Source organism: Oncorhynchus mykiss, chromosome 12 (genome assembly GCF_057628025.1).
Source record: "Oncorhynchus mykiss isolate SJ-2025 chromosome 12, ASM5762802v1, whole genome shotgun sequence".
NCBI lineage: Eukaryota > Metazoa > Chordata > Actinopteri > Salmoniformes > Salmonidae > Oncorhynchus > Oncorhynchus mykiss.
Genome location: NC_143033.1, coordinates 65,934,479 through 66,077,156, shown reverse-complemented (window position 1 = coordinate 66,077,156; position 142,678 = coordinate 65,934,479). Strand labels below are relative to the sequence as shown.

The 142,678-nt window shown below is 41.8% G+C and overlaps 9 protein-coding genes and 2 long non-coding RNA genes across 16 annotated transcripts; 2 read left to right on the top strand and 9 right to left on the bottom strand.

The window, feature by feature from the left end:
* Window positions 1-8,099: 8,099 nt before the first annotated feature.
* LOC149979260 (ferritin, middle subunit-like) lies at window positions 8,100-10,234 on the bottom strand. Its single transcript, XM_090193015.1, has 4 exons — window positions 9,810-10,234; window positions 9,283-9,429; window positions 8,923-9,048; window positions 8,100-8,462 (listed from the first exon to the last, which is right to left on the bottom strand). Exons 1-4 carry the CDS (start codon window positions 9,909-9,911, stop codon window positions 8,307-8,309), a joined length of 531 nt encoding a protein of 176 aa, XP_090049141.1. The 5' UTR covers window positions 9,912-10,234; the 3' UTR covers window positions 8,100-8,306.
* Window positions 10,235-15,998: 5,764 nt separating this feature from the next.
* Window positions 15,999-17,968, bottom strand: LOC100136294 (ferritin H-2). The gene is given in 4 exon segments (NM_001124548.1): window positions 15,999-16,353; window positions 16,826-16,951; window positions 17,182-17,328; window positions 17,699-17,968. Coding segments are annotated over 4 exon segments (531 nt in total). The 5' UTR covers window positions 17,801-17,968; the 3' UTR covers window positions 15,999-16,197.
* Window positions 17,969-37,749: 19,781 nt separating this feature from the next.
* Window positions 37,750-39,734, bottom strand: LOC100136293 (ferritin H-1). The gene is given in 4 exon segments (NM_001124547.1): window positions 37,750-38,115; window positions 38,576-38,701; window positions 38,939-39,085; window positions 39,467-39,734. Coding segments are annotated over 4 exon segments (531 nt in total). The 5' UTR covers window positions 39,569-39,734; the 3' UTR covers window positions 37,750-37,959.
* Window positions 39,735-39,935: 201 nt separating this feature from the next.
* Window positions 39,936-45,413, top strand: LOC118937704 (uncharacterized). The gene is made up of 2 exons (XR_005035069.2): window positions 39,936-40,032; window positions 44,267-45,413. It is a non-coding gene; the product is annotated as an uncharacterized LOC118937704 (long non-coding RNA).
* A 1,455-nt stretch (window positions 45,414-46,868) lies between these two features.
* Window positions 46,869-49,041, bottom strand: LOC110537947 (ferritin, middle subunit). 2 transcript variants are annotated; one of them, XR_016485191.1, is made up of 4 exons: window positions 48,611-49,041; window positions 48,090-48,236; window positions 47,474-47,859; window positions 46,869-47,437 (listed from the first exon to the last, which is right to left on the bottom strand). XR_016485191.1 is itself a non-coding variant. In XM_021624426.3 (4 exons), the coding sequence occupies exons 1-4, from the start codon at window positions 48,710-48,712 to the stop codon at window positions 47,070-47,072; spliced, it is 531 nt and encodes a 176-aa protein (XP_021480101.2). In that variant the 5' UTR covers window positions 48,713-49,041; the 3' UTR covers window positions 46,869-47,069. The 2 variants fall into 2 exon arrangements, 1 of the variants encoding a protein (XP_021480101.2); XM_021624426.3 differs by having other exon boundaries at window positions 46,869-47,225; window positions 47,734-47,859.
* Window positions 49,042-57,275: 8,234 nt separating this feature from the next.
* Window positions 57,276-59,325, bottom strand: LOC118936428 (ferritin, middle subunit). 2 transcript variants are annotated; one of them, XR_016485186.1, is made up of 4 exons: window positions 59,018-59,325; window positions 58,497-58,643; window positions 57,881-58,266; window positions 57,276-57,844 (listed from the first exon to the last, which is right to left on the bottom strand). XR_016485186.1 is itself a non-coding variant. In XM_021624432.3 (4 exons), exons 1-4 carry the CDS (start codon window positions 59,117-59,119, stop codon window positions 57,477-57,479), a joined length of 531 nt encoding a protein of 176 aa, XP_021480107.2. In that variant the 5' UTR covers window positions 59,120-59,325; the 3' UTR covers window positions 57,276-57,476. The 2 variants fall into 2 exon arrangements, 1 of the variants encoding a protein (XP_021480107.2); XM_021624432.3 differs by having other exon boundaries at window positions 57,276-57,632; window positions 58,141-58,266.
* A 1,003-nt stretch (window positions 59,326-60,328) lies between these two features.
* On the top strand, window positions 60,329-140,500 carry LOC149979257 (uncharacterized). The gene is made up of 6 exons (XR_016485190.1): window positions 60,329-61,146; window positions 61,516-61,575; window positions 79,679-79,796; window positions 81,085-81,150; window positions 136,206-136,324; window positions 139,723-140,500. It is a non-coding gene; the product is annotated as an uncharacterized LOC149979257 (long non-coding RNA).
* On the bottom strand, window positions 91,376-93,251 carry LOC118936276 (ferritin, middle subunit). Its single transcript, XM_036938020.2, has 4 exons — window positions 93,083-93,251; window positions 92,556-92,702; window positions 92,194-92,319; window positions 91,376-91,740 (listed from the first exon to the last, which is right to left on the bottom strand). The coding sequence occupies exons 1-4, from the start codon at window positions 93,182-93,184 to the stop codon at window positions 91,585-91,587; spliced, it is 531 nt and encodes a 176-aa protein (XP_036793915.2). The 5' UTR covers window positions 93,185-93,251; the 3' UTR covers window positions 91,376-91,584.
* Window positions 100,552-102,725, bottom strand: LOC149979259 (ferritin, middle subunit-like). Of its 2 annotated transcripts, none has more exons than XR_016485188.1 (4): window positions 102,296-102,622; window positions 101,775-101,921; window positions 101,157-101,544; window positions 100,552-101,120 (listed from the first exon to the last, which is right to left on the bottom strand). XR_016485188.1 is itself a non-coding variant. In XM_090193013.1 (4 exons), the coding sequence occupies exons 1-4, from the start codon at window positions 102,395-102,397 to the stop codon at window positions 100,753-100,755; spliced, it is 531 nt and encodes a 176-aa protein (XP_090049139.1). In that variant the 5' UTR covers window positions 102,398-102,725; the 3' UTR covers window positions 100,552-100,752. The 2 variants fall into 2 exon arrangements, 1 of the variants encoding a protein (XP_090049139.1); XM_090193013.1 differs by having other exon boundaries at window positions 100,552-100,908; window positions 101,419-101,544; window positions 102,296-102,725.
* Window positions 110,977-113,150, bottom strand: LOC149979258 (ferritin, middle subunit-like). Of its 2 annotated transcripts, none has more exons than XR_016485189.1 (4): window positions 112,721-113,028; window positions 112,200-112,346; window positions 111,582-111,969; window positions 110,977-111,545 (listed from the first exon to the last, which is right to left on the bottom strand). XR_016485189.1 is itself a non-coding variant. In XM_090193014.1 (4 exons), the coding sequence occupies exons 1-4, from the start codon at window positions 112,820-112,822 to the stop codon at window positions 111,178-111,180; spliced, it is 531 nt and encodes a 176-aa protein (XP_090049140.1). In that variant the 5' UTR covers window positions 112,823-113,150; the 3' UTR covers window positions 110,977-111,177. The 2 variants fall into 2 exon arrangements, 1 of the variants encoding a protein (XP_090049140.1); XM_090193014.1 differs by having other exon boundaries at window positions 110,977-111,333; window positions 111,844-111,969; window positions 112,721-113,150.
* LOC118936485 (ferritin, middle subunit) lies at window positions 121,425-123,455 on the bottom strand. 2 transcript variants are annotated; one of them, XR_016485187.1, is made up of 4 exons: window positions 123,169-123,455; window positions 122,648-122,794; window positions 122,030-122,417; window positions 121,425-121,993 (listed from the first exon to the last, which is right to left on the bottom strand). XR_016485187.1 is itself a non-coding variant. In XM_090193012.1 (4 exons), the coding sequence occupies exons 1-4, from the start codon at window positions 123,268-123,270 to the stop codon at window positions 121,626-121,628; spliced, it is 531 nt and encodes a 176-aa protein (XP_090049138.1). In that variant the 5' UTR covers window positions 123,271-123,455; the 3' UTR covers window positions 121,425-121,625. The 2 variants fall into 2 exon arrangements, 1 of the variants encoding a protein (XP_090049138.1); XM_090193012.1 differs by having other exon boundaries at window positions 121,425-121,781; window positions 122,292-122,417.
* Window positions 140,501-142,678: the final 2,178 nt, after the last annotated feature.

Sequence of the window (142,678 nt, the reverse complement as noted above, 5' to 3'; positions counted from 1 at the left end):
AAGTAGGAAAACCTGCAAAATCGGCAGTGTATCAAATACTTGTTCTCCCCACTGTATATGTATATATATATATATATAAGGTTTAATATTGTTCCACAGATTTTTTCTAGTCTCTGCTTCTTATAAGAAACAGTCTGAGAGATGTGTGAGTTATTGCAGTAAAAACAGGGTGTCTGTGAGAAAGCGCCTCAAGGCTAAAAGAGATTCGTAGACACAGAACCCCGCAGGGAAGTGAAAGAGATAAGAGACTAGTCAGACATACCACTATAAAGAAACTTGGGAAGTGGAAAGTTACTGCTGAGCCCTTAGAAAACACTGGAACTATGTCTCTCCTGATGCATGGGATTGGTCTCGTGAGTAGAAGGTGTTGATGTAGGCAGTTACATCAGTAGGGGTTGACTGCAAACATATTAAAGCAACTTAGACCCTTTCCTATTTTGCAGAACTTCCTCGGAAACATGTTCCCGTTGTCAACTTCTATCTGTAATTGTATTAATAAATGAATGATTGATTAACTTAAAGATATTGTCTGATTGCTGATTTCGCAAATAAGCATGTTACGGTGCGTGAATGAGGACCCAAAAGCGAATTAACTTAAACAGAGCTTCTTTAATTACCAAACATAGGTAGGCTCAGACGGACCGGCAGATTCCGACAGGACAAGACAAGGTTACAGCAAACATGACGACAGTCTGGTTCAGGCATGAAACACAACAAACAAGAATCCGACAAGGACAGGAGCAGAAACAGAGAGAGATATAGGGACCCAATCAGAGGGAAAAAGGGAACAGGTGGGAAAAGGGGTGACGAGGTGGTTAGGAGGAGACAAGGCACAGCTGGGGGAAAGAGGGGGAGAAAAGGTAACCTAACAACGACCAGCAGAGGGAGACAGGGTGAAGGGAAAGGACAGAGACAAGACACAACATGACAGTACATGACAGTACCCCCCCACTCACCGAGCGCCTCCTGGCGCACTCGAGGAGGAAACCTGGCGGCAACGGAGGAAATCCTCGATCAGCGCACGGTCCAGCACGTCCCGAGAGGGAACCCAACTCCTCTCCTCAGGACCGTACCCCTCCCAATCTACGAGGTACTGGTGACCACGGCCCCGAGGACGCATGTCCAAAATTCTACGGACCCTGTAGATGGGTGCGCCCTCGACAAGGATGGGGGGGGGGGGGGAAGACGAGCGGGGGCGCGAAGGACGGGCTTGATGCAGGAGACATGGAAGACCGGGTGGACGCGACGAAGGTATCGCGGAAGAAGAAGTCGAACTGCGACAGGATTAATGACCCGAGAAATACGGAACGGACCAATGAACCGCGGGGTCAACTTGCGAGAAGCCGTCTTAAGGGGAAGGTTCTGAGTGGAGAGCCAAACTCTCTGACCGCGACAATATCTAGGACTCTTAGTTCTACGCTTATTAGCAGCCCTCACAGTCTGCGTCCTATAACGGCAAAGTGCAGACCTGACCCTCTTCCAGGTGCGCTCGCAACGTTGGACAAAAGCCTGAGCGGAGGGGACGCTGGACTCGGCGAACTGAGATGAGAACAGCGGAGGCTGGTACCCGAGGCTACTCTGAAAAGGAGATAGCCCGGTCGCAGACGAAGGAAGCGAGTTGTGGGCGTATTCTGCCCAGGGGAGCTGTTCTGACCAAGACGCAGGGTTGCGAAAAGAAAGACTGCGTAAGATGCGACCAATAGTCTGATTGGCCCGTTCTGCTTGACCGTTAGACTGGGGGTGAAAGCCGGAAGAGAGACTGACGGAAGCCCCAATCAAACGGCAAAACTCCCTCCAAAATTGAGACGTGAATTGCGGACCTCTGTCCGAAACGACGTCTGACGGAAGGCCATGAATTCTGAAAACATTCTCGATGATGATTTGTGCCGTCTCTTTAGCAGAAGGAAGCTTAGCAAGGGGAATGAAATGAGCCGCCTTAGAGAACCTATCGACAACCGTAAGAATAACAGTCTTCCCCGCTGACGAAGGCAGTCCGGTGACAAAATCTAAGGCGATGTGAGACCACGGTCGAGAGGGAATAGGAAGCGGCCTGAGACGGCCGGCAGGAGGAGAGTTACCGGACTTAGTCTGCGCGCAGACCGAACAAGCAGCCACGAAACGACGCGTGTCATGCTCCCGGGTGGGCCACCAAAAACGCTGGCGAATGGAAGCAAGCGTACCCCGAACGCCAGGGTGGCCGGCTAACTTGGCAGAGTGAGCCCACTGAAGAACGGCCAGACGAGTAGGAACGGGAACGAAAAGAAGGTTCCTAGGACAAGCGCGCGGCGACGGAGTGTGAGTGAGCGCTTGCTTTACCTGCCTCTCAATTCCCCAGACAGTCAACCCGACAACACGCCCCTCAGGGAGAATCCCCTCGGGGTCAGTGGAGGCTACTGAAGAACTGAAGAGACGAGACAAAGCATCAGGCTTGGTGTTCTTAGAGCCCGGACGATAAGAAATCACGAACTCGAAACGAGCGAAAAACAGCGCCCAACGCGCCTGACGCGCATTAAGTCGTTTGGCAGAACGGATGTACTCAAGGTTCCTATGGTCAGTCCAAACGACAAAAGGAACGGTCGCCCCCTCCAACCACTGTCGCCATTCGCCTAGGGCTAACCGGATGGCGAGCAGTTCGCGGTTACCCACATCATAGTTACGTTCCGACGGCGACAGGCGATGAGAAAAATACGCGCATGGGTGGACCTTGTCGTCAGAGAGGGAGCGCTGAGAAAGAATGGCTCCCACGCCCACCTCTGACGCGTCAACCTCGACAACGAACTGTCTAGAGACGTCAGGTGTAACAAGGATAGGAGCGGATGTAAAACGATTCTTGAGGAGATCAAAAGCTCCCTGGGCGGAAACGGACCACTTAAAGCACGTCTTGACAGAAGTAAGGGCTGTGAGAGGAGCTGCCACCTGACCGAAATTACGGATGAAACGACGATAGAAGTTCGCGAAGCCGAGAAAGCGCTGCAGCTCGACGCGTGACTTAGGGACGGGCCAATCAATGACAGCTTGGACCTTAGCGGGATCCATCTTAATGCCTTCAGCGGAAATAACAGAACCGAGAAATGTGACGGAGGAGGCATGAAAAGTGCACTTCTCAGCCTTCACAAAAAGACAATTCTCTAAAAGGCGCTGGAGGACACGTCGAACGTGCTGAACATGAATCTGGAGTGACGGTGAAAAAATCAGGATATCGTCAAGGTAAACGAAAACAAAGATGTTCAGCATGTCTCTCAGGACATCATTGACTAATGCCTGAAAGACAGCTGGAGCGTTAGCGAGGCCGAAAGGAAGAACCCGGTATTCAAAGTGCCCTAACGGAGTGTTAAACGCCGTCTTCCACTCGTCCCCCTCCCTGATGCGCACGAGATGGTAAGCGTTACGAAGGTCCAACTTAGTGAAAAACCTGGCTCCCTGCAGGATCTCGAAGGCTGAAGACATAAGAGGAAGCGGATAACGATTCTTCACTGTTATGTCATTCAGCCCTCGATAATCTATGCAGGGGCGCAGAGACCCGTCCTTCTTCTTGACAAAAAAAACCCCCGCTCCGGCGGGAGAGGAGGAGGGGACTATGGTACCGGCGTCAAGAGCTACAGACAAATAATCTTCGAGAGCCTTACGTTCGGGAGCCGACAGAGAGTATAGTCTACCCCGGGGGGGGGGTGGTTCCCGGAAGGAGATCAATACTACAATCATACGACCGGTGTGGAGGAAGAGAGGTGGCCCTGGACCGACTGAACACCGTGCGCAGATCGTGATATTCCTCCGGCACCCCTGTCAAATCACCAGGCTCCTCCTGTGAAGAAGAGACAGAGGAAACAGGAGGGATAGCAGACATTAAACATTTCACATGACAAGAGACGTTCCAGGAGAGGATAGAATTACTAGACCAATTAATGGAAGGATTATGACAAACTAGCCAGGGATGGCCCAAAACAACAGGTGTAAAAGGTGAACGAAAAATTAAAAAAGAAATGGTTTCACTATGATTACCAGAAACAGTGAGGGTTAAAGGTAGCGTCTCACGCTGAATCCTGGGGAGAGGACTACCATCCAGGGCGAACAAGGCCGTGGGCTCCTTTAACTGTCTGAGAGGAATGTCATGTTCCCGAGCCCAGGTCTCGTCCATAAAACAGCCCTCCGCCCCAGAGTCTATTAAGGCACTGCAGGAAGCTGACGAACCGGTCCAGCGTAGATGGACCGACAAGGTAGTGCAGGATCTTGAAGGAGAGACAGGAGTAGTAGCGCTCACCAGTAGCCCTCCGCTTACTGATGAGCTCTGGCCTTTTACTGGACATGAAGTGACAAAATGACCAGCGGAACCGCAATAGAGACAGAGGCGGTTGGTGATTCTCCGTTCCCTCTCCTTAGTCGAGATGCGGATACCTCCCAGCTGCATGGGCTCAGCACCCGAGCCGGCAGAGGAAGATGGTAGTGATGCGGAGAGGGGGGCAACGGAGAACGCGAGCTCCTTTCCACGAGCTCGGTGACGAAGATCAACCCGTCGCTCAATGCGAATAGCGAGTTCAATCAAGGAATCCACGCTGGAAGGAACCTCCCGGGAGAGAATCTCATCCTTTACCTCTGCGCGGAGACCCTCCAGAAAACGAGCGAGCAAAGCCGGCTCGTTCCAGCCACTGGAGGCAGCAAGAGTGCGAAACTCAATAGAGTAGTCTGTTATGGATCGATTACCTTGACATAGGGAAGACAGGGCCCTGGAAGCCTCCTCCCCAAAAACAGATCGATCAAAAACCCGTATCATCTCCTCCTTAAAGTCCTGATACTGGTTAGTACACTCAGCCCTTGCCTCCCAGATTGCCGTGCCCCACTCACGAGCCCGTCCAATAAGGAGAGATATGACGTAGGCGACACGAGCAGTGCTCCTGGAGAAAGTGTAGGGCTGGAGAGAAAACACAATATCACACTGGGTGAGGAACGAGCGGCATTCAGTGGGCTCCCCAGAGTAACACGGCGGGTTATTGATTCTGGGCTCCGGAGATTCGAAAGCCCTGGAAGTGGCCGGTGGATCGAGGCGGAGATGGTGAACCTGTTCTATGAGGTTGGAGACTTGGGTGGCCAGGGTCTCAACGGCATGTCGAGCAGCAGACAATTCCTGCTCGTGTCTGCCTAGCATCGCTCCCTGGATCCCGACGGCTGAGTGGAGAGGATCCGAAGTCGCTGGGTCCATTCTTGGTCGGATTCTTCTGTTACGGTGCGTGAATGAGGACCCAAAAGCGAATTAACTTAAACAGAGCTTCTTTAATTACCAAACATAGGTAGGCTCAGACGGACCGGCAGATTCCGACAGGACAAGACAAGGTTACAGCAAACATGACGACAGTCTGGTTCAGGCATGAAACACAACAAACAAGAATCCGACAAGGACAGGAGCAGAAACAGAGAGAGATATAGGGACCCAATCAGAGGGAAAAAGGGAACAGGTGGGAAAAGGGGTGACGAGGTGGTTAGGAGGAGACAAGGCACAGCTGGGGGAAAGAGGGGGAGAAAAGGTAACCTAACAACGACCAGCAGAGGGAGACAGGGTGAAGGGAAAGGACAGAGACAAGACACAACATGACAGTACATGACAAAGCATATGATTGATAAGGAACCTACCTCAACAAACCACAAATCGATGGATATAGCAGCGTAACTCTGTCTGTCAAATGGGTAGAGCTACCTCTTATTTCTTAAAAAGGAAGAAATAGGCTACAACACAAAGCACTCTTGCTGTTAGTAAGTCTAATTAAAATGAAGACGGTTGAAATGAATTATTCCTTCTCTAATTTGCCTATTTTCAGCACTATCAGCTGTCCATTTCCAACTGATTGTGCCGTGACTGCTGCTTCAAGTTTCAGCACCACAATGTAAGTAACTAAAATCTGGCTTATTGTGATGTCAATAACTTGGATAAATACATAATGGGAAAGAAACATATTGTTTTTCTTAAAATCAATTATAGTAGTAGCAAGCTATCAAAGTTGACCTCCGGTCCTCCACTTCACGCTCTCCTTCTCAAACTGAACAGAACACAGGCTAGTCTACCGGCAAGATATTGCAATTTTTGGACAATGCCTAATCAAAAATAATTTTCTGAGGAATTCTTTGACTCTCCTCCTGCCACTGTAGGCCTACACAGCACGGCATTGTTTAGGCAGCAAAAACGGAAGAGGAAGCGAAAGACGGAAGAGGAAGTGAAATGTTCCACTCCCTCAATGGTTCTGTTTCAATGAAAGTCAAGGACTAAGCACACCGCTATCGTATTGGTGTCTATGGAGAACCCCACTATCACTGTGACAATGGTGGAAGGAGACTAGGTCTCATGACTGTGGAAACAGACTTGAGCGGTGGTGAGTGGGCGAAAACGTCCTGAGACTAGGAAGAAAAGGGAAGAAGGAGAGAACAGTAGTAACATACTATGTAACTTACTAAGGCATTTTAAACTGTAATATGGTTGTTTCTGATGAATGTTGGAGGTATAATACACCAACTTTCCTGATCATTTGGCCAATATACCCCAATCACAACTCAAGTAACAATATTTTCCAATATTACTTTAAACTGTAGGTCTAACTAACAGTTTAGAATATCACCACCAAAGCACTTGGTTTTTCACACTCAATACTTTCCTGTGTGTATCAAGAATGATCCACCTCATATAGGGACATCCAGCCAATTTAAAACAACTGTGGGAAGCATTGTAGTCAACGAATCAGCATCCCTGTAGAACGCTGTCGACACCCTGTAGATCGAGTCCTTGCCCCCAACGAATTGAGGATGTTCTGAGGGTAAAAGGGGAGTTTGCAATTCAATATTAGGAAGTTGTTCTTAATGTTCTATACACTCAGTGTATATATATACAGTACTGTTACAAAAGTAAAAATAAAGTTTTAAAAAGTATTTCCCCTTTCTGATGTTCTCTATTTTTGCATGTTTTGTAACTGAATTTGATCAGATCTTCAACCAAAACCTAATATTAGATAAAGGGAACATGAGTTTACAAATAACAAAAAAATGGATACTCATTTAATTAGCCAAGTTACACAACACCCAATTCTTCTGTGTGAAAAAGTAATTGCCCTCCTACACTAAGTAATTGGTATTGCCACCTTCAGCTGCAATGACTGCAACCAAATGCTTCCTGTAGTTGTTGATCAGTCTCTCACATTGCTGTGGAGGAATTCTGTCCCACTCTTGCATGCAGAACTTCTTTAACTCAGCGTAATTTGTTGGGTTTTCAAGCTCATTTCAAGTCCGGCCACTCCATCTAAATTGGGATTAGGTCTGGACTTTCCAAAAATGTAAAATGTATTGCTTTTTAATTTATGTAGACTTGTGTGTTTTGGATCATTGTCTTGCTGCGCTTCAGCTTCAGCTCAGACGAATGGCCTGACATTTTGCTGTGGAATTCATGGTTCCTTCTATTAAGGCAAGTCATCAAGGTCCTGAGGTAGCAAAGCATCCCCAATCCATCTCACTACCACCATGCTTGACCGTTGGTATGATGTTCTTGTGGAATGCAGTGTTTGGTTTCTCGCCAGACATAATGGGACCCATCCGTTGTATAGGAAATCTTGTACCAGTCCTAACAGGCAGGAATTTATTCTCTTTATTTAACTAGGCAAGTCAGTTAAGAACAAATTCTTATTTTCAATGGCGGCCTAGGAACAGTGGGTTAACTGCCTGTTCAGGGGAAGAACGACAGATTTATACCTTGTCAGCTCGGGGGTTTGAACTTGCAAGGGTTTGAGTGACCTCTAGGCTGTATAATAATACACTTGTGATGCTCAGATTAAAGGTCTACATCAACTGTAGTTACCCATTTCACTCTTATGGACCTAGAGTTGACAGCTGGGACCTTAATTGACATGGCAGTATTACAAGATACGGTAAAGGACACCCTCTGTGGTCAGACGTAACATCCTTTATAAAACCTCATGTTGAACTTCTATTGTTATGACCCTCAGCCAGTAGGTCTACAATTGTCAGTATTCATCACTGGTATGAAGATGCTCAGTAAAAGAGCAAAGAACCTGAATAGACTGATACAACATCCATTACTACAGGTCAACACTTAGAAAACAGCAAAAAACTTTAGTGATCTTTTTTTAATTGTTTTACAAGAAGCCTTGCCTCCAAAATACAGTAGTGTTGTCAACAGAAACACCTATTTTACAGCTGTGTTGCACTGCACCAGTTTAACACTCCCCTCCCTATAAATGCAAAGCCATGAGGAGCTATCACAGAAGCCAGGACTCCTGGTCTGAGGCTGGAGGCCGTAGCCTGGGGATGGAAGTGGTTTAGCTCTGGCCTCCCAGGGTGTGCTTGTCAAACAGGTACTCTGCCATCTTGTTTTTGACAGCATCCATCTTGGTGAGGTTGGTGATGTGGTCTCCCAGCTTCTTAATGGCCTCCACCTGCTCATTCAGGTAATGGGTCTCCAGGAAGTCACACAGCTAAAGAGGGAAAACAGGTCAGACAAGATAATGACTACAGACTATTGTAGATAGAGTAACACACAAGAGCCTGGTGGTAATGGCATAAGGGCAGATAATGAGGTGTCTGCAGTTTATTTTTTACTAGACAAGTCAGATAAAATTCCTATTTACAATGACATCCTAACGTGGCACAGTGGGTTAATCAGGGGCAGAAAATATGTTTACCTTGGCAGCTCAGGGATTCGAGCCAGCAACCTTTTGGTTACTGGCCCAAAGCTCTAACCACTAGATGACCTGCCACCCCTTATGCATTAGCTGCATTGTGTGTGTAGTGTGCATCTGTGGACTATTGTGTGCGTGTTAAGAAACAGGTCACCCAATCCTGTCATTAGTTATCAGAGCTACAACAACCTGATCATCTCCTAGGACAGTACCTGTATTCTATGTGATACATACATGTGGTTCCACCATAACTTACATGGGGGTCAACCTTGTCAGAGGCAATCTTGTGCAGGTCCAGCAGGGCCTGGTTCACATTCTTCTCCAGCTGCAGAGCACACTGCATGGCCTCCAGCCCATTGCCCCACTCATCACGTTCTGGCTTCTACACAGGCCAGAGTGAACACAGGAGGGTTAGGGACTACTAGCAAACGTTAAGGTTTGGGGAAAGTGAACGGAGTTACATCCCTCACACTGTTTCAGTTCAGTGGTTAGAGGCAGTATGTTTAGCACTACTCCAGGTTCTCTATATCAACTTCACGCTGGACACTCCATGGAGTAAAGACATTTTCTATCAGTCTACAATCTAAAATGTGTTCCTCGATGCTCAGGCGCCCACCTTGATGTCCTGGAGTAAAATGCGTCCACCTCTCTTGTTCTGGAAGGAGAGTAGCTTGTCAGCGTGCTCTCGCTCCTCGTTGCTGTTCTCCTTGAAGAAATGCGCGAAGCCAGACAGAGCCACATCGTCACGGGAGAAATAGGAAGCCTGGGTGGACAAACAAAACAGTGTGGTTAAAAGAATTAGAAAAAAAGTGCCGAACGTGACTGGGCGTTATGTTCTTGTTGTGGCAACTAAACTTGATGATATAGGCATGAAGCAGTCTAGTCTGTAGTCTACTTGGTAACCTGACAATTAACCTGTCAAGGAGTTGTTACGCGCTCTGACCAAGGTAGGATAGATTCGCGGCTTCACTTGAATGCTATACCAACCTGGAGGATCTTAACAGCCTTGCCAAGTAAAACTCAAATATGTACGTAACGGAGTCGAGGTGATTGGCTACAGAAAAGTCAGGTGAAAAGTGGAATTTAGGCCCAGGCATAATAACAGGTAGCTCAACAAAACGGTCATCTTGGTAGACTCCTTACCATTGAAGTGTAGGTGTAGGAGGCAAACATCTCCAAGTTGATCATCCGGTTGATGGCAGCTTCGCAATCGTGGTGATAGTTCTGGCGGATCTGAGACTCCATTTTGGCAGATTTTCTTTAATATCTAAAGTAACGGTACAAAAATAGGGTTTATTCGACTATTTTACTATTATAGTTCAGGTAAGTGTTATGTTATCAATCCAAAATGTTCTATAATGCGGGACGAAGGCAGAGGAGTTCCGTTCAATCACTGTTGAAGCAAGAACTTCTTCATGCGTCTTCTCAGACTTGTGAACTAGAAGGAGCCTTGTTCGCTCTATTTATTGTTCCAAACGGAATACGTCAGTGAAATCCACCCTCACAGAGTGTAGCCAATCACCTTTAGAAATTCAACAGGAACTATGCGGATCATTTGATGACGATCCCATTCCTCATGAGTGAATGTAACATTGTGTGTTCTCATGAATTCTTGATAATCGTATAGTTGGCCATCATTGTTCAATAATTGTTTAATCCAAATAATGTATTTTTGATATGGACCCTGATTTAACTTTCATTGTTCATTTGTTTATCTTTAATGGAAGATTCTTTATCCATGAAATGAAGTGGGCAGAGAACAAACCCCTCTTCACATTATTTAAGATAGAATTTAAATATTATTTTGAAATTATCAGTAAATGTAAAAACAAAAAAGCAATATTCACCATAAAGAGACTCATATCTCCCTCACTAACTTTAAACATCAGCTGTCAGAGCAGGTCACATATCATTGCACCAAAGCCCATCTGTAAGTAGCCCATCCAACTACCTCATCCCCATATTGTTACTTATTTTTTTGCTCCTTTGCACCCCAGTATCTCTACTTGCACATTCATCTTCTGCACATCTATCACTCCAGTGTTTAATTGCTAAATTGTAATCACTTCGCCACTACGGCCAATTTATTGCCCTACCTCCCTAATCTTGCCTCATTTGCACAAACTGTATATAGATTTTTTTTTATTGTGTTATTGACTGTACGTTTGTTTATTCCATGTGTAACTCTGTGTTATTGTTTGTGTCGCACTGCTTTGCTTTATCTTGGCCAGGTCGCAGTTGTAAATGAGAACTTGTTCTCAACTGGCCTACCTGGTTAAATAAAGGTGAAGTAAAAAAAAATTAATGAAAAATGTTTAACAAATTGAAAAGGAATCTTGATATGTTAGGTTTATGTACTCTTCTTTGTATATATTTTGTATTGTTGTGTTCATAATAATAATTAAAAAAAATATATATAAAAAATATAAATAAATGATGATCCCACTCATTCACATCAACCTAAAGCAAAGATATGTATTATATTGACAAGAGAGCCGAGTGACCCATCTAACAATGGAAATACATGTGCTCAACAATTGGAGACAGGCAAGATCAGGTGGAACCATTCTAGCCAATGAGAGGGAAGGCACGAACAACACGCAGAACTAGACGTAATTTTTCTCAAAGTTGCCGGAATGCCACGTGCATCCGAAAATATTAGTACATTTGTTAAAGCTTAAACATTACGAAACTTCTATATGATCAAAATCCGCAAGTCATTTGACACTGTTATATACCTCTACACAAAAACGGTTTTATCTCACGCGGACAGATTGTGGGTGGAGTAAATGCTCTTGCCTCGACCTCATCTTAATCTGTTTAAAAATTGTTACTTTGTTTATTACGAGAGTGGATAAATTTACTTGCTTTGACTAATTATGACAAGAGTTAAGAAAATGTTGAGAGGTGTAATGACTTTTCAAATAAGTTACACGTTATGTCTGATGTTGGCTGACAATTTTTTAGCTACGCTATCCTTACGAACCGCATAGCGGGTTAGGATCAGTTTAGCCTTTTAGATCACATTGAATAACATTACATTGATGGGGAAGCTCCTCCCCCCAGCAGCCACCCAGCCCCTGATCTTTACTGGCCTAGTATGTAAGGTAGTCCCTCTACTCCAATTGTTTGAGGACAGGACCCCCTTTCTCCTAAAATGTAAGCCAAAACAGGCTCTATCTATCTATCAGTTTGTCATAGCTACTATCTAGGTTCAGTGTTTGATGAAAAATTATGAAGCTGCTTCAAATGTGGGTAAGGGTCTTCAACATAGATAATCCTTGAAGTATGTGCCCTGTTGTCTGTTACTTTGATCAACTGTTTTAGACTGAACCTCACTTTATAGTGTAATGTTTTCATTATGAGCGCAAACAAAGTTTTGGAGACAATGAGACAAAGATTCTTCAGACTGTTGGAAGTGGCAGTAGACTCATGCTTAAACCAGTGTTACAAAAAGGGCTGTGACATACTTGGCATTCCTTTTTTTTGCGAAAAGGGACATCGCCTGTTGACTAAATGATGTGTCATGCTTAAAGGATGATTTAGGGTGAGCATATAACGCGAACGTCTAGCATCACAAAGGTTGCCCTTTAACCTAACTCCTAACCTTAACCTTAGACCTAACCTTAGCCCTTAACCCCTAGCCTAGATAATTTCAGCCACCTAGCTAACGCTAGCACCTAGCCACCGAGCTAACGTTAGCCACAACAAATTGGACTTCGTAAGATATCATATGTTTAGCAAATCGTAACATATTGTAAAAATTGCAATTAGTAAAATATAATACGATATTGATGATGGACATCCACAAATTAATACATACCATACAAAACATATCATACTAATGGGAGTATCCTGAATGTACTTTTACTATGTTACGTCTACCCCTGAGTCCAGATCGTTCTAAGTGACCATATTTTAGCAGAAGGGCAAACATAGCGTTAAAAATGAAATTGACATAGAATTGTCTTCATTTTTGAATTGCAATTCTTTTCTGTAATGTTCAACCCCGAGAACCTGTGTTAAGTTGTTAAAGTAATGACAGGGTCCATCATGTGACCAGCTGCACAAAGTTATAAACCGTAAGTAATACAGTAAATGATTAACCATTACATAACTCTTTCTATTTAAGTTCTGAAGGGTGACACAGTGTTTTTAGTCTGTACTCTTTCCCCCTTCCCCTCTCTCCCAATTGCTCCCTCCCACTTATTTTACCTGGGGCGCAATATTGGTTTTAGATGTGGAGGGGACATATATATTTATATATATTTTTGGTCGAATAAACACAGCAAACAGCCTACCTGACTGCTCGGAGGCATCCGCATGGTCCTAAAGCACACCGTTGCCTCGTTTTGTATCACATTCCAATGATAAAACTGGGGAGGGGACAAAAATGCATGTCCCCCCTGTCCCCAGTGAAATTAGCACCCCTGCTTATTCCTGTCATAACCTCCTGTTGGTTCAACTACAGTATGGAATGACTCAGGCTCTGCCCTGGCTGTATTTCTGCCTTGTCATTGTGACTCATCATTCTGGAGTCTCAAGCAGAGATGGATGAGGAAGCGAGACAGCCCACTCCTTCATCCCCCCCATAGGAAGTCATCGCACTATCGCATTGTTGTCTGCTTAAGGAGCCACCTCCTAAAGCCGACAGTGGTAAACGGCCTGAGTTAACTATCTTCATTTATCCACCATTGTTTGTCTCGAGGTAGTTCTGTTCTGTTATCACAGTGACAATGGTGGAAGGAGGCAGAGTTTTGTGACTGCAGAAACAGACATGAGGGGTGATGAATGGGCGAAGACCGGCTGATACCAGATTTGAAGAAAAGGAAGAAGGGAAGAAGGAGAGAACAGCAGGAACATATACTATACTATGCAACTTCCATATACTGTGTAACTTACTAAGGCATTTTTTAACAAATAGCTGTGAATGGTTGTTTCTGATGAATTGAAGGGAAAATACAACAAATTTCCAGAAAATGTTGTCAATTTAGTCAATCAGAACTCAAATACCAATATATTTCTGTATTACTTTAAACTGTTGGTCTAACTATAACAGTTCAGAAAGTCACCACCAATGTCAAAACCCATTATTCTATTTATGTTCCCTTCACCATGTTTGGGTTGTACATGGTCTGGAGATTACTAATTTCTTTATATATATTAGTATTTTCTCTCTCTTTATTGAGATATCAAGTTATGAATGAGGGGGACAGAAAGTTAGAGGAATACAGATATGAAGCGTAGGCAGGGTTTGAATCCATGCCACCAAGGGTCATGTGTGGTCCAGAGTCAGGAGCATTACCACTAGACCAGAATATGTCACAAAATGTCTGATACTCAATTAACTTAATAGGAGTCGAGGCACTCAATGTCAAGAAGCTGCTGACTTGATGACACACTTTAATTGCACTATCAATTAATTAACAAGTATACATGTATACGTACATACATACATGGTTGTAAAGGAAATCATGTTCTAATAAGGTGAAGATTCTATAATGAATCAAATTAAACAAGTATTGTGTTAGTCTAACTGAAAACAGAGAGGCTGATTACTTTGTTGTAGTGAAAGTGAACTGGGATAGAAATACCTTATCAATCCAATTAAAGTGATGATGATGCCAACTTTGGACCAACTACATTATGTGTAAAACCTTGGATAGGCCTATGGCTCAAAATATGGAATAGAATGTGAATGCTGGGCTACTCAATTATTAATTGAAAAATGCAATACATTTCGTGTTGTAGAAGAGTAGTGGCCTGAGGTCAAACCCTTAATGTGTTGTGAAATCTAATGTAATGTTAGTGTTATTGTATAGAACTGCCTTTATTTTGCTAGACCCCATAAAGAGTAACTGCTACCTTTCTTAAAATTTTATTTTACCCCTTTTTCTCCCCAATTTCGTGGTATCCAATTGTTGTAGTAGCTACTATCTTGTCTCATTGCTACAACTCCCGTATGGGCTCGGGAGAAACGAAGGCTGAATGTCATGCGTCCTCCGATACACAACCCAACCAGCCGCACCAATGTGTCGGAGGCTACACCGTGCACCTGGCAACCTTGGCTAGCGCGCACTGCGCCCGGCCCGCCACAGGAGTCGCTGGTGCGCGATGAGACAAGGAGATCCCTACCGACCAATCCCTCCCTAACCCGGACGACGCTAGGCCAATTGTGCGTCGCCCCACGGACCTCCCGGTCGCGTCCGGTTACGACTGAGCCTGGGTGCGAACCCAGTACAGCGCCCTTAACCACTGCGCCACCCGGGAGGCCCCAGTAACTGATACCTTGACAGCAGCTAATAGGGATCCATAAATTCAAATGTTGGAAAATGCAAATGAACCAGATGCCATCTAGTAGCCTTCTTGGGTACGTCTGATTATCACAAATATCTGGCCCTGTGTGGATTTCACATGTAAAATATATTTTCAAATAGAATGACAAAGCTGCAAAACATTACCCTAAATATAAATCAACTCTGTGAACACCATTATCTTTTAATTAAATGTACTCCATTTTACAAATGTCAATACTTCTAGGTTGTTAATGTTGGCGGCAGTTGTGAAAAGGAAATAGTTTAGTTATTGAAAATGCCATTGCTGATTAGACACTTCTCATTAGGCCATTTTCCCCTTTAACGAAATGGTCTACCCGCTAGAAACTCATTTACTATATGGACACCTTAAAATTGTCTAGCAATATTTTCAGTTAAAAGTATTAAGGTGAAGCTTGGCTGTCAATTACCAAAATGAACGACTTCAGTAAATTACCAGTAGCTTTGCAACCATATGACAGCTCCGATAAGCCCCTTATGGTGAACAAGAGGCTTGTAGATTTACTATTTTGAGTATTCAGTTCATAGTTTGCTGTAGGGGAACTTCTGGGTATTACCTGAAGTAGACATATTTTGTGTCAGTAAGAGATGAAATTCATCACTAGAGAAATATACCATAACTTGCTAACTGAATTACCGAGCAGGACGCAAGGGTTTGATTGACCTCTAGGCTGTATAATAATAAACTTGTGATGCTCAGATTAAAGGTCTATATCAACTGTAGTTACCCATTTCACTCCTATGGACCTAGAGTTGACAGCTGGGCCCTTAATTGATATGGCACTATTACAAGATACGGTAAAGGACACCCTCTGTGGTGAGAGGTAACATCCTTTATAAAACCTCATGTTAAACTTCTATTGTTATGACCCTCAGTCAGGTAATTGTCAGTATTCACCACTGGTATGAAGATGCTCAGTAAAAGAGCAAAGAACCTCAATAGACTGATACAACATCCACTACTACAGGTCAACACTTAGAAAACAGCAACAAACTTAACTGATATTTTTAATTGTTTTATAAGAAGCCTTGCCTCCAATACAGTAGTGTTGTCAACAGATACACCAATGTTACAGCTGTGTTGCACTGCACCAGTTTAACACTCTCCCCTATAAATGTAAAGCCAGTAGGATCCATCAGAGAAGCCAGGAGTCCTGGTCTGAGGCTGGAGGCCGTAGCCTGGGGATGGAAGTGGTTTAGCTCTGGCCTCCCAGGGTGTGCTTGTCAAACAGGTACTCTGCCATCTTGTTTTTGACAGCATCCATCTTGGTGAGGTTGGTGATGTGGTCTCCCAGCTTCTTAATGGCCTCCACCTGCTCATTCAGGTAATGGGTCTCCAGGAAGTCACACAGCTAAAGAGGGTAAACACAGGTCAGAACAGAGAATGACTACATACTACTGTAAATACAGTAACACACAAGAGCCTGGTGGTAATGGCATAAGGGCAGATAATGAGGTGTCTGCAGTTTATTTTTTAACTAGACAAGTCAGATAACAAATTCCTATTTACAATGACATCCTAACGTGGCACAGTGGGTTAATCAGGGGCAGAAGAGATTTTTACCTTGGCAGCTCAGGGATTCGAGCCAGCAACCTTCTGGTTACTGGCCCAAAGCTCTAACCACTAGATGACCTGCCACCCCTTATGCATTAGCTGCATTGTGTGTGTAGTGTGCATCTGTGGACTATTGTGTGCGTGTTAAGAAACAGGTCACACAATCCTGTCATTAGTTATCAGAGCTACAACAACCTGATCATCTCCTGGGACAGTACCTGTATTCTATGTGATACATACATGTGATGTGTGGTTTCACCATAACTTACATGGGGGTCAACCTTTCCAGAGGCAATCTTGTGCAGGTCCAGCAGGGCCTGGTTCACATTCTTCTCCAGCTGCAGAGCACACTGCATGGCCTCCAGCCCATTGCCCCACTCATCACGTTCTGGCTTCTACACAGGCCAGAGTGAACACAGGAGGGTTAGGGACTACTAGCAGACGTTAAGGTCAGGATAAAGTGAACAGAGTTACATCCCTCACATCATTTCAGTTCAGTGGTTAAAGGCAGTATGTTTAGGACTACAGGTTCTCTATATCAACTTAATGCTGGACACTCCATGGAGTAAAGACATTTTCTATCAGTCTACAATCTAAATGTGTTCCTCGATGCTCAGGCGCTCACCTTGATGTCCTGGAGTAAAATGCATCCACCTCTCTTGTTCTGGAAGGAGAGTAGCTTGTCGGCGTGCTCCCGCTCCTCGTCGCTGTTCTCCTTGAAGAAATGCGCGAAGCCAGACAGAGCCACATCGTCACGGGAGAAATAGAAAGCCTGGGTGGACAAACAAAAGTGTGGTTAGAAGAAAAAAAAGTGGCGAACGTGACTGGGCATTATGTTCTTGTTGTGGCAACTAAGCTTGATGATATAGGCATGAATCAGTCTAGTCTGTAGTCTACTTGGTAACCTGACAATTAACCTGTCAAGGAGTTACGCGCTCTGACCAAGGTAGGATAGATTCCCGGCTTCACTTGAATGCTATACCAACCTGGAGGATCTTAATAGCCTTGCCAAGTAAAACTCAAATATGTACGTAACGGAGTCGAGGTGATTGGCTACAGAAAAGTCAGGTGAAAAGTGGAATTTAGGCCCAGGCATAACAACAGGTAGCTCAACAAAACGGTCATCTTGGTAGACTCCTTACCATTGAAGTGTAGGTGTAGGAGGCAAACATCTCCAAGTTGATCATCCGGTTGATGGCAGCTTCGCAATCGTGGTGATAGTTCTGGCGGATCTGAGACTCCATTTTGGCAGATTTTCTTTAATATCTAAAGTAACGGTACAAAAATAGGGTTTATTCGACTATTTTGCTATTATAGTTCAGGTAAGTGTTATGTTATCAATCCAAAATGTTCTATAATGCGGGACGAAGGCAGAGGAGATCCGTTCAATCACTGTTGAAGCAAGAACTTCTTCATGCGTCTTCTCAGACTTGTGAACTGGAAGGAGCCTTGTTCGCTCTATTTATTGTTCCAAACGGAATGCGTCAGTGAAATCCACCCTCACAAAGCGTAGCCAATCACCTTTAGAAATTCAACAGGAACTATGCGGATCATTTGATGACGATCCCATTCCTCAGGAGTGAATGTAACATTGGGTGTTCTCATGAATTCTTGATAATTGTTCAATAATTGTTTAATCCAAATAATGTTGTTGTCAAACAAGTTTTGGAAAAATAAATACTTGTTTTTGTGTTTTAAGTCTTTCTTATTCCATATTGTATACTTATGTTCTTTTGTCAGAAGATTTTGGAGTGAGTTAGAAGATTTTATCTTAAAGAGAAAACTGTTAATGTTAATCTGAGAGACTATGATATTATGTTTTTTGACATGGACCCTGATTTAACTTTCATTGTTCATTTGTTTATCTTTAATGGAAGATTCTTTATCCATGAAATGAAGTGGGCAGAGAACAAACCCCTCTTCACATTATTTAAGATGTAATGACTTTTCAAATAAGTTCCGTTACACGTTATGTCTGATGTTGGCTGACAATGTTTTAGCTACGCTATCCTTACATAGCATAGCATATCATTACAGCAGTATGTACCAGTATGTTAGCTAGCTACCTAACGTAAAGTTAGTTGGCTATTAATACATCAGGATTAGCTAAGTGGTATAGTCATTGTGCGTTCTCAATGGACACTGGAAGTAGCTAGCCAAAGTTAGCCAGTTAGCTTGGGTGCTTGACAGCCGTTGTGAGGTCAAAATGCTCGGATCAACCCTACTCCTCGGCCAGAGCGGCCAGTGTGGGATCTGAGCGCTCCGAGGGCGAAACGCTTTACATTTACGAACGGACAATCTGACAACGCTCTGAATTTACGAACGCCGAGAGCATACTCTGGCATTCCAGATTTAATTTACAAACACACCCGAAATCGTATGATGTCTAGCTAGTAATTAGTTATGCTATAACGTGTAACGTTGCATAGCAACACCATCAGCTTCCGGTAGACTGGCGAAGCGAAAGTAAGCTCAACTAGAAGTTTAACGTTCTTTTACAGTATACTCAAATGTAACCTTTATTTAACTAGGCAAGTCAGTTAAGAACAAATTCGGCCTACTCCAGCCAAACCTGGACGACGCTGGGCCAATCACATACAGATGTGATACAGCCTGGATTCAAAACGGGTACTAAAGTGATGCCGCTTGCACTGGGATGCGGTGCCTCAGACCGCTGCGCCACTCGGGAGCCCTATGAACTAATAGTATGCAGCATGTATGTAGAATACGGTATGTTAGAATGGGTAATCGAACACTACTTAGGTCTTTTGGGGCAGTATGCATCAAGCCTCTCAAAGTAAGAGTGCCGATTTAGGCTCAGTTTAGCCTTTTAGATCACATTGAATAACATTACTTGATGGGGAAGCTCCGCCCCCCAGCTGCCACTGATTTTACAGCCCCTGATCTTTACTGGCCTAGTATGTAAGGTAGTGCCTCTACTCCAATTGTTTGAGGACAGGACCCCTTTCACCTAAAATGTAAGCCAAAACAGGCTCTATCTATCAGTTTGTTTAATCTGGTGTTACAAAAAGGGCTGTGACATACTTGGCATTCTTCACCTGTTGACTAAATGATGTGTCATGCTTAAAGGATAATTTAGGGTGAGCATATAACGCGAACGTCTAGCATCACAAAGGTTGCCCTTTAATCTAACTCCTAACCTTAACCTTAGACCTAACCTTAACCCCTAGCCTAGCTAATTTCAGCCACCTAGCTAACGCTAGCACCTAGCCACCGAGCTAACGTTAGCCACAACAAATTGGAATTCGTAAGATATCATATGTTTAGCAAATCGTAACATATTGTACAAATTGCAATTAGTAAAATATAATACGAAATGGATGATGGACATCCACAAACTAATACATACCATACAAAACATATCATACTAATGGGAGTATCCTGAATTTACTTTTACTATGTTACGTCTACCCCTGAGTCCAGATCGTTCTAAGTGACCATATTTTAGCAGAAGGGCAAACGTAGCATTAAAAATGAAATTGACATAGAATTGTCTTCATTTTTTAATGCAATTCTTTTCTGTAATGTTCAAAACCGAGAACCTGTGTTAAGTTGTTAAAGTCATGACAGGGTCCATCATGTGACCAGCTGCACAAAGTTATAAACACTAAGTAATACAGTAAATGATTAACCATTACATAACTCTTTCTATTTAAGTTCTGAAGGGTGACACAGTGTTTTTAGTCTGTACTCTTTCCCCCTTCCCCTCTCTCCCAATTGCTCCCTCCCACTATTTTTACCAGGGGAGCAACATTGGTTTTAGATGTGGAGGGGACATATATATTTATATATTTTTGGGGTCGAATAAACACAGCAAACAGCCTACCCGACTGCTCGGAGGCATCTGCATGGTTCAAAAGCACACCGTTGCCTCGTTTTGTATCACATTCCAATGATAAAACTGGGGAGAGGACAAAAATGCATGTCACCAGTGAAATTAGCACCCCTGCTTATTCCTGTCATAACCTCCTGTTGGTTCTACTATAGTATGGAATGACTCAGGCTCTGCCCTGGCTGTATTTCTGCCTTATCATTGTGACTCAGCATTCTGGAGTCTCAAGCAGAGACGGAAGAGGAAGCGAGACAGCCCACTCCTACATTCCTCTCCCCCCTAATAGGAAGTCATCGCACTATCACATTGATGTCTGCTTAAGGAGCCACCTCCTAAAGCAGACAGTGGTAAACATCCTGAGTTAACTATCTTCATTTATCAACCATCGTTGGTCTCGAGGTAGTTCTGTTCTGTTATCACAGTGACAATGTGGAAGGAGGCAGAGTTTTGTGACTGCAGAAACAGACATGAGGGGTGATGAATGGGCGAAGACCGGCTGATACCAGATTTGAAGGAGAGAACAGCAGGAACATATACTATACTATGCAATTTACATATACTGTGTAACTTACTAAGGCATTTTAAAACAAATAGCCGTGAATGGTTGTTTCTGGTGAATTGACGGGAAAATACAACAAATTTCCAGAAAATGTTGTCAATTTAGTCAATCAGAACTCAAATACCAATATTTTTCTGTATTACTTTAAACTGTTGGTCTAACTATAACAGTTCAGAAAGTCACCACCAATGTCAAAACCCATTATTCTATATACACTGCTCAAAAAAATTAAGGGAACACTTAAACAACACAATGTAACTCCAAGTCAATCACACTTCTGTGAAATCAAACTATCCAATTAGGAAGCAACACTGATTGACAATACATTTCACATGCTGTTGTGCAAATTGAATATAGGCAATTAGCAAGACACCCCCAATGAAGGAGTGGTTCTGCATGTGGTGACCACAGACCACTTCTCAGTTCCTATGCTTCCTGGCTGATGTTTTGGTCACTTTTGAATGCTGGCGGTGCTTTCACTCTAGTGGTAGCATGAGACGGAGTCTACAACCCACACAAGTGGCTCAGGTAGTGCAGCTCATCCAGGATGGCACATCAATGCGAACTGTGGCAAGAAGGTTTACTGTGTCTGTCAGCGTAGTGTCCAGAGCATGGAGGCGCTACCAGGAGACAGGCCAGTATATCAGGAGACGTGGAGGAGGCCGTAGGAGGGAAACAACCCAGCAGCAGGACTGCTACCTCCGCCTTTGTGCAAGGAGGAGCAGGAGGAGCACTCCCAGAGCCCTGCAAAATGACCTCCAACAGGCCACAAATGTGCATGTGTCTGCTCAAACGGTCAGAAACAGACTCCACGAGGGTGGTATGAGGGCCCGATATCCACAGGTGGGGGTTGTGCTTACAGCCCAACACCGTGCAGGACGTTTGGCAGAGAATTTGCCATAGAACACCAAGATTGGCAAATTCGCCACTGGCGCCCTGTGCCCTTCACAGATGAAAGCAGGTTCACACTGAGCACATGTGACAGTCTGGAGACGCTGTGGAGAATGTTCTGCTGCCTGCAACATCCTCCAGCATGACCGGTTTGGTGGTGGGTCAGTCATGGTGTGGGGTGGCATTTCTTTGGGGGGCCGCACAGCCCTCCATGTGCTCACCAGAGGTAGCCTGACTGCAATTAGGTACCGAGATGAGATCCTCAGACCCCTTGTGAGACCATATGCTGGTGCGGTTGGCCCTGGGTTCCTTCTAATGCAAGACAATGCTAGACGTCATGTGGCTGGAGTGTGTCAGCAGTTCCTGCAAGAGGAAGGCATTGATGCTATGGACTGGCCCGCCCGTTCCCCAGACCTGAATCCAATTGAGCACATCTGGGACATCATGTCTCGCTCCATCCACCAACGCCACGTTGCACCACAGACTGTCCAGGAGTTGGCGGATGCTTTAGTCCAGGTCTGGGAAGAGATCCCTCAGGAGACCATCCACCACCTCATCAGGAGCATGCCCAGGCATTGTAGGGAGGTCATACAGGTACGTGGAGGCCACACACACTACTGAGCCTCATTTTGACTTGTTTTAAGGACATTGCATAAAAGTTGGATCAGCCTGTAGTGTGGTTTTCCACTTCTGAGTGTGACTCCAAATCCAGACTTCCATGGGTTGATAAATTTGATTTCCATTGATCATTTTTGTGTGATTTTGTTGTCGTCACATTCAACTATGTAAAGAAAAAAGTATTTAATAAGAATATTTCCTACATTCAGATCTAGGATGTGTTCCCTTCACCATGTTTGGGTAGTATATGGTCTGGAGATTACTAATTTCTTTATATATATTAGTATTTTCGCTCTCTTTATTGAGATAAGGAGGAATACAGATAGGAAGCATAGGCAGGGTTTGAATCCATGCCGCAAAGGGTCATGTGTGGTCCAGAGTCAGCAGCATTACCACTAGACCAGAATATGGCACAAAACATCAAATGTCTAATACTCAATTAACTTAATAGGAGTCGAGGCACTCAATGTCAGGAAGCTTCTGACTCGATTACACACTTTAATTGCACTATCAATTAATTTAAAAGTATACAAACATACGTACATACATACATGGTTGTAAAGGAAATCATGTTCTAATAAGGTGAAGATTCTATATTTAATAAAATTAAACAAGTATTGTGTTAGTCTAACTGAAAACAGAGAGGCTGATTACTTTGTTGTAGTGAAAGTGAACTGGGATAGAAATACATTATCAATCCAATTAAAGTGAGTGTCGAGATGCCACCTTTGGACCAACTACATTAAGTGTAAAGGCCTGGATAGGCCTATGGCTCAGAATATGGAATAGAATGTGAATGGTGGGCTACTCTCTCAAGTATTCATTCAAAAATGCAAATATGCAACTATAGGTTGTGGGCGGAAGCCGGAAAAACGTGAAGTTGATCGATCCCCATCGAGGGGGAGCAGATTTTTTGTAGATGACAGTAAAACATTCTTATAATAACTATAAAATGTGATGGCACCTTCAATTCTTGCACATTTTCTCATAAAAGGTGTAGTTTAACACTGCTTCTATCTAGATTGTAAACACAGCCTCAAACGAGGTTTGAAAACTCAAATTGCTTGCGGTACGTGTTTGATGAACTCCCAAAGACTGAAATAAGAAAATGTGACATTTAAAAAAAATCATGTTTTGGCTAGAAAGTCAGATAAAAGCGTGTAGATTGAAAGATGTGTGTGTCATGTATGCTAGAATGGAGGTTAAAAAACTAAGCTGCATATGCAAATTAGCCAATACAGCATATCCTACACATATACTGTAGCATACCTTGCATTACAATGTCTTCTATAATACAATTAGGAAAAATGTAAACAATTTGATCTGCAATAAGAGAACCAGAGTTTGATTTCTAAACCAGAGAACAACAGAATTCTATTCACTGCATGTTGCAATAGTAAAAAATCTCTTTGTCACCTCATCACACTGATTCTATATTGAATTTAGACTTCAAGATGGTCTAGTGAGCATGTGTATCTGTGGTTGGTGCTCTTCAACTTTAAAATGCACTATACCCCTCAAACTCAACTCTGGACCTAGAAGCCAGTTCCATTGTTCCCCTCTAATCAGGGACTGATTTAGACCTGGGACACCAGGTGTGTGCAATTAATTATCAGGTAGAACAGAAAACCAGCAGACTCTAGTTCTTGTAGGGTAAATTTAATACTCCTGCATTAGATTGTGTAAGGCAAAACCTGCAAAGAAAAGGCAACAGGCAAATGCACAAACACCAGAGAAAACTAAGAAATATATTTTTATTTTCTATCTACCTGCATTTTCTCTGGTATTTGTAGAACCACCTGCAACTGGACATGTTTAAGGTAACTGGTTTCCAGAATTGGGAACGAAGAGAGTACAGCCAATACCAGGTTAGTTGTAGAATTTATTGCAGTGTTTTGATTAGGCAAAGCCTGTAATATCGAGAAATGCTGGATAACAACATTCTTTGGTTATATCATATCTAAATCTATGGATTTTTTTCCAATGAGGCAGAGAGAAAAATGTTGCTGTTTTAGAGCTCAGGGATTCTTAAAAGATGGGACAATCAACTTTTTTTCTACAAATACTTGTCATAATATTAACAAAATGTGAAGTTTATATTTTGACAGAGCAAAGTATCAGCTATCTCAGTAAAAGGCACTTGACAGCCCACTTGGAGTTTGCCAAAAGGCACCTCAAGGACTCTTAGACCATGAGGCAAGATTATCTGGTCTGATGAAACCAAGAATGAACTCAGGCCTGAATGCCAAGCGTCACATCTGGAGGAAACCTGGCACCATCCCTACGGTGAAGCATGGTGGTGGCAGCATCATGCTGTGGGGATGTTTTTCAGTGGCAGGGATTGGGACACTAGTCAGGGTCGAGGGAAAGCTGAACAGAGCAGAATTACAGAGAGATCCTTGATGAAAACCTGCTCAAGACCTCAGATTGGGCGACGGTTCACCTTCCAACAGGACAATGAACTTAAGCAAACCTCCCAAATACAGGTTTGCAAAGCTTGTAGCGTTACACCCAAGAAGACTTGAGGCTGTAATCGCTGCCAAAGGTGCTTCAGCAAAGTATTGAGTAAAGGGTCTGATTATCAGTGGTTGAAAAAGTACCCAATTGTTATACTTTAGTAAAAGTAAAGATACCGTAATAGAAAATGACTCAAGTTAAAGTGAAACTCACCCAGTAAAATCCCACTTGAGTAAAAGTCAAAAAGTATTTTGTTTTAAATACACTTAACCCTTGTGTAGTCTTAACATTCTGTATACTCCCCTAGTCCTAAGGTTAAACAATGCCCCGCCTTCACTAAACCCCTAAAATAAAGCAGGTTAATTGTATTTTAAACCCCAAATCTATTGAAAGATACATGAAAGATACCCCAAATCTAATCTAAACCACGACATAAATCAATGATATTACAGGTACAGTGCCTTGCAAAATTATTCAGCCCCCTTAAGTTAATACTTTGTAGCGCCACCTTTTGCTGCGATTACAGCTGTAAGTCGCTTGGGGTATGTCTCTATCAGTTTTGCACATCGAGAGACTGAAATGTTTTCCCATTCCTCCTTGCAAAACAGCTCGAGCTCAGTGAGGTTGGATGGAGAGCATTTGTGAACAGCAGTTTTCAGTCCTTTCCACAGATTCTCGATTGGATTCAGGTCTGGACTTTGACTTGGCCATTCTAACACCTGGATATGTTTATTTTTGAACCATTCCATTGTAGATTTTGCTTTATGTTTTGGATCATTGTCTTGTTGGAAGACAAATCTCCGTCCCAGTCTCAGGTCTTTTGCAGACTCCATCAGGTTTTCTTCCAGAATGGTCCTGTATTTGGCTCCATCCATCTTCCCATCAATTTTAACCATCTTCCCTGTCCCTGCTGAAGAAAAGCAGGCCCAAACCATGATGCTGCCACCACCATGTTTGACAGTGGGGATGGTGTGTTCAGCTGTGTTGCTTTTACGCCAAACATAACGTTTTGCATTGTTGCCAAAAAGTTCAATTTTGGTTTCATCTGACCAGAGCACCTTCTTCCACATGTTTGGTGTGTCTCCCAGGTGGCTTGTGGCAAACTTTAAACAACACTTTTTATGGATATCTTTAAGAAATGGCTTTCTTCTTGCCACTCTTCCATAAAGGCCAGATTTGTGCAATATACGACTGATTGTTGTCCTATGGACAGAGTCTCCCACCTCAGCTGTAGATCTCTGCAGTTCATCCAGAGTGATCATGGGCCTCTTGGCTGCATCTCTGATCAGTATTCTCCTTGTATGAGCTGAACGTTTAGAGGGACGGCCAGGTCTTGGTAGATTTGCAGTGGTCTGATACTCCTTCCATTTCAATATTATCGCTTGCACAGTGCTCCTTGGGATGTTTAAAGCTTGGGAAATATTTTTGTATCCAAATCCGGCTTTAAAATTCTTCACAACAGTATCTCGGACCTGCCTGGTGTGTTCCTTGTTCTTCATGATGCTCTCTGCGCTTTTGACGGACCTCTGAGACTATCACAGTGCAGGTGCATTTATACGGAGACTTGATTACACACAGGTGGATTGTATTTATCATCATTAGTCATTTAGGTCAACATTGGATCATTCAGAGATCCTCACTGAACTTCTGGAGAGAGTTTGCTGCACTGAAAGTAAAGGGGCTGAATAATTTTGCACGCCCAATTTTTCAGTTTTTGATTTGTTAAAAAAGTTTGAAATATCCAATAAATGTCGTTCCACTTCATGATTGTGTCCCACTTGGTGTTGATTCTTCACAAAAAAATACAGTTTTATATCTTTATGTTTGAAGCCTGAAATGTGGCAAAAGGTCGCAAAGTTCAAGGGGGCCGAATACTTTCGCAAGGCACTGTATGGAGGAAACTCCACCCACTTCTCCCAGACCTCTCTTATGGCCGCCAGTTTGTCTCCCATACGTCTTGCAGGTCTTTTCTCATGGTTATCAAATCGTAGCATTCTTGAGAAAGTGTGAAAGACTTTCAGTGGCATCGTGGCATTGAAAATCGCCCTTCCACTCTCTGCATCCCAGAGACTATATGTAGCTTCGTCTCGGTACCTATACACACCAGCTAAGATTAGCAGCCCTATTTAGGCACGCAGATCAATCTCATCCATCCTTTTCCAGTTGTCTCCATATTTACGGAAACCCTCCAAATTTGTCATCTCCAGGATGATTTTTTTCGATGGCTGGTGTGATGAACATGTAGAATGTTGAGGTGATGTCCTGGGCATGGGCAACTGCATGTCTAGTGGGCCCTGGGGTCGTCCTTATGACATTTTGTGCTGCCATCCTGCCCTGGTTGTCATATGGTGACAAAGACCATGTTATTTTGCTATTCTTTGATAAAAATGTCTCTCTTTCAGCTTGGGGGATTTCTTCATCTGAAGATGATGCATCGTGCTCTGGGTTGTATTCTTCCCCATTTCCTTCTTCAGATAAAAAAAAAAGAAAGTTTTAATTTTGTCTGAGTTCAATAAGTAGCAGACATAATCTCAATTTCTCATTGTGTGTGTGTCTTTGTGGTTTATGTGGTGTGTAAATGGTTCTAAAACTGCCGGGTCAAAAATGACCCTAAGACAATCTTTGTACCCTGGTGGTGTACAGCTTTCATGGAAATATTTTTATTTATTTACGGATGTTGCAACCCTCAGACATTCTTTACAAATGAAGCATTTATTTAGTGTGTCATCAGATCAGATGAAGTACAGATGACAGGTGATGTTCTTTTTGACAATTGTGTGAATTAGACCATTTTCCTCTCCTGCTAAGCATTCAAAGTGTAACGAGTACTTTTGGGTATGTATGGAGTAAAAAGTATATCATTTTGTTTAGGAATGTAGTGAAGTAAAAGTATAAAGTCGTCAAAAATATAAATAGTAAAGTACAGATAAGTCGTACTTTCAAGTATTTTTACTTAAGTACTTTACATCACTGCTGAATACTTAAGTAAATGTGATATTTCAATGTTTAATTTTTGAATAGATTTGCTAACATTTCTTAACCTGTTTTTGCTTTGTCATTATGGGACATTGTGTGTAGATTGATGAGGGAAAAAAACTATAATACATTTTAGAATACATAACAAACAAACATAACGTAACATAACAAAATGTGGAAAAAGTCAAGGGGTCTGAATACTTTCCGAATACACTATATGATACCTAAAAGCTTTTGGACATCAAAGCAATGTTGAGGGAATCCTATTTGAGTTAGAAAAAGATACACATGTGATAAGTAAGATTTACAAAACCTTGCAGAGAGCCTATCCAACTCACAATCTATGGAGAGAAAAAAATATGAACTATTGGAACCAAGACTTAAAAATAACTGATATTGGAACAAGATGGAGAGTGTGTTGACTATAGACAGAAACAACATAACACAATTTGAAGTCATATGGGGTAGAGTTTCATAAGAATTAGAAACAACATTTGGTGTGGATACATTGGGTCTGAGCAAGTGTGATGTCATACATTTTTGTGGAAATATATGTATGTGTCACACCTCCACATCGTTACGCACACCTGGACTTCATCATCAACTTGATCATCTTCCCTTTTATTTAGCCATCAGTAGCCTCTCATCAAGCATTATTGGTTTGTTTTCCTGTTTCAGTACATATTTGCCTTGCACTCTCTTTTTGCACATGCTTCCTGACTCACTGCGTATACACGGCAGAATACTTCCTCTCAATATGGAAGCAGTAGAGAAAGAAAACCATCATCCAGAAGGTCTGGGAACAGGGTCATCTACTCCACCGGAACACCACGACCAGTTGGCGCAACTGGGTACGGCCATGGAGGAGGTCCTCCGCATTCTCCACCACCTCGATACCACTAGCATGGCTCTCCATACCTGACTGTGGCCACCAATTCATGTAGCGGTTATGGAGAGCCTTCATGGAGAAGCTGGGGGCCACAGCCAATCTCACATCCGGATACCGGCCTCAGTCCAACGGGCAGGTAGACAGGACCAACCAGGATCTGGGGAGGTTCCGAGGGAGTCACTGCCATGACTGACAGTTGGAGTGGGCCCGGTTCTTTCCCTAGGTGGAGTACGTGGACTCCGAGCCAGACCGATGCCCCTGCAGTCGATGAGTGGTTCCGGCACGCAGTCCACCGTCAGAAGGATCAGGCAGACCGGCTCCTGTGTCCCTTCCTGGTGATTGCATCTGGCGCTCCACAAGGAACTTCCAGCTCCGCCTGCCCTGCCGGAAGCTGAGCCCCCCCAGTTTGTGGGGCCCTTCACGGTCCTCCGAAGGGTCAATGAGGTAACTTACCATTTTCAACTCCCCACCAACTACCAGATCTTAACCTTTTGTCATGTTACCCACCTCAGGTCGGTGGTTCCCGGTCCACTGGCTGATGCGTCCCCCATGACACCACTCCGCCTCAACTGAATATTGATGGGACCCCTACCTATGCCGTCAGGTCGCTATTGGACTCCCGACGTCAGCTTCAGTACCTGGTGGACTGGGAGGGGTGCGGCCCAGAGGAAAGCTGTTGGGTTTCGGACGACGACATCCTAGACCCCAACATTGTCCAGGATTTCCATCTCCGCCATCCGGACCGGCCTTCTCTTTGCCCTAGAGCCGTCCTCCTGGTCGGCATCGTCGGGAGGGGGTACTGTCACACCTACTCCCGCTCCCTCTCTCCAGTGCTCAACTTTGCCGATCTACTAACCACATGCCCTGGCAACCATTTTACGCACACCTATTTCCCATCATTACGCACACCTGCTCCCCATTATTACGCACACCTGGACTTCATCATCACCTTGATTACCTTCCCTTTATTTAGCCCTCAGTAGCCTCAGTCATTAGGCAGTATTGTTCTGTTTTCATGTTCAGTACGCATCCCCTGTTTTGTTAATTTGCCTTGCAACATTGTTATTAAACTCTTCTTCTGCACCTGCTTCCTGACTCTGCGTATACATTACAGTATGTAAATGTTAAGTTGTAAATTGTTTTTGGCCATGTTTTTTTGTAAAGAAATGTATACATATATACGATTACATGGACATGGAGGGCCGGATCCTATATCAGCACTCTTATTCTGACAACAGACTTGAAACATTTAAACGATCCCTAGTCTGTCATGGCCTAGTATGCCAATCCAGATGTTTGAGAACACAATCCCCTTTTTTCAAGTATGTAACCCAAAACCGGCTCTATAAGTCATAGCTACTATCTAGGTTTATTATTATACATTTTTTATTATAACCAGTGTTGCAAAAGGCCTGTGAGATACCTTGCGTTCTTTTTCTTTGCGGAAATTGTTAGTTTTTGACTAAAGAATGCGTCATGCTTAGGAGAGATAGTAATCCATGATTCAGATCAGGAGGATTGAGATTTTGAGTCATTTTCACAGTCTCACAAAAGGACAAATGTTCCTGTATTTGCTGTCACCTCAACTGTTGCTCGTCAGCAGCAACCTTATGAAGTGTTGTTAGTCAGCTGAAACCCTCACTCATTCAAAGTGACCTTGTTTTAGCAGAAGGGTCAACTTCAGGAGTGAACATTATTTATAATAAGGGTTACACAGAGATAATCGGACATCTCTGAAATTAAAATGGATGTCTCTGCCTTCAGCAAATTATATTTGACCTAAACCTTCCCTGAACGCTTGAGAAAAAAACAAGTGACACTCCTCATGCCCCAACAATTTTTAAAACAAAGTGGATAACAGATTAACCTCACCTCTTGGAGACACCAGAGCCTTAGATAAGCCGTTTTAGAAACTGTTCTTCGTCCTGTCAGCATTACATGGCAATGCAGGAATTTTGATAGTGCACAGGTCTGCAGGGCAGAAGGTTGTGTGTTCACAGACCCCTATGGACAAGAGTAAGGGTGGAAAGATCTAATTCATAGTAAAAGCATTGCATGAGTCTATCATCGTATTTGCAGAAAAATGTGCCATTATAAACAATTAATGCAACTCTACGGAATTTTACATATTAGCAGAATATTTTTTAATACTACACAAATTACTCAAATTAGAGGCTAAGAATGGACATGGAGATAGCCCTATGTGTTCACCTTATCCAGTGATGACCTGTCATTCAGGGCAGCTTTGTTTTTCATGTTTAGCTTTGTTTGAGCCTCACCTGTTTTGCATGTTATTGTGGCAATACGTGTCACATATCAGTTTGCAAACAATGTACAAAAAATAAAATACAAATAATTAAGTTAATAAAACCACATACAAACATTGTCTCTTCTTTTGCTTTCTTGAGTAAGGCACCTCCAAAATGCAGGTGTTTCCACCTAGCTCAGTGCTTTCTGTGGTGGTGGTGGGGCAGCAAGAATATACAGAGCGTAGGGATTGGTAATGTTCTCTACTTGCGCCATGATTGGCTCAGTGTTCTGACACTCATGGGGACACTACGTCAAAGAAAAATGTATGGGGAAAGCTCGGAAATTCAACCCCCTTGGGTGCTGCCATGTAGTTACATAAGAAGTGCCCATCTAAGATAAAAATGATGTCAAATCACGTTATATCTACCGTAGCTTTGATTGGACTGATCATGTCAACATCAAACTTTCAAAATCTTAGTTAGCAAGCTAGCGGTCATCATCATGATTTAAGTTGACAATCTACTGGCAAATCCTTTTCATTCCTTGTCAAATGAAGGGAATTCTGAAGAGAAATTATAGATAAAACGTATCGGTGCTAATCGGCCATTGGACATAAACCTTGCACATCAAATTGGTAATCACAAATTCAACAATGAGTGGTTTGGAAGGAATCAGTGGCTGACTGCAAGCATTGCAAAGCAATCACTAGACTACTGTTCAGTGGAGTTGGTTTGTGGTCCAAGTCTGGGGTTAAGGTTCACTTTTCTAAGCTTAAAAGGATAAACATTCAACATTGGCCATGCCAATGGCTGAGTTCAAAACAACTAGAAACTTTGAACTGGGAGATCTCAGACTTCAGTGAGTTCAAGACAACTGGGAACTCAGAAAGCTCAGACTGGGAAAAAACGTTTTGAATGGTCATCCAACTTGGAATTCCATGTCGGGAACTCAGGCATCTTTCTAGAGCTCCGACCTGAAGATCACCGACTTCATGATTCAACCTTGTTTATTTTGTAGAGTTTCCAGTTGTATTGAAAGCACCATAAATCCAGAGGATGCCAGACTTTGATGACAGAATTTGCCCACGAAGGACTGCCGCGCAACCTTCCTGTTCATGTGAACACAGCACAAACAGGTGAGTCCAGAAAGGCGTTGTATGCTGCTGCATAAATTATGTAATATGCCAGGGAGATATACATACTGTAGCTAATAAAGTAATACCAAGTGTATGCTGTGTAGTAAACTGTTAGTAGCCCATGTCCCTTACTCAAATAATTGGGTCCTTTTCCCCCTCATAACTTAGCCTACTGTTCTCACTTGGTGGTGCACATGTAGCCTAAAGCCAGTTTTAGAGAAATGTCATAAACAAATATTTTAAGAGCTTTCATTGTCTGCTTATATGCTCCCTTTGTTTATCCTACGGTTCTGACTTGGTGCACAGGGAGAATACTGTAAGAACGGCCCATGTTCTTAATTCTATCGCTGTACGTTTCAAAAGTGCTGAACAAATAGTTATATTGACTACATTCATCCTACTTCACACATTAATGTCTTTATCGAAAAAGGGGGGGGGGGGGGGGTTTAACCCACCAGTGATCTTATCATATTTCTCCAATGCCAAATCAGTGTGTCTTGTTTCCAACGAATCTGTCCCTGTTAGGAATCTGACTATGGTACTTTCTTTCAAAAGTTAGGCCTACCTTTCCACCCCAGACAGTAGGCCTACCGACGCAGAAAAAATGTTAGATTTAACAGATGGCTACTCTTCTTTAACAACAGAAGGTCACAAGGGTTTCCCTAAAAGCTGTCTGGGTTTAAACATCTGTTGTACAGAAAGTAAATAGCTTAATCAATGGAAAGTGACAGAATTAGATTACTTCTCAAGCCAATTATATTGTTTGCCTCCTCCACTATAGGAGATTGTAGCTCAGACTCTGAATGTCAAAGAAACTAAACAATGACATTCCCATATGGATCGAAGTCATGTCTTTCCAGGGTATTTTCAAGTTGTTTTTTGCATAAAGCATAACGGACCAAAGTGCTGTTATAGATCACTGTATGTAATCGGATCTGTTTTATGGTAGCCATTTTCTTTTTGACATTTTCTTCAATAAAAGGTTAGCCTATGGCATACCCTCTCATACCCCCTCAATTCCAGTACTGGTTTTAACTTAACAGTCCTTCACTGACTTGGAGGGAGGCTATTTAAAGAGTGCATGGTGGGTGGAGGAATTGAACGACAAATCTATGGATATAGCAGCCTATAGCCTAATTCTGTCTGTCAAACAGGTAGAGCTACCTCTTGTTTCTTAAACAGAAAGAAATAGGCTACAACACAAAGCACTCTTGCTGTTAGTAAAGTCTAATTAAATGAAGACGGTTTAAATGAATTATTCCTACTCTTTTATGCCTATTTTCTGCACTATCAGCTGTCCATCTCCAATTGATTGTGCCGCGACTGCTGCTTCAAGTTTCAGCACCACAATGTAAGTAACTAAAATCTGGATATTGTGATGTCAATAACTTGGATAAATACAGCAAGGCCAAGAAACATATTGTTTTTCTTCAAATCAATTATAGTAGTAGCAAGCTATCAAAGTTGACCTCTGGTCCTCAAATGCTCTCCTTCTCAAACTGAGCAGAACATAGGCTACAGGCTAGTCTACGCGCAAGATATTGCATTTTTTGGACGAGGCCTAATTAAAAATAATTTTCTGAGGAATTCTTTGACTCTCCTCTTGAACTGCCACTGTAGACCTACACAGCACAGCATTGGTTAGGCAGCAAAAAATAAGGTTTTGATCAGCAAGGGCAAAGCAGGCCTCAGGGTTGGAATATCCGTTGCAGTGTGTAATGCAGTCTAGTTTTATTTACGCTATCCCAGCAGCTATCTTAGAAATATAACCTTACTTTGTGCATCTCCGAGGATGCACTTCGTAGCCTGTAGCCTATAGGCTATGAATCATTTGATTGAGACCACGCTAAATAACCTATAGGCACACTTCATATTTCACGCCCAACAGAGAATTTCCAATTACATGAACCTCCCCTGCACTAGATTTAAAAAATACTAAACCCTCCTCTTGACTGAAATTGAAAAAGCATGACCCTCCCCTTTTTTCCTCCAGGTACCCACCCTGTACATTTTTATGCATCTCAGCATTACAAATGAATCGTACTAACTAAGAATGTTCTTAAGTTAAAGTTATAAACAGAAGTGATAGTAATACTATAAATGATTAACCGTTACAGAACTCTTCTGAAGGGTGACAAGGCGTTTTTAGTCTGTACTCTTTCCCCATCCCCCTCTATTCCTATTTCTCTCCCTCCTCCCCACTCTTCCTCCTGTCATAACCTCCCGTTGGTTGTACTACAGTATGGACTGACTCAGGCTCTGCCCTGGTTGTATTTCTGCCTTGTCATTGTGACTCAGCATTCTGGACACCCAAACAGAGAAGGAAGAGGACGCAAGATGTTCACTCCCTCAATGGTTCTGTTTCAATGGATGTCAAGGACTATGCAGACCGCTATCGCATTGGTGTCTATGGAGTACCCCACTATCACCATGACAATGGTGGAAGGAGACTAGGTCTCATGACTATTGAAACAGACTTGAGCGGTGATGAGTGTGCGAAAACGTCCTGAGACTAGGGAAAAAAGGGAAGAAGTAGAGAACAGCAGTAACATACTATGTAACTTACTAAAAGCATTTTAAACAAATAGCTGTAATATGGTTGTTTCTTATGAATTTTGGAGGGAAAATACACCAAAAACTTTCCTGATCATTTGGCCAATATACCCCAATCACAACTCAAGTAACAATATTTGTCAATATTACTTTAAACTGTTGGTCTACCTAACAGTTTAGAATATCACCACCAAACCCCTTGGTTTTTCACACTCAATAGTTTCCCGTGTGTTTCAAGAATGATCCAACTCACATAGGGACATACAGCCAATTTAACACAACTGTGGGAAGCATTGTAGTCAACATGAACCAGCATCCCTTGCAAATGCTTTCGACACCCTGTAGATCGAGTCCTTGCCCCAACACATTGAGGTTGTTCTGAGGGAAAAAGGGGAGTTTGCAACTCAGTATTAGGAAGTTCTTCTTGATGTTTTATACACTCAATGTATATATACAGTGCCATACAAAAGTATTTCCCCCTTTCTGATGTTCTCTATTTTTGCATATTGTTGATACTGAATGTTATCAGATCTTCAACCAAAACCTAATATTCGATAAAGGGAACATGAGTTTACAAATAACAAAAAAAATTATACTTATTTTATTTATTTAATTAACCAAGTTACGCAACACCTAATTCCCCTGTGTGACAAAGTAATTTCCCCCTTACACTCAATAACTGGTATTGCCACCTTAAGCTGCAATTACTAAAAACAAATGCCAAATACCATATCGGTCCAAATTATCAAGCAGGTGTGTTATTTAGCAATAAGCATGATAACCTGTATTATGGGGTTGCATGGGGTTGCCCATCTACATTTACCCCAGTGTGCTAATCATTAGCTAGATCAGTGGTTCTCAATCCTGGTCTGGGGACCCAAAGGGGTACACATTTTAGTTTTTTTGCCAAGCACTACACAGCTGATTCAAATCATCAAAGCCTTTTGATGAGTTGATAATTTGAATCAGCTGTGTAGTGCTAGGGTAAAAACAAAAATGTGCACTTGTTTGGATCCCCAGGACTAGGTTTGAGAACCAGTGAGCAAGATCATAAACTCAAAACATGATCTTGTTGCTATCAACATAGACTATTCCTAAACTTTCCACTGGTACTCAGCCAAGGATGTATATACACTGAATAATGCAGGCCTATCTGTTACAACGGACTCCTGTTACTGCTTACCATGCTATGTTGTTGTCTTTGGTCTCTTTTTATGTAGTGTTGTCTCTCTTGTCGTGAAAGGCCTTTTGCCTTTTGTTAGGCCGTCATTGTAAATAAGAGTTTGTTCTTAACCGACTTAGTTAGCCTAGTTAAATAAACAAAGATTAAAAATACATTTCAAAAACTAAAGGCATTGTATTTGGGACATAAAATAACACTAAACCCTGAACCTCAACTAAATCTTGTAATGGATAATGTGGAAATGTAACAAGTTGAGAATAAACTTCTGTCATGGTAAAAACATATTGATACAACACTAGCTAAGATGGGGATAGATCTGTCCATAATAAAGCACTGCTCTGCCTTCTTAACAACACTATCAACAAGGTAGGTTCTGCAGGCCCTTTTGTTGCACCTGGACTACTGTCCAGTCATGTGGTCAGGTGCCACAAAAAAGGACTTAGGAAAATTACAATTGGCCCAGAACTGGCCTGCACAGCTCACCCTTAAATGTACACAGAGAGCTACAAGACATACCACCAGGTCTCTTCACAGTTCCCAAGTCCAGGACATACTATGGGAGGTGCACAGTACTACAGAGAGCCATGACATGGCTTCTTTTCCACATCAAGTAACTCATGCAAGCAGTGAAGTCATATTTAAAACCATAAAAACACAATTACATATTCACTATAGATGCACACACATGGATTTTTTGTTGTAGATATGTGGTGGTAGAGTAGTGGCCTGAGTAGGAACCGTTAATGTTTTGTGAAATCTGTTTAATGTAAGGTTAGTTTTATTGTATAGAACTGCCTTTATTTTGCTGGACCCCATGAGTAACTGCTGCCTTGACAGCAGCTAATAGGGATCCATAATTACAAATGTTGGAAAATTAAGGAATATGCAATTTAATCAGATGCCATCTAGTGGCCTTTTTGGGTACATCAGATTACAAATCTCTGGCCCTCTGTGGCTTTGTGTAAAATATGTTTTCAAATAGAATGACAAAGCTGCAAAACTTTACCCTAAATATAAACCAAGACCGTCAATACCATACAAATGTACTCAATTTTACCATGTCAATACTTGGTTGTATAAAGAATAAAGTTGAAGAGTAATTGAAAATGCCATTGCTGATTAGACCGTTTTCATTAGGCCATCTTCCCCTTTAACCAAGTGGTCTAGCCATCCGAAACTCCTTTACTATATCTTGAAAACAATATTTTTCAGTTCAAGAATTAAAGTTTGGCTTGCCTGTTAATTACCAAAACGACAGCGTTCACCATCTTATGTAAAGTAACAGTAGCGTTGCAACCATATGACCGCTCCAATAAGCCCCTTAAGAACAAGAGGCTTGTAGAACCATGCCATTGAGTATTCAGTTCATAATTTGCGGTAGGGGAACTATTGAGCATTACCAACTGAAATAAACACAATGAGTGAAGATTTGTCAGTCAGAGCCGAACTTCCCATCACTAGAGAAATGTGCCATAACAGCTGGCTAACGGTTGATTGACCTCTAGGCTGTCTAATAAACTGGTGATGCAGCGTAAAGGTCTGCATCATTTGTAGGTAACAATTGCACTCCTACGGCACTGGAGTTGACAGCTGGGTCCTTAATTGACATGGCACTATTACAAGGTACGGTAAAGGACAACCTCTGGTGAGAGGTAACATCCTTTATTAAACTCAGGTTAAACTTCTATTGTTATGACCCTCAGCCACTAGTAGGTCTACAATTGTCAGTATTTATCACTGGTATGAAGATGCTCAGTAAAAGAGCAAAGCACCTGAATAGACTGATACAACATCCATTACTACAGGTCAACACTTGGAAAACAGCAACTAACTTCAGTGGTATTTTTTTTATTGTTTTACAAGAAGCCTTGCCTCAAATACAGTAGTGTTGTCAACAGAAAGCTCAATGTCACAGAAGTGTTGCAATTCACCAGTTTCACACTCTCCCATCCCTATAAAAGCAAAGCCAGTAGGATCCATCAGAGAAGCCAGGAGCCCTGGTCTGAGGCTGGAGGCCGTAGCCTGGGGATGGAAGTGGTTTAGCTCTGGCCTCCCAGGGTGTGCTTGTCAAACAGGTACTCTGCCATTTTGTTTTTGACAGCATCCATCTTGGTGAGGTTGGTGATGTGGTCTCCCAGCTTCTTAATGGACTCCACCTGCTCATTCAGGTAATGGGTCTCCAGAAAGTCACACAGCTAAAGAGGGAAAACACAGGTCAGACAAGAGAATGACTACAGACTATTGTAACAGTAACACACAAGAGCCTGGTGGTAATGGCATAAGTGTAGATAATGAGGTGTCTATTTTTTAACGAGACAAATCCGTTATCAAACACTTATTTACAATGGCATCCTAATGTGGAACAATAGGTTAACTGCCTTGTTCTGGGGCAGAACACATTTTTACCTTGTTGCTGGATTGAATCCCAGAGCTGACCTTTGTTAGAGGCCCAAATCTGTAACCACTAGACAACCTGCCGCCCCTTATGCATTAGCTGCATTGTGAGCATCTGGACTATTGTGTGCGTGTGAAGAAGCAGGTCAAACAATCCTGTGTCATTAGTTATCAGAGCTACAACAACCTGATCATCTCCTGAGACAGTACCTGTATTCTATGTGATACATACATGTGATGTGTGGGTTCACCATAACTTACATGGGGGTCAATCTTGTCAGAGGCAATCTTGTGCAGGTCCAGCAGGGCCTGGTTCACATTCTTCTCCAGCTGCAGAGCACACTGCATGGCCTCCAGCCCATTGCCCCACTCATCACGTTCTGGCTTCTATACAGGACAGAGTGAACACAGAAGTGTTAATGACTACTAGCAGATGTTAAGGTTAAGATAAAGTGAACAGTGTTACACCCCTCTCACAGTTTCAGTTCAGTGGTTAGAGGCAGTATGTTTAGGACTACTCCAGGTTCTCTCGAGCAACTAAACTCCGTAGGCACTTTCCTCCATGGAGGAAAAACATTCTCTATCAGTCTACAATCTAAATGTGTGTGATGCTCAGGCGCTCACCTTGATGTCCTGGAGTAAAATGCGTCCACCTCGCTTGTTCTGGAAGGAGAGTAGCTTGTCAGCGTGCTCCCGCTCCTCGTCGCTTTTCTCCTTGAAGAAATGCGCGAAGCCACGCAGAGCCACATCGTCACGGGAGAAATAGAAAGCCTGGGTGGATAAACAAAACATTGTAGTTAGAAAAAAAAAAAACATGACGGCATTCTGTTCTTGATGTGGCAACTAAGCTTAATGATAGGGATGAATCAGTCTAGTCCATTGTCTACTTGGTAACCTGACATTTAACCTGTCAATGAGTTGTTACGCGCTCTGACAGAGGTAGGATAGATTCCCAACTACATTTGTATGCTATATCTAACTGGAGGGTCTTAATAGCCTTGCCAAGTAAAACTCAAATGTACTTCACGGAGTTGCGAGTCTTGGCTATTAATTGTCTAGGACAACAGACAAATCAAGTGGAAAAAAGCCATTTAGGACCAGGCATAATACACAGGTAGATCAACAACACGGTCATCTTGGTAAACTCCTTACCATTGAAGTGTAGGTGTAGGAGGCAAACATCTCCAAGTTGATCATCCGGTTGATGGCAGCTTCGCAATCGTGGTGATAGTTCTGGCGGATCTGAGACTCCATCTTGGCAGATTCTTTTATATCAAAATAAAAAGTACAAAAATAGAGTTTCTTAAACTATTTTGCTATTATAGTTCAAGTAAGTGCTATGTCTTTAACCCTTAATGTTCTATAATGCGGGACGAAGGCAGAGGAGTTCCGTTCAATCACTGTTGAAGCAAGAACTTCTTCATGCGTCTTCTCAGACTTGTGAACTGGAAGGAGCCTTGTTCGCTCTATTTATTGTCCCAAACGGAATGCGTCAGTGAAATCAGCCCTCACTAAGCGTAGCAAATCACCTTTAGAATTTCAAAAGGAACTAGGCGGGTCATTTAAAGACGAGCCCACTCATACACATGACCTAAAGCAAAGATGATTTATTATATTGACAAGAGAGCCGAGTGACCACTCTATCAAAGGAAATACATGTGTTCAACGAATGAAGACAGGTAGATCAGGTGGGACCATTCCAGCCAATGAGAGGGCAGGTACGTGTGTGAACACCACGCACAAATATACTTCATTTTTCTCAAAGTTTCCGGAATACCACATGCATCCACATATATCAGTACAAATATTACGAAACTTCTATTCGATCATAATCCTCAAGTAATTTGAAAGAAAACGGGCTTATCTCACGCGGAAAGATTTTGGGCAGAGTAAATCTCTCGCCTTGACCTCTTCATCTCGGACTGTTATTTTTTTTTTCAACTTTTCAACTTTTTCAACGTAACATTCTATTGGAAACAACTAAAGCAGTAGTATCAGCTAAAAGCTTAAGCAATGCTACAGTGCAGGTCTAACTACAGAAGTTATTGTTGAAAAATGTGTGTGTGTTAAATCCTTAGAAGAAAATAGAAAGAATTTGAATACTCATTCTAATATTAGGCTAATTGAGAAATAGTCTACGTCTACGTTTGATTTAGGATATAAAAGGAATTGAACTTTGAGATGCAGTTCTTTAAACTTCTGTTTCATTCTCTAAGAGCACATGTTTCAATAACATATGTAGCTTTTCCAGAATGCAGCCAAAAGAAAAACTGTAGGGTTTATCACACTTTTTTAAATATCAGCTCAATTTTCAGTATGAGGTATGGGAATACAGTAGTGGACAGAGAAAGAAAGGCTGGCTTTTATAGAAATGGTATTTGAAGATACACCTTTCGGTTTCAAATTACATATTGAGGTTGACAAATGGTATGTCAGTTGATTACATTAGCCTAGAAATAACTACACAAAATCAGTAGCTACATACGTCTAACCACACATCGGTTATTAAGCTAAAACTGTGAAGTGGAAAACTTTTTTACAGATAATGAAAATCAAAGACTACAGTAATAAAGTAACCTTCCTAACAACTTCAGTTCACATGACCTGATCTTCCACAACTGTTGACATGGTGCTTTCAGGGTGCTGGGTTATTGCTCAATACAGCCATGTAGTTGAAACGTCATTGGTATTCATAAGAACTAGAGCTGTGTACGATACTAACCGCACTAACCATACTACTTGTGATGTAAGTGGAGTATGTAGTATGGTTATTGGTCCTAGTATATATATAGTTAGCACGCCAAAAGTTCCCAGATGTCATACTAAATTAGCCAAAATACGAAGTATATAAGCAGTGGACATTATTTCCGTGCTTTCAGGGCCCATAATGCAATTCTTCAGAAAACGGGCATGGCAACACAAGTTTTCAGATTTTAAGAAAAGGGCGGAAAATATGCAGCCGAAGTCAGATGAGAGCAGATACAATTTCATTGCTTTAACTAATTATGACAAATGTTAAGAAAATGTTCAGCGATGTAATGAATTTTCAAATAAGTTGCATTACAATTCTTTAGCTACGCTATCCTTATGAACCGCATAGCATATCATTGCAGTAGTATGTACCTTTATGTTAGCTAAATACCTAACATACATTTAGTTGGCTATTAAGACATCAGGCTTAGCTAAGTGGTATAGTTATTGTGCGTTCTCAATGGACATTGTTAATTCACTCTGGCTCTCTACTTCGATTTCAGAGCACTCTCATCTGAGGGTAATTCAATTAAAAGAGTAATTCAATTGTTGCCAGCACCACAGTTACAGTCAACAATGCTCTGGATAACATGAAAACAGCCTAACCAGCTCTGCCAGGGCGAGTAAAATGGTCAGAGTGAGGTGTTCTCTCATTTGTGTCTGGAAATAACTAGCAAGCTAGCCAAAGTCAACCAGTTAGCTTGGGTGCTTGAATGCCGTTGTGAGGTCAGAACGCTCGAGTCAACCCAACTCCTCGTCCAGAGAGCAAAAAGCTTTCGATTTGCGAACGGACAATCTGACAACGCTCTGAATTTAAGAAGTCCCAGAGCGTACTCTGGCACTCTGACACTCCAGATTAAATTTACAGACACATCCGAAATCATATGATGTCTAGCTAGTAATTAGTTATGCTAACAAGCTAACAAGAGGTTGCATAGCAACAGCATCAGCTTCCGGTAGACAGTCGAAGCGCTAGTACGCTCAACTAAAAGTTTACAGTTCTTTTACAGTATATTAAAATGTAACCTTTATTTAACTAGGCAAGTAATTTAAGAACAAATTCTTATTTTCAATGACGGCCTACTCCAGCCAAACCCGGACGACACTGGGCCCAATCATACCTCAATTACAGCAGTACTATAGTGACGCCACTTGCACTGAGATGCAGTGCCTTAGACCGCTGCGCCATTCGGGAGCCCTGTGAACTAATAGTATATAGTATGCAGTATGTGCTCCTTAAGTATGTAGTATACAGCATGTTAGTATGGGTATTCGAACACAGCTGAGGTCTTCTGGGGCAGTTTGCATCAAGCCTCTCAGAGCAAGAATGCCGGTTTAGGAACAGTTTTGCCTTTTAGATCACATTGAATAACATTACATTGATGGGGAAGCTCCTCCCCCCAGCTTCCACTGATTTATACAGACCCTGGTCTTTCCTGGCCTAGTATGTAAGGTATTGCCTCTACTCCAATTGTTTTAGAACAGGGCCCCCTTTTTCCTCAAATGTAAGCCAAAACAGACTCTATCTATCAGTTTGTCATAGCTACTATCTAGGTTCATTGTTTGTTGAAAAATTATGAAGCTGCTTCAAATGTGGGTAAGGGTCTTCAACATAGATAATCCTTGAAGTATGTGCCCTGCTTTCTGTTACTTTGATCAACTGTTCTAGGCTGAACCTCACTTTATAGCGTAATGCTTTCATTACGAGTGGAAACAAAGTTTTGGAGACAATGAGACGAAGCCTCTTCAGACTGTTGGAAGTGGCAGTAGACTCATGCTTAAACCGGTGTTACAACAAGGGCTGTGACATACTTGACATTCCTTCTTTTTTTTGCGAAAAGGGACATCAGTTTTTGACTAAATTATGTGTCATGCCTAAAGTATAAGTTTGGGTGAGCATATAACGCAAACGTCTAGCATCCCAAAAGTTGCTTGTAACTCATCACGGACAACTTCAGCTTTTTTGCTAATTATCAACTTTGCAACTATTTACTACTTTTTAGCTACTTTGCATGTTAGCTAACCCTAACCCTTTAACGTAACTCCTAACCTTATCTTAGCCCTAAAGTAACCTTAACCCTTAACCCCTAGCCTAACTCATTTTAGCCACCTAGGTAACGTTAGCACCTAGCCACCGAGCTAAAGTTAGCCACAACAAATTGGAATTCGTAACATATCATATGTTTAGCAAATCGTAACATATTATAAAAATTGCAATTCGTAACATATTGTATGAATTACCATTAGTTTATTATAATACCAATTTGATGATGGACATCCACAAATTAATACATACCATACAAAATATATCATACTAATTGGAGTATTCCCGAATATACTTTTACTATGTTACGTCTACTCTTCCAGTTTGTTCTAAGTGACCATATTTTAGCAGAAGAGCAAACAGGATTAAAATTGAAATAGTCAAATAATTGTCTTAATTTCTCTATGCAAATCTCTTCTGTAATGTTCAACCCCGAGAACCTGTGTTAAGTTGTTAAAGTCATGACCGGGTCCATCATGTGACCAGCCGCACAAAGTTATAAACCGTAAGTAATACTGTAAATGATTAACCATTACATAACTATTTCTATTGAAGTTCTGAAGGGTGACACAGTGTTTTTAGTCTGTAATCTTTCCCCCTCATCCTCACTCCCTATTGCTCCCTCCCACTATTTTTTACCAGGGGCGCAACATTGGTTTTAGTTGTGGGGGGGACATATATATATTTATATTTTGGATGGGTTGAACAGCCTTCCCGACAGCTCGGAGAGATCCGCATGGTCCAAAAGCACACCGTTGCCTCGTTTTGTATCACATTCCAATGATAAAACTGGGGAAGGGACAAAAATGCATGTCCCCCCTGTCCCCAGGGACATTTGTGCCACTTCTTATTCCTGTCATAAACTCCTGTTGGTTCTACTACAGTATGGACTGACTCAGGCTCTGCCCTGAATGTATTTCTGCCTTGTCATTGTGACTCAGCATTCTGGAGTCTCAAGCAGAGATGGAAGAGGAAGCAAGACAGCCCACTCCTTCTTTTCCCCCAATGAAAGTCAATTAACTAAGCAGACCACTATCGCATTGTTGTCTGCTTAAGGAGCCCCTTCCTAAAGCAGACAGTGGTAAACGACCTGAGTTTAACTATCTTCATTTATCAACCATCATTGGTCTTGAGGTAGTTCTGTTCTGTTATCACAGTGACAATGGTGGAAGAAGGCAGAGTTTTGTGACTGCAGAAACAGACATGAGGGGTGATGAATGGGTGAAGACCGGCTGATACCAGATTTGAAGAAAAGGAAGAAGGGAAGAAGGAGAGAACAGCAGGAACATATACTATACTATGCAACTTACATATACTGTGTAACTTACTAAGGCATTTTTAAACAAATAGCCGTGAATGGTTGTTTCTGGTGAATTGAAGGGAAAATACAACAAATTTCCAGAAAATGTTGTCAATTTAGTCAATTAGAACTCAAATAGCCATATATTTCTGTATTACTTTAAACTGTTGGTCTAACTATAACAGTTCAGAAAGTCACCACCAATGTCAAAACCCATTATTCTATTTATGTTCCCTTCACCATGTTTGGGTTGTACATGGTCTGGAGATTACTAATTTCTTTATATATATTAGTATTTTCTCTCTCTTTATTGAGATATCAAGTTATGAATGAGAGAGGGGGACAGAAAGTTAGAGGAATACAGATATGAAGCGTAGGCAGGGTTTGAATCCATGCCACCAAGGGTCATGTGTGGTCCAGAGTCAGGAGCATTACCACTAGACCAGAATATGTCACAAAATGTCTGATACTCAATTAACTTAATAGGAGTCGAGGCACTCAATGTCAAGAAGCTGCTGACTTGATGACACTTTAATTGCACTATCAATTAATTAACAAGTATACATGTATACGTACATACATACATGGTTGTAAAGGAAATCATGTTCTAATAAGGTGAAGATTCTATAATGAATCAAATTAAACAAGTATTGTGTTAGTCTAACTGAAAACAGAGAGGCTGATTACTTTGTTGTAGTGAAAGTGAACTGGGATAGAAATACATTATCAATCCAATTAAAGTGATGATGATGCCAACTTTGGACCAACTACATTATGTGTAAAGGCTTGGATAGGCCTATGGCTCAAAATATGGAATAGAATGTGAATGCTGGGCTACTCAATTATTAATTCAAAAATGCAATACATTTTGTGTTGTAGAAGAGTAGTGGCCTGAGGGCAAACCCTTAATGTGTTGTGAAATCTAATGTAATGTTAGTGTTATTGTATAGAACTGCCTTTATTTTGCTAGACCCCATAAAGAGTAACTGCTACATTTTTTAAAATTTTATTTTACCCCTTTTTCTCCCCAATTTCGTGGTATCCAATTGTTGTAATAGCTACTATCTTGTCTCATTGCTACAACTCCCGTATGGGCTCGGGAGAGACGAAGGCTGAATGTCATGCGTCCTCCGATACACAACCCAACCAACCCGGAAGCCAGCCGCACCAATGTGTCGGAGGCTACACCGTGCACCTGGCAACCTTGGCTAGCGCGCACTGCGCCCGGCCCGCCACAGGAGTCGCTGGTGCGCGATGAGACAAGGAGATCCCTACCGACCAATCCCTCCCTAAACCGGACGACGCTAGGCCAATTGTGCGTCGCCCCACGGACCTCCCGGTCGCGGCCGGTTACGACAGAGCCTGGGCGCGAACCCAGTACAGCGCCCTTAACCACTGCGCCACCCAGTAACTGATACCTTGACAGCAGCTAATAGGGATCCATAAATTCAAATGTTGGAAAATGCAAATGAATCAGATGCCATCTAGTAGCCTTCTTGGGTACGTCAGATTATCACAAATATCTGGCCCTGTGTGGATTTCACATGTAAAATATATTTTCAAATAGAATGACAAAGCTGCAAAACATTACCCTAAATATAAATCAACTCAGTGAACACCATTATCTTTTAATTAAATGTACTCCATTTTACCATGTCAATACTTCTAGGTTGTTAATGTTGGCGGCAGTTGTGAAAAGGAAATAGTTTAGTTATTGAAAATGCCATTGCTGATTAGACACTTCTCATTAGGCCATTTTCCCCTTTAACGAAATGGTCTACCCGCTAGAAACTCATTTACTATATGGACACCTTAAAATTGTCTAGCAATATTTTCAGTTAAAAGTATTAAGGTGAAGCTTGGCTGTCAATTACCAAAATGAACGACTTCAGTAAATTACCAGTAGCTTTGCAACCATATGACAGCTCCAATAAGCCCCTTATGGTGAACAAGAGGCTTGTAGATTTACTATTTTGAGTATTCAGTTCATAGTTTGCTGTAGGGGAACTTTTGGGTATTACCTGAATTAGACGTATTTTGTGTCAGTAAGAGACGAAATTCATCACTAGAGAAATATACCATAACTTGCTAACTGAATTACCGAGCAGGACGCAAGGGTTTGATTGACCTCTAGGCTGTATAATAATAAACTTGTGATGCTCAGATTAAAGGTCTATATCAACTGTAGTTACCCATTTCACTCCTATGGACCTAGAGTTGACAGCTGGGCCCTTAATTGATATGGCACTATTACAAGATACGGTAAAGGACACCCTCTGTGGTGAGAGGTAACATCCTTTATAAAACCTCATGTTAAACTTCTATTGTTATGACCCTCAGTCAGGTAATTGTCAGTATTCACCACTGGTATGAAGATGCTCAGTAAAAGAGCAAAGAACCTCAATAGACTGATACAACATCCATTACTACAGGTCAACACTTAGAAAACAGCAACAAACTTAACTGATATTTTTAATTGTTTTACAAGAAGCCTTGCCTCCAATACAGTAGTGTTGTCAACAGATACACCAATGTTACAGCTGTGTTGCACTGCACCAGTTTAACACTCTCCCCTATAAATGTAAAGCCAGTAGGATCCATCAGAGAAGCCAGGAGTCCTGGTCTGAGGCTGGAGGCCGTAGCCTGGGGATGGAAGTGGTTTAGCTCTGGCCTCCCAGGGTGTGCTTGTCAAACAGGTACTCTGCCATCTTGTTTTTGACAGCATCCATCTTGGTGAGGTTGGTGATGTGGTCTCCCAGCTTCTTAATGGCCTCCACCTGCTCATTCAGGTAATGGGTCTCCAGGAAGTCACACAGCTAAAGAGGGATAACACAGGTCAGAAAAGATAATTACTACAGACTATTGTAGATAGAGTAACACACAAGAGCCTGGTGGTAATGGCATGAGGGCAGATAATGAGGTGTCTGCAGTTTATTTTTTAACTAGACAAGTCAGATAACAAATTCCTATTTACAATGACATCCTAACGTGGCACAGTGGGTTAATCAGGGGCAGAAGAGATTTTTACCTTGGTGGGTTAATCAGGGGCAGAAGAGATTTTTACCTTGGCAGCTCAGGGATTCGAGCCAGCAACCTTCTGGTTACTGGCCCAAAGCTCTAACCACTAGATGACCTGCCACCCCTTATGCATTAGCTGCATTGTGTGTGTAGTGTGCATCTGTGGACTATTGTGTGCGTGTTAAGAAACAGGTCACCCAATCCTGTCATTAGTTATCAGAGCTACAACAACCTGATCATCTCCTGGGACAGTACCTGTATTCTATGTGATACATACATGTGATGTGTGGTTTCACCATAACTTACATGGGGGTCAACCTTTCCAGAGGCAATCTTGTGCAGGTCCAGCAGGGCCTGGTTCACATTCTTCTCCAGCTGCAAAGCACACTGCATGGCCTCCAGCCCATTGCCCCACTCATCACGTTCTGGCTTCTACACAGGCCAGAGTGAACACAGGAGGGTTAGGGACTACTAGCAGACGTTAAGGTCAGGATAAAGTGAACAGAGTTACATCCCTCACATCGTTTCAGTTCAGTGGTTAAAGGCAGTATGTTTAGGACTACAGGTTCTCTATATCAACTTAACGCTGGACACTCCATGGAGTCAAGACATTTCCTATCAGTCTACAATCTAAATGTGTTCCTCGATGCTCAGGCGCTCACCTTGATGTCCTGGAGTAAAATGCGTCCACCTCTCTTGTTCTGGAAGGAGAGTAGCTTGTCGGCGTGCTCTCGCTCCTCGTCGCTGTTCTCCTTGAAGAAATGCGCGAAGCCAGACAGAGCCACATCGTCACGGGAGAAATAGAAAGCCTGGGTGGACAAACAAAAGTGTGGTTAGAAGAAAAAAAAAGTGCCGAACGTGACTGGGCGTTATGTTCTTGTTGTGGCAACTAAGCTTGATGATATATGCATGAATCAGTCTAGTCTGTAGTCTACTTGGTAACCTGACAATTAACCTGTCAAGGAGTTGTTACGCGCTCTGACCAAGGTAGGATAGATTCCCGGATTCACTTGAATGCTATACCAACCTGGAGGATCTTAACAGCCTTGCCAAGTAAAACTCAAATATGTACTTAACGGAGTCGAGGTGATTGGCTACAGAAAAGTCAGGTGAAAAGTGGAATTTAGGCCCAGGCATAATAACAGGTAGCTCAACAAAACGGTCATCTTGGTAGACTCCTTACCATTGAAGTGTAGGTGTAGGAGGCAAACATCTCCAAGTTGATCATCCGGTTGATGGCAGCTTCGCAATCGTGGTGATAGTTCTGGCGGATCTGAGACTCCATTTTGGCAGATTTTCTTTAATATCTAAAGTAACGGTACAAAAATAGGGTTTATTCGACTATTTTACTATTATAGTTCAGGTAAGTGTTATGTTATCAATCCAAAATGTTCTATAATGCGGGACGAAGGCAGAGGAGTTCCGTTCAATCACTGTTGAAGCAAGAACTTCTTCATGCGTCTTCTCAGACTTGTGAACTGGAAGGAGCCTTGTTCGCTCTATTTATTGTTCCAAACGGAATGCGTCAGTGAAATCCACCCTCACAAAGCGTAGCCAATCACCTTTAGAAATTCAACAGGAACTATGCGGATCATTTGATGACGATCCCATTCCTCAGGAGTGAATGTAACATTGTGTGTTCTCATGAATTCTTGATAATCGTATAGTTGGCCATCATTGTTCAATAATTGTTTAATCCAAATAATGTTGTTGTCAAACCAGTCTTTTTGATATGGACCCTGATTTAACTTTCATTGTTCATTTGTTTATCTTTAATGGAAGATTCTTTATCCATGAAATGAAGTGGGCAGAGAACAAACCCCTCTTCACATTATTTAAGATAGAATTTAAATATTATTTTGAAATTATCAGTAAATGTAAAAACAAAAAAGCAATATTCACCATAAAGAGACTCATATCTCCCTCACTAACTTTAAACATCAGCTGTCAGAGCAGGTCACATATCATTGCACCTGTATAGCCAAATCAAAATCAAAATCAAATCAAATCAAAGCCCATCTGTAAGTAGCCCATCCAACTACCTCATCCCCATATTGTTACTTATTTTTTTGCTCCTTTGCACCCCAGTATCTCTACTTGCACATTCATCTTCTGCACATCTATCACTCCAGTGTATAATTGCTAAATTGTAATCACTTCGCCACTACGGCCAATTTATTGCCCTACCTCCCTAATCTTGCCTCATTTGCACAAACTGTATATAGATTTTTTTTTTATTGTGTTATTGACTGTACGTTTGTTTATTCCATGTGTAACTCTGTGTTATTGTTTGTGTCGCACTGCTTTGCTTTATCTTGGCCAGGTTGCAGTTGTAAATGAGAACTTGTTCTCAACTGGCCTACCTGGTTAAATAAAGGTGAAGTAAAAAAATAAAATAAAAATATTTTAACAAATTGAAAAGGAATCTTGATATGTTAGGTTTATGTACTCTTCTTTGTATATATTTTGTATTGTTGTGTTCATAATAAAAAAATAAAAATATATATAAAAAATATAAATAAATTATGATCCCACTCATTCACATCAACCTAAAGCAAAGATATGTATTATATTGACAAGAGGAAATGGAAATACATGTGCTCAACAATTGGAGACAGGCAAGATCAGGTGGAACCATTCTAGCCAATGAGAGGGAAGGCACGAACAACACGCAGAACTAGACGTAATTTTTCTCAAAGTTGCCGGAATGCCACGTGCATCCGAAAATATTAGTACATTTGTTAAAGCTTAAACATTACGAAACTTCTATATGATCAAAATCCGCTAGTAATTTGACACTGTTATATACCTCTACACAAAAACGGGCTTATCTCACGCGGACAGATTGTGGGTGGAGTAAATGCACTTGCCTCGACCTCATCTTAATCTGTTTAAAAATTGTTACTTTGTTTATTACGAGAGTGGATAAATGTACTTGTTTTGACTAATTATGACAAGAGTTAAGAAAATGTTGAGAGGTGTAATGACTTTTCAAATAAGTTACGTTACACGTTATGTTTGATGTTGGCTGACAATTTTTTAGCTACGCTATCCTTACGAACCGCATAGCATATCATTACAGCAGTATGGACCAGTATGTTAGCTAGCTACCTAACGTTAGTTGGCTATTAATACATCAGGATTAGCTAAGTGGTATAGTCATTGTGCGTTCTCAATGGACACTGGAAGTAGCTAGCAAGCTAGCCAAAGTTAGCAAGATAGCTTGGGTGCTTGACTGCCGTTGTGAGGTCAAAATGCTCGGATCAACCCTACTCCTCGGCCAGAGCGGCCAGTGTGGGATCTGAGCGCTCCGAGGGCGAAACGCTTTAAATTTACGAACGGACAATCTGACAACGCTCTGAATTTACGAACGCCGAGAGCATACTCTGGCATTCCAGATTTAATTTACAAACACACCCGAAATCGTATGATGTCTAGCTAGTAATTAGTTATGCTAACAAGCTAGCAAGACGTTGCATAGCAACACCATCAGCTTCCGGTAGACAGGCGAAGCGCTAGTAAGCTCATCTAGAAGTTTACCGTTCTTTTACAGTATACTCAAATGTAACCTTTATTTAACTAGGCAAGTCAGTTAAGAACAAATTCGGCCTACTCCAGCCAAACCCGGACGACGCTGGGCCAATCACAGCCAGATGTGATACAGCCTGGATTCAAACCAGGTTCTAAAGTGATGCCGCTTGCACTGGGATGCGGTGACTGCTGCGCCACTCGGGAGCCCTATGAACTAATAGTATGCAGTATGTATGTAGTATACAGTATGTTAGAATGGGTAATCGGACACTACTTAGGTCTTCTGGGGCAGTATGCATCAAGCCTCTCAAAGTAAGAGTGCCGATTTAGGATCAGTTTAGCCTTTTAGATCACATTGAATAACATTACATGGATGGGGAAGCTCCTCCCCCCAGCCGCCACTGATTTTACAGCCCCTGATCTTTCCTGGCCTAGTATGTAAGGTAGTGCCTCTACTCCAATTGTTTGAGGACAGGACCCTCTTTCTCCTAAAATGTAAGCCAAAACAGGCTCTATCTATCAGTTTGTCATAGCTACTATCTAGGTTCAGTGTTTGATGAAAAATTATGAAGCTGCTTCAAATGTGGGTAAGGGTCTTCAACATAGATAATCCTTGAAGTATGTGCCCTGCTTTCAGTTACTTTGATCAACTGTTTTAGACTGAACCTCAGTTTATAGTGTAATGTTTTCATTATGAGCGCAAACAAAGTTTTGGAGACAATGAGACAAAGATTCTTCAGACTGTTGGGAGTGACAGTAGATTTATGCTTAATCTGGTGTTACAAAAAGGGCTGTGACATACTTGGCATTCCTTTTTTTTGCGAAAAGGGACATCGCCTGTTGACTAAATGATGTGTCATGCTTAAAGGATGATTTAGGGTGAGCATATAACGCGAACGTCTAGCATCACAAAGGTTGCCCTTTAACCTAACTCCTAACCTTAACCTTAGACCTAACCTTAGCCCTTAACCCCTAGCCTAGATAATTTCAGCCACCTAGCTAATGCTAGCACCTAGCCACCGAGCTAACGTTAGCCACAACAAATTGGACTTCGTAAGATATCATATGTTTAGCAAATCGTAACATATTGTAAAAATTGCAATTAGTAAAATATAATACGAAATGGATGATGGACATCCACAAATTAATACATACCATACAAAACATATCATACTAATTGGAGTATCCTGAATGTACTTTTACTATGTTACGTCTACCCCTGAGTCCAAATTGTTCTAAGTGACCATATTTTAGCAGAAGGGCAAACATAGCGTTAAAAATGAAATTGACATAGAATTGTCTTCATTTTTGAATTGCAATTCTTTTCTGTAATGTTCAACCCCGAGAACCTGTGTTAAGTTGTTAAAGTCATGACAGGGTCCATCATGTGACCAGCTGCACAAAGTTATAAACCGTAAGTAATACTGTAAATGATTAACCATTACATAACTCTTTCTATTTAAGTTCTGAAGGGTGACACAGTGTTTTTAGTCTGTACTCTTTCCCCCTTCCCTCTCTCCCAATTGCTCCCTCCCACTTATTTTACCTGGGGCGCAATATTGGTTTTAGATGTGGCGGGGACATATATATTTATATACAGTGCCTTGCGAAAGTATTCGGCCCCCTTGAACTTTGCGACCTTTTGCCACATTTCAGGCTTCAAACATAAAGATATAAAACTGTATTTTTTTGTGAAGAATCAACAACAAGTGGGACACAATCATGAAGTGGAACGACATTTATTGGATATTTCAAACTTTTTTAACAAATCAATAACTGAAAAATTGGGCGTGCAAAATTATTCAGCCCCCTTAAGTTAATACTTTGTAGCGTCACCTTTTGCTGCGATTACAGCTGTAAGTCGCTTGGGGTATGTCTATCAGTTTTGCACATCGAGAGACTGAAATGTTTTCCCATTCCTCCTTGCAAAACAGCTCGAGCTCAGTGAGGTTGGATGGAGAGCATTTGTGAACAGCAGTTTTCAGTTCTTTCCACAGATTCTCGATTGGATTCAGGTCTGGACTTTGACTTGGCCATTCTAACACCTGGATATGTTTATTTTTGAACCATTCCATTGTAGATTTTGCTTTATGTTTTGGATCATTGTCTTGTTGGAAGACAAATCTCCGTCCCAGTCTCAGGTCTTTTGCAGACTCCATCAGGTTTTCTTCCAGAATGGTCCTGTATTTGGCTCCATCCATCTTCCCATCAATTTTAACCATCTTCCCTGTCCCTGCTGAAGAAAAGCAGGCCCAAACCATGACGCTGCCACCGCCATGTTTGACAGTGGGGATGGTGTGTTCAGCTGTGTTGCTTTTACGCCAAACATAACGTTTTGCATTGTTGCCAAAAAGTTCAATTTTGGTTTCATCTGACCAGAGCACCTTCTTCCACATGTTTGGTGTGTCTCCCAGGTGGCTTGTGGCAAACTTTAAACAACACTTTTTATGGATATCTTTAAGAAATGGCTTTCTTCTTGCCACTCTTCCATAAAGGCCAGATTTGTGCAATATACGACTGATTGTTGTCCTATGGACAGAGTCTCCCACCTCAGCTGTAGATCTCTGCAGTTCATCCAGAGTGATCATGGGCCTCTTGGCTGCATCTCTGATCAGTCTTCTCCTTGTATGAGCTGAAAGTTTAGAGGGACGGCCAGGTCTTGGTAGATTTGCAGTGGTCTGATACTCCTTCCATTTCAATATTATCGCTTGCACAGTGCTCCTTGGGATGTTTAAAGCTTGGGAAATCTTTTTGTATCCAAATCCGGCTTTAAACTTCTTCACAACAGTATCTCGGACCTGCCTGGCGTGTTCCTTGTTCTTCATGATGCTCTCTGCGCTTTTAACGGACCTCTGAGACTATCAGGGTGCAGGTGCATTTATACGGAGGCTTGATTACACACAGGTGGATTGTATTTATCATCATTAGTCATTTAGGTCAACATTGGATCATTCAGAGATCCTCACTGAACTTCTGGAGAGAGTTTGCTGCACTGAAAGTAAAGGGGCTGAATAATTGTGCACGCCCAATTTTTTAGTTTTTGATTTGTTAAAAAAGTTTGAAATATCCAATAAATGTCGTTCCACTTCATGATTGTGTCCCACTTGTTGTTGATTCTACACAAAAAAATACAGTTTTATATCTTTATGTTTGAAGCCTGAAATGTGGCAAAAGGTCGCAAAGTTCAAGGGGGCCGAATACTTTTGCAAGGCACTGTATATTTTTGGTCGAATAAACACAGCAAACAGCCTACCCGACTGCTCGGAGGCATCCGCATGGTCCTAAAGCACATCGTTGCCTCGTTTTGTATCACATTCCAATGATAAAACTGGGGAGGGGACAAAATTGCATGTCCCCCCTGTCCCCAGTGAAATTAGCACCCCTGCTTATTCCTGTCATAACCTCCTGTTGGTTCTACTACAGTATGGAATGACTCAGGCTCTGCCCTGGCTGTATTTCTGCCTTGTCATTGTGACTCAGCATTCTGGAGTCTCAAGCAGAGATGGAAGAGGAAGCGAGACAGCCCACTCCTTCATCCCCCCCATAGGAAGTCATCGCACTATCGCATTGTTGTCTGCTTAAGGAGCCACCTCCTAAAGCCGACAGTGGTAAACGGCCTGAGTTAACTATCTTCATTTATCCACCATTGTTTGTCTCGAGGTAGTTCTGTTCTGTTATCACAGTGACAATGGTGGAAGGAGGCGGAGTTTTGTGACTGCAGAAACAGACATGAGGGGTGATGAATGGGCGAAGACCGGCTGATACCAGATTTGAAGAAAAGGAAGAAGGGAAGAAGGAGAGAACAGCAGGAACATATACTATACTATGCAACTTACATATACTGTGTAACTTACTAAGGCATTTTTTAACAAATAGCTGTGAATGGTTGTTTCGGGTGAATTGAAGGGAAAATACAACAAATTTCCAGAAAATGTTGTCAATTTAGTCAATCAGAACTCAAATGCCAATATATTTCTGTATTACTTTAAACTGTTGGTCTAACTATAACAGTTCAGAAAGTCACCACCAATGTCAAAACCCATTATTCTATTTATGTTCCCTTCACCATGTTTGGGTTGTACATGGTCTGGAGATTACTAATTTCTTTATATATATTAGTATTTTCTCTCTCTTTATTGAGATATCAAGTTATGAATGAGAGAGGGGGACAGAAAGTTAGAGTAATACAGATATGAAGCGTAGGCAGGGTTTGAATCCATGCCACCAAGGGTCATGTGTGGTCCAGAGTCAGGAGCATTACCACTAGACCAGAATATGTCACAAAATGTCTGATACTCAATTAACTTAATAGGAGTCGAGGCACTCAATGTCAAGAAGCTGCTGACTTGATGACACTTTAATTGCACTATCAATTAATATAACAAGTATACATGTATACGTACATACATACATGGTTGTAAAGGAAATCATGTTCTAATAAGGTGAAGATTCTATAATGAATCAAATTAAACAAGTATTGTGTTAGTCTAACTGAAAACAGAGAGGCTGATTACTTTGTTGTAGTGAAAGTGAACTGGGATAGAAATACATTATCAATCCAATTAAAGTGATGATGATGCCAACTTTGGACCAACTACATTATGTGTAAAGGCTTGGATAGGCCTATGGCTCAAAATATGGAATAGAATGTGAATGCTGGGCTACTCAATTATTAATTCAAAAATGCAATACATTTTGTGTTGTAGAAGAGTAGTGGCCTGAGGGCAAACCCTTAATGTGTTGTGAAATCTAATGTAATGTTAGTGTTATTGTATAGAACTGCCTTTATTTTGCTAGACCCCATAAAGAGTAACTGCTACATTTAAAAAAAATATATTTTACCCCTTTTTCTCCCCAATTTCGTGGTATCCAATTGTTGTAATAGCTACTATCTTGTCTCATTGCTACAACTCCCGTATGGGCTCGGGAGAGACGAAGGCTGAATGTCATGCGTCCTCCGATACACAACCCAACCAGCCGTACTGCTTCTTAACACAGCGCGCATCCAACCCGGAAGCCAGCCGCACCAATGTGTCGGAGGCTACACCGTGCACCTGGCAACCTTGGCTAGCGCGCACTGCGCCCGGCCCGCCACAGGAGTCGCTGGTGCGCGATGAGACAAAGAGATCCCTACCGACCAATCCCTCCCTAAACCGGACGACGCTAGGCCAATTGTGCGTCGCCCCACGGACCTCCCGGTCGCGGCCGGTTACGACAGAGCCTGGGCGCGAACCCAGTACAGCGCCCTTAACCACCCGGGAGGCCCCAGTAACTGATACCTTGACAGCAGCTAATAGGGATCCATAAATTCAAATGTTGGAAAATGCAAATGAATCAGATGCCATCTAGTAGCCTTCTTGGGTGTCAGATTATCACAAATATCTGGCCCTGTGTGGATTTCACATGTAAAATATATTTTCAAATAGAATGACAAAGCTGCAAAACATTACCCTAAATATAAATCAAGTCAGTGAACACCATTATCTTTTAATTAAATGTACTCCATTTTACCATGTCAATACTTCTAGGTTGTTAATGTTGGCGGCAGTTGTGAAAAGGAAATAGTTTAGTTATTGAAAATGCCATTGCTGATTAGACACTTCTCATTAGGCCATTTTCCCCTTTAACGAAATGGTCTACCCGCTAGAAACTCATTTACTATATGGACACCTTAAAATTGTCTAGCAATATTTTCAGTTAAAAGTATTAAGGTGAAGCTTGGCTGTCAATTACCAAAATGAACAACTTCAGTAAATTACCAGTAGCTTTGCAACCATATGACAGCTCCAATAAGCCCCTTATGGTGAACAAGAGGCTTGTAGATTTATTTTGAGTATTCAGTTCATAGTTTGCTGCAGGGGAACTTTTGGGTATTACCTGAATTAGAGACGTATTTTGTGTCAGTAAGAGACGAAATTCATCACTAGAGAAATATACCATAACTTGCTAACTGAATTACCGAGCAGGACGCAAGGGTTTGATTGACCTCTAGGCTGTATAATAATAAACTTGTGATGCTCAGATTAAAGGTCTATATCAACTGTAGTTACCCATTTCACTCCTATGGACCTAGAGTTGACAGCTGGGCCCTTAATTGATATGGCACTATTACAAGATACGGTAAAGGACACCCTCTGTGGTGAGAGGTAACATCCTTTATAAAACCTCATGTTAAACTTCTATTGTTATGACCCTCAGTCAGGTAATTGTCAGTATTCACCACTGGTATGAAGATGCTCAGTAAAAGAGCAAAGAACCTCAATAGACTGATACAACATCCATTACTACAGGTCAACACTTAGAAAACAGCAACAAACTTAACTGATATTTTTAATTGTTTTACAAGAAGCCTTGCCTCCAATACAGTAGTGTTGTCAACAGATACACCAATGTTACAGCTGTGTTGCACTGCACCAGTTTAACACTCTCCCCTATAAATGTAAAGCCAGTAGGATCCATCAGAGAAGCCAGGAGTCCTGGTCTGAGGCTGGAGGCCGTAGCCTGGGGATGGAAGTGGTTTAGCTCTGGCCTCCCAGGGTGTGCTTGTCAAACAGGTACTCTGCCATCTTGTTTTTGACAGCATCCATCTTGGTGAGGTTGGTGATGTGGTCTCCCAGCTTCTTAATGGCCTCCACCTGCTCATTCAGGTAATGGGTCTCCAGGAAGTCACACAGCTAAAGAGGGATAACACAGGTCAGAAAAGATAATGACTACAGACTATTGTAGATAGAGTAACACACAAGAGCCTGGTGGTAATGGCATAAGGGCAGATAATGAGGTGTCTGCAGTTTATTTTTTAACTAGACAAGTCAGATAACAAATTCCTATTTACAATGACATCCTAACGTGGCACAGTGGGTTAATCAGGGGCAGAAGAGATTTTTACCTTGGTGGGTTAATCAGGGGCAGAAGAGATTTTTACCTTGGCAGCTCAGGGATTCGAGCCAGCAACCTTCTGGTTACTGGCCCAAAGCTCTAACCACTAGATGACCTGCCACCCCTTATGCATTAGCTGCATTGTGTGTGTAGTGTGCATCTGTGGACTATTGTGTGCGTGTTAAGAAACAGGTCACCCAATCCTGTCATTAGTTATCAGAGCTACAACAACCTGATCATCTCCTGGGACAGTACCTGTATTCTATGTGATACATACATGTGATGTGTGGTTTCACCATAACTTACATGGGGGTCAACCTTTCCAGAGGCAATCTTGTGCAGGTCCAGCAGGGCCTGGTTCACATTCTTCTCCAGCTGCAGAGCACACTGCATGGCCTCCAGCCCATTGCCCCACTCATCACGTTCTGGCTTCTACACAGGCCAGAGTGAACACAGGAGGGTTAGGGACTACTAGCAGACGTTAAGGTCAGGATAAAGTGAACAGAGTTACATCCCTCACATCGTTTCAGTTCAGTGGTTAAAGGCAGTATGTTTAGGACTACAGGTTCTCTATATCAACTTAACGCTGGACACTCCATGGAGTCAAGACATTTCCTATCAGTCTACAATCTAAATGTGTTCCTCGATGCTCAGGCGCTCACCTTGATGTCCTGGAGTAAAATGCGTCCACCTCTCTTGTTCTGGAAGGAGAGTAGCTTGTCGGCGTGCTCTCGCTCCTCGTCGCTGTTCTCCTTGAAGAAATGCGCGAAGCCAGACAGAGCCACATCGTCACGGGAGAAATAGAAAGCCTGGGTGGACAAACAAAAGTGTGGTTAGAAGAAAAAAAAAGTGCCGAACGTGACTGGGCGTTATGTTCTTGTTGTGGCAACTAAGCTTGATGATATATGCATGAATCAGTCTAGTCTGTAGTCTACTTGGTAACCTGACAATTAACCTGTCAAGGAGTTGTTACGCGCTCTGACCAAGGTAGGATAGATTCCCGGATTCACTTGAATGCTATACCAACCTGGAGGATCTTAACAGCCTTGCCAAGTAAAACTCAAATATGTACGTACCGGAGTCGAGGTGATTGGCTACAGAAAAGTCAGGTGAAAAGTGGAATTTAGGCCCAGGCATAACAACAGGTAGCTCAACAAAACGGTCATCTTGGTAGACTCCTTACCATTGAAGTGTAGGTGTAGGAGGCAAACATCTCCAAGTTGATCATCCGGTTGATGGCAGCTTCGCAATCGTGGTGATAGTTCTGGCGGATCTGAGACTCCATTTTGGCAGATTTTCTTTAATATCTAAAGTAACGGTACAAAAATAGGGTTTATTCGACTATTTTGCTATTATAGTTCAGGTAAGTGTTATGTTATCAATCCAAAATGCGGGACGAAGGCAGAGGAGTTCCGTTCAATCACTGTTGAAGCAAGAACTTCTTCATGCGTCTTCTCAGACTTGTGAACTGGAAGGAGCCTTGTTCGCTCTATTTATTGTTCCAAACGGAATGCGTCAGTGAAATCCACCCTCACAAAGCGTAGCCAATCACCTTTAGAAATTCAACAGGAACTATGCGGATCATTTGATGACGATCCCATTCCTCAGGAGTGAATGTAACATTGGGTGTTCTCATGAATTCTTGATAATTGTTCAATAATTGTTTAATCCAAATAATGTTGTTGTCAAACCAGTTTTGGAAAAATAAATACTTGTTTTTGTGTTTTAAGTCTTTCTTATTCCATATTGTATACTTATGTTCTTTTGTCAGAAGATTTTGGAGTGAGTTAGAAGATTTTATCTTAAAGAGAAAACTGTTAATGTTAATCTGAGAGACTATGATATTATGTTTTTTGATATGGACCCTGATTTAACTTTCATTGTTCATTTGTTTATCTTTAATGGAAGATTCTTTATCCATGAAATGAAGTGGGCAGAGAACAAACCCCCTCTTCACATTATTTAAGATGTAATGCGATGTAATGACTTTTCAAATAAGTTCCGTTACACGTTATGTCTGATGTTGGCTGACAATGTTTTAGCTACGCTATCCTTACGAACCGCATAGCATATCATTACAGCAGTATGTACCAACCAGTATGTTAGCTAGCTACCTAACGTTAGTTGGCTATTAATACATGAGAATTAGCTAAGTGGTATAGTCATTGTGCGTTCTCAATGGACACTGGAAGTAGCTAGCCAAAGTTAGCCAGTTAGCTTGGGTTCTTGACTGCCGTTGAGGTCAAAATGCTCGGATCAACCCTACTCCTCGGCCAGAGCGGCCAGTGTGGGATCTGAACGCTCCGAGGGCGAAACGCTTTACATTTACGAACGGACAATCTGACAACGCTCTGAATTTACGAACGCCGAGAGCATACTCTGGCATTCCAGATTTAATTTACAAACACACCCGAAATCGTATGATGTCTAGCTAGTAATTAGTTATGCTATAACGTGTAACGTTGCATAGCAACACCATCAGCTTCCGGTAGACTGGCGAAGCGAAAGTAAGCTCATCTAGAAGTTTACCGTTCTTTTACAGTATACTCAAATGTAACCTTTATTTAACTAGGCAAGTCAGTTAACCTGTTAGAGCTCTAGGGGCGCTATTTCATTTTTGGATAAAAAACGTTCCCGTTTTAAGCGCGATATTTTGTCACGACTATGCATATTCTTGACAGTTTTGGAAAGAAAACACTCTGAAGTTTCAGAATCTGCAAAGATTTTGTCTGTAAGTGCCCCAGAACTCATTCTACAGGCGAAACCAAGATGATGCATCACCCAGGAATTAGCAGAATTTCTGAAGCTCTGTTTTCCATTCTCTCCTTATATGGCTGTGATTGCGCAACGAATGAGCCTACACTTTCTGTCGTTCGCCCAAGGTCTTAGCAGCATTGTGACGTATTTGTAGGCATATCATTGGAAGATTGACCATAAGAGACTACATTTTCCAAGTGTCCGCCTGGTGTCCTGCGTCGAATTCGGTGCGCAATTGCCAGCTGCTTCTACTTTACCATTTGATTCAGGGGAGAAAGCATGTGTCCAAGAACGATGTATCAATGAAGAGATATGTGAAAAACACCTTGATGATTGATTCTAAACAACGTTTGCCATGTTTTCAGTCGATATTATGGAGTTAATTTGGAAAAAAGTTCGTGTTTTGAGGACTGAATTTTCGGATTTTTTTTGGTAGCCAAATGTGATGTATAAAACGGAGCTATTTCTAATACACAAGGAATCTTTTTGGAAAAACTGAGCATCTGCTATCTAACTGAGAGTATCCTCATTGAAAACATCAGAAGTTCTTCAAAGGTAAATGATTTTATTTGAAGGCTTTTATGTTTTTGTTAATGTTGCGTGCTGGATGCTAACGCGAAATGCTAACGCTAAATGCTAACGCGAAATGCTAACGCTAGCTAGCTACTTTTACACAAATGATTGTTTTCCTATGGTTGAGAAGCATATTTTGAAAATCTGAGATGACAGTGTTGTTTACAAAAGGCTAAGCTTGAGAGATGGCATATTTATTTCATTTCATTTGCGATTTTCATAAATAGTTAACGTTGTGTTATGCTAATGAGCTTGCTGATAGATTTACACAATCCTGGATACAGGGGTTTTTTCATAGCTAAACGTGACGCAGAAAACGGAGCGATTTGTCCTAAACAAATAATCTTTCAGGAAAAACTGAACATTTGCTATCAGAGTCTCCTCATTGAAAACATCTGAAGTTCTTCAAAGGTAAATGATTTTATTTGAATGCTTTTCTGTTTTTTTGTGTAAATGTTGCCAGCTGAATGCTAATGCTAAATGCTACGTTAGCCATCAATACTGTTACACAAATGCTTGTTTTGCAATGGTTGAGAAGCATATTTTGAAAATCTGAGATGACAGTGTTGTTAACAAAAGGCTAAGCTTGAGAGCTAGCATATTTATTTCATTTCATTTGCGATTTTCATTAATAGTTAACGTTGCGTTATGGTAATGAGCTTGAGTCTGTATTCACGATCCCGGATCCGGGATGGGGAGATCAGAAAGGTTAAGAACAAATTCGGCCTACTCCAGCCAAACCCGGGCGACGCTGGGCCAATCACAGCTGTGATACAGCCTGGATTCAAACCAGGTTCTAAAGTGATGCCGCTTGCACTGGGATGCGGTGACTTACACTGCTGCGTCACTCGGGAGCCCTATGAACTAATAGTATGCAGTATGTATGTAGTATACAGTATGTTAGAATGGGTAATCGGACACTACTTAGGTCTTCTGGGGCAGTATGCATCAAGCCTCTCAAAGTAAGAGTGCCGATTTAGGATCAGTTTAGCCTTTTAGATCACATTGAATAACATTACATGGATGGGGAAGCTCCTCCCCCCAGCCGCCACTGATTTTACAGCCCCTGATCTTTCCTGGCCTAGTATGTAAGGTAGTGCCTCTACTCCAACTGTTTGAGGACAGGACCCCTTTCACCTAAAATGTAAGCCAAAACAGGCTCTATCTATCAGTTTGTTTAATCTGGTGTTACAAAAAGGGCTGTGACATACTTGGCATTCTTCACCTGTTGACTAAATGATGTGTCATGCTTAAAGGATAATTTAGGGTGAGCATATAACGCGAACGTCTAGCATCACAAAGGTTGCCCTTTAACCTAACTCCTAACCTTAACCTTAGACCTAACCTTAACCCCTAGCCTAGCTAATTTCAGCCACCTAGCTAACGCTAGCGCCTAGCCACCGAGCTAACGTTAGCCACAACAAATTGGAATTCGTAAGATATATGTTTAGCAAATCGTAACATATTGTAAAAATTGCAATTAGTAAAATATAATACGATGTTGATGATGTACATCCACAAATTAATACATACCATACAAAACATATCATACTAATGGGAGTATCCTGAATTTACTTTTACTATGTTACGTCTACCCCTGAGTCCAGATTGTTCTAAGTGACCATATTTTAGCAGAAGGGCAAACGTAGCATTAAAAATGAAATTGACATAGAATTGTCTTCATTTTTTAATGCAATTCTTTTCTGTAATGTTCAAAACCGAGAACCTGTGTTAAGTTGTTAAAGTCATGACAGGGTCCATCATGTGACCAGCTGCACAAAGTTATAAACACTAAGTAATACTGTAAATGATTAACCATTACATAACTCTTTCTATTTAAGTTCTGAAGGGTGACACAGTGTTTTTAGTCTGTACTCTTTCCCCCTTCCCCTCTCTCCCAATTGCTCCCTCCCACTATTTTTACCAGGGGAGCAACATTGGTTTTAGATGTGGAGGGGACATATATATTTATATATTTTTGGGGTCGAATAAACACAGCAAACAGCCTACCCGACTGCTCGGAGGCATCTGCATGGTTCAAAAGCACACCGTTGCCTCGTTTTGTATCACATTCCAATGATAAAACTGGGGAGAGGACAAAAATTTATGTCACCAGTGAAATTAGCACCCCTGCTTATTCCTGTCATAACCTCCTGTTGGTTCTACTATAGTATGGAATGACTCAGGCTCTGCCCTGGCTGTATTTCTGCCTTATCATTGTGACTCAGCATTCTGGAGTCTCAAGCAGAGATGGAAGAGGAAGCGAGACAGCCCACTCCTACATTCCTCTCCCCCCCAATAGGAAGTCATCGCACTATCACATTGATGTCTGCTTAAGGAGCCACCTCCTAAAGCCGACAGTGGTAAACGTCCTGAGTTAACTATCTTCATTTATCAACCATCGTTGGTCTCGAGGTAGTTCTGTTCTGTTATCACAGTGACAATGTGGAAGGAGGCGGAGTTTTGTGACTGCAGAAACAGACATGAGGGGTGATGAATGGGCGAAGACCGGCTGATACCAGATTTGAAGGAGAGAACAGCAGGAACATATACTATACTATGCAATTTACATATACTGTGTAACTTACTAAGGCATTTTAAAACAAATAGCCGTGAATGGTTGTTTTTGGTGAATTGACGGGAAAATACAACAAATTTCCAGAAAATGTTGTCAATTTAGTCAATCAGAACTCAAATACCAATATTTTTCTGTATTACTTTAAACTGTTGGTCTAACTATAACAGTTCAGAAAGTCACCACCAATGTCAAAACCCATTATTCTATATACACTGCTCAAAAAAATTAAGGGAACACTTAAACAACACAATGTAACTCCAAGTCAATCACACTTCTGTGAAATCAAACTATCCAATTAGGAAGCAACACTGATTGACAATAAATTTCACATGCTGTTGTGCAAATTGAATATAGGCAATTAGCAAGACACCCCCAATGAAGGAGTGGTTCTGCATGTGGTGACCACAGACCACTTCTCAGTTCCTATGCTTCCTGGCTGATGTTTTGGTCACTTTTGAATGCTGGCGGTGCTTTCACTCTAGTGGTAGCATGAGACGGAGTCTACAACCCACACAAGTGGCTCAGGTAGTGCAGCTCATCCAGGATGGCACATCAATGCGAACTGTGGCAAGAAGGTTTGCTGTGTCTGTCAGCGTAGTGTCCAGAGCATGGAGGCGCTACCAGGAGACAGGCCAGTATATCAGGAGACGTGGAGGAGGCCGTAGGAGGGCAACAACCCAGCAGCAGAACTGCTACCTCCGCCTTTGTGCAAGGAGGAGCACTCCCAGAGCCCTGCAAAATGACCTCCAACAGGCCACAAATGTGCATGTGTCTGCTCAAACGGTCAGAAACAGACTCCATGAGGGTGGTATGAGGGCCCGACATCCACAGGTGGGGGTTGTGCTTACAGCCCAACACCGTGTAGAACGTTTGGCAGAGAATTTGCCAGAGAACACCAAGATTGGCAAATTCGCCACTGGCGCCCTGTGCCCTTCACAGATGAAAGCAGGTTCACACTGAGCACATGTGACAGACGTGACAGTCTGGAGACGCTGTGGAGAATGTTCTGCTGCCTGCAACATCCTCCAGCATGACCGGTTTGGTGATGGGTCAGTCATGGTGTGGGGTGGCATTTTCTTGGTGGCATGTGCTCACCAGAGGTAGCCTGACTGAAATTAGGTACCGAGATGAGATCCTCAGACCCCTTGTGAGACCATATGCTGGTGCGGTTGGCCCTGGGTTCCTTCTAATGCAAGACAATGCTAGACGTCATGTGGCTGGAGTGTGTCAGCAGTTCCTGCAAGAGGAAGGCATTGATGCTATGGACTGGCCCGCCCGTTCCCCAGACCTGAATCCAATTGAGCACATCTGGGACATCATGTCTCGCTCCATCCACCAACGCCACGTTGCACCACAGACTGTCCAGGAGTTGGCGGATGCTTTAGTCCAGGTCTGGGAAGAGATCCCTCAGGAGACCATCCACCACCTCATCAGGAGCATGCCCAGGCATTGTAGGGAGGTCATACAGGTACGTGGAGGCCACACACACTACTGAGCCTCATTTTGACTTGTTTTAAGGACATTGCATAAAAGTTGGATCAGCCTGTAGTGTGGTTTTCCACTTCTGAGTGTGACTCCAAATCCAGACCTCCATGGGTTGATAAATTTGATTTCCATTGATCATTTTTGTGTGATTTTGTTGTCGTCACATTCAACTATGTAAAGAAAAAAGTATTTAATAAGAATATTTCCTTCATTCAGATCTAGGATGTGTTCCCTTCACCATGTTTGGGTAGTATATGGTCTGGAGATTACTAATTTCTTTATATATATTAGTATTTTCTCTCTCTTTATTGAGATAAGGAGGAATACAGATAGGAAGCATAGGCAGGGTTTGAATCCATGCCGCAAAGGGTCATGTGTGGTCCAGAGTCAGCAGCATTACCACTAGACCAGAATATGGCACAAAACATCAAATGTCTAATACTCAATTAACTTAATAGGAGTCGAGGCACTCAATGTCAGGAAGCTTCTGACTCGATTACACACTTTAATTGCACTATCAATTAATTTAAAAGTATACAAACATACGTACATACATACATGGTTGTAAAGGAAATCATGTTCTAATAAGGTGAAGATTCTATATTTAATAAAATTAAACAAGTATTGTGTTAGTCTAACTTAAAACAGAGAGGCTGATTACTTTGTTGTAGTGAAAGTGAACTGGGATAGAAATACATTATCAATCCAATTAAAGTGAGTGTCGAGATGCCACCTTTGGACCAACTACATTAAGTGTAAAGGCCTGGATAGGCCTATGGCTCAGAATATGGAATAGAATGTGAATGGTGGGCTACTCTCTCAAGTATTCATTCAAAAATGCAAATATGCAACTATAGGTTGTGGGCGGAAGCCGGAAAAACGTGAAGTTGATCGATCCCCATCGAGGGGGGAGCAGATTTTTTGTAGATGACAGTAAAACATTCTTATAATAACTATAAAATGTGATGGCACCTTCAATTCTTGCACATTTTCTCATAAAAGGTGTAGTTTAACACTGCTTCTATCTAGATTGTAAACACAGCCTCAAACGAGGTTTGAAAACTCAAATTGCTTGCTGTACGTGTTTGATGAACTCCCAAAGACTGAAATAAGAAAATGTGACATTTAAAAAAAATCATGTTTTGGCTAGAAAGTCAGATAAAAGCGTGTAGATTGAAAGATGTGTGTGTCATGTATGCTAGAATGGAGGTTAAAAAACTAAGCTGCATATGCAAATTAGCCAATACAGCATATCCTACACATATACTGTAGCATACCTTGCATTACAATGTCTTCTATAATACAATTAGGAAAAATGTAAACAATTTGATCTGCAATAAGAGAACCAGAGTTTGATTTCTAAACCAGAGAACAACAGAATTCTATTCACTGCATGTTGCAATAGTAAAAAATCTCTTTGTCACCTCATCACACTGATTCTATATTGAATTTAGACTTCGAGATGGTCTAGTGAGCATGTGTATCTGTGGTTGGTGCTCTTCAACTTTAAAATGCACTATACCCCTCAAACTCAACTCTGGACCTAGAAGCCAGTTCCATTGTTCCCCTCTAATCAGGGACTGATTTAGACCTGGGACACCAGGTGTGTGCAATTAATTATCAGGTAGAACAGAAAACCAGCAGACTCTAGTTCTTGTAGGGTAAATGTAATACTCCTGCATTAGATTGTGTAAGGCAAAACCTGCAAAGAAAAGGCAACAGGCAAATGCACAAACACCAGAGAAAACTAAGAAATATATTTTTATTTTCTATCTACCTGCATTTTTTCTGGTATTTGTAGAACCACCTGCAACTGGACATGTTTAAGGTAACTGGTTTCCAGAATTGGGAACGAAGAGAGTACAGCCAATACCAGGTTAGTTGTAGAATTTATTGCAGTGTTTTGATTAGGCAAAGCCTGTAATATCGAGAAATGCTGGATAACAACATTCTTTGGTTATATCATATCTAAATCTATGGATTTTTTTCCAATGAGGCAGAGAGAAAAATGTTGCTGTTTTAGAGCTCAGGGATTCTTAAAAGATGGGACAATCAACTTTTTTTCTACAAATACTTGTCATAATATTAACAAAATGTGAAGTTTATATTTTGACGGAGCAAAGTATCAGCTATCTCAGTAAAAGGCACTTGACAGCCCACTTGGAGTTTGCCAAAAGGCACCTCAAGGACTCTTAGACCATGAGGCAAGATTATCTGGTCTGATGAAACCAAGAATGAACTCAGGCCTGAATGCCAAGCGTCACATCTGGAGGAAACCTGGCACCATCCCTACGGTGAAGCATGGTGGTGGCAGCATCATGCTGTGGGGATGTTTTTCAGTGGCAGGGATTGGGACACTAGTCAGGGTCGAGGGAAAGCTGAACAGAGCAGAATTACAGAGAGATCCTTGATGAAAACCTGCTCCAGAGAGCTCAAGACCTCAGATTGGGCGACGGTTCACCTTCCAACAGGACAATGAACTTAAGCAAACCTCCCAAATACAGGTTTGCAAAGCTTGTAGCGTTACACCCAAGAAGACTTGAGGCTGTAATCGCTGCCAAAGGTGCTTCAGCAAAGTATTGAGTAAAGGGTCTGATTATCAGTGGTTGAAAAAGTACCCAATTGTTATACTTTAGTAAAAGTAAAGATACCGTAATAGAAAATGACTCAAGTTAAAGTGAAACTCACCCAGTAAAATCCCACTTGAGTAAAAGTCAAAAAGTATTTTGTTTTAAATAGTCTTTTGTGTAGTCTTAACATTCTGTATACTCCCCTAGTCCTAAGGTTAAACAATGCCCCGCCTTCACTAAACCCCTAAAATAAAGCAGGTTAATTGTATTTTAAACCCCAAATCTATTTTGCATGAAGTAGCAACCTATCATGCGTCACAAACTTTGTGAAAATCTGGGGTTTCCCTCTTCACAATACAGAAAGACTGCATTTAATCAGTTGACACCACTTGTTCTTATTACACCACAACTGTCATAATTGTGTTCTTTAATAAAGTAGAGGATTATTATTATTATTATTATTGCTAAAGGTACTGCGTAGATGTAAAAAAAAAATGCAAGAGATTGCACTTGTATAGCCTAAGAAAGTAGCAGAAATGTGCAGAGAGTAGTTTTGAATGTATTCTATTGAAGGGAAATAATAATAGTCTTGAATGTTTTTGGAAACAGTGATATATTCTTATATACTGTATAATGAGGAATTAAACTACAAAATACTAGTCCTCTCATTTTTTAACCTTTGCCCCCACCCACAAGGTGTATCAACAACAATAAATAAGAATAAAATAAGATCATAGATACAAAACAAAAACATGAAGAATATAAATCAATCACATGAAGGACAGTATGCAAGTGTGTGTGCATGAACTTTGTAGATGTATTTCTCTGTGCAGCACATATTATTTGTTTTACAGTCCTTCTTTGGGGAAAGAATTGGCATCTCCTCCTCTTGCTTGGCCCAGCTGCAGCCTCAGGTGGAACAGGACAAAATTCAGCCCCCTGAACATCTTTCACAAGCACTGTAGAGGCTGTTGTGCGGGGGATTTGCTCCCTTCTTTGAATGTGTGGGTTACAAGTGCATTTCCCAGCTGCTCCAGGAACACCCTCCTCTTGTTCTGCTTATCAGGCATCTAAGTAGGGTTGATCTTGTTCCATATCACGAAGGCAAACTTTGATGAGAAGGCCTTTCTCTCCCTTGTAGCGAGGAGTGCAGGGGGGAGCTCAGGCTTGTTCTTTATAACTGTGCCAACCATGGTGCTCTTTGTCTTCAGGAGCTGCTGGCAGAGTTCATAAGAGGTGAAGAAATTGTCACACGTGACATTGTGCCCCCTCAGTCCATCTGTCACATCAAGCACAACCCCCACAGGTCTTGAGAAGGGACCAAGGGATCAGTGGGGTGGGTATCCCGGGGAGTGGGGGGATGACCGCCAAGTGCGTCTTTTACATGGACGACGTCAACATTTTATGTACCGACCTTTTATCCGTCGACAGGACTCTGGACAGGACTGACTGGTACGGACGAGCCTCTGGGGCGAGACTGAACAGAGACAAGACAGAGGCCCAATTCTTCGGACCGTGGGCAGACCCAGACTTGACCAGACTACCTCTGACAGTTAAACTGACGGACATAAGGGTACTGGGGGTAAAGTTTGACCGGGGGGGAGGAGGGAGCGGTAACTGGAGCGGAATCCTGGGGATGGTAAGACAGAGACTGGGTTTTTGGGGACTACGACAGCTGACTTTTGAGGGCAAGGTTTTAATCATTAAAGCTGTGATTTTACCTGTGCTTTTATTAATCAGTTCTGTTTTTATCCCCCCTCGAAGGAGCATTTTAGACCTGGAGCGGACGCTTTTTTACTTCCTGTGGGGAGGCAAGTGGGAGAGGCTGAGGAGGGAGGTGGTCAAGAGGCCCAGGTCCAAGGGGGGGAAAGGCTTGCCTGACCTCTACTTGTTCCTGGGCAGCCGCTACACAGCGTTACATCTGACTCTTGCCACTTCCCCGGTCAACAACAAGACCCAGGCCCTCGCACGGTTCTGGCTGGGATCTTACCTCAGGACTCTGAGGCTGATCCCAGTCGACCTGCGAGCCCCAGTCTCTTTCCTGCTACCCCCGCACTACGTCCAGCTCCAGAAGTTAAGACATTTTAAACTGGAAAAAGAAACAGTCACGGTTTTAACAAAACACTGCTCTCTTCTCTCTCTTGTGCAGGATCGGGAACCAGTGTGTCCAGTGCGCGGGCTCGCTATAGGTGAGCCCACAACGGTTTGGCGCAACGTGGCCCATCCTGCTCTCCTGAATCGGCATCGGGACCTGTCCTGGATGGTCGCCCACGAGATCCTCCCGGTCAGGGCCGTTATGCACTCACGGGGCATGGCGAGGACATCCGCGTGCCCCCGACCAGGCTGCGGCCAAGAAGAGTCGGTGAGGCACATGCTCTGGGAGTGCAGAGCCACCAGGGACCTGTGGAAGGAAGCAGGCCCCCTGATCACCTCGTGTCTGCCAGCAGGGGAGGACCTAACACCTCAGCTCGTGCTGTATGGGGTGGGCCGAAGGCCCATTCCATCGAAGGCCTTCACCAAGCTCTGGCCCACCCTCACGTGCCTGAAGGAAGCACTGTGGTCCTCCCGTAACCTGCTGGTAGCGAAAAACGTAGAGACCACCCCCCAGGCAGTGGCCATGGTAGCCACGGAAGCCCTGGGGTGGTACGGAAGGAAGCGGGCCTCGACCCCAGGCGAAGGGTCCCCCACAACACCCTAGGTCCCGGCGGCCACGGCCTGACAGCGCTGCGGCGCCTAGGGCGATGCGCCTAGGGGAGGGATCTCCTCTGGGCCCCGAAGGACGGGTCGATGATCTATTCAGAAGAGCAGGATGAGGTGAGCTTGATAAAGACTCACCCCCCTCCTGTACAAGGGACTGAAGACAGCCTTTTAACAAAGTGACTTTTTAACATGGTTTTTTCATGTCTTAAAAATGTTTTACCTTTGTTAGATCATTAGTACACATTTTAAATGGCTTTTACAGATTTGATGTTTTTACAAGGAAAGTACTTTTATCCATGGTTGTTTTCATTGGTTTTAACAACATGTGCTTTTTAACAAATTTAAATGTAACTTTCAAATGCTGTGTTTTATGCTTTGTTGCCGTTTTTATGTGTATCAATGATGTAAAAAATGTATGAGCTGTTTTTAAAGGAAATGTGTCAATAAAACTTTTCCACAAAAAAAAAAAAATCAAGCACAACCCCCATCCCCTGGTTCTTCTCTGAGCCCCCACCGGTCGGCTTCCTGTGTAGACTTGCATCTTCCAAGCGTAGCTGGATTGTGCGTCACAGGCCACCCATATCTTGATGCCATACTTTGCTGGCTTGCTGGGAATATACTGCCGGAAAGGACAGCAACCTTTTGACAAAAGAGATTACTATCAGTAATAAGTATCAGTGTCACAGAAAACCACGACATAAAATCAATGATATTACAGGTACAGTGCCTTGCGAAAGTATTCGGCCCCCTTGAACTTTGCGACCTTTTGCCACATTTCAGGCTTCAAACATAAAGATATAAAACTGTATTTTTTTGTGAAGAATCAACAACAAGTGGGACACAATCATGACGTGGAACGACATTTATTGGATATTTCAAACTTTTTTAACAAATCAAAAACTGAAATTGGGCGTGCAAAATTATTCAGCCCCCTTAAGTTAATACTTTGTAGCGCCACCTTTTGCTGCGATTACAGCTGTAAGTCGCTTGGGGTATGTCTCTATCAGTTTTGCACATCGAGAGACTGAAATGTTTTCCCATTCCTCCTTGCAAAACAGCTCGAGCTCAGTGAGGTTGGATGGAGAGCATTTGTGAACAGCAGTTTTCAGTCCTTTCCACAGATTCTCGATTGGATTCAGGTCTGGACTTTGACTTGGCCATTCTAACACCTGGATATGTTTATTTTTGAACCATTCCATTGTAGATTTTGCTTTATGTTTTGGATCATTGTCTTGTTGGAAGACAAATCTCCGTCCCAGTCTCAGGTCTTTTGCAGACTCCATCAGGTTTTCTTCCAGAATGGTCCTGTATTTGGCTCCATCCATCTTCCCATCAATTTTAACCATCTTCCCTGTCCCTGCTGAAGAAAAGCAGGCCCAAACCATGATGCTGCCACCACCATGTTTGACAGTGGGGATGGTGTGTTCAGCTGTGTTGCTTTTACGCCAAACATAACGTTTTGCATTGTTGCCAAAAAGTTCAATTTTGGTTTCATCTGACCAGAGCACCTTCTTCCACATGTTTGGTGTGTCTCTCAGGTGGCTTGTGGCAAACTTTAAACAACACTTTTTATGGATATCTTTAAGAAATGGCTTTCTTCTTGCCACTCTTCCATAAAGGCCAGATTTGTGCAATATACGACTGATTGTTGTCCTATGGACAGAGTCTCCCACCTCAGCTGTAGATCTCTGCAGTTCATCCAGAGTGATCATGGGCCTCTTGGCTGCATCTCTGATCAGTATTCTCCTTGTATGAGCTGAACGTTTAGAGGGACGGCCAGGTCTTGGTAGATTTGCAGTGGTCTGATACTCCTTCCATTTCAATATTATCGCTTGCACAGTGCTCCTTGGGATGTTTAAAGCTTGGGAAATATTTTTGTATCCAAATCCGGCTTTAAAATTCTTCACAACAGTATCTCGGACCTGCCTGGTGTGTTCCTTGTTCTTCATGATGCTCTCTGCGCTTTTGACGGACCTCTGAGACTATTACAGTGCAGGTGCATTTATACGGAGACTTGATTACACACAGGTGGATTGTATTTATCATCATTAGTCATTTAGGTCAACATTGGATCATTCAGAGATCCTCACTGAACTTCTGGAGAGAGTTTGCTGCACTGAAAGTAAAGGGGCTGAATAATTTTGCACGCCCAATTTTTCAGTTTTTGATTTGTTAAAAAAGTTTGAAATATCCAATAAATGTCGTTCCACTTCATGATTGTGTCCCACTTGGTTTTGATTCTTCACAAAAAAATACAGTTTTATATCTTTATGTTTGAAGCCTGAAATGTGGCAAAAGGTCGCAAAGTTCAAGGGGGCCGAATACTTTCGCAAGGCACTGTATGGAGGAAACTCCACCCACTTCTCCCAGACCTCTCTTATGGCCGCCAGTTTGTCTCCCATACGTCTTGCAGGTCTTTTCTCATGGTTATCAAATCGTAGCATTCTTGAGAAAGTGTGAAAGACTTTCAGTGGCATCGTGGCATTGAAAATCGCCCTTCCACTCTCTGCATCCCAGAGACTATATGTAGCTTCGTCTCGGTACCTATACACACCAGCTAAGATTAGCAGCCCTATTTAGGCACGCAGATCAATCTCATCCATCCTTTTCCAGTTGTCTCCATATTTACGGAAACCCTCCAAATTTGTCATCTCCAGGATGATTTTTTTCGATGGCTGGTGTGATGAACATGTAGAATGTTGAGGTGATGTCCTGGGCATGCGCAACTGCATGTCTAGTGGGCCCTGGGGTCGTCCTTATGACATTTTGTGCTGCCATCCTGCCCTGGTTGTCATATGGTGACAAAGACCATGTTATTTTGCTATTCTTTGATAAAAATGTCTCTCTTTCAGCTTGGGGGATTTCTTCATCTGAAGATGATGCATCGTGCTCTGGGTTGTATTCTTCCCCATTTCCTTCTTCAGATAAAAAAAAAGAAAGTTTTAATTTTGTCTGAGTTCAATAAGTAGCAGACATAATCTCAATTTCTCATTGTGTGTGTGTCTTTGTGGTTTATGTGGTGTGTAAATGGTTGTAAAACTGCCGGGTCAAAAATGACCCTAAGACAATCTTTGTACCCTGGTGGTGTACAGCTTTCATGGAAATATTTGTATTTATTTACGGATGTTGCAACCCTCAGACATTCTTTACAAATGAAGCATGTACTTAGTGCGTCATCAGATCAGAGGAAGTACAGATGACAGGTGATGTTCTTTTTGATAATTGTGTGAATTAGACCATTTTCCTCTCCTGCTAAGCATTCAAAGTGTAACGAGTACTTTTGGGTATGTATGGAGTAAAAAGTATATCATTTTGTTTAGGAATGTAGTGAAGTAAAAGTATAAAGTCGTCAAAAATATAAATAGTAAAGTACAGATAAGTCGTACTTTCAAGTATTTTTACTTAAGTACTTTACATCACTGCTGAATACTTAAGTAAATGTGATATTTCAATGTTTAATTTTTGAATAGATTTGCTAACATTTCTTAACCTGTTTTTGCTTTGTCATTATGGGAAATTGTGTGTAGATTGATGGGGGAAAAAAACTATAATACATTTTAGAATACGGCTGTAACGTAACAAAATGTGGAAAAAGTCAAGGGGTCGGAATACTTTCCGAATACACTATATGATACCTAAAAGCTTTTGGACATCAAAGCAATGTTGAGGGAATCCTATTTGAGTTAGAAAAAGATACACATGTGATAAGTAAGATTTACAAAACCTTGCAGAGAGCCTATCCAACTCACAATCTATGGAGAGAAAAAAATATGAACTATTGGAACCAAGACTTAAAAATAACTGATATTGGAACAAGATGGAGAGTGTGTTGACTATAGACAGAAACAACATAACACAATTTGAAGTCATATGGGGTAGAGTTTCATAAGAATTAGAAACAACATTTGGTGTGGATACATTGGGTCTGAGCAAGTGTGATGTCATACATTTTTGTGGAAATATATGTATGTGTCACACCTCCACATCGTTACGCACACCTGGACTTCATCATCAACTTGATCATCTTCCCTTTTATTTAGCCATCAGTAGCCTCTCATCAAGCATTATTGGTTTGTTTTCCTGTTTCGGTACATATTTGCCTTGCACTCTCTTTTTGCACATGCTTCCTGACTCACTGCGTATACACGGCAGAATACTTCCTCTCAATATGGAAGCAGTAGAGAAAGAAAAGCATCATCCAGAAGGTCTGGGAACAGGGTCATCTACTCCACCGGAACACCACGACCAGTTGGCGCAACTGGGTACGGCCATGGAGGAGGTCCTCCGCATTCTCCACCACCTCGATACCACTAGCATGGCTCTCCATACCTGACTGTGGCCACCAATTCATGTAGCGGTTATGGAGAGCCTTCATGGAGAAGCTGGGGGCCACAGCCAATCTCACATCCGGATACCGGCCTCAGTCCAACGGGCAGGTAGACAGGACCAACCAGGATCTGGGGAGGTTCCGAGGGAGTCACTGCCATGACTGACAGTTGGAGTGGGCCCGGATCTTTCCCTAGGTGGACTACGTGGACTCCGAGCCAGACCGATGCCCCTGCAGTCGATGAGTGGTTCCGGCACGCAGTCCACCGTCAGAAGGATCAGGCAGACCGGCTCCTGTGTCCCTTCCTGGTGATTGCATCTGGCGCTCCACAAGGAACTTCCAGCTCCGCCTGCCCTGCCGGAAGCTGAGGCCCCCCAGTTTGTGGGGCCCTTCACGGTCCTCCGAAGGGTCAATGAGGTAACTTACCATTTTCAACTCCCCACCAACTACCAGATCTTAACCTTTTGTCATGTTACCCACCTCAGGTCGGTGGTTCCCGGTCCACTGGCTGATGCGTCCCCCATGACACCACTCCGCCTCAACTGAATATTGATGGGACCCCTACCTATGCCGTCAGGTCCCTATTGGACTCCCGACGTCAGCTTCAGTACCTGGTGGACTGGGAGGGGTGCGGCCCAGAGGAAAGCTGTTGGGTTTCGGACGACGACATCCTAGACCCCAACATTGTCCAGGATTTCCATCTCCGCCATCCGGACCGGCCTTCTCTTTGCCCTAGAGCCGTCCTCCTGGTCGGCATCGTCGGGAGGGGGTACTGTCACACCTACTCCCGCTCCCTCTCTCCAGCGCTCAACTTTGCCGATCTACTAACCACATGCCCTGGCAACCATTTTACGCACACCTATTTCCCATCATTACGCACACCTGCTCCCCATTATTACGCACACCTGGACTTCATCATCACCTTGATTACCTTCCCTTTATTTAGCCCTCAGTAGCCTCAGTCATTAGGCAGTATTGTTCTGTTTTCATGTTCAGTACGCATCCCCTGTTTTGTTAATTTGCCTTGCAACATTGTTATTAAACTCTTCTTCTGCACCTGCTTCCTGACTCTGCGTATACATTACAGTATGTAAATGTTAAGTTGTAAATTGTTTTTGGCCATGTTTTTTTGTAAAGAAATGTATACATACAGTGCCTTGCGAAAGTATTCGGCCCCCTTGAACTTTGCGACCTTTTGCCACATTTCAGGCTTCAAACATAAAGATATAAAACTATTTTTTTGTGAAGAATCAACAACAAGTGGGACACAATCATGAAGTGGAACGACATTTATTGGATATTTCAAACTTTTTTAACAAATCAAAAAACTGAAAAATTGGGCATGCAAAATTATTCAGCCCCCTTAAGTAAATACTTTTTAGCGCCACCTTTTGCTGCGATTACAGCTGTAAGTCGCTTGGGGTATGTCTCTATCAGTTTTGCACATCGAGAGACTGACATTTTTTCCCATTCCTCCTTGCAAAACAGCTCGAGCTCAGTGAGGTTGGATGGAGAGCATTTGTGAACAGCAGTTTTCAGTTCTTTCCACAGATTCTCGATTGGATTCAGGTCTGGACTTTGACTTGGTCATTCTAACACCTGGATATGTTTATTTTTGAACCATTCCATTGTAGATTTTGCTTTATGTTTTGGATCATTGTCTTGTTGGAAGACAAATCTCCGTCCCAGTCTCAGGTCTTTTGCAGACTCCATCAGGTTTTCTTCCAGAATGGTCCTGTATTTGGCTCCATCCATCTTCCCATCAATTTTAACCATCTTCCCTGTCCCTGCTGAAGAAAAGCAGGCCCAAACCATGATGCTGCCACCACCATGTTTGACAGCGGGGATGGTGTGTTCAAGGTGATGAGCTGTGTTGCTTTTACGCCAAACATAACGTTTTGCATTGTTGCCAAAAAGTTCAATTTTGGTTTCATCTGACCAGAGCACCTTCTTCCACATGTTTGGTGTGTCTCCCAGGTGGCTTGTGGCAAACTTTAAACGACACGTTTTATGGATATCTTTAAGAAATGACTTTCTTCTTGCCACTCTTCCATAAAGGCCAGATTTGTGCAATATACGACTGATTGTTGTCCTATGGACAGAGTCTCCCACCTCAGCTGTAGATCTCTGCAGTTCATCCAGAGTGATCATGGGCCTCTTGGCTGCATCTCTGATCAGTCTTCTCCTTGTATGAGCTGAAAGTTTAGAGGGACGGCCAGGTCTTGGTAGATTTGCAGTGGTTTGATACTCCTTCCATTTCAATATTATCGCTTGCACAGTGCTCCTTGGGATGTTTAAAGCTTGGGAAATCTTTTTGTATCCAAATCCGGCTTTAAACTTCTTCACAACAGTATCTCGGACCTGCCTGGTGTGTTCCTTGTTCTTCATGATGCTCTCTGCGCTTTTAACGGACCTCTGAGACTATCACAGTGCAGGTGCATTTATACGGAGACTTGATTACACACAGGTGGATTGTATTTATCATCATTAGTCATTTAGGTCAACATTGGATCATTCAGAGATCCTCACTGAACTTCTGGAGAGCGTTTGCTGCACTGAAAGTAAAGGGGCTGAATAATTTTGCACGCCCAATTTTTCAGTTTTTGATTTGTTAAAGAAGTTTGAAATATCTAATAAATGTTGTTCCACTTCATGAGTGTGTCCCACTTGTTGTTGATTCTTCACAAAAAAATACAGTTTTATATCTTTATGTTTGAAGCCTGAAATGTGGCAAAAGGTCGCAAAGTTCAAGGGGGCCGAATACTTTCGCAAGGCACTGTATATACGATTACATGGACATGGAGGGCCGGATCCTATATCAGCACTCTTATTCTGACAACAGACTTGAAACATTTAAACGATCCCTAGTCTGTCATGGCCTAGTATGCCAATCCAGATGTTTGAGAACACAATCCCCTTTTTTCAAGTATGTAACCCAAAACCGGCTCTATAAGTCATAGCTACTATCTAGGTTTATTATTATACATTTTTTAATTATAACCAGTGTTGCAAAAGGCCTGTGAGATACCTTGCGTTCTTTTTCTTTGCGGAAATTGTTAGTTTTTGACTAAAGAATGCGTCATGCTTAGGAGAGATAGTAATCCATGATTCAGATCAGGAGGATTGAGATTTTGAGTCATTTTCATAGTCTCACAAAAGGACAAATGTTCCTGTACTTGCTGTCACCTCAACTGTTGCTCGTCAGCAGCAACCTTATGAAGTGTTGTTAGTCAGCTGAAACCCTCACTCATTCAAAGTGACCTTGTTTTAGCAGAAGGGTCAACTTCAGGAGTGAACGTTATTTATAATAAGGGTTACACAGAGATAATCGGACATCTCTGAAATTAAAATGGATGTCTCTGCCTTCAGCAAATTATATTTGACCTAAACCTTCCCTGAACGCTTGAGAAAAAAACAAGTGACACTCCTCATGCCCCAACAATTTTTAAAACAAAGTGGATAACAGATTAACCTCACCTCTTGGAGACACCAGAGCCTTAGATAAGCCGTTTTAGAAACTGTTCTTCGTCCTGTCAGCATTACATGGCAATGCAGGAATTTTGATAGTGCACAGGTCTGCAGGGCAGAAGGTTGTGTGTTCACAGACCCCTATGGACAAGAGTAAGGGTGGAAAGATCTAATTCATAGTAAAAGCATTGCATGAGTCTATCATCGTATTTGCAGAAAAATGTGCCATTATAAACAATTAATGCAACTCTACGGAATTTTACATATTAGCAGAATATTTTTTAATACTACACAAATTACTCAAATTAGAGGCTAAGAATGGACATGGAGATAGCCCTATGTGTTCATCTTATCCAGTGATGACCTGTCATTCAGGGCAGCTTTGTTTTTCATGTTTAGCTTTGTTTGAGCCTCACCTGTTTTGCATGTTATTGTGGCAATACGTGTCACATATCAGTTTGCAAACAATGTACAAAAAATAAAATACAAATAATTAAGTTAATAAAACCACATACAAACATTGTCTCTTCTTTTGCTTTCTTGAGTAAGGCACCTCCAAAATGCAGGTGTTTCCACCTAGCTCAGTGCTTTCTGTGGTGGTGGGGCAGCAAGAATATACAGAGCGTAGGGATTGGTAATGTTCTCTACTTGTGTTCTGACACTCATGGGGACACTACGTCAAAGAAAAATGTATGGGGAAAGCTCGGAAATTCAACCCCCTTGGGTGCTGCCATGTAGTTACATAAGAAGTGCCCATCTAAGATAAAAAATCATGTCAAATCACGTTATATCTACCGTAGCTTTGATTGGACTGATCATGTCAACATCAAACTTTCAAAATCTTAGTTAGCAAGCTAGCGGTCATCATCATGATTTAAGTTGACAATCTACTGGAAAATCCTTTTCATTCCTTGTCAAATGAAGGGAATTCTGAAGAGAAATTATAGATAAAACGTATCGGTGCTAATCGGCCATTGGACATAAACCTTGCACATCAAATTGGTAATCACAAATTCAACAATGGGTGGTTTGGAAGGAATCAGTGGCTGACTGCAAGCATTGCAAAGCAATCACTAGACTACTGTTCAGTGGAGTTGGTTTGTGGTCCAAGTCTGGGGTTAAGGTTCACTTTTCTAAGCTTAAAAGGATAAACATTCAACATTGGCCATGCCAATGGCTGAGTTCAAAACAACTAGAAACTTTGAACTGGGAGATCTCAGACTTCAGTGAGTTCAAGACAACTGGGAACTCAGAAAGCTCAGACTGGGAAAAAAACGTTTTGAATGGTCATCCAACTTGGAATTCCATGTCGGGAACTCAGGCATCTTTCTAGAGCTCCGACCTGAAGATCACCGACTTCATGATTCAACCTTGTTTATTTTGTAGAGTTTCCAGTTGTATTGAAAGCACCATAAATCCAGAGGATGCCAGACTTTGATGACAGAATTTGCCCACGAAGGACTGCCGCGCAACCTTCCTGTTCATGTGAACACAGCACAAACAGGTGAGTCCAGAAAGGCGTTGTATGCTGCTGCATAAATTATGTAATATGCCAGGGAGATATACATACTGTAGCTAATAAAGTAATACCAAGTGTATGCTGTGTAGTAAACTGTTAGTAGCCCATGTCCCTTACTCAAATAATTGGGTCCTTTTCCCCCTCATAACTTAGCCTACTGTTCTCACTTGGTGGTGCACATGTAGCCTAAAGCCAGTTTTAGAGAAATGTCATAAACAAATATTTTAAGAGCTTTCATTGTCTGCTTATATGCTCCCTTTGTTTATCCTACGGTTCTGACTTGGTGCACAGGGAGAATACTGTAAGAACGGCCCATGTTCTTAATTCTATCGCTGTACGTTTCAAAAGTGCTGAACAAATAGTTATATTGACTACATTCATCCTACTTCACACATTAATGTCTTTATCGAAAAAGGGGGGGGGGGGGGGGGAGTTTAACCCACCAGTGATCTTATCATATTTCTCCAATGCCAAATCAGTGTGTCTTGTTTCCAACGAATCTGTCCCTGTTAGGAATCTGACTATGGTACTTTCTTTCAAAAGTTAGGCCTACCTTTCCACCCCAGACAGTAGGCCTACCGACGCAGAAAAAATGTTAGATTTAACAGATGGCTACTCTTCTTTAACAACAGAAGGTCACAAGGGTTTCCCTAAAAGCTGTCTGGGTTTAAACATCTGTTGTACAGAAAGTAAATAGCTTAATCAATGGAAAGTGACAGAATTAGATTACTTCTCAAGCCAATTATATTGTTTGCCTCCTCCACTATAGGAGATTGTAGCTCAGACTCTGAATGTCAAAGAAACTAAACAATGACATTCCCATATGGATCGAAGTCATGTCTTTCCAGGGTATTTTCAAGTTGTTTTTTGCATAAAGCATAACGGACCAAAGTGCTGTTATAGATCACTGTATGTAATCGGATCTGTTTTATGGTAGCCATTTTCTTTTTGACATTTTCTTCAATAAAAGGTTAGCCTATGGCATACCCTCTCATACCCCCTCAATTCCAGTACTGGTTTTAACTTAACAGTCCTTCACTGACTTGGAGGGAGGCTATTTAAAGAGTGCATGGTGGGTGGAGGAATTGAACGACAAATCTATGGATATAGCAGCCTATAGCCCAATTCTGTCTGTCAAACAGGTAGAGCTACCTCTTGTTTCTTAAATAGGAAGAAATAGGCTCCAACACAAAGCCCTCTTGCTGTTAGTAAAGTCTAATTAAATGAAGACGGTTTAAATGAATTATTCCTACTCTTTTATGCCTATTTTCAGCACTATCAGCTGTCCATCTCCAATTGATTGTGCCGCGACTGCTGCTTCAAGTTTCAGCACCACAATGTAAGTAACTAAAATCTGGATATTGTGATGTCAATAACTTGGATAAATACAGCATGGGCAAGAAACATATTGTTTTTCTTCAAATCAATTATAGTAGTAGCAAGCTATCAAAGTTGACCTCTGGTCCTCAAATGCTCTCCTTCTCAAACTGAACAGAACATAGGCTATAGGCTAGTCTACGCGCAAGATATTGCATTTTTTGGACGAGGCCTAATTAAAAATAATTTTCTGAGGAATTCTTTGACTCTCCTCTTGAACTGCCACTGTAGACCTACACAGCACAGCATTGGTTAGGCAGCAAAAAATAAGGTTTTGATCAGCAAGGGCATAGAAAGGCCTCAGGGTTGGAAAATCCGTTGCAGTGTGTAATGCAGTCTAGTTTTATTTACGCTATCCCAGCAGCTATCTTAGAAATATAACCTTACTTTGTGCATCTCCGAGGATGCACTTCGTAGCCTGTAGCCTATAGGCTATGAATCATTTGATTGAGACCACGCTAAATAACCTATAGGCACACTTCATATTTCACGCCCAACAGAGAATTTCCAATTACATGAACCTCCCCTGCACTAGATTTAAAAAATAGTAAACCCTCCTCTTGACTGAAATTGAAAAAGCATGACCCTCCCCTTTTTTCCTCCAGGTACCCACCCTGTACATTTTTATGCATCTCTTAGCATTACAAATGAATCGTACTAACTAAGAATGTTCTTAAGTTAAAGTTATAAACAGAAGTGATAGTAATACTATAAATGATTAACCGTTACAGAACACTTCTGAAGGGTGACAAGGCGTTTTTAGTCTGTACCCTTTCCCCATCCCCCTCTATTCCTATTTCTCTCCCTCCTCCCCACTCTTCCTCCTGTCATAACCTCCCGTTGGTTGTACTACAGTATGGACTGACTCAGGCTCTGCCCTGGTTGTATTTCTGCCTTGTCATTGTGACTCAGCATTCTGGAGACCCAAACAGAGAAGGAAGAGGACGCAAGATGTACACTCCCTCAATGGTTCTGTTTCAATGGATGTCAAGGACTATGCAGACCGCTATCGCATTGGTGTCTATGGAGTACCCCACTATCACCATGACAATGGTGGAAGGAGACTAGGTCTCATGACTATTGAAACAGACTTGAGCGGTGATGAGTGTGAAACGTCCTGAGACTAGGGAAAAAAGGGAAGAAGTAGAGAACAGCAGTAACATACTATGTAACTTACTAAAAGCATTTTAAACAAATAGCTGTAATATGGTTGTTTCTGATGAATTTTGGAGGGAAAATACACCAAAAACTTTCCTGATCATTTGGCCAATATACCCCAATCACAACTCAAGTAACAATATTTGTCAATATTACTTTAAACTGTTGGTCTATCTAATAGTTTAGAATATCACCACCAAACCCCTTGGTTTTTCACACTCAATAGTTTCCCGTGTGTATCAAGAATGATCAAACTCACATAGGGACATACAGCCAATTTAACACAACTGTGGGAAGCATTGGATTCAACATGAACCAGCATCCCTTGCAAATGCTTTCGACACCCTGTAGATCGAGTCCTTGCCCCAACACATTGAGGTTGTTCTGAGGGAAAAAGGGGAGTTTGCAACTCAGTATTAGGAAGTTCTTCTTGATGTTTTATACACTCAATGTATATATACAGTGCCGTACAAAAGTATTTCCCCCTTTCTGATGTTCTCTATTTTTGCATATTTTTGATACTGAATGTTATCAGATCTTCAACCAAAACCTAATATTAGATAAAGGGAACATGAGTTTACAAATAACACAAAAAAAAGATACTTATTTTATTTATTTAATTAACCAAGTTACGCAACACCTGTGTGAAAAAGTCATTTCCCCCTTACACTCAAGAACTGGTATTGCCACCTTAAGCTGCAATTACTAAAAACAAATGCCAAATACCATATCGGTCCATGTTATCAGGCAGGTGTGTTATTTAGCAATAAGCATGACAACCTATATTATGGGGTTGCATGGGGATGCCCATCTACATTTACCCCAGTGTGCTAATCATTAGCTAGATCAGTGGTTCTCAATCCTGGTCTGGGGACCCAAAGGGGTACACATTTTAGTTTTTTTGCCAAGCACTACACAGCTGATTCAAATCATCAAAGCCTTTTGATGAGTTGATAATTTTAATCAGCTGTGTAGTGCTAGGGTAAAAACAAAATTGTGCACTTGTTTGGATCCCCAGGACTAGGTTTGAGAACCAGTGAGCAAGATCATAAACTCAAAACATGATCTTGTTGCTATCAACATAGACTATTGCTGACTTGACTGTCCTAAACTTTCCACTGGTACTCAGCCAAGGATGTATGTACACTGAATAATGTAGGCCTATATCTGTTACAACGGACTCCTGTTACTGCTTACCATGCTATGTTGTTGTCTTTGGTCTCTTTTTATGTAGTGTTGTCTCTCTTGTCGTGAAAGGCCTTTTGCCTTTTGTTAGGCCGTCATTGTAAATAAGAATTTGTTCTTAACCGACTTAGTTAGCCTAGTTAAATAAACAAAGATTAAAAATAAATAAAGCACTTCTCTGCAGCTTTTGACATCATTGATCATAATCTGCTGCTGGAAAAAGTGTAAGTGTTATGGCTTTACATCCCCTGCTATATTGTGGATCTAGAGCTACCTGTCTAACAGAACACAGAGGGTGTTCTTTAATGGAATCCTCTCCAACATAATCTAGGAAGAGTCAGGCATTCCCCAGAGCAGCTGTCTAGGCCCCTTACTTTTTCAATCTTTACTCATGACTTGCACTGGTGCTGAGTGAAGCCCTTGTGTCTGTGACTCAACACTACACACATCAGCTACCAGAGCAGGTGAAATCACTGCAACACTTAAGAGCTGCAGTCATTTTCAGAATGGGTGGCAAGAAATAAGTTAGTCCTAAATACATGAATTTCAAAAACTAAAGGCATTGTATTTGGGACATAAAATAACACTAAACCCTGAACCTCAACCAAATCTTGTAATTGATAATGTGGAAATGTAGCAAGTTGAGAATAAACTTCTGAAATGGTAAAAACATATTGATACAACAATAGCTAAGATGGGGATAGATTTGTCCATAATAAAGCACTGCTCTGCCTTCTTAACAACGCTATCAACAAGGTAGGTTCTACAGGCCCTTGTTTTGTTGCACCTGGACTACTGTCCAGTCATGTGCTCAGGTGCCACAAAAAAGGACTTAGGAAAATTACAATTGGCCCAGAACTGGCCAGCACGGCTCACCCTTAAATGTACACAGAGAGCTACAAGACGTCATTTCCGGTCACAACTTGCAGACTTGTTTTCGAGTTGCTGTGTGTTTTGTTGCCAACCTGTTTTGCTACCTGACAAATTTACGGTTTTTACTTTTTAATTACCGTTTATATATATATATATATATTTTTTCCTCAACTTTTTCCCTCCGGAAGCTTTATCTGGACACGATTCGTCAGGACCTCCAACAGCCGAAGCTAAGTAGTAACATTAACATGATGCCTTCTAATTGCAGTCGCTGTACTCGCCTTACGGCGAGGATAGCTGTGCTACAAGCCCAGCTTCAGACGCAATCGCTAGGCAAGGGTAATTTCAGTGTAGGAAAGGATGAAACAGCGTCTGTGCCACCAGTAAGTACAGATAGTAGTATAAATCCCCTGGCACAGTCCCCGCAGCCGGACAACTTTCTCACGGTTTCTGGAAGGAAATGCTGTAGGAACGCTCAACCGGTGTCGCTCATTCAGCCGACAGAAACTTTCAACCGGTTTTCCCCATTAAGCAGCGGGTCGGAGTCAGAGGCCGAGTCTTCTCTGGTCTCTACTCCTCCCGTTACGGGGTCTGAGACGCCGAAGCTTCCCACCATTAGCTCTGACAAATTGAAAACTCTAGTCATTGGCGACTCCATTACCCGCAGTATTAGACTTAAAACGAATCATCCAGCGATCATACACTGTTTACCGGGGGGCAGGGCTACCGACGTTAAGGCTAATCTGAAGATGGTGCTGGCTAAAGCTAAAACTGGCGAGTGTAGAGTATAGAGATATTGTTATCCACGTCGGCACCAAGGATGAAACAGTCAGAGATCACCAAGCGCAACATAGCTTCTGCGTGTAAATCAGCTAGAAAGATGTGTCGGCATCGAGTAATTGTCTCTGGCCCCCTCCCAGTTAGGGGGAGTGATGAGCTTTACAGCAGAGTCTCACAACTCAATCGCTGGTTGAAAACTGTTTTCTGCCCCTCCCAAAAGATAGAATTTGTAGATAATTGGCCCTCTTTCTGGGACTCACCCACAAACAGGACCAAGCCTGACCTGCTGAGGAGTGACAGACTCCATCCTAGCTGGAGGGGTGCTCTCATTTTATCTACCAACATACAGGGCTCTAACTCCTCTAGCTCCACAATGAAATAGGGTGCAGGCCAGGCAGCAGGCTGTTAGCCAGCCTGCCAGCATAGTGGAGTCTGCCACTAGCACAGTCAGTGTAGTCAGCTCAGCTATCACCATTGAGACCGTGTCTGTGCCTCGACCTAGGTTGGGCAAAACTAAACATGGCGGTGTTCGCCTTAGCAATCTCACTAGGATAAAGACCACCTCCATTCCTGTCATTATTGAAAGAGATCATGATACCTCACATCTGAAAATAGGGCTACTTAATGTTAGATCCCTTACTTCAAAGGCAATTATAGTCAATGAACTAATCACTGATCATAATCTTGATGTGATTGGCCTGACTGAAACATGGCTTAAGCCTGATGAATTTACTGTGTTAAATGAGGCCTCACCTCCTGGCTACACTAGTGGCCATATCCCCCATGCATCCTGCAAAGGCGGAGGTGTTGCTAACATTTACATTTTAACTAACATTTTGTCCAACATGTCTCTGGACCCACTCACTGTCACACACTGGACCTAGTTTTGTCCCATGAAATAAATGTTGTGGATCTTAATGTTTTTCCTCATAATCCTGGACTATCGGACCACCATTTTATTACGTTTGCAATTGCAACAAATAATCTGCTCAGACCCCAACCAAGGATCATCAAAAGTCGTGCTATAAATTCACAGACAACACAAAGATTCCTTGATGTCCTTCCAGATTCTCTGTCTACCCAAGGACGCCAGGACAAAAATCAGTTAACCACCTAACTGAGGAACTCAATTTAACCTTGCGCAATACCCTAGATGCAGTTGCACCCCTAAACTAAAAACATTTCTCATAAGAAACTAGCTCCCTGGTACACAGAAAATACCCGAACTCTGAAGCAAGCTTCCAGAAAATTGGAACGGAAATGGCGCCACACCAAACTGGAAGTCTTCCGACTAGCTTGGAAAGACAGTACTGTGCAGTACCGAAGAGCCCCTACTGCTGCTCGATCATCCTATTTTTCTAACTTAATTGAGGAAAATAAGAACAATCCGAAATTCCTTTTTGATACTGTCGCAAAGCTAACTAAAAAGCAGCATTCCCCAAGAGAGGATTACTTTCACTTTAGCAGTGATAAATTCATGAACTTCTTTGAGGAAAAGATTGATTATTAGAAAGCAAATTACGGACTCCTCCTTAAATCTGCGTATTCCTTCAAAGCTCAGTTGTCCTGAGTCTGCACAACTCTGCCAGGACCTAGGATCAAGAGAGACGCTCAAGTGTTTTAGTACTAGATCTCTTGACACAATGATGAAAATAATCATGGCCTCTAAACCTTCAAGCTGCATACTGGACCCTATTCCAACTAAACTACTGAAAGAGCTGCTTCCTGTGCTTGGCCCTCCTATGTTGAACATAATAAACGTCTCTATCCACCGGATGTGTACCAAACTCACTAAGTGGTAGAAATAAAGCCTCTCTTGAAAAAGCCATACCTTGACCCAGAAAATATAAAAAACACTAATCGGCCTATATCGAATCTTCCATTCCTCTCAAATTTTAGAAAAGGCTGTTGCGCAACAACTCACTGCCTTCCTGAAGACAAACAATGTATACGAAATGCTTCAGTCTGGTTTTAGACCCCATCATAGCACTGAGACGGCACTTGTGAAGGTGGTAAATTACATTTTAATGGCATCTGTCCTCGTGCTCCTAGACCTTAGTGCTGCTTTTGATACCATCAATCACCACATTCTTTTGGAGAGATTGGAAACCCAAATTGGTCTACACGGACAAGTTCTGGCCTGGTTTAGATCTTATGTCGGAAAGATATCAGTTTGTCTCTGTGAATGGTTTGTCCTCTGACAAATCAACTGTAAATTTCGGTGTTCCTCAAGGTTCCGTTTTAGGACCACTATTGTTTTCACTATATATTTTACCTCTTGGGGATGTTATTCGAAAACATAATGTTAACTTTCACTGCTATGCGGATGACACAGCTGTACATTTCAATGAAACATGGTGAAGCCCCAAAATTGCCCTTGCTAGAAGCATGTGTGTTAAGAATCCCTTTTGGCCCGACAGTCTAGGGGGGGGGGTGGTAATGAGACCCGTAACATCTCATGCAAATTATAGTTGTGACAAAGTGTGAACGAAATAACCACGACAACTGAAATAATACCTTCAAACTCAGGGTTTATTTATAAACACACGGTAATGGAGGGAGCAGGAAAAGGGGCTGAGCTGGACCCAAGGAAAGAAACAAATATGCAAAAACACCCCTAAGCTAGACTAGCCTACTTTAACAGCTAACTAACCAAAAATACAGTGGGTGGTCCGCCCAGTTCTAACTAGTGTATTTAACAAAGTTCACCTACGGGTAGTGTATGCCCATGGGCGACTTGTCTTGGTTTCCCCCTTTTCCCACCAGCAACAGACAAACACCATAACCAAAACAATACTCACAGGAGATGACATAGTGATTTGGAGGTGCTCCAACAAAAGAGAGGTTTAAGACACAAAGAGAGAGAGAGTCGAAAAACAGATCTACAAACATGGCATTTACAAAGAGATTGAGCTCCTGAAATCTATGAAGAACAGAGATCTACAAACATGGCATTTACAAAGAGATTGAGCTCCAGAGCAAACAAATGATGGGGTTTTTAAACCATGGGGAAGGAACTGTGATAGGGTAGGAAACAGGAGGAGGTGTGTCTTCAGATTGATGATTGATTGTTGACTGATTGGGGAGTAATGATTTTCACCTGTGAGGGGAGAAGGAGAGAAAAGAAACACACACACACAGGATACACACACAGGATACCTGTATCCGTAACAATGTGTTTCAGACATAAGGAAGTGGATGGCTGCAAACTTTCTACTTTTAAACTCGGACAAAACAGAGATGCTTGTTCTAGGTCCCAAGAAACAAAGAGATCTTCAGTTGAATCTGACAGTTAATCTTAATGGTTGTACAGTCGTCTCAAATAAAACTGTGAAGGACCTCGGCGTTACTCTGGACCCTGATCTCTCTTTTGAAGAACATATCAAGACCATTTCAAGGACAGCTTTTTTCCATCTACATAACATTGCAAAAATCAGAAACTTTCTGTCCAAAAATGATGCAGAAAAATTAATCCATGCTTTTGTCACTTCTAGGTTAGACTACTGCAATGCTCCACTTTCCGGCTACCCGGATAAAGCACTAAATAAACTTCAGTTAGTGCTAAATACGGCTGCTAGAATCCTGACTAGAACCAAAAAATGTGATCATATTACTCCAGTGCTAGCCTCTCTACACTGGCTCCCTGTCAAAGCAAGGGCTGATTTCAAGGTTTTACTGCTAACCTACAAAGCATTACATGGGCTTGCTCCTACCTATCTCTCTGATTTGGTCCTGCCGTACATACCTACACGTACGCTACGTTCACAAGACGCAGGCCTCCTAATTGTCCCTAGAATTTCTAAGCAAACATCTGGAGGCAGGGCTTTCTCCTATAGAGCTCCATTTTTATGGAACGGTCTGCCTACCCATGTCAGAGACGCAAACTCGGTCTCAACCTTTAAGTCTCTACTGAAGACTCATCTTTTCAGTGGGTCATATGATTGAGTGTAGTCTGGCCCAGGAGTGGGAAGGTGAACGGAAAGGCTCTGGAGCAACGAACCGCCCTTGCTGTCTCTGCCTGGCCAGTTCCCCTCTTTCCACTGGGATTCTCTGCCTCTAACCCTGTTACAGGGGCTGGGTCACTGGCTTACTGGGGTTCTCTCATGCCGTCCCTGGAGGGGGTGCGTCACCTGAGTGGGTTGATTCACTGATGTGGTCATCCTGTCTGGGTTAGCCCCCACCCCCTTGGGTTGTGCCGTGGCGGAGGTCTTTGTGGGCTATACTCAGCCTTGTCTCAGGATGGTAAGTTGGTGGTTGAAGATATCCCTCTAGTGGTGTGGGGGCTGTGCTTTGGCAAAGTGGGTGGGGTTATATCCTTCCTGTTTGGCCCTGTCCGGGGGTGTCCTCGGATGGGGCCACAGTGTCTCCTGACCCCTCCTGTCTCAGCCTCCAGTATTTATGTGTCGGGGGGCTAGGGTCAGTTTGTTATATCTGGAGTACTTCTCCTGTCCTATTCGGTGTCCTGTGTGAATCTAAGTGTGCGTTCTCTAATTCTCTCCTTCTCTCTTTCTTTCTCTCTCTCGGAGGACCTGAGCCCTAGGACCATGCCCCAGGACTACCTGACATGACTCCTTGCTGTCCCCAGTCCACCTAGCTGTGCTGCTGCTCCAGTTTCAACTGTTCTTCCTTATTATTCGACCATGCTGGTCATTTATGAACATTTGAACATCTTGGCCATGTTCTGTTATAATCTCCACCCAGCACAGCCAGAAGAGGACTGGCCACCCCACATAGTCTGGTTCCTCTCTAGGTTTCTTCCTAGGTTTTGGCCTTTCTAGGGAGTTTTTCCTAGCCACTGTGCTTCTACACCTGCATTGCTTGCTGTTTGGGGTTTTAGGCTGGGTTTCTGTACAGCACTTTGAGATATCAGCTGATGTACGAAGGGCTATATAAAATAAATTTGATTTGACATACCACCAGGTCTCTTCACAGTTCCCAAGTCCAGGACATACTATGGGAGGTGCACAGTACAACAGAGAGCCATGACATGGCTGCTATTCCACATCAAGTAACTCATGCAAGTAGTAAAGTCATATTTAAAACCATAAAAACACAATTACATATTCACTATAGATGCACACACAGATTTTTTGTTGTAGATATGTGGTAGAGTAGTGGCCTGAGAGGGAACCGTTAATGTTTAATGTAAGGTTAGTTTTATTGTATAGAACTGCCTTTATTTTGACAGACCCCATGAAGAGTAACTGCTGCCTTGACAGCAGCTAATAGGGATCCATAATTACAAATGTTGGAAAATTAAGGAATATGCAATTTAATCAGATGCCATCTAGTGGCCTTTTTGGGTACATCAGATTACAAATCTCTGGCCCTCTGTGGCTTTGTGTAAAATGTTTTCAAATAGAATGACAAAGCTGTGAAACTGTACCCTAAATATAAACCAATATAGTCAATACCATACAAATGTACTCAATTTTACCATGTCAATACTTGGTTGTATAAAGAATAAAGTTGAAGAGTAATTGAAAATGCCATTGCTGATTAGACCGTTTTCATTAGGCCATCTTCCCCTTTAACCAAGTGGTCTAGCCATCTGAAACTCCTTTACTATATCTTGAAAACAATCTTTTTCAGTTCAAGAATTAAAGTTTGGCTTGCCTGTCAATTACCAAAATGACAGCGTTCAGTAACGTAACAGTAGCGTTGCAACCATATGACCGCTCCAATAAGCCCCTTAACGAGAGGCTTGTAGAATCATTCCTTTTGCGTATTCAGTTCATAGTTTACGTTAGGGGAACTATTGGAGATTACCAACTGAAATAAATACAATGAGTAAAGACTTGTCAGTCAGAGCCGAACTTCCCATCACTAGAGAAATGTGCCATAAAAGCTGGCTAACGGTTGATTGACCTCTAGGCTGTCTAATAAACTTGTGATGCAGAGTAAAGGTCTACATCAACTGTAGGTAACAATTGCACTCCTACGGCACTGGAGTTGACAGCTGGGTCCTTAATTGACATGGCACTATTACAAGGTACGGTAAAGGACAACCTCTGGTGAGAGGTAACATCCTTTATAAAACTCAGGTTAAACTTCTATTGTTATGACCCTCAGCCACTAGTCTACAATTGTCAGTATTTACTGGTATGAAGATGCTCAGTAAAAGAGCAATGAACCGGAATAGACTGATACAACATCCATTACAGGTCAACACTTAGAAAACCGCAACTAACTTCAGTGATATTTTTTTAATTGTTTTACAAGAAGCCTTGCCTCCAAAATACAGTAGTGTTGTCAACAGAAAGATCAATGTCACAGCAGTGTTGCAATTCACCAGTTTAACACTCTCCCATCCCTATAAAAGCAAAGCCAGTAGGATCTATCAGAGAAGCCAGGAGTCCTGGTCTGAGGCTGGAGGCCGTAGCCTGGGGATGGAAGTGGTTTAGCTCTGGCCTCCCAGGGTGTGCTTGTCAAACAGGTACTCTGCCATCTTGTTTTTGACAGCATCCATCTTGGTGAGGTTGGTGATGTGGTCTCCCAGCTTCTTAATGGCCTCCACCTGCTCATTCAGGTAATGGGTCTCCAGGAAGTCACACAGCTAAAGAGGGAAAATACAGGTCAGACAAGAGAATGACTACAGACTATTGTAACAGTAACACACAAGTGGTAATGGCATAAGTGTAGATAATGAGGTGTCTATTTTTTAACGAGACAAGTCCGTTATCAAACACTTATTTACAATGGCATCCTAATGTGGAACAATAGGTTAACTGCCTTGTTCTGGGGCAGAACACATTTTTACCTTGTTGCTGGATTGAATCCCAGAGCTGACCTTTGTTAGAGGCCCAAATCTCTAACCACTAGACAACCTGCCGCCCCTTATGCATTAGCTGCATTGTGAGCATCTGGACTATTGTGTGCGTGTGAAGAAGCAGGTCAAACAATCCTGTGTCATTAGTTATCAGAGCTACAACAACCTGATCATCTCCTGGGACAGTACCTGTATTCTATGTGATACATGCATGTGATGTGTGGGTTCACCATAACTTACATGGGGGTCAACCTTGTCAGAGGCAATCTTGTGCAGGTCCAGCAGGGCCTGGTTCACATTCTTCTCCAGCTGCAGAGCACACTGCATGGCCTCCAGCCCATTGCCCCACTCATCACGTTCTGGCTTCTATACAGGACAGAGTGAACACAGAAGTGTTAATGACTACTAGCAGATGTTAAGGTTAAGATAAAGTGAAGAGTTACACCCCTCTCACAGTTTCAGTTCAGTGGTTAGAGGCAGTATGTTTAGGACTACTCCAGGTTCTCTTCGAGCAACTAAACTCCGTAGACACTTTCCTCCATGGAGGAAAAACATTCTCTATCAGTCTACAATCTAAATGTGTGTGATGCTCAGGCGCTCACCTTGATGTCCTGGAGTAAAATGCGTCCACCTCTCTTGTTCTGGAAGGAGAGAAGCTTCTCGGCGTGCTCCCGCTCCTCGTCGCTGTTCTCCTTGAAGAAATGCGCGAAGCCACGCAGAGCCACATCGTCACGGGAGAAAAAGAAAGCCTGGGTGGATAAACAAAACATTGTAGTTAGAAAAAAATAAACATGACGGCATTCGGTTCTTGATGTGGCAACTAAGCTTGATGATAGGGATGAATCAGTCTAGTCCGTTGTCTACTTGGTAACCTGACATTTAACCTGTCAAGGAGTTGTTACGCGCTCTGACAGAGGTAGGATAGATTCCCAACTACATTTGTATGCTATATCTAACTGGAGGGTCTTAATAGCCTTGCCAAGTAAAACTCAAATGTACTTCACGGAGTTGCGATTCTTGGCTATTAATTGTCTAGGACAACAGACAAATCAAGTGGAAAAAAGCCATTTAGGACCAGGCATAATACACAGGTAGATCAACAACACGGTCATCTTGGTAAACTCCTTACCATTGAAGTGTAGGTGTAGGAGGCAAACATCTCCAAGTTGATCATCCGGTTGATGGCAGCTTCGCAATCGTGGTGATAGTTCTGGCGGATCTGAGACTCCATCTTGGCAGATTTTCTTTTATATCAAAATAAAAAGTACAAAAATAGAGTTTCTTAAACTATTTTGCTATTATAGTTCAAGTAAGTGCTATGTCATTAACCCTTAATGTTCTATAATGCGGGACGAAGGCAGAGGAGTTCCGTTCAATCACTGTTGAAGCAAGAACTTCTTCATGCGTCTTCTCAGACTTGTGAACTGGAAGGAACCTTGTTCGCTCTATTTATTGTTCCAAACGGAATGCGTCAGTGAAATCCACCCTCACAAAGCGTAGCCAATCACCTTTAGAATTTCAACAGGAACTAGGCGGGTCATTTAAAGACGAGCCCACTCATACACATGACCTAAAGCAAAGATGATTTATTATATTGACAAGAGAGCCGAGTGACCACTCTATCAATGGAAATACATGTGTTCAACGAATGAAGACAGGTAGATCAGGTGGGACCATTCCAACCAATGAGAGGGCAGGTACGTGTGTGAACACCACGCACAAATATACTTCATTTTTCTCAAAGTTTCCGGAATACCACATGCATCCACATATATCAGTACAAATATTACGAAACTTCTATTCGATCATAATCCTCAAGTAATTTGAAAGAAAACGGGCTTATCTCACGCGGAAAGATTTTGGGCAGAGTAAATCTCTCGCCTTGACCTCTTCATCTCGGACTGTTATTTTTTTTTCAACTTTGTTTATTACAAAGTAACATTCTATTGGAAACAACTAAAGCAGTAGTATCAGCTAAAAGCTTAAGCAATGCTACAGTGCAGGTCTAACTACAGAAGTTATTGTTGAAAAATGTGTGTGTGTTAAATCCTTAGAAGAAAATGGGAAGAATTTGAACACTCATTCTAATATTAGACTAATTTAGAAATAGTCCACGTCTACGTTTGATTTAGGATATAAAAGGAATTGAACTTTGAGATGCAGTTCTGTAAACTTCTGTTTCATTCTCTAAGAGCACATGTTTCAATAACATATGTAGCTTAATTGTTTACCTTTTCCAGAATGCAGCCAAAAGAAAAACTGGTTTATCACACTTTTTTTTTATATCAGCTCATTTTTCAATATGAGGTATGGGAATACAGTAGTGGACAGAGAAAGAAAGGCTGGCTTTTGTAGAAATGGTATTTGAAGATACACCTTTCGGTTTCAAATTACATATTGTACTTGACAAATGGTATGTCAGTTGATTACATTAGCCTAGAAATAACTACACAAAATCAGTAGCTACATACGTCTAACCACACTTAGGTTATTAAGCTAAAACTGTGAAGTGGAAAACTTTTTTACAGATAATGAAAATCAAAGACTACAGTAATAAAGTAACCTTCCTAACAACTTCAGTTCACATGACCTGATCTTCCACAACTGTTGACATGGTGCTTTCAGGGTGCTGGGTTATTGCTCAATACAGCCATGTAGTTGAAACGTCATTGGTATTCATAAGAACTAGAGCTGTGTTCGATACTAACCGCACTAACCATACTACTTGTGATGTAAGTGGAGTATGTAGTATGGTTATTGGTCCTAGTATATATATAGTTAGCACGCCAAAAGTTCCCAGATGTCATACTAAATTAGCCAAAATACGAAGTATATAAGCAGTGGACATTATTTCCGTGCTTTCAGGGCCCATAATGCAATTCTTCAGAAAACGGGCATGGCAACACAAGTTTTCAGATTTTAAGAAAAGGGCGGAAAATATGCAGCCGAAGTCAGATGAGAGCAGATACAATTTCATTGCTTTAACTAATTATGACAAATGTTAAGAAAATGTTCAGCGATGTAATGAATTTTCAAATAAGTTGCATTACAATTCTTTAGCTACGCTATCCTTATGAACCGCATAGCATATCATTGCAGTAGTATGTACCTTTATGTTAGCTAAATACCTAACATACATTTAGTTGGCTATTAAGACATCAGGCTTAGCTAAGTGGTATAGTTATTGTGCGTTCTCAATGGACATTGTTAATTCACTCTGGCTCTCTACTTCGATTTCAGAGCACTCTCATCTGAGGGTAATTCAATTAAAAGAGTAATTCAATTGTTGCCAGCACCACAGTTACAGTCAACAATGCTCTGGATAACATGAAAACAGCCTAACCAGCTCTGCCAGGGCGAGTAAAATGGTCAGAGTGAGGTGTTCTCTCATTTGTGTCTGGAAATAACTAGCAAGCTAGCCAAAGTCAACCAGTTAGCTTGGGTGCTTGAATGCCGTTGTGAGGTCAGAACGCTCGAGTCAACCCAACTCCTCGTCCAGAGAGCAAAAAGCTTTCGATTTGCAAACGGACAATCTGACAACGCTCTGAATTTAAGAAGTCCCAGAGCGTACTCTGGCACTCTGACACTCCAGATTAAATTTACAGACACATCCGAAATCATATGATGTCTAGCTAGTAATTAGTTATGCTAACAAGCTAACAAGAGGTTGCATAGCAACAGCATCAGCTTCCGGTAGACAGTCGAAGCGCTAGTACGCTCAACTAAAAGTTTACAGTTCTTTTACAGTATATTAAAATGTAACCTTTATTTAACTAGGCAAGTAATTTAAGAACAAATTCTTATTTTCAATGACGGCCTACTCCAGCCAAACCCGGACGACACTGGGCCCAATCATACCTCAATTACAGCAGTACTATAGTGACGCCGCTTGCACTGAGATGCAGTGCCTTAGACCGCTGCGCCATTCGGGAGCCCTGTGAACTAATAGTATATAGTATGCAGTATGTGCTCCTTAAGTATGTAGTATACAGCATGTTAGTATGGGTATTCGAACACAGCTGAGGTCTTCTGGGGCAGTTTGCATCAAGCCTCTCAGAGCAAGAATGCCGGTTTAGGAACAGTTTTGCCTTTTAGATCACATTGAATAACATTACATTGATGGGGAAGCTCCTCCCCCCAGCTTCCACTGATTTATACAGACCCTGGTCTTTCCTGGCCTAGTATGTAAGGTATTGCCTCTACTCCAATTGTTTTAGAACAGGGCCCCCTTTTTCCTCAAATGTAAGCCAAAACAGACTCTATCTATCAGTTTGTCATAGCTACTATCTAGGTTCATTGTTTGTTGAAAAATTATGAAGCTGCTTCAAATGTGGGTAAGGGTCTTCAACATAGATAATCCTTGAAGTATGTGCCCTGCTTTCTGTTACTTTGATCAACTGTTCTAGGCTGAACCTCACTTTATAGCGTAATGCTTTCATTACGAGTGGAAACAAAGTTTTGGAGACAATGAGACGAAGCCTCTTCAGACTGTTGGAAGTGGCAGTAGACTCATGCTTAAACCGGTGTTACAACAAGGGCTGTGACATACTTGACATTCCTTCTTTTTTTTGCGAAAAGGGACATCAGTTTTTGACTAAATTATGTGTCATGCCTAAAGTATAAGTTTGGGTGAGCATATAACGCAAACGTCTAGCATCCCAAAAGTTGCTTGTAACTCATCACGGACAACTTCAGCTTTTTTGCTAATTATCAACTTTGCAACTATTTACTACTTTTTAGCTACTTTGCAACTACTTAGCATGTTAGCTAACCCTAACCCTTTAACGTAACTCCTAACCTTATCTTAGCCCTAAAGTAACCTTAACCCTTAACCCCTAGCCTAACTAATTTTAGCCACCTAGGTAACGTTAGCACCTAGCCACCGAGCTAAAGTTAGCCACAACAAATTGGAATTCGTAACATATCATATGTTTAGCAAATCGTAACATATTATAAAAATTGCAATTCGTAACATATTGTATGAATTACCATTAGTTTATTATAATACCAATTTGATGATGGACATCCACAAATTAATACATACCATACAAAATATATCATACTAATTGGAGTATTCCCGAATATACTTTTACTATGTTACGTCTACTCTTCCAGTTTGTTCTAAGTGACCATATTTTAGCAGAAGAGCAAACAGGATTAAAATTGAAATAGTCAAATAATTGTCTTAATTTCTCTATGCAAATCTCTTCTGTAATGTTCAACCCCGAGAACCTGTGTTAAGTTGTTAAAGTCATGACCGGGTCCATCATGTGACCAGCCGCACAAAGTTATAAACCGTAAGTAATACTGTAAATGATTAACCATTACATAACTATTTCTATTGAAGTTCTGAAGGGTGACACAGTGTTTTTAGTCTGTAATCTTTCCCCCTCATCCTCACTCCCTATTGCTCCCTCCCACTATTTTTTACCAGGGGCGCAACATTGGTTTTAGTTGTGGGGGGGACATATATATATTTATATTTTGGATGGGTTGAACAGCCTTCCCGACAGCTCGGAGAGATCCGCATGGTCCAAAAGCACACCGTTGCCTCGTTTTGTATCACATTCCAATGATAAAACTGGGGAAGGGACAAAAATGCATGTCCCCCCTGTCCCCAGGGACATTTGTGCCACTTCTTATTCCTGTCATAAACTCCTGTTGGTTCTACTACAGTATGGACTGACTCAGGCTCTGCCCTGAATGTATTTCTGCCTTGTCATTGTGACTCAGCATTCTGGAGTCTCAAGCAGAGATGGAAGAGGAAGCAAGACAGCCCACTCCTTCTTTTCCCCCAATGAAAGTCAATTAACTAAGCAGACCACTATCGCATTGTTGTCTGCTTAAGGAGCCCCTTTCTAATGCAGACAGTGGTAAACGACCTGTGTTTAACTATCTTCATTTATCAACCATCACTGGTCTTGAGGTAGTTCTGTTCTGTTATCACAGTGACAATGGTGGAAGAAGGCAGAGTTTTGTGACTGCAGAAACAGACATGAGGGGTGATGAATGGGTGAAGACCGGCTGATACCAGATTTGAAGAAAAGGAAGAAGGGAAGAAGGAGAGAACAGCAGGAACATATACTATACTATGCAACTTACATATACTGTGTAACTTACTAAGGCATTTTTTAACAAATAGCTGTGAATGGTTGTTTCTGGTGAATTGAAGGGAAAATACAACAAATTTCCAGAAAATGTTGTCAATTTAGTCAATCAGAACTCAAATACCAATATATTTCTGTATTACTTTAAACTGTTGGTCTAACTATAACAGTTCAGAAAGTCACCACCAATGTCAAAACCCATTATTCTATTTATGTTCCCTTCACCATGTTTGGGTTGTACATGGTCTGGAGATTACTAATTTCTTTATATATATTAGTATTTTCTCTCTCTTTATTGAGATATCAAGTTATGAATGAGAGGGGGGGACAGAAAGTTAGAGGAATACAGATATGAAGCGTAGGCAGGGTTTGAATCCATGCCACCAAGGGTCATGTGTGGTCCAGAGTCAGGAGCATTACCACTAGACCAGAATATGTCACAAAATGTCTGATACTCAATTAACTTAATAGGAGTCGAGGCACTCAATGTCAAGAAGCTGCTGACTTGATGACACTTTAATGGCACTATCAATTAATATAACAAGTATACATGTATACGTACATACATACATGGTTGTAAAGGAAATCATGTTCTAATAAGGTGAAGATTCTATAATGAATCAAATTAAACAAGTATTGTGTTAGTCTAACTGAAAACAGAGAGGCTGATTACTTTGTTGTAGTGAAAGTGAACTGGGATAGAAATACATTATCAATCCAATTAAAGTGATGATGATGCCAACTTTGGACCAACTACATTATGTGTAAAGGCTTGGATAGGCCTATGGCTCAAAATATGGAATAGAATGTGAATGCTGGGCTACTCAATTATTAATTCAAAAATGCAATACATTTTGTGTTGTAGAAGAGTAGTGGCCTGAGGGCAAACCCTTAATGTGTTGTGAAATCTAATGTAATGTTAGTGTTATTGTATAGAACTGCCTTTATTTTGCTAGACCCCATAAAGAGTAACTGCTACATTTAAAAAAAAAATATTTTACCCCTTTTTCTCCCCAATTTCGTGGTATCCAATTGTTGTAATAGCTACTATCTTGTCTCATTGCTACAACTCCCGTATGGGCTCGGGAGAGACGAAGGCTGAATGTCATGCGTCCTCCGATACACAACCCAACCAGCCGTACTGCTTCTTAACACAGCGCGCATCCAACCCGGAAGCCAGCCGCACCAATGTGTCGGAGGCTACACCGTGCACCTGGCAACCTTGGCTAGCGCGCACTGCGCCCGGCCCGCCACAGGAGTCGCTGGTGCGCGATGAGACAAAGAGATCCCTACCGACCAATCCCTCCCTAAACCGGACGACGCTAGGCCAATTGTGCGTCGCCCCACGGACCTCCCGGTCGCGGCCGGTTACGACAGAGCCTGGGCGCGAACCCAGTACAGCGCCCTTAACCACTGCGCCACCCGGGAGGCCCCAGTAACTGATACCTTGACAGCAGCTAATAGGGATCCATAAATTCAAATGTTGGAAAATGCAAATGAATCAGATGCCATCTATTAGCCTTCTTGGGTGTCAGATTATCACAAATATCTGGCCCTGTGTGGATTTCACATGTAAAATATATTTTCAAATAGAATGACAAAGCTGCAAAACATTACCCTCAATATAAATCAACTCAGTGAACACCATTATCATCCTTTAATTAAATGTACTCCATTTTACCATGTCAATACTTCTAGGTTGTTAATGTTGGCGGCAGTTGTGAAAAGGAAATAGTTTAGTTATTGAAAATGCCATTGTTGATTAGACACTTCTCATTAGGCCATTTTCCCCTTTAACGAAATGGTCTACCCGCTAGAAACTCATTTACTATATGGACACCTTAAAAATTGTCTAGCAATATTTTCAGTTAAAAGTATTAAGGTGAAGCTTGGCTGTCAATTACCAAAATGAACGACTTCAGTAAATTACCAGTAGCTTTGCAACCATATGACAGCTCCAATAAGCCCCTTATGGTGAACAAGAGGCTTGTAGATTTACTATTTTGAGTATTCAGTTCATAGTTTGCTGTAGGGGAACTTTTGGGTATTACCTGAATTAGAGACGTATTTTGTGTCAGTAAGAGACGAAATTCATCACTAGAGAAATATACCATAACTTGCTAACTGAATTACCAAGCAGGACGCAAGGGTTTGATTGACCTCTAGGCTGTATAATAATAAACTTGTGATGCTCAGATTAAAGGTCTATATCAACTGTAGTTACCCATTTCACTCCTATGGACCTAGAGTTGACAGCTGGGCCCTTAATTGATATGGCACTATTACAAGATACGGTAAAGGACACCCTCTGTGGTGAGAGGTAACATCCTTTATAAAACCTCATGTTAAACTTCTATTGTTATGACCCTCAGTCAGGTAATTGTCAGTATTCACCACTGGTATGAAGATGCTCAGTAAAAGAGCAAAGAACCTCAATAGACTGATACAACATCCATTACTACAGGTCAACACTTAGAAAACAGCAACAAACTTAACTGATATTTTTAATTGTTTTACAAGAAGCCTTGCCTCCAATACAGTAGTGTTGTCAACAGATACACCAATGTTACAGCTGTGTTGCACTGCACCAGTTTAACACTCTCCCCTATAAATGTAAAGCCAGTAGGATCCATCAGAGAAGCCAGGAGTCCTGGTCTGAGGCTGGAGGCCGTAGCCTGGGGATGGAAGTGGTTTAGCTCTGGCCTCCCAGGGTGTGCTTGTCAAACAGGTACTCTGCCATCTTGTTTTTGACAGCATCCATCTTGGTGAGGTTGGTGATGTGGTCTCCCAGCTTCTTAATGGCCTCCACCTGCTCATTCAGGTAATGGGTCTCCAGGAAGTCACACAGCTAAAGAGGGATAACACAGGTCAGAAAAGATAATGACTACAGACTATTGTAGATAGAGTAACACACAAGAGCCTGGTGGTAATGGCATAAGGGCAGATAATGAGGTGTCTGCAGTTTATTTTTTAACTAGACAAGTCAGATAACAAATTCCTATTTACAATGACATCCTAACGTGGCACAGTGGGTTAATCAGGGGCAGAAGAGATTTTTACCTTGGTGGGTTAATCAGGGGCAGAAGAGATTTTTACCTTGGCAGCTCAGGGATTCGAGCCAGCAACCTTCTGGTTACTGGCCCAAAGCTCTAACCACTAGATGACCTGCCACCCCTTATGCATTAGCTGCATTGTGTGTGTGTAGTGTGCATCTGTGGACTATTGTGTGCGTGTTAAGAAACAGGTCACACAATCATGTCATTAGTTATCAGAGCTACAACAACCTGATCATCTCCTGGGACAGTACCTGTATTCTATGTGATACATACATGTGATGTGTGGTTTCACCATAACTTACATGGGGGTCAACCTTTCCAGAGGCAATCTTGTGCAGGTCCAGCAGGGCCTGGTTCACATTCTTCTCCAGCTGCAGAGCACACTGCATGGCCTCCAGCCCATTGCCCCACTCATCACGTTCTGGCTTCTACACAGGCCAGAGTGAACACAGGAGGGTTAGGGACTACTAGCAGACGTTAAGGTCAGGATAAAGTGAACAGAGTTACATCCCTCACATCGTTTCAGTTCAGTGGTTAAAGGCAGTATGTTTAGGACTACAGGTTCTCTATATCAACTTAACGCTGGACACTCCATGGAGTCAAGACATTTCCTATCAGTCTACAATCTAAATGTGTTCCTCGATGCTCAGGCGCTCACCTTGATGTCCTGGAGTAAAATGCGTCCACCTCTCTTGTTCTGGAAGGAGAGTAGCTTGTCGGCGTGCTCTCGCTCCTCGTCGCTGTTCTCCTTGAAGAAATGCGCGAAGCCAGACAGAGCCACATCGTCACGGGAGAAATAGAAAGCCTGGGTGGACAAACAAAAGTGTGGTTAGAAGAAAAAAAAAGTGCCGAACGTGACTGGGCGTTATGTTCTTGTTGTGGCAACTAAGCTTGATGATATATGCATGAATCAGTCTAGTCTGTAGTCTACTTGGTAACCTGACAATTAACCTGTCAAGGAGTTGTTACGCGCTCTGACCAAGGTAGGATAGATTCCCGGATTCACTTGAATGCTATACCAACCTGGAGGATCTTAACAGCCTTGCCAAGTAAAACTCAAATATGTACTTAACGGAGTCGAGGTGATTGGCTACAGAAAAGTCAGGTGAAAAGTGGAATTTAGGCCCAGGCATAATAACAGGTAGCTCAACAAAACGGTCATCTTGGTAGACTCCTTACCATTGAAGTGTAGGTGTAGGAGGCAAACATCTCCAAGTTGATCATCCGGTTGATGGCAGCTTCGCAATCGTGGTGATAGTTCTGGCGGATCTGAGACTCCATTTTGGCAGAGTTTCTTTAATATCTAAAGTAACGGTACAAAAATAGGGTTTATTCGACTATTTTACTATTATAGTTCAGGTAAGTGTTATGTTATCAATCCAAAATGTTCTATAATGCGGGACGAAGGCAGAGGAGTTCCGTTCAATCACTGTTGAAGCAAGAACTTCTTCATGCGTCTTCTCAGACTTGTGAACTGGAAGGAGCCTTGTTCGCTCTATTTATTGTTCCAAACGGAATGCGTCAGTGAAATCCACCCTCACAAAGCGTAGCCAATCACCTTTAGAAATTCAACAGGAACTATGCGGATCATTTGATGACGATCCCATTCCTCAGGAGTGAATGTAACATTGTGTGTTCTCATGAATTCTTGATAATCGTATAGTTGGCCATCATTGTTCAATAATTGTTTAATCCAAATAATGTTGTTGTCAAACCAGTCTTTTTGATATGGACCCTGATTTAACTTTCATTGTTCATTTGTTTATCTTTAATGGAAGATTCTTTATCCATGAAATGAAGTGGGCAGAGAACAAACCCCTCTTCACATTATTTAAGATAGAATTGAAATATTATTTTGAAATTATCAGTAAATGTAAAAACAAAAAAGCAATATTCACCATAAAGAGACTCATATCTCCCTCACTAACTTTAAACATCAGCTGTCAGAGCAGGTCACATATCATTGCACCTGTATAGCCAAATCAAAATCAAAATCAAATCAAATCAAAGCCCATCTGTAAGTAGCCCATCCAACTACCTCATCCCCATATTGTTACTTATTTTTTTGCTCCTTTGCACCCCAGTATCTCTACTTGCAGATTCATCTTCTGCACATCTATCACTCCAGTGTATAATTGCTAAATTGTAATCACTTCGCCACTACGGCCAATTTATTGCCCTACCTCCCTAATCTTGCCTCATTTGCACAAACTGTATATAGATTTTTTTTTTATTGTGTTATTGACTGTACGTTTGTTTATTCCATGTGTAACTCTGTGTTATTGTTTGTGTCGCACTGCTTTGCTTTATCTTGGCCAGGTTGCAGTTGTAAATGAGAACTTGTTCTCAACTGGCCTACCTGGTTAAATAAAGGTGAAGTAAAAAAATAAAATAAAAATATTTTAACAAATTGAAAAGGAATCTTGATATGTTAGGTTTATGTACTCTTCTTTGTATATATTTTGTATTGTTGTGTTCATAATAAAAAAATAAAAATATATATAAAAAATATAAATAAATGATGATCCCACTCATTCACATCAACCTAAAGCAAAGATATGTATTATATTGACAAGAGAGCCGAGTGACCCATCTAACAATGGAAATACATGTGCTCAACAATTGGAGACAGGCAAGATCAGGTGGAACCATTCTAGCCAATGAGAGGGAAGGCACGAACAACACGCAGAACTAGACGTAATTTTTCTCAAAGTTGCCGGAATGCCACGTGCATCCGAAAATATTAGTACATTTGTTAAAGCTTAAACATTACGAAACTTCTATATGATCAAAATCCGCTAGTAATTTGACACTGTTATATACCTCTACACAAAAACGGGCTTATCTCACGCGGACAGATTGTGGGTGGAGTAAATGCACTTGCCTCGACCTCATCTTAATCTGTTTAAAAATTGTTACTTTGTTTATTACGAGAGTGGATAAATTTACTTGTTTTGACTAATTATGACAAGAGTTAAGAAAATGTTGAGAGGTGTAATGACTTTTCAAATAAGTTACGTTACACGTTATGTTTGATGTTGGCTGACAATTTTTTAGCTACGCTATCCTTACGAACCGCATAGCATATCATTACAGCAGTATGGACCAGTATGTTAGCTAGCTACCTAACGTTAGTTGGCTATTAATACATCAGGATTAGCTAAGTGGTATAGTCATTGTGCGTTCTCAATGGACACTGGAAGTAGCTAGCAAGCTAGCCAAAGTTAGCAAGATAGCTTGGGTGCTTGACTGCCGTTGTGAGGTCAAAATGCTCGGATCAACCCTACTCCTCGGCCAGAGCGGCCAGTGTGGGATCTGAACGCTCCGAGGGCGAAACGCTTTAAATTTACGAACGGACAATCTGACAACGCTCTGAATTTACGAACGCCGAGAGCATACTCTGGCATTCCAGATTTAATTTACAAACACACCCAAAATCGTATGATGTCTAGCTAGTAATTAGTTATGCTAACAAGCTAGCAAGACGTTGCATAGCAACACCATCAGCTTCCGGTAGACAGGCGAAGCGCTAGTAAGCTCATCTAGAAGTTTACCGTTCTTTTACAGTATACTCAAATGTAACCTTTATTTAACTAGGCAAGTCAGTTAAGAACAAATTCGGCCTACTCCAGCCAAACCCGGACGACGCTGGGCCAATCACAGCCAGATGTGATACAGCCTGGATTCAAACCAGGTTCTAAAGTGATGCCGCTTGCACTGGGATGCGGTGACTTAGACTGCTGCGCCACTCGGGAGCCCTATGAACTAATAGTATGCAGTATGTATGTAGTATACAGTATGTTAGAATGGGTAATCGGACACTACTTAGGTCTTCTGGGGCAGTATGCATCAAGCCTCTCAAAGTAAGAGTGCCGATTTAGGATCAGTTTAGCCTTTTAGATCACATTGAATAACATTACATGGATGGGGAAGCTCCTCCCCCCAGCCGCCACTGATTTTACAGCCCCTGATCTTTCCTGGCCTAGTATGTAAGGTAGTGCCTCTACTCCAATTGTTTGAGGACAGGACCCTCTTTCTCCTAAAATGTAAGCCAAAACAGGCTCTATCTATCAGTTTGTCATAGCTACTATCTAGGTTCAGTGTTTGATGAAAAATTATGAAGCTGCTTCAAATGTGGGTAAGGGTCTTCAACATAGATAATCCTTGAAGTATGTGCCCTGCTTTCAGTTACTTTGATCAACTGTTTTAGACTGAACCTCAGTTTATAGTGTAATGTTTTCATTATGAGCGCAAACAAAGTTTTGGAGACAATGAGACAAAGATTCTTCAGACTGTTGGGAGTGACAGTAGATTTATGCTTAATCTGGTGTTACAAAAAGGGCTGTGACATACTTGGCATTCCTTTTTTTTGCGAAAAGGGACATCGCCTGTTGACTAAATGATGTGTCATGCTTAAAGGATGATTTAGGGTGAGCATATAACGCGAACGTCTAGCATCACAAAGGTTGCCCTTTAACCTAACTCCTAACCTTAACCTTAGACCTAACCTTAGCCCTTAACCCCTAGCCTAGATAATTTCAGCCACCTAGCTAATGCTAGCACCTAGCCACCGAGCTAACGTTAGCCACAACAAATTGGACTTCGTAAGATATCATATGTTTAGCAAATCGTAACATATTGTAAAAATTGCAATTAGTAAAATATAATACGAAATGGATGATGGACATCCACAAATTAATACATACCATACAAAACATATCATACTAATGGGAGTATCCTGAATGTACTTTTACTATGTTACGTCTACCCCTGAGTCCAAATTGTTCTAAGTGACCATATTTTAGCAGAAGGGCAAACATAGCGTTAAAAATGAAATTGACATAGAATTGTCTTCATTTTTGAATTGCAATTCTTTTCTGTAATGTTCAACCCCGAGAACCTGTGTTAAGTTGTTAAAGTCATGACAGGGTCCATCATGTGACCAGCTGCACAAAGTTATAAACCGTAAGTAATACTGTAAATGATTAACCATTACATAACTCTTTCTATTTAAGTTCTGAAGGGTGACACAGTGTTTTTAGTCTGTACTCTTTCCCCCTTCCCTCTCTCCCAATTGCTCCCTCCCACTTATTTTACCTGGGGCGCAATATTGGTTTTAGATGTGGCGGGGACATATATATTTATATACAGTGCCTTGCGAAAGTATTCGGCCCCCTTGAACTTTGCGACCTTTTGCCACATTTCAGGCTTCAAACATAAAGATATAAAACTGTATTTTTTTGTGAAGAATCAACAACAAGTGGGACACAATCATGAAGTGGAACGACATTTATTGGATATTTCAAACTTTTTTAACAAATCAATAACTGAAAAATTGGGCGTGCAAAATTATTCAGCCCCCTTAAGTTAATACTTTGTAGCGTCACCTTTTGCTGCGATTACAGCTGTAAGTCGCTTGGGGTATGTCTATCAGTTTTGCACATCGAGAGACTGAAATGTTTTCCCATTCCTCCTTGCAAAACAGCTCGAGCTCAGTGAGGTTGGATGGAGAGCATTTGTGAACAGCAGTTTTCAGTTCTTTCCACAGATTCTCGATTGGATTCAGGTCTGGACTTTGACTTGGCCATTCTAACACCTGGATATGTTTATTTTTGAACCATTCCATTGTAGATTTTGCTTTATGTTTTGGATCATTGTCTTGTTGGAAGACAAATCTCCGTCCCAGTCTCAGGTCTTTTGCAGACTCCATCAGGTTTTCTTCCAGAATGGTCCTGTATTTGGCTCCATCCATCTTCCCATCAATTTTAACCATCTTCCCTGTCCCTGCTGAAGAAAAGCAGGCCCAAACCATGACGCTGCCACCGCCATGTTTGACAGTGGGGATGGTGTGTTCAGCTGTGTTGCTTTTACGCCAAACATAACGTTTTGCATTGTTGCCAAAAAGTTCAATTTTGGTTTCATCTGACCAGAGCACCTTCTTCCACATGTTTGGTGTGTCTCCCAGGTGGCTTGTGGCAAACTTTAAACAACACTTTTTATGGATATCTTTAAGAAATGGCTTTCTTCTTGCCACTCTTCCATAAAGGCCAGATTTGTGCAATATACGACTGATTGTTGTCCTATGGACAGAGTCTCCCACCTCAGCTGTAGATCTCTGCAGTTCATCCAGAGTGATCATGGGCCTCTTGGCTGCATCTCTGATCAGTCTTCTCCTTGTATGAGCTGAAAGTTTAGAGGGACGGCCAGGTCTTGGTAGATTTGCAGTGGTCTGATACTCCTTCCATTTCAATATTATCGCTTGCACAGTGCTCCTTGGGATGTTTAAAGCTTGGGAAATCTTTTTGTATCCAAATCCGGCTTTAAACTTCTTCACAACAGTATCTCGGACCTGCCTGGTGTGTTCCTTGTTCTTCATGATGCTCTCTGCGCTTTTAACGGACCTCTGAGACTATCACAGTGCAGGTGCATTTATACGGAGGCTTGATTACACACAGGTGGATTGTATTTATCATCATTAGTCATTTAGGTCAACATTGGATCATTCAGAGATCCTCACTGAACTTCTGGAGAGAGTTTGCTGCACTGAAAGTAAAGGGGCTGAATAATTGTGCACGCCCAATTTTTTTGTTTTTGATTTGTTAAAAAAGTTTGAAATATCCAATAAATGTCGTTCCACTTCATGATTGTGTCCCACTTGTTGTTGATTCTACACAAAAAAATACAGTTTTATATCTTTATGTTTGAAGCCTGAAATGTGGCAAAAGGTCGCAAAGTTCAAGGGGGCCGAATACTTTTGCAAGGCACTGTATATTTTTGGTCGAATAAACACAGCAAACAGCCTACCCGACTGCTCGGAGGCATCCGCATGGTCCTAAAGCACATCGTTGCCTCGTTTTGTATCACATTCCAATGATAAAACTGGGGAGGGGACAAAATTGCATGTCCCCCCTGTCCCCAGTGAAATTAGCACCCCTGCTTATTCCTGTCATAACCTCCTGTTGGTTCTACTACAGTATGGAATGACTCAGGCTCTGCCCTGGCTGTATTTCTGCCTTGTCATTGTGACTCAGCATTCTGGAGTCTCAAGCAGAGATGGAAGAGGAAGCGAGACAGCCCACTCCTTCATCCCCCCCATAGGAAGTCATCGCACTATCGCATTGTTGTCTGCTTAAGGAGCCACCTCCTAAAGCCGACAGTGGTAAACGGCCTGAGTTAACTATCTTCATTTATCCACCATTGTTTGTCTCGAGGTAGTTCTGTTCTGTTATCACAGTGACAATGGTGGAAGGAGGCGGAGTTTTGTGACTGCAGAAACAGACATGAGGGGTGATGAATGGGTGAAGACCGGCTGATACCAGATTTGAAGAAAAGGAAGAAGGGAAGAAGGAGAGAACAGCAGGAACATATACTATACTATGCAACTTACATATACTGTGTAACTTACTAAGGCATTTTTTAACAAATAGCTGTGAATGGTTGTTTCTGATGAATTGAAGGGAAAATACAACAAATTTCCAGAAAATGTTGTCAATTTAGTCAATCAGAACTCAAATACCAATATATTTCTGTATTACTTTAAACTGTTGGTCTAACTATAACAGTTCAGAAAGTCACCACCAATGTCAAAACCCATTATTCTATTTATGTTCCCTTCACCATGTTTGGGTTGTACATGGTCTGGAGATTACTAATTTCTTTATATATATTAGTATTTTCTCTCTCTTTATTGAGATATCAAGTTATGAATGAGGGGGACAGAAAGTTAGAGGAATACAGATATGAAGCGTAGGCAGGGTTTGAATCCATGCCACCAAGGGTCATGTGTGGTCCAGAGTCAGGAGCATTACCACTAGACCAGAATATGTCACAAAATGTCTGATACTCAATTAACTTAATAGGAGTCGAGGCACTCAATGTCAAGAAGCTGCTGACTTGATGACACTTTAATTGCACTATCAATTAATATAACAAGTATACATGTATACGTACATACATACATGGTTGTAAAGGAAATCATGTTCTAATAAGGTGAAGATTCTATAATGAATCAAATTAAACAAGTATTGTGTTAGTCTAACTGAAAACAGAGAGGCTGATTACTTTGTTGTAGTGAAAGTGAACTGGGATAGAAATACATTATCAATCCAATTAAAGTGATGATGATGCCAACTTTGGACCAACTACATTATGTGTAAAGGCTTGGATAGGCCTATGGCTCAAAATATGGAATAGAATGTGAATGCTGGGCTACTCAATTATTAATTCAAAAATGCAATACATTTTGTGTTGTAGAAGAGTAGTGGCCTGAGGGCAAACCTTAATGTGTTGTGAAATCTAATGTAATGTTAGTGTTATTGTATAGAACTGCCTTTATTTTGCTAGACCCCATAAAGAGTAACTGCTACATTTAAAAAAAATATATTTTACCCCTTTTTCTCCCCAATTTCGTGGTATCCAATTGTTGTAATAGCTACTATCTTGTCTCATTGCTACAACTCCCGTATGGGCTCGGGAGAGACGAAGGCTGAATGTCATGCGTCCTCCGATACACAACCCAACCAGCCGTGCGCATCCAACCCGGAAGCCAGCCGCACCAATGTGTCGGAGGCTACACCGTGCACCTGGCAACCTTGGCTAGCGCGCACTGCGCCCGGCCCGCCACAGGAGTCGCTGGTGCGCGATGAGACAAAGAGATCCCTACCGACCAATCCCTCCCTAAACCGGACGACGCTAGGCCAATTGTGCGTCGCCCCACGGACCTCCCGGTCGCGGCCGGTTACGACAGAGCCTGGGCGCGAACCCAGTACAGCGCCCTTAACCACTGCGCCACCCGGGAGGCCCCAGTAACTGATACCTTGACAGCAGCTAATAGGGATCCATAAATTCAAATGTTGGAAAATGCAAATGAATCAGATGCCATCTATTAGCCTTCTTGGGTGTCAGATTATCACAAATATCTGGCCCTGTGTGGATTTCACATGTAAAATATATTTTCAAATAGAATGACAAAGCTGCAAAACATTACCCTCAATATAAATCAACTCAGTGAACACCATTATCATCCTTTAATTAAATGTACTCCATTTTACCATGTCAATACTTCTAGGTTGTTAATGTTGGCGGCAGTTGTGAAAAGGAAATAGTTTAGTTATTGAAAATGCCATTGTTGATTAGACACTTCTCATTAGGCCATTTTCCCCTTTAACGAAATGGTCTACCCGCTAGAAACTCATTTACTATATGGACACCTTAAAAATTGTCTAGCAATATTTTCAGTTAAAAGTATTAAGGTGAAGCTTGGCTGTCAATTACCAAAATGAACAACTTCAGTAAATTACCAGTAGCTTTGCAACCATATGACAGCTCCAATAAGCCCCTTATGGTGAACAAGAGGCTTGTAGATTTACTATTTTGAGTATTCAGTTCATAGTTTGCTGTAGGGGAACTTTTGGGTATTACCTGAATTAGAGACGTATTTTGTGTCAGTAAGAGACGAAATTCATCACTAGAGAAATATACCATAACTTGCTAACTGAATTACCAAGCAGGACGCAAGGGTTTGATTGACCTCTAGGCTGTATAATAATAAACTTGTGATGCTCAGATTAAAGGTCTATATCAACTGTAGTTACCCATTTCACTCCTATGGACCTAGAGTTGACAGCTGGGCCCTTAATTGATATGGCACTATTACAAGATACGGTAAAGGACACCCTCTGTGGTGAGAGGTAACATCCTTTATAAAACCTCATGTTAAACTTCTATTGTTATGACCCTCAGTCAGGTAATTGTCAGTATTCACCACTGGTATGAAGATGCTCAGTAAAAGAGCAAAGAACCTCAATAGACTGATACAACATCCATTACTACAGGTCAACACTTAGAAAACAGCAACAAACTTAACTGATATTTTTAATTGTTTTACAAGAAGCCTTGCCTCCAATACAGTAGTGTTGTCAACAGATACACCAATGTTACAGCTGTGTTGCACTGCACCAGTTTAACACTCTCCCCTATAAATGTAAAGCCAGTAGGATCCATCAGAGAAGCCAGGAGTCCTGGTCTGAGGCTGGAGGCCGTAGCCTGGGGATGGAAGTGGTTTAGCTCTGGCCTCCCAGGGTGTGCTTGTCAAACAGGTACTCTGCCATCTTGTTTTTGACAGCATCCATCTTGGTGAGGTTGGTGATGTGGTCTCCCAGCTTCTTAATGGCCTCCACCTGCTCATTCAGGTAATGGGTCTCCAGGAAGTCACACAGCTAAAGAGGGATAACACAGGTCAGAAAAGATAATGACTACAGACTATTGTAGATAGAGTAACACACAAGAGCCTGGTGGTAATGGCATAAGGGCAGATAATGAGGTGTCTGCAGTTTATTTTTTAACTAGACAAGTCAGATAACAAATTCCTATTTACAATGACATCCTAACGTGGCACAGTGGGTTAATCAGGGGCAGAAGAGATTTTTACCTTGGTGGGTTAATCAGGGGCAGAAGAGATTTTTACCTTGGCAGCTCAGGGATTCGAGCCAGCAACCTTCTGGTTACTGGCCCAAAGCTCTAACCACTAGATGACCTGCCACCCCTTATGCATTAGCTGCATTGTGTGTGTGTAGTGTGCATCTGTGGACTATTGTGTGCGTGTTAAGAAACAGGTCACACAATCATGTCATTAGTTATCAGAGCTACAACAACCTGATCATCTCCTGGGACAGTACCTGTATTCTATGTGATACATACATGTGATGTGTGGTTTCACCATAACTTACATGGGGGTCAACCTTTCCAGAGGCAATCTTGTGCAGGTCCAGCAGGGCCTGGTTCACATTCTTCTCCAGCTGCAGAGCACACTGCATGGCCTCCAGCCCATTGCCCCACTCATCACGTTCTGGCTTCTACACAGGCCAGAGTGAACACAGGAGGGTTAGGGACTACTAGCAGACGTTAAGGTCAGGATAAAGTGAACAGAGTTACATCCCTCACATCGTTTCAGTTCAGTGGTTAAAGGCAGTATGTTTAGGACTACAGGTTCTCTATATCAACTTAACGCTGGACACTCCATGGAGTCAAGACATTTCCTATCAGTCTACAATCTAAATGTGTTCCTCGATGCTCAGGCGCTCACCTTGATGTCCTGGAGTAAAATGCGTCCACCTCTCTTGTTCTGGAAGGAGAGTAGCTTGTCGGCGTGCTCTCGCTCCTCGTCGCTGTTCTCCTTGAAGAAATGCGCGAAGCCAGACAGAGCCACATCGTCACGGGAGAAATAGAAAGCCTGGGTGGACAAACAAAAGTGTGGTTAGAAGAAAAAAAAAGTGCCGAACGTGACTGGGCGTTATGTTCTTGTTGTGGCAACTAAGCTTGATGATATATGCATGAATCAGTCTAGTCTGTAGTCTACTTGGTAACCTGACAATTAACCTGTCAAGGAGTTGTTACGCGCTCTGACCAAGGTAGGATAGATTCCCGGATTCACTTGAATGCTATACCAACCTGGAGGATCTTAACAGCCTTGCCAAGTAAAACTCAAATATGTACTTAACGGAGTCGAGGTGATTGGCTACAGAAAAGTCAGGTGAAAAGTGGAATTTAGGCCCAGGCATAATAACAGGTAGCTCAACAAAACGGTCATCTTGGTAGACTCCTTACCATTGAAGTGTAGGTGTAGGAGGCAAACATCTCCAAGTTGATCATCCGGTTGATGGCAGCTTCGCAATCGTGGTGATAGTTCTGGCGGATCTGAGACTCCATTTTGGCAGAGTTTCTTTAATATCTAAAGTAACGGTACAAAAATAGGGTTTATTCGACTATTTTACTATTATAGTTCAGGTAAGTGTTATGTTATCAATCCAAAATGTTCTATAATGCGGGACGAAGGCAGAGGAGTTCCGTTCAATCACTGTTGAAGCAAGAACTTCTTCATGCGTCTTCTCAGACTTGTGAACTGGAAGGAGCCTTGTTCGCTCTATTTATTGTTCCAAACGGAATGCGTCAGTGAAATCCACCCTCACAAAGCGTAGCCAATCACCTTTAGAAATTCAACAGGAACTATGCGGATCATTTGATGACGATCCCATTCCTCAGGAGTGAATGTAACATTGTGTGTTCTCATGAATTCTTGATAATCGTATAGTTGGCCATCATTGTTCAATAATTGTTTAATCCAAATAATGTTGTTGTCAAACCAGTCTTTTTGATATGGACCCTGATTTAACTTTCATTGTTCATTTGTTTATCTTTAATGGAAGATTCTTTATCCATGAAATGAAGTGGGCAGAGAACAAACCCCTCTTCACATTATTTAAGATAGAATTTAAATATTATTTTGAAATTATCAGTAAATGTAAAAACAAAAAAGCAATATTCACCATAAAGAGACTCATATCTCCCTCACTAACTTTAAACATCAGCTGTCAGAGCAGGTCACATATCATTGCACCTGTATAGCCAAATCAAAATCAAAATCAAATCAAATCAAAGCCCATCTGTAAGTAGCCCATCCAACTACCTCATCCCCATATTGTTACTTATTTTTTTGCTCCTTTGCACCCCAGTATCTCTACTTGCAGATTCATCTTCTGCACATCTATCACTCCAGTGTATAATTGCTAAATTGTAATCACTTCGCCACTACGGCCAATTTATTGCCCTACCTCCCTAATCTTGCCTCATTTGCACAAACTGTATATAGATTTTTTTTTTATTGTGTTATTGACTGTACGTTTGTTTATTCCATGTGTAACTCTGTGTTATTGTTTGTGTCGCACTGCTTTGCTTTATCTTGGCCAGGTTGCAGTTGTAAATGAGAACTTGTTCTCAACTGGCCTACCTGGTTAAATAAAGGTGAAGTAAAAAAATAAAATAAAAATATTTTAACAAATTGAAAAGGAATCTTGATATGTTAGGTTTATGTACTCTTCTTTGTATATATTTTGTATTGTTGTGTTCATAATAAAAAAATAAAAATATATATAAAAAATATAAATAAATGATGATCCCACTCATTCACATCAACCTAAAGCAAAGATATGTATTATATTGACAAGAGAGCCGAGTGACCCATCTAACAATGGAAATACATGTGCTCAACAATTGGAGACAGGCAAGATCAGGTGGAACCATTCTAGCCAATGAGAGGGAAGGCACGAACAACACGCAGAACTAGACGTAATTTTTCTCAAAGTTGCCGGAATGCCACGTGCATCCGAAAATATTAGTACATTTGTTAAAGCTTAAACATTACGAAACTTCTATATGATCAAAATCCGCTAGTAATTTGACACTGTTATATACCTCTACACAAAAACGGGCTTATCTCACGCGGACAGATTGTGGGTGGAGTAAATGCACTTGCCTCGACCTCATCTTAATCTGTTTAAAAATTGTTACTTTGTTTATTACGAGAGTGGATAAATTGACTTGTTTTGACTAATTATGACAAGAGTTAAGAAAATGTTGAGAGGTGTAATGACTTTTCAAATAAGTTACGTTACACGTTATGTTTGATGTTGGCTGACAATTTTTTAGCTACGCTATCCTTACGAACCGCATAGCATATCATTACAGCAGTATGGACCAGTATGTTAGCTAGCTACCTAACGTTAGTTGGCTATTAATACATCAGGATTAGCTAAGTGGTATAGTCATTGTGCGTTCTCAATGGACACTGGAAGTAGCTAGCAAGCTAGCCAAAGTTAGCAAGATAGCTTGGGTGCTTGACTGCCGTTGTGAGGTCAAAATGCTCGGATCAACCCTACTCCTCGGCCAGAGCGGCCAGTGTGGGATCTGAACGCTCCGAGGGCAAAACGCTTTAAATTTACGAACGGACAATCTGACAACGCTCTGAATTTACGAACGCCGAGAGCATACTCTGGCATTCCAGATTTAATTTACAAACACACCCGAAATCGTATGATGTCTAGCTAGTAATTAGTTATGCTAACAAGCTAGCAAGACGTTGCATAGCAACACCATCAGCTTCCGGTAGACAGGCGAAGCGCTAGTAAGCTCATCTAGAAGTTTACCGTTCTTTTACAGTATACTCAAATGTAACCTTTATTTAACTAGGCAAGTCAGTTAAGAACAAATTCGGCCTACTCCAGCCAAACCCGGACGACGCTGGGCCAATCACAGCCAGATGTGATACAGCCTGGATTCAAACCAGGTTCTAAAGTGATGCCGCTTGCACTGGGATGCGGTGACTTAGACTGCTGCGCCACTCGGGAGCCCTATGAACTAATAGTATGCAGTATGTATGTAGTATACAGTATGTTAGAATGGGTAATCGGACACTACTTAGGTCTTCTGGGGCAGTATGCATCAAGCCTCTCAAAGTAAGAGTGCCGATTTAGGATCAGTTTAGCCTTTTAGATCACATTGAATAACATTACATGGATGGGGAAGCTCCTCCCCCCAGCCGCCACTGATTTTACAGCCCCTGATCTTTCCTGGCCTAGTATGTAAGGTAGTGCCTCTACTCCAATTGTTTGAGGACAGGACCCTCTTTCTCCTAAAATGTAAGCCAAAACAGGCTCTATCTATCAGTTTGTCATAGCTACTATCTAGGTTCAGTGTTTGATGAAAAATTATGAAGCTGCTTCAAATGTGGGTAAGGGTCTTCAACATAGATAATCCTTGAAGTATGTGCCCTGCTTTCAGTTACTTTGATCAACTGTTTTAGACTGAACCTCAGTTTATAGTGTAATGTTTTCATTATGAGCGCAAACAAAGTTTTGGAGACAATGAGACAAAGATTCTTCAGACTGTTGGGAGTGACAGTAGATTTATGCTTAATCTGGTGTTACAAAAAGGGCTGTGACATACTTGGCATTCCTTTTTTTTGCGAAAAGGGACATCGCCTGTTGACTAAATGATGTGTCATGCTTAAAGGATGATTTAGGGTGAGCATATAACGCGAACGTCTAGCATCACAAAGGTTGCCCTTTAACCTAACTCCTAACCTTAACCTTAGACCTAACCTTAGCCCTTAACCCCTAGCCTAGATAATTTCAGCCACCTAGCTAATGCTAGCACCTAGCCACCGAGCTAACGTTAGCCACAACAAATTGGACTTCGTAAGATATCATATGTTTAGCAAATCGTAACATATTGTAAAAATTGCAATTAGTAAAATATAATACGAAATGGATGATGGACATCCACAAATTAATACATACCATACAAAACATATCATACTAATGGGAGTATCCTGAATGTACTTTTACTATGTTACGTCTACCCCTGAGTCCAAATTGTTCTAAGTGACCATATTTTAGCAGAAGGGCAAACATAGCGTTAAAAATGAAATTGACATAGAATTGTCTTCATTTTTGAATTGCAATTCTTTTCTGTAATGTTCAACCCCGAGAACCTGTGTTAAGTTGTTAAAGTCATGACAGGGTCCATCATGTGACCAGCTGCACAAAGTTATAAACCGTAAGTAATACTGTAAATGATTAACCATTACATAACTCTTTCTATTTAAGTTCTGAAGGGTGACACAGTGTTTTTAGTCCGTACTCTTTCCCCCTTCCCTCTCTCCCAATTGCTCCCTCCCACTTATTTTACCTGGGGCGCAATATTGGTTTTAGATGTGGCGGGGACATATATATTTATATACAGTGCCTTGCGAAAGTATTCGGCCCCCTTGAACTTTGCGACCTTTTGCCACATTTCAGGCTTCAAACATAAAGATATAAAACTGTATTTTTTTGTGAAGAATCAACAACAAGTGGGACACAATCATGAAGTGGAACGACATTTATTGGATATTTCAAACTTTTTTAACAAATCAATAACTGAAAAATTGGGCGTGCAAAATTATTCAGCCCCCTTAAGTTAATACTTTGTAGCGTCACCTTTTGCTGCGATTACAGCTGTAAGTCGCTTGGGGTATGTCTATCAGTTTTGCACATCGAGAGACTGAAATGTTTTCCCATTCCTCCTTGCAAAACAGCTCGAGCTCAGTGAGGTTGGATGGAGAGCATTTGTGAACAGCAGTTTTCAGTTCTTTCCACAGATTCTCGATTGGATTCAGGTCTGGACTTTGACTTGGCCATTCTAACACCTGGATATGTTTATTTTTGAACCATTCCATTGTAGATTTTGCTTTATGTTTTGGATCATTGTCTTGTTGGAAGACAAATCTCCGTCCCAGTCTCAGGTCTTTTGCAGACTCCATCAGGTTTTCTTCCAGAATGGTCCTGTATTTGGCTCCATCCATCTTCCCATCAATTTTAACCATCTTCCCTGTCCCTGCTGAAGAAAAGCAGGCCCAAACCATGACGCTGCCACCGCCATGTTTGACAGTGGGGATGGTGTGTTCAGCTGTGTTGCTTTTACGACAAACATAACGTTTTGCATTGTTGCCAAAAAGTTCAATTTTGGTTTCATCTGACCAGAGCACCTTCTTCCACATGTTTGGTGTGTCTCCCAGGTGGCTTGTGGCAAACTTTAAACAACACTTTTTATGGATATCTTTAAGAAATGGCTTTCTTCTTGCCACTCTTCCATAAAGGCCAGATTTGTGCAATATACGACTGATTGTTGTCCTATGGACAGAGTCTCCCACCTCAGCTGTAGATCTCTGCAGTTCATCCAGAGTGATCATGGGCCTCTTGGCTGCATCTCTGATCAGTCTTCTCCTTGTATGAGCTGAAAGTTTAGAGGGACGGCCAGGTCTTGGTAGATTTGCAGTGGTTTGATACTCCTTCCATTTCAATATTATCGCTTGCACAGTGCTCCTTGGGATGTTTAAAGCTTGGGAAATCTTTTTGTATCCAAATCCGGCTTTAAACTTCTTCACAACAGTATCTCGGACCTGCCTGGTGTGTTCCTTGTTCTTCATGATGCTCTCTGCGCTTTTAACGGACCTCTGAGACTATCACAGTGCAGGTGCATTTATACGGAGGCTTGATTACACACAGGTGGATTGTATTTATCATCATTAGTCATTTAGGTCAACATTGGATCATTCAGAGATCCTCACTGAACTTCTGGAGAGAGTTTGCTGCACTGAAAGTAAAGGGGCTGAATAATTGTGCACGCCCAATTTTTTTGTTTTTGATTTGTTAAAAAAGTTTGAAATATCCAATAAATGTCGTTCCACTTCATGATTGTGTCCCACTTGTTGTTGATTCTACACAAAAAAATACAGTTTTATATCTTTATGTTTGAAGCCTGAAATGTGGCAAAAGGTCGCAAAGTTCAAGGGGGCCGAATACTTTTGCAAGGCACTGTATATTTTTGGTCGAATAAACACAGCAAACAGCCTACCCGACTGCTCGGAGGCATCCGCATGGTCCTAAAGCACATCGTTGCCTCGTTTTGTATCACATTCCAATGATAAAACTGGGGAGGGGACAAAATTGCATGTCCCCCCTGTCCCCAGTGAAATTAGCACCCCTGCTTATTCCTGTCATAACCTCCTGTTGGTTCTACTACAGTATGGAATGACTCAGGCTCTGCCCTGGCTGTATTTCTGCCTTGTCATTGTGACTCAGCATTCTGGAGTCTCAAGCAGAGATGGAAGAGGAAGCGAGACAGCCCACTCCTTCATCCCCCCCATAGGAAGTCATCGCACTATCGCATTGTTGTCTGCTTAAGGAGCCACCTCCTAAAGCCGACAGTGGTAAACGGCCTGAGTTAACTATCTTCATTTATCCACCATTGTTTGTCTCGAGGTAGTTCTGTTCTGTTATCACAGTGACAATGGTGGAAGGAGGCGGAGTTTTGTGACTGCAGAAACAGACATGAGGGGTGATGAATGGGTGAAGACCGGCTGATACCAGATTTGAAGAAAAGGAAGAAGGGAAGAAGGAGAGAACAGCAGGAACATATACTATACTATGCAACTTACATATACTGTGTAACTTACTAAGGCATTTTTTAACAAATAGCTGTGAATGGTTGTTTCTGATGAATTGAAGGGAAAATACAACAAATTTCCAGAAAATGTTGTCAATTTAGTCAATCAGAACTCAAATACCAATATATTTCTGTATTACTTTAAACTGTTGGTCTAACTATAACAGTTCAGAAAGTCACCACCAATGTCAAAACCCATTATTCTATTTATGTTCCCTTCACCATGTTTGGGTTGTACATGGTCTGGAGATTACTAATTTCTTTATATATATTAGTATTTTCTCTCTCTTTATTGAGATATCAAGTTATGAATGAGAGAGGGGGACAGAAAGTTAGAGGAATACAGATATGAAGCGTAGGCAGGGTTTGAATCCATGCCACCAAGGGTCATGTGTGGTCCAGAGTCAGGAGCATTACCACTAGACCAGAATATGTCACAAAATGTCTGATACTCAATTAACTTAATAGGAGTCGAGGCACTCAATGTCAAGAAGCTGCTGACTTGATGACACTTTAATTGCACTATCAATTAATATAACAAGTATACATGTATACGTACATACATACATGGTTGTAAAGGAAATCATGTTCTAATAAGGTGAAGATTCTATAATGAATCAAATTAAACAAGTATTGTGTTAGTCTAACTGAAAACAGAGAGGCTGATTACTTTGTTGTAGTGAAAGTGAACTGGGATAGAAATACATTATCAATCCAATTAAAGTGATGATGATGCCAACTTTGGACCAACTACATTATGTGTAAAGGCTTGGATAGGCCTATGGCTCAAAATATGGAATAGAATGTGAATGCTGGGCTACTCAATTATTAATTCAAAAATGCAATACATTTTGTGTTGTAGAAGAGTAGTGGCCTGAGGGCAAACCCTTAATGTGTTGTGAAATCTAATGTAATGTTAGTGTTATTGTATAGAACTGCCTTTATTTTGCTAGACCCCATAAAGAGTAACTGCTACATTTAAAAAAAATATATTTTACCCCTTTTTCTCCCCAATTTCGTGGTATCCAATTGTTGTAATAGCTACTATCTTGTCTCATTGCTACAACTCCCGTATGGGCTCGGGAGAGACGAAGGCTGAATGTCATGCGTCCTCCGATACACAACCCAACCAGCCGTACTGCTTCTTAACACAGCGCGCATCCAACCCGGAAGCCAGCCGCACCAATGTGTCGGAGGCTACACCGTGCACCTGGCAACCTTGGCTAGCGCGCACTGCGCCCGGCCCGCCACAGGAGTCGCTGGTGCGCGATGAGACAAAGAGATCCCTACCGACCAATCCCTCCCTAAACCGGACGACGCTAGGCCAATTGTGCGTCGCCCCACGGACCTCCCGGTCGCGGCCGGTTACGACAGAGCCTGGGCGCGAACCCAGTACAGCGCCCTTAACCACTGCGCCACCCGGGAGGCCCCAGTAACTGATACCTTGACAGCAGCTAATAGGGATCCATAAATTCAAATGTTGGAAAATGCAAATGAATCAGATGCCATCTATTAGCCTTCTTGGGTGTCAGATTATCACAAATATCTGGCCCTGTGTGGATTTCACATGTAAAATATATTTTCAAATAGAATGACAAAGCTGCAAAACATTACCCTCAATATAAATCAACTCAGTGAACACCATTATCATCCTTTAATTAAATGTACTCCATTTTACCATGTCAATACTTCTAGGTTGTTAATGTTGGCGGCAGTTGTGAAAAGGAAATAGTTTAGTTATTGAAAATGCCATTGTTGATTAGACACTTCTCATTAGGCCATTTTCCCCTTTAACGAAATGGTCTACCCGCTAGAAACTCATTTACTATATGGACACCTTAAAAATTGTCTAGCAATATTTTCAGTTAAAAGTATTAAGGTGAAGCTTGGCTGTCAATTACCAAAATGAACGACTTCAGTAAATTACCAGTAGCTTTGCAACCATATGACAGCTCCAATAAGCCCCTTATGGTGAACAAGAGGCTTGTAGATTTACTATTTTGAGTATTCAGTTCATAGTTTGCTGTAGGGGAACTTTTGGGTATTACCTGAATTAGAGACGTATTTTGTGTCAGTAAGAGACGAAATTCATCACTAGAGAAATATACCATAACTTGCTAACTGAATTACCAAGCAGGACGCAAGGGTTTGATTGACCTCTAGGCTGTATAATAATAAACTTGTGATGCTCAGATTAAAGGTCTATATCAACTGTAGTTACCCATTTCACTCCTATGGACCTAGAGTTGACAGCTGGGCCCTTAATTGATATGGCACTATTACAAGATACGGTAAAGGACACCCTCTGTGGTGAGAGGTAACATCCTTTATAAAACCTCATGTTAAACTTCTATTGTTATGACCCTCAGTCAGGTAATTGTCAGTATTCACCACTGGTATGAAGATGCTCAGTAAAAGAGCAAAGAACCTCAATAGACTGATACAACATCCATTACTACAGGTCAACACTTAGAAAACAGCAACAAACTTAACTGATATTTTTAATTGTTTTACAAGAAGCCTTGCCTCCAATACAGTAGTGTTGTCAACAGATACACCAATGTTACAGCTGTGTTGCACTGCACCAGTTTAACACTCTCCCCTATAAATGTAAAGCCAGTAGGATCCATCAGAGAAGCCAGGAGTCCTGGTCTGAGGCTGGAGGCCGTAGCCTGGGGATGGAAGTGGTTTAGCTCTGGCCTCCCAGGGTGTGCTTGTCAAACAGGTACTCTGCCATCTTGTTTTTGACAGCATCCATCTTGGTGAGGTTGGTGATGTGGTCTCCCAGCTTCTTAATGGCCTCCACCTGCTCATTCAGGTAATGGGTCTCCAGGAAGTCACACAGCTAAAGAGGGATAACACAGGTCAGAAAAGATAATGACTACAGACTATTGTAGATAGAGTAACACACAAGAGCCTGGTGGTAATGGCATAAGGGCAGATAATGAGGTGTCTGCAGTTTATTTTTTAACTAGACAAGTCAGATAACAAATTCCTATTTACAATGACATCCTAACGTGGCACAGTGGGTTAATCAGGGGCAGAAGAGATTTTTACCTTGGTGGGTTAATCAGGGGCAGAAGAGATTTTTACCTTGGCAGCTCAGGGATTCGAGCCAGCAACCTTCTGGTTACTGGCCCAAAGCTCTAACCACTAGATGACCTGCCACCCCTTATGCATTAGCTGCATTGTGTGTGTGTAGTGTGCATCTGTGGACTATTGTGTGCGTGTTAAGAAACAGGTCACACAATCCTGTCATTAGTTATCAGAGCTACAACAACCTGATCATCTCCTGGGACAGTACCTGTATTCTATGTGATACATACATGTGATGTGTGGTTTCACCATAACTTACATGGGGGTCAACCTTTCCAGAGGCAATCTTGTGCAGGTCCAGCAGGGCCTGGTTCACATTCTTCTCCAGCTGCAGAGCACACTGCATGGCCTCCAGCCCATTGCCCCACTCATCACGTTCTGGCTTCTACACAGGCCAGAGTGAACACAGGAGGGTTAGGGACTACTAGCAGACGTTAAGGTCAGGATAAAGTGAACAGAGTTACATCCCTCACATCGTTTCAGTTCAGTGGTTAAAGGCAGTATGTTTAGGACTACAGGTTCTCTATATCAACTTAACGCTGGACACTCCATGGAGTCAAGACATTTCCTATCAGTCTACAATCTAAATGTGTTCCTCGATGCTCAGGCGCTCACCTTGATGTCCTGGAGTAAAATGCGTCCACCTCTCTTGTTCTGGAAGGAGAGTAGCTTGTCGGCGTGCTCTCGCTCCTCGTCGCTGTTCTCCTTGAAGAAATGCGCGAAGCCAGACAGAGCCACATCGTCACGGGAGAAATAGAAAGCCTGGGTGGACAAACAAAAGTGTGGTTAGAAGAAAAAAAAAGTGCCGAACGTGACTGGGCGTTATGTTCTTGTTGTGGCAACTAAGCTTGATGATATATGCATGAATCAGTCTAGTCTGTAGTCTACTTGGTAACCTGACAATTAACCTGTCAAGGAGTTGTTACGCGCTCTGACCAAGGTAGGATAGATTCCCGGATTCACTTGAATGCTATACCAACCTGGAGGATCTTAACAGCCTTGCCAAGTAAAACTCAAATATGTACGTACCGGAGTCGAGGTGATTGGCTACAGAAAAGTCAGGTGAAAAGTGGAATTTAGGCCCAGGCATAATAACAGGTAGCTCAACAAAACGGTCATCTTGGTAGACTCCTTACCATTGAAGTGTAGGTGTAGGAGGCAAACATCTCCAAGTTGATCATCCGGTTGATGGCAGCTTCGCAATCGTGGTGATAGTTCTGGCGGATCTGAGACTCCATTTTGGCAGATTTTCTTTAATATCTAAAGTAACGGTACAAAAATAGGGTTTATTCGACTATTTTACTATTATAGTTCAGGTAAGTGTTATGTTATCAATCCAAAATGTTCTATAATGCGGGACGAAGGCAGAGGAGTTCCGTTCAATCACTGTTGAAGCAAGAACTTCTTCATGCGTCTTCTCAGACTTGTGAACTGGAAGGAGCCTTGTTCGCTCTATTTATTGTTCCAAACGGAATGCGTCAGTGAAATCCACCCTCACAAAGCGTAGCCAATCACCTTTAGAAATTCAACAGGAACTATGCGGATCATTTGATGACGATCCCATTCCTCAGGAGTGAATGTAACATTGTGTGTTCTCATGAATTCTTGATAATTGTTCAATAATTGTTTAATCCAAATAATGTTGTTGTCAAACCAGTTTTGGAAAAATAAATACTTGTTTTTGTGTTTTAAGTCTTTCTTATTCCATATTGTATACTTATGTTCTTTTGTCAGAAGATTTTGGAGTGAGTTAGAAGATTTTATCTTAAAGAGAAAACTGTTAATGTTAATCTGAGAGACTATGATATTATGTTTTTTGATATGGACCCTGATTTAACTTTCATTGTTCATTTGTTTATCTTTAATGGAAGATTCTTTATCCATGAAATGAAGTGGGCAGAGAACAAACCCCCTCTTCACATTATTTAAGATGTAATGCGATGTAATGACTTTTCAAATAAGTTCCGTTACACGTTATGTCTGATGTTGGCTGACAATGTTTTAGCTACGCTATCCTTACGAACCGCATAGCATATCATTACAGCAGTATGTACCAACCAGTATGTTAGCTAGCTACCTAACGTTAGTTGGCTATTAATACATGAGAATTAGCTAAGTGGTATAGTCATTGTGCGTTCTCAATGGACACTGGAAGTAGCTAGCCAAAGTTAGCCAGTTAGCTTGGGTTCTTGACTGCCGTTGAGGTCAAAATGCTCGGATCAACCCTACTCCTCGGCCAGAGCGGCCAGTGTGGGATCTGAACTCTCCGAGGGCGAAACGCTTTACATTTACGAACGGACAATCTGACAACGCTCTGAATTTACGAACGCCGAGAGCATACTCTGGCATTCCAGATTTAATTTACAAACACACCCGAAATCGTATGATGTCTAGCTAGTAATTAGTTATGCTATAACGTGTAACGTTGCATAGCAACACCATCAGCTTCCGGTAGACTGGCGAAGCGAAAGTAAGCTCATCTAGAAGTTTACCGTTCTTTTACAGTATACTCAAATGTAACCTTTATTTAACTAGGCAAGTCAGTTAAGAACAAATTCGGCCTACTCCAGGCAAACCCGGACGACGCTGGGCCAATCACAGCCAGATGTGATACAGCCTGGATTCAAACCAGGTTCTAAAGTGATGCCGCTTGCACTGGGATGCGGTGACTTAGACTGCTGCGTCACTCGGGAGCCCTATGAACTAATAGTATGCAGTATGTATGTAGTATACAGTATGTTAGAATGGGTAATCGGACACTACTTAGGTCTTCTGGGGCAGTATGCATCAAGCCTCTCAAAGTAAGAGTGCCGATTTAGGATCAGTTTAGCCTTTTAGATCACATTGAATAACATTACATGGATGGGGAAGCTCCTCCCCCCAGCCGCCACTGATTTTACAGCCCCTGATCTTTCCTGGCCTAGTATGTAAGGTAGTGCCTCTACTCCAACTGTTTGAGGACAGGACCCCTTTCACCTAAAATGTAAGCCAAAACAGGCTCTATCTATCAGTTTGTTTAATCTGGTGTTACAAAAAGGGCTGTGACATACTTGGCATTCTTCACCTGTTGACTAAATGATGTGTCATGCTTAAAGGATAATTTAGGGTGAGCATATAACGCGAACGTCTAGCATCACAAAGGTTGCCCTTTAACCTAACTCCTAACCTTAACCTTAGACCTAACCTTAACCCCTAGCCTAGCTAATTTCAGCCACCTAGCTAACGCTAGCGCCTAGCCACCGAGCTAACGTTAGCCACAACAAATTGGAATTCGTAAGATATATGTTTAGCAAATCGTAACATATTGTAAAAATTGCAATTAGTAAAATATAATACGATGTTGATGATGTACATCCACAAATTAATACAAACCATACAAAACATATCATACTAATGGGAGTATCCTGAATGTACTTTTACTATGTTACGTCTACCCCTGAGTCCAGATTGTTCTAAGTGACCATATTTTAGCAGAAGGGCAAACGTAGCATTAAAAATGAAATTGACATAGAATTGTCTTCATTTTTTAATGCAATTATTTTCTGTAATGTTCAAAACCGAGAACGTGTGTTAAGTTGTTAAAGTCATGACAGGGTCCATCATGTGACCAGCTGCACAAAGTTATAAACACTAAGTAATACTGTAAATGATTAACCATTACATAACTCTTTCTATTTAAGTTCTGAAGGGTGACACAGTGTTTTTAGTCTGTACTCTTTCCCCCTTCCCCTCTCTCCCAATTGCTCCCTCCCACTATTTTTACCAGGGGAGCAACATTGGTTTTAGATGTGGAGGGGACATATATATTTATATATTTTTGGGGTCGAATAAACACAGCAAACAGCCTACCCGACTGCTCGGAGGCATCTGCATGGTTCAAAAGCACACCGTTGCCTCGTTTTGTATCACATTCCAATGATAAAACTGGGGAGAGGACAAAAATTTATGTCACCAGTGAAATTAGCACCCCTGCTTATTCCTGTCATAACCTCCTGTTGGTTCTACTATAGTATGGAATGACTCAGGCTCTGCCCTGGCTGTATTTCTGCCTTATCATTGTGACTCAGCATTCTGGAGTCTCAAGCAGAGATGGAAGAGGAAGCGAGACAGCCCACTCCTACATTCCTCTCCCCCCTAATAGGAAGTCATCGCACTATCACATTGATGTCTGCTTAAGGAGCCACCTCCTAAAGCAGACAGTGGTAAACATCCTGAGTTAACTATCTTCATTTATCAACCATCGTTGGTCTCGAGGTAGTTCTGTTCTGTTATCACAGTGACAATGTGGAAGGAGGCAGAGTTTTGTGACTGCAGAAACAGACATGAGGGGTGATGAATGGGCGAAGACCGGCTGATACCAGATTTGAAGGAGAGAACAGCAGGAACATATACTATACTATGCAATTTACATATACTGTGTAACTTACTAAGGCATTTTAAAACAAATAGCCGTGAATGGTTGTTTTTGGTGAATTGACGGGAAAATACAACAAATTTCCAGAAAATGTTGTCAATTTAGTCAATCAGAACTCAAATACCAATATTTTTCTGTATTACTTTAAACTGTTGGTCTAACTATAACAGTTCAGAAAGTCACCACCAATGTCAAAACCCATTATTCTACATACACTGCTCAAAAAAATTAAGGGAACACTTAAACAACACAATGTAACTCCAAGTCAATCACACTTCTGTGAAATCAAACTATCCAATTAGGAAGCAACACTGATTGACAATAAATTTCACATGCTGTTGTGCAAATTGAATATAGGCAATTAGCAAGACACCCCCAATGAAGGAGTGGTTCTGCATGTGGTGACCACAGACCACTTCTCAGTTCCTATGCTTCCTGGCTGATGTTTTGGTCACTTTTGAATGCTGGCGGTGCTTTCACTCTAGTGGTAGCATGAGACGGAGTCTACAACCCACACAAGTGGCTCAGGTAGTGCAGCTCATCCAGGATGGCACATCAATGCGAACTGTGGCAAGAAGGTTTGCTGTGTCTGTCAGCGTAGTGTCCAGAGCATGGAGGCGCTACCAGGAGACAGGCCAGTATATCAGGAGACGTGGAGGAGGCCGTAGGAGGGCAACAACCCAGCAGCAGGACTGCTACCTCCGCCTTTGTGCAAGGAGGAGCACTCCCAGAGCCCTGCAAAATGACCTCCAACAGGCCACAAATGTGCATGTGTCTGCTCAAACGGTCAGAAACAGACTCCATGAGGGTGGTATGAGGGCCCGACATCCACAGGTGGGGGTTGTGCTTACAGCCCAACACCGTGTAGAACGTTTGGCAGAGAATTTGCCAGAGAACACCAAGATTGGCAAATTCGCCACTGGCGCCCTGTGCCCTTCACAGATGAAAGCAGGTTCACACTGAGCACATGTGACAGACGTGACAGTCTGGAGACGCTGTGGAGAATGTTCTGCTGCCTGCAACATCCTCCAGCATGACCGGTTTGGTGATGGGTCAGTCATGGTGTGGGGTGGCATTTCTTTGAGGGGCCGCACAGCCCTCCATGTGCTCACCAGAGGTAGCCTGACTGAAATTAGGTACCGAGATGAGATCCTCAGACCCCTTGTGAGACCATATGCTGGTGCGGTTGGCCCTGGGTTCCTTCTAATGCAAGACAATGCTAGACGTCATGTGGCTGGAGTGTGTCAGCAGTTCCTGCAAGAGGAAGGCATTGATGCTATGGACTGGCCCGCCCGTTCCCCAGACCTGAATCCAATTGAGCACATCTGGGACATCATGTCTCGCTCCATCCACCAACGCCACGTTGCACCACAGACTGTCCAGGAGTTGGCGGATGCTTTAGTCCAGGTCTGGGAAGAGATCCCTCAGGAGACCATCCACCACCTCATCAGGAGCATGCCCAGGCATTGTAGGGAGGTCATACAGGTACGTGGAGGCCACACACACTACTGAGCCTCATTTTGACTTGTTTTAAGGACATTGCATAAAAGTTGGATCAGCCTGTAGTGTGGTTTTCCACTTCTGAGTGTGACTCCAAATCCAGACCTCCATGGGTTGATAAATTTGATTTCCATTGATCATTTTTGTGTGATTTTGTTGTCGTCACATTCAACTATGTAAAGAAAAAAGTATTTAATAAGAATATTTCCTTCATTCAGATCTAGGATGTGTTCCCTTCACCATGTTTGGGTAGTATATGGTCTGGAGATTACTAATTTCTTTATATATATTAGTATTTTCTCTCTCTTTATTGAGATAAGATACAGATAGGAAGCATAGGCAGGGTTTGAATCCATGCCGCAAAGGGTCATGTGTGGTCCAGAGTCAGCAGCATTACCACTAGACCAGAATATGGCACAAAATGTCTAATGTCTAATACTCAATTAACTTAATAGGAGTCGAGGCACTCAATGTCAGGAAGCTTCTGACTTGATTACACACTTTAATTGCACTATCAATTAATTTAAAAGTATACAAACATACGTACATACATACATGGTTGTAAAGGAAATCATGTCCAGTCCTAATAAGCTGAAGATTCTATATTTAATAAAATTAAACAAGTATTGTGTTAGTCTAGCTGAAAACAGAGAGGCTGATTACTTTGTTGTAGTGAAAGTGAACTGGGATAGAAATACATTATCAATACAATTAAAGTGAGTGTTGAGATGCCACCTTTGGACCAACTACATTAAGTGTAAAGGCCTGGATAGGCCTATGGCTCAGAATATGGAATAGAATGTGAATGGGGGGGCTACTCTCTCAAGTATTCATTCAAAAATGCAAATATGCAACTATAGGTTGTGGGCGGAAGCCGGGAAAATGTGAAGTTGATCGATCCCCATCGAGGGGGGAGCAGATTTTTTGTATATGACAGTAAAACATTCTTATAATAACTATAAAATGTGATGGCACCTTCAATTCTTGCACATTTTCTCATAAAAGGTGTAGTTTAACACTGCCTCTATCTAGATTGTAAACACAGCCTCAAACGAGGTTTGAAAACTCAAATTGCTTGCGGTACGTGTTTGATGAACTCCCAAAGACTGAAATAAGAAAATGTGACATTTTTAAAAAATCATGTTTTGGCTAGAAAGTCAGATAAAAGCATGTAGATTGAAAGATGTGTGTGTCATGTATGCTAGAATGGAGGTTAAAAAACTAAGCTGCATATGCAAATTAGCCAATACAGCATATCTTACACATATACTGTAGCATACCTTGCATTACAATGTCTTCTATAATACAATTAGGAAAAATGTAAACAATTTGATCTGCAATAAGAGAACCAGAGTTTGATTTCTAAACCAGAGAACAACAGAATTCTATTCACTGCATGTTGCAATAGTAAAAAATCTCTTTGTCACCTCATCACACTGATTCTATATTGAATTTAGTCTTCGAGATGGTCTAGTGAGCATGTGTATCTGTGGTTGGTGCTCTTCAACTTTAAAATGCACTATACCCCTCAAACTCAACTCTGGACCTAGAAGCCAGTTCCATTGTTCCCCTCTAATCAGGGACTGATTTAGACCTGGGACACCAGGTGTGTGTAATTAATTATCAGGTAGAACAGAAAACCAGCAGACTCTAGTTCTTGTAGGGTAAATTGAATACTCCTGCACTAGATTGTGTAAGGCAAAACTTGCAAAGAAAAGGCAACAGGCAAATGCACAAACACTAGAGAAAACTAAGAAATATATTTTTATTTTCTATCCACCTGCATTTTCTCTGGTATTTGTAGAACCACCTGCAACTGGACATGTTTAAGGTAACTGGTTTCCAGAATTGGGAACGAAGAGAGTACAGCCAATACCAGGTTAGTTGTAGAATTTATTGCAGTGTTTTGATTAGGCAAAGCCTGTAATATCGAGAAATGCTGGATAACAACATTCTTTGGTTATATGATATCTAAATCTATGGATTTTTTTCCAATGAGGCAGAGAGAAAAATGTTGCTGTTTTAGAGCTCAGGGATTCTTAAAAGATGGTACAATCAACTTTTTTTCTACAAATACTTGTCTTAATATTAACAAAATGTGAAGTTTATATTTTGACGGAGCAAAGTATCAGCTATCTCAGTAAAAGGCACTTGACAGCCCACTTGGAGTTTGCCAAAAGGCACCTCAAGGACTCTTAGACCATGAGGCAAGATTATCTGGTCTGATGAAACCAAGAATGAACTCCGGCCTGAATGCCAAGCGTCACATCTGGAGGAAACCTGGCACCATCCCTACGGTGAAGCATGGTGGTGGCAGCAGCATGCTGTGGGGATGTTTTTCAGTGGCAGGGATTGGGACACTAGTCAGGGTCGAGGGAAAGCTGAACAGAGCAGAATTACAGAGAGATCCTTGATGAAAACCTGCTCCAGAGAGCTCAAGACCTCAGATTGGGCGACGGTTCACCTTCCAACAGGACAACGAACTTAAGCAAACCTCCCAAATACAGGTTTGCAAAGCTTGTAGCGTTACACCCAAGAAGACTTGAGGCTGTAATCGCTGCCAAAGGTGCTTCAGCAAAGTATTGAGTAAAGGGTCTGATTATCAGTGGTTGAAAAAGTACCCAATTGTTATACTTTAGTAAAAGTAAAGATACCGTAATAGAAAATGACTCAAGTTAAAGTGAAACTCACCCAGTAAAATCCCACTTGAGTAAAAGTCAAAAAGTATTTTGTTTTAAATACACTTAACCCTTGTGTAGTCTTAACATTCTGTATACTCCCCTAGTCCTAAGGTTAAACAATGCCCCACCTTCACTAAACCCCTAAAATAAAGCAGGTTAATTGTATTTTAAACCCCAAATCTATTTTGCATGAAGTAGCAACCTATCATGCGTCACAAACTTTGTGAATATCTGGGGTTTCCCTCTTCACAATGCAGAAAGACTGCATTTAATCAGTTGACACCACTTGTTCTTATTACACCTCAACTGTCATAATTGTGTTCTTTAATAAAGTAGAGGATTATTATTATTATTATTGCTAAAGGTACTGCGTAGATGTACATTTTTTTGCAAGAGATTGCACTTGTATAGCCTAAGAAAGTAGCAGAAATGTGCAGAGAGTAGTTTTGAATGTATTCTATTGAAGGGAAATAATAATAGTCTTGAATGTTTTTGGAAACAGTGATATATTCTTATATACTGTATAATGAGGAATTAAACTACAAAATACTAGTCCTCTCATTTTTTAACCTTTGCCCCCACCCACAAGGTGTATCAACAACAATAAATAAGAATAAAATAAGATCATAGATACAAAACAAAAACATCAATATAAATCAATCAGATCAAATTATCACATGTAGGACAGTATGCATGTGTGTGCATGGACTTTGTAGATGTATTTCTGACATGTGCCGCACATAGTATTTGTTTTACAGTCCTTCTTTGGGGGGAAGAATTGGCATCTCCTCCTCTTGCCTGGCCCAGCTGCAGCCTCAGGTGGATTCAGCCCCCTGAACATCTTTCACAAGCACTGTAGAGGCTGTTGTGCGGGGGAGGTGCTCCCTTCTTTGAATGTGTGGGTTACAAGTGCATTTCCCAGCTGCTCCAGGAACACCCTCCTCTTGTTCTGCTTATCAGGCATCTAAGTAGGGTTGATCTTGTTCCATATCACGAAGGCAAACTTTGATGAGAAGGCCTTTCTCTCCCTTGTAGCGAGGAGTGCAGGGGGGAGCTCAGGCATGTTCTTTATAACTGTGCCAACCATGGTGCTCTTCGTCTTCAGGAGCTGCTGGCGGAGTTCATAAGAGGTGAAGAAATTGTCACACGTGACATTGTGCCCCATTAGTCGATTTGTCACATCAAGCACAACCCCCATCCCCTGGTTCTTCTCTGGGCCCCCACCGGTCGGCTTCCTGTATAGACTTGCATCTTCCAAGCGTAGCTGGATTGTGCGTCACAGGCCACCCATATCTTGATGCCATACTTTGCTGGCTTGCTGGGAATATGCTGCCGGAAAGGACAGCTACCTTTTGACAAAAGAGATTACTATCAGTAATAAGTATCAGTGTCACAGAAAACAGTGACATAAATCAATGATATTACAGGTATGGAGGAAACTCCACCCACTTCTCCCAGACCTCTCTTATGGCCGCCAGTTTGTCTCCCATACGTCTTGCAGGTCTTTTCTCATGGTTATCAAATCGTAGCATTCTTGAGAAAGTGTGAAAGACTTTCAGTGGCATCGTGGCATTGAAAATCGCCCTTCCACTCTCTGCATCCCAGAGACTATATGTAGCTTCGTCTCGGTACCTATACACACCAGCTAAGATTCAGCATCCCTATTTAGGCACACAGATCAATCTCATCCATTCTTTTCCAGTTGTCTCCATATTTACGGAAACCCTCCAAATTTGTCATCTCCAGGATGATTTTTTTCGATGGCTGGTGTGATGAACATGTAGAATGTTGAGGTGATGTCCTGGGCATGGGCAACTGCATGTCTAGTGGGCCCTGGGGTCGTCCTTATGACATTTTGTGCTGCCATCCTGCCCTGGTTGTCATATGGTGACAAGGACCATGTTATTTTGCTATTCTTTGATAAAAATGTCTCTCTTTCAGCTTGGGGGATTTCTTCATCTGAAGATGATGCATCGCGCTCTGGGTTGTATTCTTCCCCATTTCCTTCTTCAGATAAAAAAAAAGAGAGTTTTAATTTTTTCTTGAGTTCAATAAGTAGCAGACATAATCTCAATTTCTCATTGTGTGTGTGTCTTTGTGGTTTATGTGGTGTGTAAATGGTTCTAAAACTGCCGGGTCAAAAATGACCCTAAGACAATCTTTGTACCCTGGTGGTGTACAGCTTTCATGGAAATATTTTTATTTATTTACGGATGTTGCAACCCTCAGACATTCTTTACAAATGAAGCATTTATTTAGTGTGTCATCAGATCAGATGAAGTACAGATGACAGGTGATGTTCTTTTTGACAATTGTGTGAATTAGACCATTTTCCTCTCCTGCTAAGCATTCAAAGTGTAACGAGTACTTTTGGGTATATATGGAGTAAAAAGTATATCATTTTGTTTAGGAATGTAGTGAAGTAAAAGTATAAAGTCGTCAAAAATATAAATCGTAAAGTACAGATAAGTCGTACTTTCAAGTATTTTTACTTAAGTACTTTACATCACTGCTGAATACTTAAGTAAATGTGATATTTCAATGTTTAATTTTTGAATACATTTGCTAACATTTCTTAACCTGTTTTTGCTTTGTCATTATGGGAAATTGTGTGTAGATTGATGGGGGAAAAAACTATAATACATTTTAGAATAAGGCTGTAACGTAACAAAATATGGAAAAAGTCAAGGGGTCTGAATACTTTCCGAATACACTATATGATGCCTAAAAGCTTTTGGACATCAAAGCAATGTTGAGGGAATCCTATTTGAGTTAGAAAAAGATATGCATGTGATAAGTAAGATTTACAAAACCTTGCAGAGAGCCTATCCGACTCACAATCTATGGAGAGAAAAAAATATGAACTATTGGAACCAAGACTTAAAAATAACTGATATTGGAACAAGATGGAGAGTGTGTTGACTATAGACAGAAACAACATAACACAATTTGAAGTCATATGGGGTAGAGTTTCATAAGAATTAGAAACAACATTTGGTGTGGATACATTGGATCTGAGCAAGTGTGATGTCATACATTTTTGTGGAAATATATGTATGTGTCACACCTCCACATCGTTACGCACACCTGCACTTTATCATCAACTTGATCATCTTCCCTTTTATTTAGCCATCAGTAGCCTCTCATCAAGCATTATTGGTTTGTTTTCCTGTTCAGTACATATCCCCTGTTTTGTTATTTTTGCCTTGCACTCTCTTTTTGCACATGCTTCCTGACTCACTGCGTATACACGGCAGAATACTTCCTCTCAATATGGAAGCAGTAGATAAGAAAACCATCATCCAGAAGGTCTGGGAACAGGGTCATCTACTCCACCGGAACACCACGACCAGTTGGCGCAACTGGGTACGGCCATGGAGGAGGTCCTCCGCATTCTCCACCACCTCGATACCACTAGCATGGCTCTCCATACCTGACCGTGGCCACCAATTCATGTAGCGGTTATGGAGAGCCTTCATGGAGAAGCTGGGGGCCACAGCCAAACTCAAATCCGGATACCGGCCTCAGTCCAACGGGCAGGTAGACAGGACCAACCAGGATCTGGGGAGGTTCCGAGGGAGTCACTGCCATGACTGACAGTTGGAGTGGGCCCGGTTCTTTCCCTAGGTGGAGTACGTGGACTCCGAGCCAGACCGATGCCCCTGCAGTCGATGAGTGGTTCCGGCACGCAGTCCACCGTCAGAAGGATCAGGCAGACCGGCTCCTGTGTCCCTTCCTGGTGATTGCATCTGGCGCTCCACAAGGAACTTCCAGCTCCGCCTGCCCTGCCGGAAGCTGAGCCCCCCCAGTTTGTGGGGCCCTTCACGGTCCTCCGAAGGGTCAATGAGGTAACTTACCATTTTCAACTCCCCACCAACTACCAGATCTTAACCTTTTGTCATGTTACCCTCCTCAGGTCGGTGGTCCACTGGCTGATGCGTCCCCCATGACACCACTCCGCCTCAACTGAACATTGATGGGACCCCTACCTATGCCGTCAGGTCCCTATTGGACTCCCAACGTCAGCTTCAGTACCTGGTGGACTGGGAGGGGTGCGGCCCAGAGGAAAGCTGTTGGGTTTCGGATGACGACATCCTAGACCCCAACATTGTCCAGGATTTCCATCTCCGCCATCCGGACCGGCCTTCTCTTTGCCCTAGGGCCGTCCTCCTGGTCGGCATCGTCGGGAGGGGGTACTGTCACACCTACTCCCGCTCCCTCTCTCCAGCGCTCAACTTTGCCGTTCTACTAACCACATGCCCTGGCAACCATTTTACGCACACCTATTTCCCATCATTACGCACACCTGCTCCCCATTATTACGCACACCTGGACTTCATCATCACCTTCCCTTTAATTAGCACTCAGTAGCCTCAGTCATTAGGTAGTATTGTTCTGTTTTCATGTTCAGTACGTATCCCCTGTTTTATTAATTTGCCTTGCAACATTGTAATGTAAATGTTAAGTTGTAAATTGTTTTTGGCCATGTTTTTTTGTAAAGAAATGTATACATATATACGATTTACATGGACATGGAGGGCCGGATCCTATTTCAGCACTATTATTCTGACAACAGACTTGGAACATTTAAACGATCCCTAGTCTGTCATGGCCTAGTATGCTAATCCAGATGTTTGAGAACACAATCCCCTTTTTTCAAGTATGTAACCCAAAACCGGCTCTATAAATCATAGCTTTTTAATTATAACGATGCTGCAAACGGGGGAAAGGGTCTTTGAACATAGAAAGCCCTTGAAGCGTGTGCTCTGCTCTCTGTTACTTTGACCAATTCTTAGACTGAACCTAACTTTATAGCCTAATGTTTTCATTATGAGCGCAAACTAAGTTTTGCCCCTTCAGACTTTTGGGAGTGAGGGAGTCTTACTGTATGCTTAAACCGGTGTTGCAAAAGGCCTGTGACATACCTAGCGTTCTTTTTCTTTGCGAAAATTTTTCGTTTTTGACTAAAGAATGTGTAATGCTTAGGAGAGATAGTAATCCATGATTCAGATCAGGTGGATTGAGATTTTGAGTCATTTTCATAGTCTCACAAATGGACAAATGTTCCTGTATTTGCTGTCACCTCAACTGTTGCTCGTCAGCAGCAACCTTATGAAGTGTTGTGAAGAGAAATTATAGATAAAACGTATCGGTGCTAATCGGCCATTGGACATAAACATTGCACATCAAATTGGTAATCACAAATTCAACAATGAGTGGTTTGGAAGGAATCAGTGGCTGACTGCAAGCATTGCAAAGCAATCACTAGACTACTGTTCAGTGGAGTTGGTTTGTGGTCCAAGTCTGGGGTTAAGGTTCACTTTTCTAAGCTTAAAAGGATAAACATTCAACATTGGCCATGCCAATGGCTGAGTTCAAAACAACTAGAAACTTGGAACTGGGAGATCTCAGACTTCAGTGAGTTCAAGACAACTGGGAACTCAGAAAGCTCAGACTGGGAAAAAACGTTTTGAATGGTCATCCTACTTGGAATTCCATGTTGGGAACTCAGGCATCTTTCTGGAGCTCCGACCTGAAAAACACTGACTTCCTGATTCAACCTTGTTTTTTTTTGTAGAGTTTCCAGTTGTCTTGAAAGCACCATGAATCCAGAGGATGCCAGACTTTGATGACAAAATTTGCCCACGAAGGACTGCCTTCCTGTCCTTCCTGTTCATGTGAACACAGCACAAACAGGTGAGACCAGAAAGGCCTTGTATGCTGCTTCATAAATTATGTAATATGCCAGGGAGATATGCACACTGTAGTTAATAAAGTAATACCAAGTGTATGCTGTGTAGTAAGCTGTTAGTAGCCCATGTCCCTTACTCTAATAATTGGGTCCTTTTCCCCCTCATAACTTAGCCTACTGTTCTCACTTGGTGGTGCACATGTAGCCTAAAGCCTGTTTTAGAGAAATGTCATCAACAAATATTGTAAGAGCTTTCATTGTCTGCTTATATGCCCCCTTTGTTTATCCTACGGTTCTGACTTGGTGCACAGGGAGAATACTGTAAGAACGGCCCATGTTCTTAATTCTGCCGCTGTACGTTTCAAAAGTGCTGAACAAATAGTTATATTGACTACGTTCGTTCTACTTCACACATTAATGTCTTTATCGAAATTATGCATTGCCTCTTAACCGCTCGTCGTCCCCTTATGCCATCATTTGTGCTTCTCAATTGTCAGTAGAAACATCTGATTTGGCAAGTCAGCCATACCAGCTATTTGTTTTTTATAAAGGCAATAATTGAGGCTGAATGAACTGTATTGCTGCCAGGTGTAGCTGGAGTAAGGTGTTGAGCCTGCTTTTGGAACAGCTTTATGTTGGCCCCATTTTTTTGGGGGGGGGGGAGTTTACCCCATAAGTGATCTCATAATATTTCTCCAATGCCAAATCAGTGTGTCTTGTTTGCAACGAAACGGTCCCTGTTAGGAATCTGACTATGGTACTTTCTTTCAAAAGTTAGGCCTACCTTTCCACCCCAGACAGTAGGCCTACCGACGCAGATTTAACAGTCTTCTACTATTCTTTAACAACAGAAGGTCACAAGGGTTTCCCTAAAAGCTGTCTGGGTTTAAACATCTGTTGTACAGAAAGTAAATAGCTTAATCAATGGAAAGTGACAGAATTAGATTACTTCTCAAGCCAATTACATTGTTTGCCTCCTCCACTATAGGAGATTGTAGCTCAGACTCTGAATGTCAAAGAAACTAAACAATGACATTCCCATATGGATCGAAGTCATGTCTTTCCAGGGTATTTTCAAGTTGTTTTTTGCATAAAGCATAACGGACCAAAGTGCTGTTATAGATCACTGTATGTAATCGGATCTGTTTTATGGTAGCCATTTTCTTTTTGAAATTTTCTTCAATAAAAGGTAGGCCTATGGCATACCCTCTCATACCCGCTCAATTCCAGTACTGGTTTTAACTTAACAGTCCTTCACTGACTTGGAGGGAGGCTATTTAAAGAATGCATGGTGGGTGGAGGAATTGAAAGACAAATCTATGGATATAGCAGCCTATAGCCCAATTCTGTCTGTCAATCAGGTAGAGCTACCTCTTGTTTCTTAAACAGAAAGAAATAGGCTACAACACAAAGCACTCTTGTTGTTAGTAAAGTCTAATTAAATGAAGACGGTTTAAATGAATTATTCCTACTCTTAGTTGCCAATTTTCAGCACTATCAGCTGTCCATTTCCAATTGATTGTGCCTCGACTGCTGCTTCAAGTTTCAGCACCACAATGTAAGTGACTAAAATCTGGCTTGTTGTGATGTCAGTAACTTGGATAAATTCATCATGGGCAAGAAACATATTGTTTTTCTTAAAAACAATTATAGTAGTAGCAAGCTATCAAAGTTGACCTCCGTTCCTCAAATGCTCTCCTTCTCAAACTGAACAGAACATAGGCTACAGGCTAGTCTACGCGCAAGATATTGCATTTTTTGGACAAGGCCCTAATCAAAAATTAATTTCTGAGGAATTCTTTGACTCTCCTCCTGAACTGCCACTGTAGGCTTACACAGCACAGCATTGGTTAGGCAGCAAAAAATACGGTTTTGATCAGCAAGGGCAGAGCAGGCCTCAGGGTTGGAATATCCGTTGTAGTGTGTAATGCAGTCTAGTTTTATTTACGCTATCCCAGCAGCTATCTTAGAAATATAACTTTACACATTGCTTCTCTGAGGATGCACTTCGTAGCCTGTAGCCTATAGGCCATGAACCATTTGATTGAGACCACGCTAAATAACCTATAGGCACACGTCATATTTCACACCCAGCAGAGAATCAGGTGGAATCGGGCATCGATATGTAGCCTAATAAGCAACTAATTCTAAAACACTGAGAAATATTGAAATTTCATCAATTACAAATTACATGACCGTCCCCTGGACTAGATTTAAAAATACTAAACCCTCCCCTTGACTGAAATAGAAAAAGCATGACCCTCCTCTACTTTCCTCCAGGTACCCACCCTGTGCATTTTCATCCATCTCTTAGCATTACAATTTTATCGTTCAAACTAAGAATGTTCTTAAGTTAAAGTTATAAACAGAAGTGATAGTAATACTATAAATGATTAACCATTACAGAACTCTTCTGAAGGGTGACACAGCGTTTTTAGTCTGTACTCTTTCCCCCTCCCCTCTATTCCTATTTCTCTCCCTCCTTCCCACTCTTTTTCCTGTCATAACCTCCCGTTGGTTGTACTACAGCATGGAATGACTCAGGCTCTGCCCTGGCTGTATTTCTGCATTGTCATTGTGACTCAGCATTCTGGAGTCTCAAGCAGAGACAAAAGAGGAAGCAAGATGTTCCACTCCCTCAATGGTTCTGTTTAAATGGAAGTCAAGGACTAAGCGGACCGCTATTGCATTGGTGTCTATGGAGGAGCCCCCCCCGCCCATATCCACCATTTTTAGCCTGAAAGCCATTCTTTTCCGCTATCACCGTGACAATGGTGGAAGGAGACTAGGTCTCATGACCATGAAAACAGACTTGAGCGGTGATGAGTGGGCAAAAACGTGTTGAGACCAGGAAAAAAAGGGAAGAAGCAGAGAACAGTAGTAACATAAACCTTGTAACTTACTAAGGCATTTTTAATTAAACAAATAGCTGTAATGTGGTTGTTTCTGATGAACGTTGGAGTGAAAATACACCAACAACTTTCCTGATCATTTGGCCAATATACCCCAATCACAACTCACATAACAATATTTTTCAATATTACTTAAAACTGTAGGTCTAACTATCAGTTTAGAAAATCACCACCAAACCCCTTAGTTTTTCACACTCAATAGTTTCCTGTGTGTATCAAGAATGATCCACCTCATATAGGGACATACAGCCAATTTAACACAACTGTGGGAAGCATTGGACTCAACATGGGCCAGCATCCCTGTAGAATGTTTCGACACCTTGTAGAGTCCTTGTCCCAACGAATTGAGGATGTTCTGAGGGAAAAAAGTGGCGTTTTTAACTCAACATCAGGAAGTTGTTCTAAATGTTTTATACACTCAGTGTACATATACAGTGCCGTACAACAGTATTTTCCACCATTCTGATTTTCCCTATTTTTTGCATTTCCAGGTCCTGAGGCATCAAAGCATCCCCAATCCATCACACTACCACCACCATGCTTGACCGTTGGTATGAGGTTCTTACTGTGGAATGCACTGTTTGGTTTTCGCCAGACTAAATGGGACCCATCCGTTGTATAGGAAATCATGTCCAGTCCTAATAGGCTGAAGATTCTGTTATGAATAAAAGTATTGTGTTTGTCTACCTGGAAACAGAGATTCTAATTACTTTGGACTTTTCAGACACATTTTATTACTACAAATTGAATGAAAATAAAAGTATCCTAACACCATCTAAAATATAATTTTCCCTTCTAGAAATGAGCCCAATACCATATCAGTCCATATTATCAGGCAAGTGTGTTATTTAGCAATAAGCATGATAACCTGTTGCATGGGGTTGCCCATCTACATTTACCCCAGTGTGCTAATCATTAGCTAGATCATGAACTCAAAACATTATCTTGTTGTCCCTAACTTTCCACTGGTACTCAGCCAAGGATGTATAAACACTGAATAATGTAAGCCTATCTGTTACAACAGAATGATGTTACTGCCTACCATGTTGTTATGTTGTTGTCTCTTTATGTAGTGTTGTGTTTCTCGTCGTGATGGGTGTTTTGTCAAATATTTGTATTTCATTTAGCCCCCGTCCCTGCCGGAGACCTTTTGCCTTTTGGTAGTCCGTCATTGTAAATAAGAATTTGTTCTTAACTGGCTTGACTAGTCAAATGAAGGTTGAACAAAAAATACAAATAAATAAAATAAAATTCATTTAGCCCTCTGAAGGCGATTACCATTTTTCAATTGGTTGTTCAGAACAGTCCATTGAATTCAATGCTGCCCACTGTTCCATCTTACAGAACGAAACCATTACGTTTATGCTAATACTTTGCAATATCAGGGTGCGATTGACCAATAGAAGCTCTCTATAGTTTCCAACCCCTACTGGAATGGCTGTTGAAACCTAACCTGCTGTCAGCTTGCTAACAAACACTTGGCAAGCCATTCTGGGCGATGCTAGCATGGCTAAGCGACGCATTGCTGTATACATATACCCCCTGTAACGCCTAAACCAAGCTGTTTCTAAAAACTCAGGTTTTAAAATGCTGCAGTTCACTTATTTTTAAGAGCAGAATTTTTTTAAAGATTAATGGGAAGCTGGGATCTTCCTCTTAACAGTGGCCATCAAAGCTGTTTTCAACGTGTGTTTCTCCCCTTATTGCATTAAGAAATGTTGTGAAACAACTGCACAAGGGCCTCAGGTGGTATTTGTAGGATTTGGGATGTCAATTTGTATCCCTCCATTTAGTATGATACAGTGCATTCTGAAAAAATTCAGAGCCCTTGACTTTTTCCACAATTTGTTGCAACCTTATTCTAAAATAGATACAACACATTTTTCCCCTCATAAATCTACACCCAATACGACCTAATGACAAAGTGAAAACAGGTTTTCAGACATTTTTGCAAAAACAAGAAATACCTTATTTACATAAAGAGCCATTGCTATGAGACTCGAAATTGAGATCAGGTGCATCCTGTTTCCATTGATCATCCTTGAGATATTTCTACAACTTGATTGGAGTCCACCTGTGGTACATTCAAGATTGGACGTGATTTGGAAAGGCACACACACCTGTCTATATAAGGTCCCACAGTTGCCAGTGCATGTCAGAGCAAAAAAAACAAGCCATGAGGTCCAAGGAATTGTTCGTCGAGCTCCGAGACAGGATTTTGTTGAGGCACAGATCTAGGGAAGTGTACCAAAAAATGTCTGCAGCATTGAAGGTCCCCAAGAACACAGTGGCCTCCATCATTCAAAAATGGAACCCTAACCCTAACTGAGCAATCGGAGAAGATGGGCCTTGGTTCAGGAGGTGACCAAGAACCTGACGATCACTCTGACAGAGCTCTAGAGTTCCTCTGTGTAGACGGGGGAACCTTCCAGAAGTACAACCATCTCTCCAGCACGCCACCAATCAGGCCTTTATGATAGAGTGGCCAGATTGAAGACACTCTTCAGTAAAAGGCACATGACAGCCCACTTTACCAAAAGGCATCTAAAGACTCTCAGACCATGAGAAATAAGATTCTCTAGTCTGATGAAACCAAGACTGAACTCTTTGCTCTTTTTGTATTTCTTTTTTATTTATTATTTATTGAATATTCGAAACATACAATATACTTGCAGTGAAGCCGCTCAATAACTACATCATACCAGTCATCCAACAGATTCCCATTCAGAGCGACACACAGAAGCATCCAGGATCAATGACCTGCTCAAGGGCATGTTGACCGATCTACCACCAGGCCAAAAAACGTTAAGGGTTCAAGATCCCCCCCACAGTTCCCCAATAGCCCCCCCCCCCCCCCTGGGGAAAAAATAAAATAAAAAATACAATTAATTCCAATCCCCACCCAAAATAACCCCCCAATGCACCAACAACCAAGATAATGAACTAAAGAGAAAAAAGGAAAAGACAGAAGAAAACAGCAAACAACAAGCAAAAAATATATAATAAATACATTTTAAAAGAAAAGACATCAAGGACAACTAAAATCATAACAGCAATGCCAACTGTATATGTTTGTGTGCATGTCTGGCACTATTACATGTATGTGTGTGTTCTTGTTTGTGTTGATTTGAATGAGAGTGTGTGTATATGCATGTGAACAAACACCTGCACGGCATCAGCCTCAGGCAAACCGGCATTAGTTGTAAAACACTGCCACTTAGTGTCATTCACATGTACTGAATGCCTGAATGACAAGCGTCACGTCTGGAGCAAACCTGGCACCATCCCTACGGTGAATCATGGTGATGGCAGCAACATGCTGCGGGGATGTTTTTCAGTTGCAGGGACTTGGAGACTAGTAAGGATCGAGGGAAAGATGAATGGAGAAAAGTACAGAGAGATCCTTGATGATAACCTGCCCCAGAGCATTCAGGACCTCAGACTGGG

What these genes read in the sequence shown, in the direction of transcription:
- LOC149979260 (XM_090193015.1), bottom strand. Translation starts at nt 9,911, where the DNA reads ATGGAGTCTCAGATCCGCCAGAACTATCACCACGATTGCGAAGCTGCC. An exon ending in CCTACACCTACACTTCAATG is followed by an intron (nt 9,430 to 9,809) that starts GTAAGGAGTCTA and finishes TTGTCCACCCAG; the next exon opens with GCTTCCTATTTCTCCCGTGA. An exon ending in CTGACAAGGTTGACCCCCAT is followed by an intron (nt 8,463 to 8,922) that starts GTAAGTTATGGT and finishes TTCCCTCTTTAG; the next exon opens with CTGTGTGACTTCCTGGAGAC.
- LOC110537947 (XM_021624426.3), bottom strand. Translation starts at nt 48,712, where the DNA reads ATGGAGTCTCAGATCCGCCAGAACTATCACCACGATTGCGAAGCTGCC. An exon ending in CCTACACCTACACTTCAATG is followed by an intron (nt 48,237 to 48,610) that starts GTAAGGAGTCTA and finishes TTGTCCACCCAG; the next exon opens with GCTTTCTATTTCTCCCGTGA. An exon ending in TTTTACTCCAGGACATCAAG is followed by an intron (nt 47,860 to 48,089) that starts GTGAGCGCCTGA and finishes TGGCCTGTGTAG; the next exon opens with AAGCCAGAACGTGATGAGTG.
- LOC118936428 (XM_021624432.3), bottom strand. Translation starts at nt 59,119, where the DNA reads ATGGAGTCTCAGATCCGCCAGAACTATCACCACGATTGCGAAGCTGCC. An exon ending in TTTTACTCCAGGACATCAAG is followed by an intron (nt 58,267 to 58,496) that starts GTGAGCGCCTGA and finishes TGGCCTGTGTAG; the next exon opens with AAGCCAGAACGTGATGAGTG. An exon ending in CTGGAAAGGTTGACCCCCAT is followed by an intron (nt 57,633 to 58,140) that starts GTAAGTTATGGT and finishes ATCCCTCTTTAG; the next exon opens with CTGTGTGACTTCCTGGAGAC.
- LOC118936276 (XM_036938020.2), bottom strand. Translation starts at nt 93,184, where the DNA reads ATGGAGTCTCAGATCCGCCAGAACTATCACCACGATTGCGAAGCTGCC. An exon ending in TTTTACTCCAGGACATCAAG is followed by an intron (nt 92,320 to 92,555) that starts GTGAGCGCCTGA and finishes TGTCCTGTATAG; the next exon opens with AAGCCAGAACGTGATGAGTG. An exon ending in CTGACAAGGTTGACCCCCAT is followed by an intron (nt 91,741 to 92,193) that starts GTAAGTTATGGT and finishes TTCCCTCTTTAG; the next exon opens with CTGTGTGACTTCCTGGAGAC.
- LOC149979259 (XM_090193013.1), bottom strand. Translation starts at nt 102,397, where the DNA reads ATGGAGTCTCAGATCCGCCAGAACTATCACCACGATTGCGAAGCTGCC. An exon ending in CCTACACCTACACTTCAATG is followed by an intron (nt 101,922 to 102,295) that starts GTAAGGAGTCTA and finishes TTGTCCACCCAG; the next exon opens with GCTTTCTATTTCTCCCGTGA. An exon ending in CTGGAAAGGTTGACCCCCAT is followed by an intron (nt 100,909 to 101,418) that starts GTAAGTTATGGT and finishes ATCCCTCTTTAG; the next exon opens with CTGTGTGACTTCCTGGAGAC.
- LOC149979258 (XM_090193014.1), bottom strand. Translation starts at nt 112,822, where the DNA reads ATGGAGTCTCAGATCCGCCAGAACTATCACCACGATTGCGAAGCTGCC. An exon ending in CCTACACCTACACTTCAATG is followed by an intron (nt 112,347 to 112,720) that starts GTAAGGAGTCTA and finishes TTGTCCACCCAG; the next exon opens with GCTTTCTATTTCTCCCGTGA. An exon ending in CTGGAAAGGTTGACCCCCAT is followed by an intron (nt 111,334 to 111,843) that starts GTAAGTTATGGT and finishes ATCCCTCTTTAG; the next exon opens with CTGTGTGACTTCCTGGAGAC.
- LOC118936485 (XM_090193012.1), bottom strand. Translation starts at nt 123,270, where the DNA reads ATGGAGTCTCAGATCCGCCAGAACTATCACCACGATTGCGAAGCTGCC. An exon ending in CCTACACCTACACTTCAATG is followed by an intron (nt 122,795 to 123,168) that starts GTAAGGAGTCTA and finishes TTGTCCACCCAG; the next exon opens with GCTTTCTATTTCTCCCGTGA. An exon ending in TTTTACTCCAGGACATCAAG is followed by an intron (nt 122,418 to 122,647) that starts GTGAGCGCCTGA and finishes TGGCCTGTGTAG; the next exon opens with AAGCCAGAACGTGATGAGTG.